At 39.9% G+C, this 144,179-nt stretch overlaps 9 protein-coding genes across 10 annotated transcripts; 5 read left to right on the plus strand and 4 right to left on the minus strand.

Moving 5' to 3' along the window:
• Positions 1-2,528: 2,528 nt before the first annotated feature.
• LOC308137419 (ubiquitin-ribosomal protein eL40 fusion protein) lies at positions 2,529-4,587 on the plus strand. The gene is made up of 5 exons (XM_080506094.1): positions 2,529-2,572; positions 2,998-3,109; positions 3,623-3,709; positions 3,984-4,086; positions 4,435-4,587. The coding sequence occupies exons 2-5, from the start codon at positions 3,007-3,009 to the stop codon at positions 4,526-4,528; spliced, it is 387 nt and encodes a 128-aa protein (XP_080362220.1). The 5' UTR covers positions 2,529-2,572; positions 2,998-3,006; the 3' UTR covers positions 4,529-4,587.
• A 2,319-nt stretch (positions 4,588-6,906) lies between these two features.
• On the minus strand, positions 6,907-55,208 carry LOC308137927 (homer protein homolog 3-like). Its single transcript, XM_080506830.1, has 9 exons — positions 54,884-55,208; positions 37,196-37,352; positions 35,295-35,426; positions 33,928-34,035; positions 21,962-22,098; positions 18,150-18,306; positions 12,624-12,734; positions 11,931-12,011; positions 6,907-9,993 (listed from the first exon to the last, which is right to left on the minus strand). The coding sequence occupies exons 1-9, from the start codon at positions 54,886-54,888 to the stop codon at positions 9,808-9,810; spliced, it is 1,074 nt and encodes a 357-aa protein (XP_080362956.1). The 5' UTR covers positions 54,889-55,208; the 3' UTR covers positions 6,907-9,807.
• A 2,932-nt stretch (positions 55,209-58,140) lies between these two features.
• On the plus strand, positions 58,141-66,155 carry ddx49 (DEAD (Asp-Glu-Ala-Asp) box polypeptide 49). The gene is made up of 13 exons (XM_080506471.1): positions 58,141-58,352; positions 59,347-59,470; positions 59,992-60,077; positions 60,387-60,508; positions 61,006-61,193; positions 62,483-62,623; positions 63,470-63,545; positions 63,928-64,004; positions 64,127-64,224; positions 65,139-65,213; positions 65,378-65,466; positions 65,603-65,674; positions 65,885-66,155. Exons 1-13 carry the CDS (start codon positions 58,238-58,240, stop codon positions 66,062-66,064), a joined length of 1,443 nt encoding a protein of 480 aa, XP_080362597.1. The 5' UTR covers positions 58,141-58,237; the 3' UTR covers positions 66,065-66,155.
• A 9-nt stretch (positions 66,156-66,164) lies between these two features.
• Positions 66,165-81,488, minus strand: LOC308137692 (regulator of nonsense transcripts 1-like). The gene is made up of 24 exons (XM_080506472.1): positions 81,125-81,488; positions 80,640-80,782; positions 78,548-78,637; positions 77,485-77,652; positions 76,504-76,684; positions 76,205-76,366; positions 75,973-76,060; positions 75,525-75,623; positions 75,247-75,355; positions 74,872-75,031; positions 74,519-74,637; positions 73,893-74,057; positions 73,213-73,327; positions 72,680-72,823; positions 72,347-72,560; positions 72,137-72,254; positions 71,559-71,715; positions 71,189-71,331; positions 70,734-70,908; positions 70,339-70,420; positions 70,079-70,240; positions 69,635-69,855; positions 69,087-69,209; positions 66,165-68,685 (listed from the first exon to the last, which is right to left on the minus strand). Exons 1-23 carry the CDS (start codon positions 81,293-81,295, stop codon positions 69,090-69,092), a joined length of 3,306 nt encoding a protein of 1,101 aa, XP_080362598.1. The 5' UTR covers positions 81,296-81,488; the 3' UTR covers positions 66,165-68,685; positions 69,087-69,089.
• Positions 81,489-83,325: 1,837 nt separating this feature from the next.
• On the minus strand, positions 83,326-91,313 carry LOC308137076 (pyroglutamyl-peptidase 1-like). Its single transcript, XM_080505647.1, has 5 exons — positions 91,175-91,313; positions 89,530-89,582; positions 88,573-88,689; positions 86,958-87,190; positions 83,326-86,204 (listed from the first exon to the last, which is right to left on the minus strand). Exons 1-5 carry the CDS (start codon positions 91,206-91,208, stop codon positions 86,012-86,014), a joined length of 630 nt encoding a protein of 209 aa, XP_080361773.1. The 5' UTR covers positions 91,209-91,313; the 3' UTR covers positions 83,326-86,011.
• Positions 91,314-91,636: 323 nt separating this feature from the next.
• On the plus strand, positions 91,637-95,963 carry lsm4 (LSM4 homolog, U6 small nuclear RNA and mRNA degradation associated). The gene is made up of 5 exons (XM_080506819.1): positions 91,637-91,740; positions 92,229-92,270; positions 92,761-92,859; positions 93,837-94,017; positions 95,282-95,963. Exons 1-5 carry the CDS (start codon positions 91,738-91,740, stop codon positions 95,389-95,391), a joined length of 435 nt encoding a protein of 144 aa, XP_080362945.1. The 5' UTR covers positions 91,637-91,737; the 3' UTR covers positions 95,392-95,963.
• Positions 95,964-103,246: 7,283 nt separating this feature from the next.
• On the plus strand, positions 103,247-104,486 carry LOC308137238 (transcription factor JunD-like). The gene has a single exon (XM_080505845.1). It carries the CDS (start codon positions 103,544-103,546, stop codon positions 104,387-104,389), a length of 846 nt encoding a protein of 281 aa, XP_080361971.1. The 5' UTR covers positions 103,247-103,543; the 3' UTR covers positions 104,390-104,486.
• A 6,863-nt stretch (positions 104,487-111,349) lies between these two features.
• Positions 111,350-118,580, minus strand: rab3ab (RAB3A, member RAS oncogene family, b; the record flags this gene model as incomplete). Its single annotated transcript, XM_080506643.1, has 4 exons — positions 111,350-111,540; positions 112,481-112,605; positions 113,814-113,932; positions 118,356-118,580. The coding sequence occupies 4 exons, from the start codon at positions 118,578-118,580 to the stop codon at positions 111,350-111,352; spliced, it is 660 nt and encodes a 219-aa protein (XP_080362769.1).
• A 15,299-nt stretch (positions 118,581-133,879) lies between these two features.
• mpv17l2 (MPV17 mitochondrial inner membrane protein like 2) lies at positions 133,880-141,594 on the plus strand. 2 transcript variants are annotated; one of them, XM_080506530.1, is made up of 6 exons: positions 133,880-133,950; positions 134,810-135,030; positions 137,877-138,038; positions 138,367-138,443; positions 139,612-139,740; positions 140,472-141,594. In XM_080506530.1, exons 2-6 carry the CDS (start codon positions 134,841-134,843, stop codon positions 140,568-140,570), a joined length of 657 nt encoding a protein of 218 aa, XP_080362656.1. In that variant the 5' UTR covers positions 133,880-133,950; positions 134,810-134,840; the 3' UTR covers positions 140,571-141,594. The 2 variants fall into 2 exon arrangements, with proteins under 2 accessions (XP_080362656.1, XP_080362655.1); XM_080506529.1 differs by having other exon boundaries at positions 133,937-134,060.
• The last annotated feature ends 2,585 nt before the right edge of the window (positions 141,595-144,179 follow it).

The following is a 144,179-nucleotide window of genomic DNA, read 5'->3' on the forward strand; positions in this document are numbered from 1 at the left end:
GCAGCACAGTTTCCACTGGCACCCCTTGTATTAGTGACTGTTGTTAATTCTGGTCTGGATCTCTCCAGTATGAGAGTCGTATTTTCATTCACAGCTTTAAATTGGGAAAAGTTATACACCGAATTCCTCTCTCAAATCAACCCTCCCCATCAGAGTGAAGTTGCATTCAGCACTAATGTCACACTATCGGTTATGGGATTCATGTATTTCTATATTTTTGCTCTGGGTGGTAGTATTGAGTCACAGTATCTCTGAGTTTGAGCAGTTTGTTGTTGCCATGAGCCTCAGCCCTTGTCAAAATTCATGAATTAAACGTTCAATGTTTAAGTGCTTCTTTTTACTATGAAATGCAAATTAATGGGAGTAGTTTCCCTCCACAGTATACAACTTTCACAGCTATTTTGTGCTTAACAGCAGCTCTTATTAAAATCTTAATGCTCATGACCTACAGAAACAACTGAAGGTGATTTACCTTCTTCACAGGTTGAGCTGCTTTGGTCCAAGCTCCCTGAAAAGTGTTGTTGTGATGGGAGAGGAACCTGTCATGACGTCTGTCCCCTTTCAATGTGGGAAAACCTTCTTCTGGAGATGAATAAGGAACTGTTCAGTTTTGGCACTGGCTCTATGTGAGTCCTCACACAGATCTTTTCCACTGTTTTTCAAAACATGCAAAGAACTTTGAACAGTAAACATTCAAATGTGAATCCAGAGATGATTTTTCAATTTTGTTATAAACCACACAAGTGAATTTGAATGAAAAGTCACTCACCTAGATGTTTAACCTTGCATTTTACTGGAGCGCAGGTCTGATGAGAGATAAATGTCACTTTAGTAGTGCTTTCTGGAATCTTTTCATCTTTGTGGATTACCTTCATGGCCACTGATGGCCGCATAGAGGCAAGGCAGGGCGGGAGGGGATGCAGTAGGAAATCCTTGGAGTAGGTAGTGAGGGAAGAAATTTCTCGAGGATCTGTTTGCATCTTGAAATTGGTTTGATACATAGACCTACTGGAGTTTGGAGTGATGAGTGGCAATGGATGTCTCTGGTAGGATATCATGGCCTCTGATCATCAGATACTCCTTGAGGTACCTGGAGTACCTTGTGGTACCACCTGTGCAAGTTTTACCTCCTCCTGATGAAAACGTGATTCATCCTCCTGGAAACAGGTTGAGTGTGCATCCTGATTGCTTTAATCCAGAAATGGGATTTGCCTGGAAAGCTGAAGTTCTTCTCCCAAATGATGGGCTGCAGTCGTACTGGACAACACCTGTGGCCTTTCCATGTTGCGTCTTCAGTTAAAAACTCCATCAACTTCTCGAGCTGCTGCTGAATGTTACAGTGTGTCACCATGGTGACCTCTGAGAGGCGGCACATGATGATGTTGACACAGTAACTGCATTCGGAATTTCCACGGTAGATCTAATGACAATGACAAGGCGTTTGCGTGAAATTATTAATTAATGCTCCCTGCTGGCATGGTGCAAAACCCCCACCCAGGGATGAAAGTAACAAATTACACATTACTGCAACTAGTAAAGTTAAGTACTACACAAATTACTCCATGTAATATATTTTTCTCCTTTAAAATCATGAATTGCATTGTGTATCGCCTGTGTATGAACATTGTATTTTTTTTTTACACTTTGTTATTCTGAAAAAGGTAAAGAGAAATCACTTATACAAGTAAGCTTTGTCAAATACCTGCTATTGACAAGGTCAGTCTGTAACCGAAATAAACCCTGTGTCTATGGCTGGAGGGAACTACATTGTTGCTGCTTCCCCCAGAAATACGAATACATGGTGTCCTGTTACCAGCTCAAATTAAGGGAGAGGAATGAAGACACAAAACCATTTCTTTGTCGCAAGGTGTCATGCACTGTATATGGATGATATTTCAAAGCAAGACAAATTTATTTATATGGTGTCATTCAGAAACAAGTCAATTCACTATATTTTATGAAGCAATACAAGCGATCAAATCAGAGATATAAAATATTTTCCTCATTGGACATGCTGAGAAATTAATCACGTTTTGAGGCATGATTGTAAACAATTGAGTGTGCGACACAATTGACAGGTACACTGTGTGCCATCCTGTCGTTTCTTTATCGGTTTACAGATGAAGCTGCACTACCCTCGCTTCAGCAGCAGGTGTCAGTCAACGATTATTATGAATCATCCGCGATCACGTGATCATTATAGGCGCTCCTCTAAACTGGAAATGCGACTCACTAAACTGTCAATCAATCTCTTAATTAGATGCTTAGCCATATTTCAATGAAAAGAGAGCAAAATTCCAATTCCAATCACTTTTATGGTCTATATTAGTTCACAGTTGGTGTTTTGGGGGATTTTTCGAGGTTTGATAAAGAGAGGGTTTTTTTGGTTGTTTTTTTTTTTTTTAATGCATCTGTATGGTAGTTATTTTTTTTCGTTCTTTTTTTATTTTTGGAGGTGGGGAGTTTGCCATTTAATGGACATAATATATCTACGGACAGGCGGACTGGAAGTGACGTCGGGCCGCGTCATCGTGTTCCGGTCTCTTTTCTGTGAGGCTCAGCGAGCAGCACGGTGGGTACACGTTCCGTCCTGACCACCAACTAATTTATTTATTTATCCTGAGCTGCTGAATGTGATCGAAACTATTGCGTTTTGGTTGTATATTCACACTTTGTTTCAGTCGTGTGCTGGTGCCCGAGTTAACTTGCAGTTAAAACTGTTTTAATATGGAGTGACGCCTCGTTAAAGACACGCAATGTGACCAGGCCCCGCGCCGAGCCCTCTATTTTAGCGTCATCCGCTCTGAAGTTATTCTGAAGATAAAGTGTGATTTACCACCAAAACGCTTTACATAATAATTAAGAAACTGCCCATACCACTGTTAAACTTGCATTTTATTTGTTTGGTCTGGCGTTTCCAGTTAGCGGTGAGCTCGTATGTTGTGTGGCCAACCGGCGAGCTAACTGCTTGAAGCTAACGCCAGTTTTTCTCCTCAGCCCGCAAAGATGCAGATTTTTGTGAAGACTTTGACGGGGAAGACCATCACCCTCGAGGTTGAACCCAGCGACACCATCGAAAATGTCAAGGCCAAGATCCAGGATAAGGAAGGTAAGCTGTTTAATGTGTTAGTTGGTGTGACAGACGAGAGTTCACCAAAAACCCAGCCACGAGTTCATATAGTTTAATTGTGAAAACCTTGATTGTGATTGTCATGTCAACATTTCGTAATACAGTAGTTTATTGAAAGAGGCAGCATTAAACGTGAACGAGAATATCTGGCCCCTTGGGCTATGATTTTAAAAGTTCATCCCCAGTACCTCGCCATTTAGTTGTTTTTACTTGTTCTACCTGTATGTGCTGTTTAATCCTGGATTAATTTCAGTCAACTGGTTTTTTTTTTGTGTTTTTTTTTGCAGAAACGTTTTCTTGTTTGGTATAAAACAATCCATTTGCAAATTCTGGATATCTGCCAAGTTGTCACCGCAGTTGCACAACTTGTTCTGTCTGGATCCTTAATGTAGTAGTTGCATGTTTTAGTTTTGGTGGAGCAGTGTATCAAAAGAGATGGGGGACATTTTGTAGAGTGTGATTTGTTTTGATTTACTGCCTTTTTGCTTGCAGGAATTCCTCCTGATCAGCAGCGTCTGATCTTTGCTGGCAAACAGCTGGAAGATGGACGCACCCTGTCCGACTACAACATCCAGAAAGGTAAATAGATGTCATGGAGTCAAATTTACTGTTTGTCATTTTATCAAAGGATTGGCATCTGCACATGTAGAAGTACTTCTCAAATCTTTCCTTTTGAAAGTTTTAAGCAAAGGAACAATTGTGCATTCAACAGTATTTTCTTGTTTTGCTATTCAAGTGTAGTAGTAGCTTCATTGTTTTAAGGTAGAAATAAAAAGTTGACCTACAGATTTATGGTGTATTAAGTGTGGATGTGCTGACTGTAGTGACAATGAGATATTCGGTCTTCCCACAGAGTCCACTCTTCATCTGGTGCTGCGCCTGCGTGGTGGCATCATTGAGCCTTCTCTCAGGCAGCTGGCCCAGAAGTACAACTGCGACAAGATGATCTGCCGCAAGTATGTCCATTCACATAGACAGTTGGTTTGATTTAGCTGTGATGGTGATGTGAAATTAAGACCACATATTGATGCCTCACTGGGGGTAGTGCCAAGAAAATAACTGCATGGGTATCAGACTTGAATGTTTGGTTAAGCAGGATTATGGTCAAGGTCACATTTCAAGCCTGGATGTGAATTTTATTAAATAGTTTTCATTACTCTTTTGTAAATTTATCTCCTTCAAACAAAAAAAAACTTAATTCAAGATTGAATTAATTGGCTCTTTAAATCAGTTTCTGAGCTTTGTTTTAATATCTGGTTTCTTGACACTTATTTAACTTTTCTAATGAAATGCTTGTTTTACAGGTGCTATGCCCGTCTGCACCCACGTGCAGTCAACTGCCGCAAGAAGAAGTGTGGACACACCAATAACCTCCGCCCCAAGAAGAAGCTGAAGTAAACATTTTAGCTGAGCGACACTTGGTGTCACGTTGTGTTAAAATAAATGTAAGAAAAACATGCTTGTCTTCTTTTTTTCTTTGTTTTTAACACATTTAGGATGAACTGGGTATTTATTTTTGTGGGGAATGTCTTAATCGGTGGCTCTTGTAGCTCCTAAAAGACATCTTTTTTGTTGCCATTTGAAACATGTTGCTAAATCGAGATGAAAAACTGGCATCAGGTAACAAAGGACTTCTGCCTCATAAGTTGTACAACATGACACGACAAACCTATCATTAATGAAAATAAGCTGAAATCCAAAATAGAATAAATTTTGGTGGTTTGATTTTCTTTCACTTCACAGCAAGTTGGTTAAACTGACAGGTGATGTTTATGTGTGTATATATAGTTTTTTTTAAAACATTTGAGGTATATTGAAATCCGGTCCCAATTTAATTTTTTATATTAATGGTTGATCAAAGAACATTTGGTACTTGGACTTTGGACCGCCTGCTTTACCGCTGCATTTTCCCCATCAGCTGTGAGCAGTTGACTATCGGTATTCAAATTAAAACATTTTTAATGGAATAACTAACAAATATATTCTATGGTGGAATGATGCAACATAGCCCATAGTATCTCACCTTCTTGTCAGACAAGAACCAAACAGTGTCTTTGAGTGAGTTTTATTGTTTCAAACAATTCTATACAAATATAAGTGACTCATCTCACATTGTCAAATCCCACACAAGCAGCTGCTCTCCCCTGATTGAAGAACTCTTCAGAAATACCATTCAACATTTACTCTGTATTTCTATTTCTACTTCACTGAAACCACCCAAAACAAACCCAAGTATTCTGAGGTATTTTGAATAGTACTGAAGGGTCAAATGTTTTGGATGCTGATGAATGAGGAGATATAATTGACAAAATGACATAAAAAAAAGTGACATCCTACACCAGTATTTATTCCAGTTATGTTTTCAGCCAGACAGAAAATTTTCAATGGTTAATAAAATGTCCTGAGGCCCTTCAGTCTCAGTACAAAACTACTCTCGCTTAATTCAGATGTGTTTCTTTAATATAGAAAAATTTAAGTTTATTCAGGATAGTCTGAATAGGAAAATAAAACATTTAATCAAAATGTATGACTTTCCACAAATATGCTCTAAAACAAATTAAGACAAAAAGTAATATATATAACTGAAACGTGTACAAGTATTACGAAATGAGAGGTGTGTTTCTTTTAATGTGGTTTTGCTGCACAACAATACTGAACTAAATTCACATTCTTCATACAGTCACAACACATTGTGTGCCTTCAGTTTGTAATGTGACACATTTGAGCACAACAAATCAATCTTGAAAAGGAAAAAAAAAAAGTGGCTTTGCTGGAGCCTCCCACACTCACAATGTCGTTGTGCAGTCATAACACCGGAATAAGACTGTGAAGCACAGTGTTCCTGATCTCATCCATGTGAAGCTGGTGCAGAGAAGCATCTCTGTTTTCTCCATGGTCAGTAAATGTTGATCTGTTGTAAACTCATGAAACCATGAGTAAAAATGTCAAAAGCAGCAGGCTTTGCAGAGATTTTGTTATCTACACACCACTTGCGCTATTAACAGGCATCAATGCGAGACAGTTTATTGCTCAACTCAGTGATACTCGTCTGCGGCCGTCACAGCCACCAGGCAGCATGATGACTGTAAAATCTTTATGCTGAGTTTTGGCAACTATCAATATTGTCATTACTATATAGTTACAGTTGCTTGGGTAATTATTTGGGTTGCCCACATTAAAATCTCAAAAGACGGTAGCCTGAACCTCAACTTAGCTAAGTAGAAACAGTGTGTAAGTTCATTGGAACAGTTTGTCTGGTCGTTTCATTTCCATTGGAAAACCAACCTATTTCCCTTTGAAAACCTAAAACATCTATGAGAAACATGCAATCGTGGGATGAGCAGTAGAACTGCAAGTGCAAGTAGTGCTGGGTGAACAACTGGACATTTTCCTCCAGCAGTGTGAGGAAGTGAGGTCAGGGGTGGGCAATTTACTCTGCAGAGGGGCTACTTAACAGACTCCAACTGACAGTCCTCCAGTTCACTTCAGTTTTGCTCAACATAATCTTATTAGAAAGTAGTTTCTTTTGATAAGTCCTTTCTGTAAATCTTGAATTTCTCTGTGTGCTTAGACTGCTAATGACTGATCACGTGTCAGTCCTTGGACTCAACAATTGCTCGAACAAATAATTTGCTCTGAATCCACGCAAGAAGTATGTAATTATCCACAAGTAGAAATTCCAACTTTCTACATGGATTTGTTTTTCTCGTCATGAGCCCCCTGGTGTGCATTGTAACAAGAGCTTCTGTTACCCAAGATGCCCAGGAGCTTAACTTTATTCAATGAGGAAAATGAATAAATAAGCAAAAGACTGATATTGCATGCATTAGTGCATTATTCATACAGAGTCCTTGTTTAATAATGATCTTATTTCTTATTGACCTCCTGAAGGTTGGTCATAGACAACCAAATGGTTACATGCTGCTGACAAGCCACACAATGCCCAAGCCTGTGATAAGCTCATGTGGCTGCATATGGTTCTTCCACACACTACCGAGGTTCTTGTTGGTTAAGTTAATACATTTACTCAAACTGTTTTTATTTATTCATTCCTCAGAGTGTATACAAGCCACTGTGACAACAACAACACACTATTCACTTACAGAATAAGCCGGGAATAATTAGAAAACATTCATTAAAAAAACATTTTAATGGATGTCCACATGCTCAGCTCTGCTCATCCCACAAATGCATATCCCTTACAAATGTCACACCATTTCAAAGTGAAATAAACATTTCCAACCATTTGAAAGTATTGCCAAGAAGCATTTTTGCAACAACAAAAAAAAAACAAATACAAGAAAATAACCAAACACAAACCTTACTTTTTGTGCTGTTTTATGATGTTTATAATGTAAACACAACTAGCTAAACATGTTATAACCCTACAAGGCAATAAATGGAGTGCCATTATATTATACTGCAGTTTATTACATGACAATATTTCACATTTTGACATGTCATCACAATTCTGGTAGCGACTGCATCATCACCTGCAAAGACCTGCACCTTACTTGTACCTATATTACTGTCATATGAACAAATCAATAACTCATCAGGGGCGTGAAGCAAAGCTGAATAGATATTGTGCATTAAAAATCTACATACAATGCAGACAAACAAGTCAATTATGTACCAATTTACTAAAACTACCTTATTTGTGCTTTTTAACTAGAAAAGTTCTCGCACGCAGAGACACACACACACACACACACACACACACACACACACACACACACACACACACACACACACACACACACACACACACACACACACACACACACACACACACACACACACACACACACACACACACACACACACACACACACACGTAGCTAGGGGCCTCTGCAGAGTTCATGCGGTGCTCTTATTGTGATCTATGAGCTGCAGCTCTGCTGAGCCTTTATTTTCTCAGTTCCACTATTTTAACCAAAAAAGGATCGCATAACATTGAGCTAGATTTGTGTGTGCGTGTGTGTGTGTGTGTGTCTGTGAACAATGACAAAATGTAAACAAAAGCAAACTTGGCACAAACATTATTAAGTGTAATCTCAGGTTCAGCTCAGCAGCAACGGGATGGGAAAGCAGTGGCTCCATTCACAAACCATGGACACATGTTAAGTCTTTTCCCTCCACTGCTGATTCTCCTGCATGTCAGACGTAATGGGGGGGGGGGGGGGGGACTCAACAACTGCAGCCTGGAATTTGCCACATTTGTGGCTGAAAAGCATTGCTGATTTCCCATCCTGCCTGTGAATAACATATCGATGAACATGAATAATAGAATAAGTGGTGAGAAATGCTGGTCCTCCGAAGGCCCAAACAGAGATGACAGGAGACTGGGAACTCTCTGACGACAGAATGGGAGCAGGTTGTTGCATCTCTGAGTTGGTTTTGTGTTCTGACAGGAGTGAAGCCAGTCCAGGTGACGGTGGTGAACTGGAGCTGACTTTACTCAGAGTCTTTGTCTGCATATGTCCTTAACCTGATCTTTCCCCCAATGGGTGCATCTCCATAGTGTTAAGAAAGAATCACACAGAGTAGGAGCTTGATGTTTTATGATCATGATGGAATAAGTCCTCCAAAAACTACAATTTGAAAGTTTTATTCCTTCAAGAATGCTTTCACATGGATTCTTCTGGCTTTTTATTTTAATAGACATGGCGCTGGAAAAAAAAGAAGAAGAAGCACTGATTTACTGTTGCTGCTGTATCAATTAAAGATATTATATTGAAACAAACTCTTGCTCTGATTGGTTGATGTAACGTTTCTGCAGCTCTTCTCAACACAGATCAATAAATGTGTCTTCCTTTGCTGCAGATTTAAAGTCTGTGGGCAGACAAGTTTGAGTGGTTGAGATCTCAAGCTTCACAGAAAAACTAAACTATATAGTAAACTAACTCGCCCTTTCAGAACCATTGGATAGATCTACATTAGCTAAACTGCAGCATTACTTTAAAGTGTTGAATTTTTTATTTGTTGGGAAATCTGCATGATTACTGAAACATTAAAGGCTGGTGGCTTCTACTTATTTTTTGTCTGGGCCTCTCACAATTGCTCTGGCTTCAAAGAGGGAAGACTCTAGAACAAATCAACCAAAATGGTGGAATTATATGGTGAAAAAAAAAGAAGAAAAGAAAAGAAATCTACGAGGTCTCATGGGGCCGTCGCTTATCTCCAGTTTCTGTCGTGCTTAGCGTGTGAGAGTTAAAAACTCCCCCTGGATGGGACACTGGTCCATCTCGGTACTCATTGATACAGCTGAGTTGACTGGAGCAAAGTCGGGTAAAAGTGCCTTGCTCAAAGAAACAAACATAGTGGAAAGACCGGGGATCAAACTCACAACCTTCAGCTTACAAGTCTGACATGCTTGTCTGACACTTGGCCACATCTAAAAAAAAAAAAAAATCACTCCAATGCCTTCTGAAGTTCCTTGCATTAAGCCTCTTTTGGGTATTCATCTGACTTTCGAGTAAGCATGCGGTTGGTATGATAATAAAGTCTCCCCTGATTCAGTGAAAATAAAGCTTCACATGAAAATAAACTCCGGAGTTTCCTCTTCCATGTTACTTTGACATCAGAATGGCTGTTACAGCAGGACAAACACAAACCAAAGCGACATGGAGAAAATGAGTTCGGGCCATGGAGATGCACGCCGACACTGGCCGTGGCTACTTATCCACCAGTTTGGCCAGGCTCACTCTCAGGTCGTTCAGGTCGGAGATTTTGTCGTCGAGAGCTTCAATGACATGCCGGACCTCACTCTCCGCCTGAGCCTGCTCCTCCCGGTTGGAGGCCAGCGTCTTTTCAGCACTCTGAATCCGATCCTCCAGCTCAGCGTTCCGTCTCTCCACATCCTGCAGATGAATGAGAATCAATTATTAAAACGCTCGTATCTGTCATTTTTACCATTTGGGTCTAATTCCATGGCCTCAGCTTTAATTTCCTGTTTCTATATGGGTTTTCTTCTTCGCATCAGAAAGACAGGACTGTTAGTTTAAAGTTTTCCTCTGTTTGTTTATGCAGTGATGGAGTGGCTCACTGTTCAGGATGTTGGATAAATCTGATAAAGATGGGTGAGTGTGTTTGCAAAATGCCTGGTGCGCAAGGCTATCCAAATTTAAAATGGTATATATTTGTCTGTGTTCGGAGTAATTACTTAAGCAACTGAAATTTTTTTTTTTTGTGAACTACAGTGCAGAGGAATCCTGCAAACGACCCACTGATCTATTGTCAAGAATACACTGGATGATATGTTCATAAATATTGAACATTGTAGGAGGCCAATCACCAGTCGCTTCTCTTCATCCATTCTTTTCTCAACTCAACTCAAAGCAAGCAAAATCAGGAAATTTACCACAAACGTTCATATTTGCAATGGAAGTTCAGAGAGTTAATTCAGGCTACTGTGTGCCTACGTGCTCTTTCTGCATAGCATTATTCTGTTTCTGATTTTGGGCAAACGGCAGGATAAAAGATATTCAGAAGGGAGACGTGTTTAAATTAACTTTGGAGGATCCAGTCTGCAGTGAGAGGGCTGCGTAATTTTTAGGGTGGCTGTTGACGGCATTAAAATTCTCAGAAACTCCTCTCAGGATTGTTTGCTTTTAAATGACTGTATGGGAAATTTAAATGAGCAGTTTATTAAGTGATTTTGTATACCAAACACAACCTATGAATACTTTATAGAATGAACACAAGGACACCAAAGGTCAAATGCGGATATACATAATTCCCAGCTGACACAACTGCTAGAACTGATAGACAACCTAATAAAAGGTATGAAATATGCATCAGGTAGAATTTCTTCCATTAATCAGGAGTTTGTTTTCTCCTTGAGGCTCACAACTCACCTTCACGGATTCACAGCTTCACACCTGAACTGCAAGGCCTTCATTATTGTTTTGATTATTCACCAGTCAGACAAACTAACCCTAACAGGGAAATAAACTTCTGCTGCTGTGCAGCAACAAACAATAAACTAAATAAACTAAACTAAAATATGTGTGGCTTGACGGTGTTTCAAACTGAAGGCGGCTCATCCTCATATTTTGATAACATCTACCCTGGACAATAATGGGACATCAATAATGATCGAGATTTGACCAATAAACCATAATTCAATGTTACAACAACTTTCCATTTTTACTTTTTTTTTTTTAACTTTAAATTTTCCATCAATCCATGTTTTAATCCTGAAAGAACATAAAAAAAATATCAGATGTTTAAACTAAAACACTTGAAAATTAAATGAAAAAATAATATCCTAATTAAAATGTGATGGCATGAACACTTCTCAAAACAGTTGGAACGTTGGCAACCACTGGCAAGAAAATCACAAACAAATCAAAAACAAACTGCAAAGAAAGACGACATTAAAAGAAAAGAGAGCTGCTAAATATGGCAAACATGGTCCGCCTCATCTTGTTTGAGACATGTCGAATTTAAAATGAGCTATTATTGTCAATGACATTGTACAATGTCAATATTTCAACATGTGATAGGTTGTTAGTGTTCTAATGTGAATATAATGCGGTTTTATGAGATAAACTGTTTAACAGTGTCCCAACATCTTTAGAATTGCGTCGTATTGTATATGAAAAGCTGTAAATGTCATATTTGAGAACATAAAACCCTCAAAGACTTCAATGACGTTTCCTGATGACACAAGTTCATGTTTAAAAGTGAAAATGACATTGCTCTTGCTGTTCACAACCATCTGACCACTCAGAGCAATCGATGAACAACTTAGAAGAAAAAACGACCACGTGGACAATAATGGTTACCATCTCACCTGCAGTCTCTGCATCGCCTCCTCTCGCTCTTTCTCTAACTCACTCACGTCGGTTTTTTTGCTCTGCAGACTGTGGATTTCCTAAAAAAAACACATAATTAGAAATAATTAGACATTCCTGCACATACACACGGAGACGTTAAAGCTGCAGTCCAGCAGCAGCAAGCTGTTTTTACAGAAGCACTTTTACACAGAAATGTTTTTTGCAGAGCATTTCTACAATGGTAACATACAGAACTCAAAAGCATTGGACATGTTTCTGTTGCTCCAGTTCTCAGCATTTCTTTGTTGAACTACTCAGTCGGAAAAACAAATAAATGTGCATCCAGATGACAACACAAATAGAAACCTATGAGTAGACCTTTTAAAAACAACTCAGAAAACAAATTATTCTGTTCTGATTGGGGTTGTTTTTTTTTTTTTTTTACATTTTGTAAAAACCAGAAAACAGATCGCAGATCCAGAAAAAGATAACTAAACCTAAAACATGCTTTTGAGAAAAACACCACAAGCTGATACGTGAATGTTTTTGACTCTTCTGGTCAAAACTTTCTCCAGTGTGATGCAATATATTATGAATGCAACTTTTCTTTGGGTTAACTTGGGATAACCGTACAGTGAGCTTCAACGGTGAAATAAATGAAAAATAAATGTAGTGTGTGCTCAGTGCAGTGTGGGCACTCAGTTTCTTGCCTGGTCTTTGGTGCTCAGCAGGGCTTCCAGCTCCTCCACCGATTGACTCAGATCCTCTTTACCAGGCTGACCAGCGGCAGGATGCCCCAGCTGGGCCTCCAGTTCAGCCACCTGTGGCCACAAAAACACACGGGCAGGTCAGAATCAGGAGGAGGACTGGGAGATCTGACGAGCTTGAGAAAGAGTGAGGATTTCAAAACAACAACAACAACAATAACAACAACAAAACTGGCATCGTTCAATATTAAATGCTGGCATCACAGATTCATTGCTCCATCATCCTCTATAGTGTTTTGCCCAGTTGTGGGTTGCGTGGCGTCTGTGCCCCTCAGCTGTCTCAGGCAACGGCTGACACACAAGGCACTGGCCGACTCTGGAGAAGTACTGAGGTTCGACAGGAATCCAACTATGATTTGGAGATGACACCAGAGCAGCATATGCCTCAGATATCAGAGAGTATTGGAGAGCTAGGTTAATATAGGATTTGTCGTTGAAAAGCTGAGTGAGTGAAAATATGTAATAATATAATGAAAATAGTTACATTATTATTATTTGAATAAAACCAATATAATAAAATATAAAAGAGACTAATATAAAAGCATTGTATTGAAAATCCTTCAAATCAAAGGCTTTTTGATTAAATTTAGCAGCAGACTAAAAATATGAAAACCCACTAAATTGCAACAATGCCCTTCGCCTTTCTATTAAACTGATATCCTGAGCTTTTGTGTGATGTATTTTCTGGTTAATGTGACTAGTATGATCAGTGTTGGTCTCATGGGGCCGTAGGACATTTTTTTTGTATCATCCTGCTGATGGCAAAACATGGAAAACTCGATATTCAAAAGGTATCAAAGAAAACAGGCGATTATGTTCGTGAAAAGAACGTGTCTCATTGTGGTGATTATCAAATGGACACTTTAAAGGTCTCATGAACCTAATGTGCGGTCTAATTTTCTAAATCCACAAAACAACGATGAACCTTTTATCCTAGGCGAGAAGGGGTAATAGAAAAGGAAAATAAACATTAAAAAAATGTTGTATGTACATAAAAATATAGTAACTCAGATATTGGACATAATGTGCACATGAAAACACACACATGAATGCAAACAACAGACAAAGAAAATACATAAAGTACATCAATGATTAACTGATCTTGATGCAAGTAGAGGAGAACCAACACAGTTTAATCACCGTCACACACATTACCATCTATTCACAAATGACAAAAGCCTGTTTAGACAAGATTTGCTGAGTCTTTAGCAGCATTGATTGCCATGAAGATCTAGAAAGGACTCAAGGACATTACCTTTTCACATCGACACACACACACATAAATGGCTTTGCATATAGACAGACTTAATGTGAACTCAGCCGGAATTACTAAATTAGTTGCCTGTTCCCAAACATCACCGCCATCCAACCTTAATCTTGATTGTGGTTATTCGATTTTATTCTGTCCTCATTAGGCTGGAAGTTCCCCATATTGTGAGAGTGTACACAGAATGTGCACTCACTATGCCTCTGTGGAAAAAAGGCTTTCGTGCCAGCAGGCGCGGTCCTGAACCCGCTCGCCTTGGAGATTTTACTTTTTGATTGATGGAGGGATATGACCTTGCAAAAGATTTTGATGAAAAACATTTTTCCCCCCAATCTGACCTACTTTCTCCCCACAGTTAACATATTAATAGAAAAGTCAAAGACTTGAGTGGGAGTGACAGTTTGATGAAAGAAGGACAAAACTGTTTCGCATGTGGAGTCTGAGCATGATGGGATTTAAAGTTTGGGGTTCACTTTGCTAAAGTTGTCACTGCATTTCTCTGGAGTTCAGTCAGAGCGAGGCATGAAAAGAGACGTGGTTAAAGTACAAGACAGTTACAATTTCACTTCTGTGTTTACCTGAACCGGATTAAATAAAATAAAAAAAATGCTATAAATGCCAAGTGACAAATGGTGGAAGACAAGTGGCTTTTTTTGTTGTTGTTAAGTAAACATATTTCTTTAGGTGGGCATCCCACCATTAAGCCTTGTACATAGTAATATGTATTATTTATTTATGTAATTGTTATTCAGACTTATTAGATATTTTAACATTTTATTGATCATATTCTATTTTCTTTGAAGCAACATTGTAAAGAACTTACCTCTGGAGTTTACAAAGTATTTTCTATTCTATTCTATTCTATTTTATAGTTGAGAATCCAGAAGAACCCAGCCTAAGGCACTATGATGCAACCAGTAAGGAGAAAGTTTCTTGTTCCAACTTGTGAGCTGAAGGCTTGTTTCAGCGAACTGTAGGTTTAAATGTGTTTGGGTTTCTTCTTTCCCTCTTTATTTGTTAACTCCTTTGGGGTGGGGGTGGGGGGTGGGGGGGTGTACAGAAAACCAAACTTCAGCTATATAGCACCTATTGTACAGGTGAGCAGTATTAAAAAAGAGTTTCAGTAGAACATTAATACAATGAGAACAAAGTGATACAAGAAAGGACAATCACACAGTTGACTAATTACTTCACTTACCAACAGATAATTAAATGACTTATCATGAACCGAACATTACCAAACAATACCAAGACGATCTCTGACTCTTGCTGCTCAAAAGTGATTTTTGTTAGTTTCACTCATTTTTTGAAGTAAATTGAATGTCTTCAGGTTTGAACTCTGTCAAACTCATGAGGGATTTCAGTAATCACATTGACACTGAGATGTTTTCATTTGGTAGTTTGGGAAATTTTGTTCAGTTTTGGACTAGAGGAACCTTCTATTTTGTGAGTGTTGCTGCTTGGTGCTTTTGAAAGAAATTCAAGATAGCCAGAGAAATTCACACACTAATTCGATGACCACCAGAATAGCTTATATATTTAATTATTGTTGCACGCGTCCCCATAACTTGTAATCACACTTTTTAATCCTTCTAAACTTGTAATTAAAGTTCTATTCATTAGTAAATGTTTAATAGTCATTTGGAAATGACTCTTCTGTATTACTGATCCACCTTCTGGTGTAGTACAACCCATTTACGTATCTGCATAATGATTATATAACAATTAATTGTTATCTTATCTAAAAATTGCTTCCATTCTTACTCCCAGTATTGTGGATTCAGTACATTTGGAAAATGAATGCAGGAGCTGACATTATGGAATGTAAAATGTCAGTGCAATGATTATAAAGGCATCATTTCAAGGACAGTATTTCCATTTTTTTCCCCCTTTACTAAGCGACATGCTTAATAAACATTTTCAAAGCGGTATTTTAGAGCGTCTATCCTGGTCTATGCTGCACTCAAGCTGATCTTAGGAAAAGCACCACAGATTGAGGGGAGAAGGTTTAAGTCCACAGTGTCCCAGAGGACTGAGCCTCTCTGTATCATCCACTCTGTCTGAGAGCCTCTTTCCCCAGAGGCAGCAGCCCCATTTCAACAAACTCCATATAAATATGTATGGCCGGCCGGAGGAAAACCAGGTGACAATGGCAGTGGCTTTCAAAACAAATGTTTCCAGGATGATTTTAATCTCCCAAAAGGAAAAGCTGGTTCTGATAATGTTTATATATGTGGTAAATGAAGCAGCATAAATACACAAAATCGCTTATCTATCATATAAAGAAAAACCTCTAAAGAAAACCAATAACATTTGTTTCTTCACTGCATTCATGAACATGTTTAGTTTAAGTTATTTGTGTGACGATGATCTGCCAATTAGTTACTAATAATAAAGCTTTAATGTTTTTACCAATAATGTAACTATTTGACTAAACGATGGTGCATTTTTTTTATTGTAATTTACTACAACCTGTGTAGGTGTAGTAGCTTCCACTAAACTGTGCTCACAAGCACTCATAGCCATTGATGGACATAATCAAAAAGAGACTACAGCTGCATTACATCCTTTTAAAAAGTATTTTTTCAACTATTACTCTTGATGACTCAGCAAACAAACGATCTTAGCTGGTTATGTTTTCCGATTATACATCCTTATGATGCATTCTGGTTTCCATCATTAGTTCGTTTGCAGTCCCGCATCATTTCTTAAAAACCCTTTTCACAGAAACAACCACAAGCTATCTCAGGTATGCTGCAGTTTAATTCAATTCATGGGCTGATGAGCTTGGCAGCTGTTATTAAACCTGAGCGGAGGTCACAGCCAAAGCAGAGACCCAGAAAATGAACCCCGAGCCTTTCTGCAGTGGATGAACACAAACATGGCTGCAGCTGACAGTGTGACAGGGGAGGAAACGCCAGCCAACTTCTCTCCTTCTGCTCCTACAGTGATTTATCTTCTTCCTCTAAGTGGGGCAGAGAGAGGAGGACGGAGAGAGGAGGTGGGCAGTGTAGGGTGTCCTGTGGCCCCCCTACATCCACACACACACACACACCCCACTGCCAAACACCCCCCCCCCCCCAAACCCTGGAGGCCTGTTCTACTTACAGCCACCTGGTTGACTTTGCTACGGCGCGTATGCAGCTCGACGTGTGCATTTGTAGTCGGGTGGGGTAACCTTCACCTGGGCTCACGCAGAGAGATGAAACAGAAGAAAGCCCAATTGGAGCTAAAAATAAATGGCTGGCTTTCTGTCACTCATGGTAATGGTTTTGGTGCAGACCAGGTTTAAATTTGTCGCACCGACGAGGCTTTGTTAAGCTTCATCAAGGGCACAATTTTTCTCTCTTTAAATTGAAATTGAAATGTCTGCATTGGGCCCTGTGACTATCGGAAGATCCCGACAACAGAAATATCCCAGGACAGGAGGGGCTGGATGAACAAAATGCATCTGCAGCTTGCAGTGGTCCTCTCAGGGATTTCAGCGTCACACTTTATGCATGAATGAATTTATGGGGGAAATAAATAGGAATCAAATAAAAATTGCTGTCCAGTGGTTTCCACGGGGAAATGTTTGTGTGTTGGTGAAGTCAGACATTGCTTCTGTACTTAGAGACAAGGACTTAAAATGTTATAACTGCAATTTTAAAGTGCTTGTGCACACGCACACACACGTTTGACAACATTTGCTCAAAGCCAAACCTTAGAAGGTCCACCCTGCGTGTCCCACCTCTCACAATGCACATGCTTAAAATTTTGCCTGGATTCATAGACAAGTTAAAAACATAATTATTCCTGTGGAAGTTGGATGATTTTAATTTGGAATTCCTTGTGAGATTTTATTTAGAGTCTTCAACAGTTGAAATGTTACGCTTGTGTGTTTTCGTGATTGTTAATTTTATGATTATAATTTGTCTTAATTAAACAAAAAAAAGAAAAATCAAATCAGATCCTCGGCTCTGATGAAGGACATGGCAATTAAACGCCAGGTAACCATAGCAACAACGTTGATCCCCATTTCATTGTTGACAATCCTGACTGAACACAAAACATTTGGAAGACAGACATGATAGTCGTGACCAACCAAACGAGTATATAATGGAATCGTCTCCTCCTCATTCATTATCTATCGACATTGTGAAAGCTTGTATAATGCAGCACTTTTTGACAACACACTATTAGTAGCGCCTCGTCCTGGTCACCTGGTCTCGTAGACGGTCGGTCTCATCCTGATATTCAGCCAGCTGTTTCTTCCACTGATCTACGCTGCTGTTTGCTTCCTGCAGTGCTGCCACCAGCTTGGCATTGCTGTCCTGCAGAGTGAAGAGCTCAGCCTCCAAGTTTATCTCACACATGGACCTGGAGAAAAGTTGGGGGGAAAAAACAAAACATTGTGTGATTTTGCTGAGCACTCCATAGAGGAAAACCTGTAATTCCTGCAAATACAATTTATGCCACATACAGTATAAACAGAGCTCCAACAAATCTGTGCTACTGATGAAGAGTAACATAAAAAGCTCATTAATATGGTCCTGCAGCTGCTGTTTGAATTACATTTATGAACTTTTAAAGTAGACATGTAGCCTTTATATATCTATACGTTTCAGAGAGGTTTGCACATTTCTGCCTTGATAGCTTTACTTAGTTGCTTCGTTCAAATACTGTGATTCATCCTCTTTCTCTTATTTATACCTCACAATGCTTTCCTGAATAAACGTTTCCTCTTACAGAAAAGGCACATACTGCTGTCTTGGTCCTTTCACTTTAAAATCCATTGCTGAGTGCAATAATTACCATGAGAGATAAAAAAGAAAAAAAAAAGAAAAAAGCATCAGATTACATAATCTCTCAAAATAAGAAACCTAATCAGTTATAGTAATTTGTGTGTTTTCTGTGGACTGTTTGTGAACAACTTAGCATATAACTTGCAAAAATACTGAAACATGATCCCATTGTTTACAATGTGATAAATGTATCAGCACAGTGAGACATTCGGCTTTATTCAATTTTGGGAAACATAAATCAGGTCCTGTGCGGCGGGAAAAGGTCAGGATGCAGCGAGGCTGCCTCATAAACCAGAAACCTTTCTGCTGTGAAGATGGAGCTTGGGAAGGAGGGTCTATACCAAGACGACTACGCTTGGCAGTCATAAAACTGCTCACCATAGCAACAAGAGAGAAAAGTCAGCATAAGGGTACAATGACCATAAAACAAAATCATTAGAATAATAGGCTGTAAAGCAGCCGAGGATGGTGTTTTCTGCTTCCTGGTCTCAAATGGTGGCTTGAGTGATCAATAATAGCAGCCATAATGTGAAGATAATTATGAACGACTAAATACAGTACCACTCAGGTCTGAAAGGTCCCGAGGCCTGGACACATGCCCACTAAAACATAAATACATACAGATGTAACAATAGCAGACAAGTCAAAATGACTATGACTCAGGCAAGAGCTACAAAATGTTTCTGAAAGGTCTGCTGCTTACTCCAAACAGAATTGTCCACCTGTGGTATGATTTTAAAGGCAGAACACACTCATTGCTTTGTACGAAAGGGCTTTTAGAGTGAGTCATCACTGCTTTTCTGGTTAATCATCTGTCATGCTTTTTTTTTTTAAGAACTGAAAATGAACTCTTCAAGCACCGCAAATGTGCCAGTTGGTGAATGCTCAGGACAAAAACATCAGAGGAAGCTTAAAAGAAAGTTCTCATGTCGTCTCGGATTTTTATTTGCCACCGCAAGTAAAATCAGCAGATGATCATCTCTGATTCATTCAATGTTTTGTTCAACATTTCTACTTGTACCTTCTTTATATTTGTGCACCATGGAGGCTTCGAACCTGCTCAAAGTAAACGTTTACTTGCGTGTTATTCATGCTAGGTACCTGAGATCTTAAAGTTTTATTTTTCCACAATTATTTGTGTTTCACACTAAAATTTATGTCACACCAGTGCAAAATTGCCCCGTTTTGGATATAGAGAGAAAGAAATAGAAAATACATGAGAGGTCTCGGTTCTCATTCTTGTCACGTATTGTTAGTGGGCTGCTGAATGTCAAATATGAGCGTTATTAGTCATTAAAATTCTTTTTATATTTTCCAGAATATGTCTAAATTAGTATTGATTAAGAAATCAAACATAGATTTCCTAGTTTACATTAGATTAGATTTGTCCCCCCTTGGTTGCAAAAAGACATTGCTGACTTTGTAATTTCTGAAAAGTAAAAAAATTTAAATATATATGATCATTTATAATCCATCCCTCTATCTCGTGTGACACTTTATCCAGCTCAGCATGGCGAGGAGCTGGAAGTGATACAGGTGATCTGGACTCAAAGGACACACGCTGCACAAGAGGCCAGTCCATCGCAGGGCAAACGCAGCGATCGAACAACCCCGAGATTGATTTCACATCTGAGATATTCAACTGCAGTGACAACAGATGACGAACTCCAAAAAATCATCAGGCTTTCATTTTTGTGATCTCTGGCGTCTACCCAGCACTCCATATGTCAGCTGCTTGCTCTAAATGAAATGTTCTCTTTCACTGCTAATGTTCTGTTACCCCAAACCTGAATGGTACTGCAGTTATTAAGTGTATGTTTCCCACGTACAGTATGACACGTCTGTCCATGCTGGGTCCTGGATCCCCAGACTGAGGGACAGAAGGTGTTGCACAGATTGTAAAAACCCTTTGAGGCAAACTTGTGATTTGAGGTGACATGAATTAAAGTGATTTGACTTGACCCAGTTAACTTGTGATTGGCTGAACACACCTGATCCAGCTGGCCTGGAGCTTGTAAAGGAAGAGAAGCAGAGAAAGATGCTGCGCAGGAGCGGCATTTGACCAGGACAGCATGGCGTCACTCTTTTCTAGGTCTGGATCAAACTGTTGTGATGCCCCAGAGTAAACTCAGGTAAGGTTGACCACTCCTCCAAATGTACGCAAAAATGTACATTTCTTGTGTATATCCAGGGCGCAATTAGTAAAGTGATTGAAAGGAGTTTCCTGTTATCCCTCTGTTAGTGTCTCTCTCCCCCTCCGAAATACCGGTGGGGCTACATTGATCCTTTCCAACCCCTTTTTGTTTGAAATTCATTGTAAATCTTAATTTAAATACAGCAGCCATCTCACCTGTAACAAGTGCAGCTTGCATTTCTCCCAGTGAATAATCTGAAGAAAAACTGCTTCCGAGGTTTAAAGCTTTGTTCATAATCAATTATTGCCATGCTTTTGGTGCCACTTTTTGTCTTTCTCTTCTTTTCTGGTGACAGTTTTCTCAAGCAGCTGTTCTCAAGTGAGAAAGAAACACTTTGGTTGCTGTTGTAGGCATCAGCTCAGGCTTTTGTAATTTCCTGATAATAAAAAACTGCTTATATGAAAAGTACAAAATGACTGCAGTCACATGTGAAAAATCTTAATCTTCAGTTATATTTGACGCACGCACGCACGCGCACACACACACACACACACACACACACACACACACACACACACACACACACACACACACACACACACACACACACACACACACACACACACACACACACACACACACACACACACACACACACACACACACACACACACCATCTCAGAAAGTATTAAAGGAAGCATCATTTATTAACAATTCACTGATTGTTCTCATCATGAAAACGTAATCTTCAAAAAGGAAGTTTCAGTTGTTGTTTATCAAGTCTCTGCTCACTATTTTCATAATTAGCCAATCTCAAAATGGCACAAATAAATGAAGAAAAACAACAACCAAAAAAACAGTTTACTCTGGACCAGAAGGAAATGTTCAAAGTGTTTGTTTACCTGACTGACGGTGACAAAACTCAAAGATATCTTAAAGGTCATTTTGCAAAAAATATTTGCTTAAGCCTCACACTGTGACTTTTTGATTACAAAAAGATGTAATTATCCAAATTGCATTAAAACCTCACACCTTTTAAGATGGAGCGCCAGTGCAGACAACCTTATCAAGCAGCGGAGCAGAACGAGTCATTACCCTTCAGACAGCATCTTCTTGACTCTCTCTTTCTCCACCGTCAGCTCCACTTCGGCACTCTTACTGCGAAACAGTTTTTCCTCTCCAGGACCGTTGACCGTGAGCAGTGGCGGAGAATGACGTTCCTCTGACAGCTCCTGGACACACGAGCGAATCAGTGTTAACAACACAGACATGATGTGAGCTTGAATGAAATCGGCAGCTAATCTGTGACCACCAGTTGTAAGTGGTGCTTCCCAGAAGCCATTCAAGAGGGAAAAATTAATGATACGCCAGCACATTTGTATCAGGTTTAAGTGACTGGCTCGTGTTTTCTCAGTGTTTGGGATTTCACTGTAAGCCTTTGAGAGCCGCGCTGTAGTCCTTGTACAGGATGACAACAGACCGTCGACAGAAATGGCCTGACTGGAGGAGATGGAGGGTGGAAGCAGTACGGAGTCTGCAGTGGCATGGCTTCACTCAGCGTTGATGTTCTAAGTTGCATTTATTTGCATGAATGCCCATGGTCAAAGCTAAGTGACCGGGAATTTTAAACAAGATCACACACAAATATTTAAATGTATCGTTGGTATTTTGTCCGAGAGGCCTGAGCTGGTGACTGTTTTATTAGAATCTCCACAAGAAAATGGATAAGACACAGAAGGTCCCGGCAGCCCAACCTGCCATTGCTCGATATGCCCCATCTGGGCTCCTGTAAACTGGCTCCATGTACCGCGAGCAGTCGAGAGTGCAGCACAGTTCCCTTGATTTTTTGCAACCTCTAAGATCTGAGTGGACTCTGATTCAACAGGAAATGACTGAAACACAGCTCCACGTTCCAAAGGTCCATCTGGTGTTTACGTGTGCATACAATTTATGCACATGCTCTCATCATCATGCAATCGGTCCATCTGTTGAGAAATTACATATATTGCACATCTGTCTCATGGGAGCAGGGGTTTTCAAAAGTATCAGAGGAAGGCTCCCGCTCACAGACACAGACACCACTCACCTCTCCTGCCACGCATGCTTTGTGTCACGCAAAGTAATCATTTTATAGTTGAATGAGTGGAATTCCCAATAATAAGTTCCACTTATAAAACACTTGGTTTTAAAAATGTGAGTACGGATAAAATAATGTATTTTTACTCTCCACTTTTCTCTCTCTTTTTCATAACCCAATTCCTTCTCAAAAGCAAAAAGGAAAAAACAATTACATTTGGTAAAAGCATTCCCCTGACCCACAAACTTTCCTCTGTTGCCGGGTAACACCAAAGCTCTCTGGTGCCCCCCAGAGGAGGCCTGCACAATAATCAGTACGATGAGAACCCTTACACCAAAGGCTCGGAAGTGTTCAATATAAAATCACAGTGAATTCAGTTATTTTTGAGGCACATCCTTGAGTGCTAAAGCTTTGACAAAATGAATTACTGTTAATTGCGTTTAATTATTGGCAGAAGTAAATCAAGGAAAGCTGCTTTTCTTCAACACTCAGACTCGATCTTCATCAACATACAGTATATAGTTTAATCAAATGTAATGGATCAGCAGATGTTCATGCTAACAATTTAATTTCTTTGGTTCTTTTCTTCATTATAGCAGTTTCAACGTGTAAAGGTAATGATTTAATAGTTTAATTACGTTAAGATTACCATATCAGGCTCAATTTCCAATAATCTTTTGGATTTCTTGTAAAGTAAGCAACAAATTAATAAATGCAAACAACTGAAATAATTACACATCATCTCTGGATCAGTCTGTAGAAGGAGATTAGATGATTATGATGATGATGATAATGATGATGACGGTGTCACTTCTTTAACCTCGAGGCTCGTATTTCCATCAACCATTAAATAGGTTTCAATTCAAGGGGAAAGTTAAAGTGTGCACTACCTGGACAAGTTTGTGCGTTACCATCTGCAGAGTACAACTATGGAACAAATTATGTGTGAAGATTAAACAATTATCAAACTTAATTCAGTTACAAAATATACATAAAGAGTCAATTCTGGTGAGGTGCAAGGTTTAGTCAAGACAATGAGGGTTTGTGTTGATGGTGTTGCATTGATAAATGGTTATACTGTAACTGGTGTAGAAAATTTAAACTGTTGATATTTGGATGCATGAATGTATTGATATTGATGTTGATGTTAAGATGGGAAAAAACTATTGTTTGACATCAAAATTAAGCCAATAACTAAGATGTAAAGGGGTAGGATTAAACAAGTTTACACTTTTTCCTGTTCACTTTCAAACATGTAAATCCAGATCGGCACATACTGAAGATGGATTGTGTTGTACATTTGTTTACTTATTTGGATTTTATTCTTTTGTCTTTTTTAATTGTCTTTTTGTTTTGTTTCTTTCGTTACATGTTTAAAACAAAGATATTAAATCAAATCAAAACATATTTACAATTGTTCGCTTTTCATATCTCTCACAAAATGTGATTAGAATTGTTTTTATTAAAGCTACTCAAAATATTTTATTAATAGTATTAATGCCTTTGAAGATGTCATTAAGATTTCATGTGTGTATTTTTTATATCAATAGTTTTTACGTCTTGTGTTTTTCCTCCCTTGATCAGCAGAATTATCTTTCCAAAAAAAAAAAAAAAAGCTCTGCGCACTGAAATGTGGATATAAACTGCTATCCTGTTTTAAATATGATTATTGTGTTTGGAAGCAGAACAGGTGGGGCCTTCATACCATGACTGTCACTAATTATAGTAAGCTGTGAGTACTTGCCTATTTAAAAAAAGAAAATTCTGCAAGGAAGGCTCTATTTAATTTAAATATCTATTTTCTTCTCAGGTGAAAGAAATACTTTGAACACAATATTAGTACACACAGATGGCTCGACTCCCGCCAGGTCTATCCAGTCTGTTGATATATTTTTCTTCTCTTCTGCCAGGAGATGGGCTCAAGTTTCTCGTCACACAGCTTTGTGAACCATTTTCCTCAGTCTGAAGCTCTGGGCTAAAAGATCACTCCGTTTCATTTTCAAAAGCGTGCCCATGAATTAGCCGAGCAGTATTTCAGCGCCGACCATTGCCTCTTTTCTTCTTCTTCTCCTTTCTACACGGAAACCTGAGCCTGAACTTGAATGACCAAGTCCCTCGCTGAAGTATTACAACCCTGCACTTACTGTTGAAAGAGCTTTTATTAATAATTTCAGCCAGCCTGACCGTATTCCCTCAAGGACAACGGTTCATCATCCCGAGCTCAACAGCTCTCAGCCTGTTCTCGTGAATGGATATGAAAATAAAACACTCTGCTGGCTCACGTGATTGAGGTCTGTGTCCAAAGGAAGGAACCAGAGAGCAGGAAAAAAATAAAAAATAAAAAAAAAATAAAAATCAAAAGCTAAGACAACTTCAGTTTGGCCCCAAAGCCAAGGGATCGGCTGAGTGTAACCCTGAATAATTCATAGAGTGGATCATGTTTAAGTCATAAATGGGATTACAAATATACAGCAGTTTTTTTTTTTTAATGCGTGTTGTTCACCAACGGGCTGAGTAGAAACAAGTCAGACACACTGGAGCAAGAAGCTACAAACGACCAAAGCTAATTAGCTTGAGTTCAAACAATATTTCTCTTTTAAATGGACTTGTGTGTTTTCTGTCCTCCAGAGATGTGCTACATCAATGCAGAACATCTCATCGTAGATCACACAAAGGATGATAGGTTTCGCTGTGCGGTCTGAAGTTGCTATACATCTTAAATAAAATATACAGATTCGATTTCATTTGGTGGTGTTGTTGCCTGTCCTGAACAAAGCTTTTTCTCTTTCGCAGCAAACAGCAGCTGAGTTCTGAAGCTAAATTTGCTGTGGAGTCAACTTTGATCAGACTCTGGATAAATTATTAAGAACAATATGCCGTGTAACACGAATCAAGGGCCCTCAGACTAGGCAAGATACTTATATTTGTTTTTTCTATCCATGGCGTGTGGAAGGTTTTCACTCACCTGTGAGAGCTGTGATGGATCACCATGTGGCATGATGCATCGGAGAAATGAAGAAAAAAGAAAAGAAGAGAAAGATAGTGACATTAAATTATGAAAACAACTTAAAGAGAACCATTTTTACTCAACATCCTGTGTGTTTTCCATTCACTAGAGAAAAAGGCTGTTTTATGTTTTCTGATTAAAAATGAAGGCTGAGCACAAAGAGAAAACAATGTATTAGTAACTGATACTTATATTAACTGATACTTATAGACAAAATGAAAAGCATAGCAACAAAAACAAGAGACAATTACAATTGTTTCCTCATCCTCAATTGTTATTAATAAACAAAACGTTCGTATAGAAGAACATTAATGTGTACGTCTGTGCGCAGGTTGTATATTAACAAGACTTAAACACTGTTCAGGTTCTATTTACAAGCCTCTCTTTACAATCGATGGATTTTCAGATAGTTAAAATATTAAACGGCTTTCCTGAGAGCTTTCCTCTTGATGACTGCACCGCTGTTTGTCTTAAGTACATCTATGCCGTTTACTTATTCATCACAGCATCAGTCCATTTCCCATTTCTACACTCAGTGTTTCATTGAAACCAAATTCTGGCTTCATTTATTCATGTGTCCATCCATACCTCTCAGGTGTATGCTGAGGCTTCCCTTGAAGTACCTGTCCCACCAACTGAACAACACACAGTCACATTGTTAACCCTTTAGCTGGTTTTAATGTCAACTCTGTGGTGTAAAATATTGATGATTGGCATTACAGAGTGCCGCTCTGTCTGCCTCTGCATAGATACCATGCATGGGAGGAGGAACAGAAGGGAAAATGCTCCAATCAGCAGGTGCAAACAAATGACAGCTGTTATTCTGTCAGAGGAGGAAACGGCTCCTGCAACCTGCTGTGCTTTCAGCTCATTTATTGACAGGGGGGTTATTTCTTAATGTTTGCTGATTTAGTTCACTGTGTGGCTCTATGGCTGCCAGCCCATTATTCTATGAAAACCACACTGCCCTTTTCAGATGAATTCAAGAGCTTTCTTTAAAGCCAGGCATCAGGACACGCACGCACGCACGCACGCACGCACGCACGCACACACGCACACACACACACACACACACACACACACACACACACACACACACACACACACACACACACACACACACACACACACTCTTTCAACCAACGCAAGTTTTATTCACTAAAAATGTCTTCATCCAAAGTGGCCCGCGTCTCAGAATACACAACCCCAACACTAATAGAGTTGGAATGATTTCCCTGGAGGTGCTTGGGTTTTGTTCAGCTAATCTAGTTTAGTCTAACAGTCAAACAAATACACACAAGACACTAATTGGTGACACTAATTTACCCACAGGTGTGAGACTGTGTCACTGCTCTGTGACGGACTCGTCAACCGCAAAACCGTGTCTTCGCATATTGTTTGCCGAGATTGTCTGAAAGGACATATCCAATATAATTGAACTCTTGGGGCTGATTCAATCAATCTCTCCATCATCGTTGGTAATGAAAAGTCTTCTGGGGCACAAAATGCAAAGAGCAGCTTTGCACCAATTTATGAAGCTATTCGAGTGATTTTGACCTCAGTAAACCCCAAAGTGAATTATGATATACACAATATAGAAACGGGGAATAAAAATATTATCTTTGGAACAGTTATTTTCATAGTGGAAAAATACCAGGGCAACAAGAACAACAACAATAATAATAATAATCCCTTTAAACCAAAATATGGGCAATCACTAATTGCGCCATCATGCTTTGATTTGGTGGTCCTACCAAGAAAAGGTAAAGGTTAAAATGTATTTCAGTTCATCCGCTCATTCCTCTCCTCTTATAACAGACAAACTAATTTGATTTAAAGTCCCATAGTTACAAAAAAGTAATTCGGATTACCATGTTTCACCTTGAATGAATATCCCACAGTAGAGATTTGACAGAAAAGTTAAGTGAACTTTACAAGGTTCTACCTAAATGTGCCGTACGATTTGAGTTATTACTCATATTATTAGTTTCACTTTTCAAAAAGTCTTCAGTGTTTGAATAGATGGGCTTCTGTATATGAATTTATGTAGTGAGCTTTCATTTTGACATATTAAGACACTATCAGAGGTCTCCTTTACAGTTGAGAATACTTACCGAAGTTACATTATGTTGCGCTGGGCAGCACATACAGACACTGCTTCAGGCTTCCCTGTGGTTGTGGCCTCCTTGATTTAAGCATCCGCTTAAATACATTTTCACAGCTTTCAACGTGTTGCACGACTCTGTTTATTTTCTCAGCACTTGATACCTCTATAGTGGGATCTGTTTATCATTCTTCAGCCTTATCTCACCGACTCCACAATCTCCTGCTTCATCTGATCGTTGAGCACTGCAAATAAGCCTGAAAGCTGCAGCTTTACTGCATGCAGATCCCCTGCTGCCATCCACATATCAGAGGCAGAATATGTGCTCTGTACAGCCCGAGGCTGCCAAGATACAACTCCGCAACACTGTAGACTGCTACTGACCAGTGAAGTGGAGGTGTTGCAAAACCTACTGAAAGGCTGGGGAGAAAGTGCAGGCTCTCTGTGCGAGTACATAAACCAACATCAGCAGAAAGTCTGTCAGAATATTTAGTCGTTTTCTCCACAATACCTTGTTGACAGAAGCACTGTGTTTGGACAATTATCTTTACAGTGTGTAAGTGATTCATTCTCGGGCAAAATATGAGCATGTGTTTGCAGAAAAGTTTAAATAGTTCTCAAAAAGCAGAAGCTGTTTATAAAAGCTTGACAGTTCTAATGAAGCTCTGACAACCATGCTCAGGATGCCATTGATTCTTGGCTGTATATCAAGCATGCATCTGGCTCATGTGCTTGACGCCAAACTGGAGCATTGATTGGATATTATTTCTCCATTACAAGGGTTCAGGCAGTGGCAGAGTGTGTTTAACAGCATGCAGCGAGCCAGGGTTGAGGAGATGTGATAATAACGACAACAACACCTCTGCCTTCATTGCTCGGCACAAAATCAATGGATGCTGTCTTATTGTGGAATCAGTACAGGTTGTTCACTCGCTTCTGACCTTGCAGCTCTGAGTGTGTTCGTGTGTGTCAGTGAGGTTTACAAATTGATTACCGGTAAGCTTTTTTTTTTATTACTTGTTTTATATCCAAGAATAAGTGCAGCATATTCCAGAATGGAACATTTTTTCCCCCCCGACATTACAAATGAAGTGTTTCTTTTGTTGCCATGGCAACTGCATGTAACATCTCTGCTTGTTGTTGTGTCACTGACCTCTGACCCCTGAATTGTGTTGGCTCTTAGATATCAAGCACATCGTTTATAAACAGTTTAGTCACAACACAAGTTAACCCCCCCCCCCCCAAGAAAACTGCCGGTTTATAGCCCTATAATCTACTATTTAGATGAGCACCCCCCTTGGGGTGTCCAATGGTTTTAGATCCCTTTACTTTCAAATAATTTTCATTATTCAGCTTCTATCAAACAGTTTATATATATTTTATTCTCAGCATGTCTCAGATGAGACGTGTTTTTGTGTTCTTGTCTCACCCAAAATACTCCTTGCGTGACTGTGTGCTTGGGGGGGCTTTTTCTGTCTTATTCTATGTTTTGCTCTTGTTTCTTTAGGTACTCCGATTCCACTCACGATCCAAAAACATGCATGGTGTCTAGAAATTGACTGTCAACACGAATGCGAGTGTGTGTGGTTGCCTGTCTCTCTGTGTGGCTGCTGCTTGTCTGGAGTGTATTCTACCTTCACTGGTATTCAGCTGGGATTGCCCCCATCCTGCCCAACATTAATTGGAATAAAACAATGTAGAAAACTGGATGTATTATTTTACATGTCAGGGACATTGTGGTGTTCCTATAGTGATGGTTTGTGCTCTGTGTGATGTAAAATCTGCAGGAACAGTAGCCAGGCAGCAGAGGGACATGCACAAACAAGAATTTCAATTCACGCAGGTGAACTTTCTCGGACTGTGATACTGACACAGAGAACATGTGCAAACACAATTTACTTTCTGTTTTCACAAAGTTTCTTGAATTACATCTCGGGTTTTTTTCGATGTACTTTCTGCTTTTGTTGTTCTTTCTGAATTGTTTCATTTCCCATCACGGCAAATAAAAATGATTCACAAAGGTTGCATAATGCAATGTGACCACAACACCACTGGGTTCACCTTCTCTCTTCTCTCAACCATTCACAGCGTAGTTTGCAGGTATTTGATTATTAGTGAGAGGAAAAACATAACCATGACCTAGTTTATTTCCCCTGTTTGATCATAATAGAGAAATAACATTTACTGTGTGTTTCCAGTTTATCGAGCCCACATCACTGCTACGGGAATTCACAAAAAGGGCCTTGGATATGAAACATTATTCCACATCTATTGAAAATTTATAACCAACAAATCTAATTGACGCTCTTAATTAAACAGTTTTAGTGAAACTATCTGCAGTCAAATTAGTTGTCATGTTAACATTGCAGTAAAAACTCACTCTTCTAATCATGTTGCCGTAGTTAAATGCTTGTATGCACAGTATTTCAGCTTGGGGGAAATTGATATTGGAAAGAGACTTTGTGAGACAAATCTGATTCCGCCTCATCACAAGCAGCCATTTGGCACAACAGTTGGTATTAGGTTGACAGACATTCACGCGTTCTTCCGATCGGCCACTGTTCAAAGTTGTTAAATTATTTCGCCCGAACATTGAGTGTTCTCATCCTTTGAGTCTGAATATCATGACAACATAAACACCCTGACAAATATGTCTGGGTCCAATGTATCAGTGCTTATAAACTACAAAGTGGCAGCTGTAGTTGTACCATCCTCTTGTGGAGCTGCAAAACTAATTCCAGACACCTCAACTGCATTCCCTGCAGGTTTGATAGGACAGATGATTGAGAGATGGGAAGAGATCAGGAGAGCGGAGCTACAGAACCGTTTTGACTTCAAGAACCAAAGATTTCGCCCCAAGAGAGCGGAAAAGCAGAAAAACCTCTCTCAGCTCTCACTGGCTGATTGTATGTTTCATCCTTCAAATGGACACAAGTATTAGGGGACCATGGAGGAGTGTGGCGTCTGCTGTGTTTGGGACGTTTTGCAGAGGTTTGTGGCAGCGCCTTCTCCTGAGCTATTGAGGTCGGAGCTCTCTGAGCAATCTGGACGTCTCTCCATGGCATGAATGCTCGGCTGTTCGCACGCTGAGGAGTATCTGCTGCATCAATGTTTGCTTGTGATTTCTTTGGAGTTGTTCATAGTATTTTCTTTCCATTCTATACTCTATTGTGTCTGTTTAGAGGCATGGAGAGAAATGTTTTGCTTCCACGGACTCCTGAAGAGTATCACAGAAGTGACAAAGACAGTTTGCTCGACAATTTGAGCAAATAGCTCCGACATGAAAACATTCTCTGATTAATTTTTTGGTTCAATCTGACTGTTTGTGTTTACTTGAACACAATGTGGATGTAAAGAGAGTTGGAAAATGACTCACTGTCCAAAATGAAAGACACTGCAGCCTGAGCAAGTTTGCTGTTTTTGAGTATTGTCTGTGCAACAAAGTAACACGCAGGAGCTACAAATCGGTGAACATGAGCAATTTATTTTTATTCAGTGTATTTGTTCATGTATATCTGAGAATGGGACACATTACAAAATCTATTCTGGGAATCAATTTTTTAATTTTAATAATCACATAAGCGCCTGTGGAACAACTTAATGCTGAGATGAAATCACAATCCAGCCGCACGTTGAGCCGAGACTCCGATAGCAGCAGTTTCATTCTGCTGCACAGTTGAAGAGACACGGTCATTAAAAAATTCCCCTCAAAGCATTTAAATAAATGTTTTACAGTGCGAGTTATTTATTGTTCAGATTCGTCTCTAACATCTTATGTAGATGACCTTCTCAGGGTTGATGTTCACTTCTGTTCCGTCCTGGAGTGTTTTCTCTCAGCTTCGCCAAAGTAAGCAGATAGGACACACCAGCAGCTCTTATCTGAGTTTCTCAGAGCCGAGGTCGCCGTGAGCAGCGTGACTTTGCAGTCTCCCAGACCGGTGCTGCTCTGTTTTGAAGTACCATAGCTAAATAATCTAATAATCCATAGGCTGGATTGATTTGGTGAAGACCCTATTTTTAATTTTAATCCAGATTTTTTTTTTTTTTTTTTGAAACTCGGCGTGCACAAGCCAATCCCAACTCACGAGGACGGGTGCCGGCTGTACAGAGAGACACAGTGCTAACCTCCCTAACACCCTCAACATCACATAAAATGAAAACTAGAATAAACCAGTTTGAAACTTGCCATGAGCTAACCGTTCATGTTGATCTCTACTGAGAAACATATTTAAAAAAATAATAATTTCCTGTCTTTTGTCTTCCAGTAAAACAGTTTAAAACGTGTGGTGATTCATTCGGCACTCGGGGGTGTTTACTAATTCTGCAGCCATTAGAAATGATCCAGTGCAGTTGTCTTCTGTGCAGCTGCAACAACTTTAAGACTTGGCTCCCTCTGGGTGAGGTGTGTGAAGCATATTCAAGTCTACTGGTTAATGATAATGATGTCAATCACATCTGAAAAATGCTCCCTGGAGTTCATAGTGTTATTAACAACATAAAAAAACACCCATAAGTTGTATCACACTCGGAGTGTCACAGTGCCTTTTAGCAGAAATTGAGGGGAAATATACTTTTTAACTATGTCCAAACTCTCACCTCTATACTTGATTCTTGGAAAGTTTGCTAAGAAACCAGCAAAGTTTGCAGAATACAAGTTGTCCATTGTGCTTTCAGCAGCAGCCAGATTTTCATCAATTATAAATGATTCAGCTTCTCCTCCTTTCCTTATTCTCCAATCTTATTCTCCTGATCCCTTTCTTCTTTCTCTTAGTCCGAGCTATTACCACCCCTCTAAACACCTTCAGCCGAGTCATTCTTTTCTGCCTCCAATCTCCATTTGTCATGCATGAAATCTTTTAATGGAGTGGACCAATGGGAGAATAATGGAGTGACGAGATGGGGATCCATCTGATCCCTGATGATTATTTGACTGTACATGTTTAAAATAGAAACAAAGGCCGCTAGTTTGTAGCCATATTACTGATGTCTTATCATATTCACCCTCGGTGTTACAGTAACCACTGTTTCCCAAAGTGTGCAAAGAGTTTATCAAGGCAAAATTAAATCTACAACTTCCTCACCAGATGCCATAACCACACTCAAAATGAATTTACTCTTGCTAAAACTGTACAAAAAAACTATCATTCTTAAATTGCTGCCAGCAGAAGGAATTTCCTTGGTCATTAATACATTATAGCTAATATTGTCCGTCTCCTCCAAAGAGTTATTCCCCCCCCCCCCCCCAAAAAAATGGAAAATTAATGATTCCCCTCCCTTCACTATGCTAATTTGTTAGCTATAATAAAGCTGCTCTCAGACACTGTTGTCTCTCTTCAAATCTGTTGCACTGGCACTTTACAGCAGAACAGGGTCACCTTTATTTGCAGATCAGAAGCGTCTATAACTTCTCACTCAAAAGCAAACTTTTCTAATGACTTTATAGTACGACCTTCCTAAACAATCCAGGACAGAAACCTTACATACCAAATATTTTACAATTTAAATGATGGTTCAACTACTTGATGTTACGGTTAATAAAAATACACACAAATAAGTTATTTCCTATTCATTTGTCAAAAATTTGATAAAATATTGATATGTATGTATCATTATAGTTTTTGTAGCATCATATCAAACATTTACTAGCCTCAATGCATTAAGGAGAAAATGTCCCTTCGTAAAACTATTAAAGAAATAGTCCAGATTAATACTTTATTCTGCTTTTTGGGGGGTAAAATGGTTGTATTAAAATCAGTCCTGGTCAAAATGATAAAAAAGAAACACATAAAAAAAACTGTTATCTTATGTATTTTGTGAGTACACAGAAAAACCTCTTTTCTCAAGGCATCAAAAACAGTCCAGCAGTGTCTCACCTGTGGAGCTGCAATGTTGAGTGCAGGGTTGGCCAGTTCAAATCTCTCCTGGGATTTCTCTCTGGCCAGACGGGCGGCCTCCTTCACCTCTTTAAACTGCTCTGCAAACTGCAGGAGAAAGGAGGAGAAGAGCGAGGAGTCGTGCTCAGTGCCGGTCAGGAAAACCTACCTAACTTAACGCAACAAGAAACATGTAATGTGATGCATCTTCTGTCTTTTCTAACATCTAGCGATCCTCCCTGTAATGCTGCTTCTCGAATCCAGACTGGCTTTAGGAGTAGCTTATCAATTTATTGCTCAGGTGATAGGTTGTCAGATTCATCCATCCGTCTGCCACAAATTGATATTTTTGGATTGTGGGAGGAAACCGTATCACCAGAAAACCTACGCACAGGGCGAACAAGCAAACTTCACACAGACAGCCTTTTGAGCCCAGCATAGACTTGAACCAGGCGTATTTTCACTACGAGGCTAGATTGCCATCCACTATATCACTATGTAGAAAGAACAACCTGAAAAACTCACATTGAAGTGACGTTCATTTTGAATTCACATGATTCATTTTAAAATTGTCCAAAAATGGAAATGAGCAGCATAGTGCACATACTATATTAATAAAAAATATTATGGATGAGGACTTAGTTTAATCGAAACAGCTTGTTACTGAACTAAATGTAGTTGCAGTAGTACTTTTACCAGCTAAAAACTATCAAACAAACATAGGATTTAAAAGAGAAATTAATTTCTGTCACACACATTGATGACAATTCACCTTAAAGAGGCTGTAATTGTGGTTTATTGTACCAAAACCTGTACTCATGGTCCTGGTCTGAATCTGTGAACCGTAGAGGACAAGTGGTTTCATGGGGAAACTAACCTTTGGATTTTAAATGACAAATAGGCCAATGTCACGGGGAACATGGACGTTTGGTTTGCTCATGCATATATACACACTTATGACAGCTTTCATACCTCAACACATTTCCCCCACAGTTGCACAAGACTTATTTTTAATCAAACCAAACCAACCAAGCATGTGTATCATACATTCAATAATCTAAGCTGACTGTGCTGCTGAGGCTTGTGTTGTATAAAGATCTTCTGCTACAGGTCGCTACGGTGTAATGAATGCATAGCAGTAAAGTCGAAATGCTACTTTGGGAAGCTCCGTGAGTGAAATCTGAATGAATGAATATGTTCTAAAGGCATCAGCTGTAGGTACTAAACCTGCTAACCTGCAAAGTGAGAAAAGCACTTTGATCCTGTATATGAATTTTCTCCATCAGGTCCATTCATTCTGTAATGAACTACAAGCTCTTTGAGGCCTTTTCTTTGGGTTTTGCCGCAGTGCGCGTCCGCCATGTTACCTGCTGCAGCTGCTGCTCCGTGGAAAAGCCCAGGCCGTAGACGGTGTTGGCCCGGCTGTCTGCCCACTGGCCAAACTTCTGGGAGGTTTTGGTGAAAGTCATGTTTGGGGTGATGGTGCTGTTGATGATGGCCTAAGAACACGGTGAATAACAGCAATAAACGATTTGGATGAAAATTATCTCTGTAGACAAACCTGAAAAGAAAGGATGTGCAAATATGTTATTGAAACACAACAGGGTGCAAATCCGTCCGCTCTTTGGCCCACTTCCTTTGGGATTCCTTCTCACCAGACATTATTATTAAACAGGACTACTTGTGCTGACTGTTGTTGATCTGTGGCAACTCTAGAAGGTTTCATTTTTAATACTGTTGCACTTTAACTGGGTTTTATCATTTCATTATCAAATGTGATCTTGAGTGTCACTTGGTGGTGGGCAGGGGGGGTCCTGTTGCCGTCCTTTAACACACAGTGTTGAAATAAAGGAGAATTTAGAGCTTGTTTTTCAGGTCAGAAATCCACCATAATGGGGAACCACTGGAGAAGAACGTGAGCAAAAAAAGGCAAAATAACTGAACACCCTGGACACAGCAGAAAAACTAAGTGGAGAAGCTTGTTGTGGTGTGCAATGATCTGTTCAGTAATATTCTCCAGTGAATAACCTGATAAAAACGGATTTGTTGCCAAAGGATTTCTTTAGTCCCCTCTCCAAAAGCCTCGAGTCTCGGTGCAGCAAATTGGCACTGCTGGCTTATAATAACAAAGTGCATTTTTTTTTTTTTTAGTTCCATTCAACAATATATTGCAAGCGTTAGGGGTTCCAGTTGCTTGAATATTAGGTATGTCATAATTATTCTACAGACAGCATGCACAGTTGACTAATGGATTTCCACTCATGGCCGCCAAATAGAAGACAGATCTATTTATTCATTCATATAATCCAACAATCCGAAAGTGGGCCAAAAAAGAAGCAAGCCAGGGGAATATAATACCCCGTAGTGAAGAGTCCCTTCCCTAATGTATAAAAGTAGCCCGCTGGTTGAGGACAGTGTTTTGAATTTTCAGCGAAGGGAACAGAAATCATAGCACGTCAGTGCTCTTTTCACCACCTTTTGTTTTTGAAGTAAGGATAAAGAAATCTGGACGTGTAGCAAATCTTAGTTTGAAGTATATATAACTGGTTCAACACTGACAAATCTATTGAATATGTAGAGCAAACCTGAGGTAAATCATCAAATGAAATAGAAAAGAGAAATTACCCCTCGGGTAAAACCTGACACTCATTTGATACAGACTCTTTTTTTAACCTCAATACACAAAAAGCGAGTATCTATTTATTGCCTGTCATTAGTCTATATATCATAAAGGTAACCTAAAATGAAATATTAACTTGGCTTTCTTTTATTCTTTTTTGTGTCTATAGTGAAATAAGTCCTTGCGGGTCAGTGTATATAATCAGGTTTATGTCCTGCCGTGATTAGATGATAATACTGTATATCACACGCTTTCACACATTGTTTCTATGCCTTATGGGGACAACGCATTGACCTATTTTACACTCATCCTAAGAAGGCTTATCTGATATTGCTTATTCATTTCCTGTAGGCTCATCCTGATCATTACTACCACTTGACTAATCCCAACATCAATTACAACTTCAAACTTATCCTAAAAATAATTCACGTCTGCACGTGCAAATTGAATGATTCCCCTAATGGAGAACTGAATAAACACACCAATATACGTTGTCACCCACTCATGCACACTTTAAGTACCGGTAGTTCTTTCAATATTTCCTATATTGGCCAATACCAAGTTTTGCTGCATATCTTTGAGTAAATCATGTCGCCACAACTTTATCCCTCTAATAAATGTGTGTGTAAACACGCGTGGAGTCCCCACCTTGGTCCCGCCCACGCTGATGATGCGGTAGACACTGCGGCTGGCATCGTAGAAGAAGGACACGGTGACTGCATGCTTGCTGGCCGGCAGCCAATTGCGTTTGGTCGCCGGGTCGATCTGGAAGACATGGGCTCTTGCGCTGAAGATGGGCTGCTCCCTTCGACGGACACGACAGAACAAAAAGAAACGACGACTTTAGGTGGGTTTGTGTCACATTCATTTACAAGAGGGTCTATATTTTGTGAATTTGGTTGCCTATTCACTACCATCTCCATGATAGTAATACTGATGCTTTCCATTATTGGGAGCTCATTATTTTCCCAGAAGCACCCACTCTCAGTGGCAAAGGCGTAATCTCTCACCTGATGGTTTCTCTATTTAAATAATAGAGTCTTTTACTGAACACAAACAGCTTCTCTGGGAACCGAGTTTCAACAATTGTAATATCACGAGAAGCAAAATTCAGGGAGCATTTTTAAACATGTGCATTTTTTTTGTTTTCTTTTTCATCTCCAGAAAAAAATTTGATAACACCACACGGACTTCCTTTAACTTTTCGGAAAACGGAAAATGTGCAGACTGAATGTGGAAAAGATGAAACACGTCAGAGGAAATAGATTGAGAGCAGAGAAGCACACATCCCCTGCTGCAGAGCATCTAATTTGTTTAAGTATTGCTCTATCAATCATTCAATAATAACACGTATCGCTCTCAGTCCAAACTCGTCACTGTCACACAAACAGAGGCGAGTTCCAGGTCACGTCAAGCATGAAACCGTCTGTATGCGATTCTCCCAGCTGAGCCAGTTTCTCTGGAGAGAAACTCACCCCGGGGGCGTCAAATGTTAAAAAAAAAAAAGAAAAGAAAAAAAGAACTGTCATACTGTCACTTCAAGTCTAAAGCAAACTACTTTTTAATAATAATGCTCAAGTGTTGAATGGCTAAATTTCCTGAAATTATCTCAAACATTTTTAAATTTCTAATTTGCAATTCACATGAGTCACAGACAAGAACAATAACTGCAAATATGGAAAACTTGTCAGGATCATCAAACACATCAAAGTAGTGTTTGTGGGCTGTAGGTCCTTCTACCATTACTTCCATGTGCAATTCTAATTCCATTAATACACCCACAACTCCAAAATAGATGTGACAAAGTGTGAAATGAGATGGTAATAAAACCAGGATTACCCAAGATGATGTCTCACTTTTTCTGTAAAACCAAAAACGGAAGTCCAATTTGATGCGTATCCCCGACAAACAATCCGACAAGAAACAACTAATTTTTGTACGTCTCGAGGCTGAATGTATACTGAGAGAAAAATATAAATGCAACGCTTTTGCTCCCATTTCGCATGAGCTGAACTCAAAGATCTACAACATTTTCTATAAACACAACAGACCTATATCTCTCGAATATTGTTCACAACTCTGACTAAATCTGTGTTTGTGAGCTCTTTGCTGAGATAATCCAGCCCACCTCACAGGTGCCGCATATCGAGATGCTGATGATCATTGCACAGGTTTTCACAATAAAAGGCCAGAGATGTTGGATGTCTCAGTACACATGTTCAGGGATTCGCTGATCTGGTTACATCCCTTTTTTTATTTGAGTATTTGAGTGAGGGTCACTTTTGTCACTAAACATCATACTTTTTTTCAATATAGTTTGTATAAGTTAGTAGTTTACAAATGTTAAACTAATCCCCATCTGATTACATTGCACAACTTCCTGCATATTTCATTAAATTTAATGGTGTTCATTAATTTAAATAGAGCAAACCTGAGTTAATAAGATTTAATGAGTACTGTACTAATGAAACACATCATTATACAAATGCATACATGGCTACTTTTTACAATAAACAAACAAAAAGATGAATGGAAAAGAGACATAAAGTCTTTGTTCAGCACACTGATTAAAGCCAAAAGAACCAACACATCTGTACACACCATTAACAGCAAAAGAAAACCATTAATGACTATTTCTGTCTGAAATAAAACAAATAAAACATTTCCAGACTCAGTCACATTTTCAACAGACCTTGAGGTCATTGATGCTCCATTCCCGGTGCAATTCGGCTTTTGGTGTAAATGAAGCAGAAGGTTTCCAAACCGCTAGCAGTCCAATTAGCTGTCCCGCTCTCTTTGAAGACAAACTGCAGTCGCTGCAGGGACCGACAGCAATAAGGAGCTCATAGAACATCGAGGGACCACATGAGCGCTTTGGTGAATTCATGCAACTTTACACAGTTAATAGAGTCCGCATGGTGTCAATGTATGCAACGATCTGCTACCCAATGAAGGACGATTATACACCGACATTAATGAGGATAATGTGTAATGAGAAGAGGCTTTGGTCTTTGTCTGAGCTTGAGAAACAACCACTTATATAGGTCAGTGTAGCCTATATGGACAATTGTTTCTGCTGGGATTGGTTGGAATTACTGTACATTTGCATACAAACAATAGTTGTTATTGTTCCAGCAGGGATTGCCAAAGCTGCACTTGACAATACACAATAGCAGTGGAGCCAAGAAAGCAGATTTAGGTGCCATTCAAGTCCAAGATGGCTGCAGCGCCACACAAATTTTACCCCCCCCCCCCCCCCCCCAAGAACATAGAGGACAATTATCTGTGTTTTTCAGAAAATCTCTTGTTTATAAATATCATAAAACCCTAAATAAAACAGGACTGGGTTTACTTTTTTGCTTTCATAAATAAGCTATTAATTCCTTCTCCGTTGTTCATCCACATTGGAGAACCACTTCGACATTGTTTCACTACTGAAATGAACAGGGATTTCTATGATAGTTCCCTCCAGGACACGGAAACAGAACACAGGACTATTGATTTTATGCAAAGCTGTTTTCAGAGCACACAAGAACTCCTTCGATACAATTTTTGTCCATATAGTTTATGCTTGTTTAGCCCAGTGGAAACGGTTGCCGACTGTCAACTTTCTCTTTCTTTCACAAAGATGCCTGTGAGGGCATGGATCGCTCCATTACACCAGCTTTGTGACTCTCTGGGTAAAGAGTTACAGGATAATGATTAATGAATAATCGGAGGGAACGCAATCTTTATTACAGTTATTGACATGAAATTCATCCTAAAGACAAGCTGCTACTGAGCATTGATCACCCTCGCCTTTACCTAAAAGACCCATTTATTTTTTATCACCTTGGAAATAAATCTTTTCCAATAGTAAAGGTTCATCCAAATCTGTTCGTACTCTGCCATGAATTGTTCCAGTGCAATATGGATGCCTTCGTTAAGTGAAGCCAAAAGGACGATGTCATCTGCAAAAATCAGACACGCCCTGTTCCAAGGTCCCCGATGCCCGTCCTTCCTCAGGGAATTTCGGGGGACGCCATTGTGAGCCAAGTCCACAAAATACATGCAGAGTAGACCAGATTTTCAAAGTCATATCCACTCAATAATCTGCAAGGGAGGTGCAATGGATGAACTCAAGACTACATAGTCTTGAGGCTTAAGTCCAGCAAAGAGATAAAGATTTACTTTTTTTTTTTTTTTTTCAAATAAGAAACACAGGACCACAAATGTCATTGTCTGAAGTCAGATTGTTTTTGTTTAGTTTTATGTTTGTAATGCTAACAAACTGTTGAAGAATGTAAACATATCATATGAATCATAATACAAAGTCGACTGTTCTCTCAATTGTTTAAAATGTCTCTTGTTTTGCTTTAATGACATTTTTATCCTATGGGTTTTTTAATACAGGCCATTTTACAGTAGGTGTGAATACAAATGGAAAAAAATACTGTATGTAAATGTTTTAATTCTGTTTGGTTGTTGTTTTTTCCCTTCCAGGTGAATCTAATAAAATGGTCCCTAAATAAATCTTTTTTAATCATTTTTTTTTCTTTCATATTTTAACTTTATTTTAATGAATTCGTTAATCTAAGCACATCTTCAAAATTATTCAGGAAAAAATGTTTCTCAATTGTGATTATATTTCCAAAATGTTTACAGTGACTGCAAATATGTTTCTGAAACTCTGTAACAAAATCGTTGGAAAAGCATCTTCCTCATTTCTTCAAGAGGAAGAAATATCTCCTGGAAAACAGCTCTGTCACCTCAAGCTGCAGAAAATCCAACAATGTGATTAAATTTAGGAAATCAACACTCGTGTGAAGCCGGTACCAGTAAATCCTTTGGACAAATGAAAAATGAAAACTTAGTTCATCTTTTCAAAGAAATCAAACCCGTTAACATTTATTGACATCTTTCAGTCAACTGCAGAACACTCAGCTGAAAATGTCCCACACTCAATATTTCAGTAGTTGATTCATCATTTCTCACATTTAATATGTGTCTCTGCCAAAAGACTTTCAGCAAAACCACCGGAGCAACAATTTATCAAGTAAAAACAGTCGGCAACTATAGACACAGTGACGTGCAGTCCGTTAATATAAATCAAACCTCGGGAGACAAATGTGTTTATCATCGTTGAACCAAGAAGCGTAACTTTATTTGTAGAGGACCTTTACAGGTCAACACAAGCGAAGTGTTTTGTGGAAGAAAAAAAAATGTTTCCTCATGAAAAACAGATCAAGTAAAATCTCCATATAAAAATGTTTTACATTTTCTTCTAGTTTTACTCTTGGGCGGTTGGCACCACCACGTCAGAGCAAGAGTTTGGTTTGTGGTGGATTGTTAATGTGGATATTTTTACACTGTACAGGCTGCAGAAGACCAGAAGGTCCATTTAGATCCTGACTTGAATAATGGATGATGCAGTTGTCACAATTTAGTACATTAAAAAAAAAAAGGTTCAGGTTGGATCTGAGGTGTGCAGCTGTAATTAACAATTCACTACTAGGAGATAAGATCATGTGCTCAGCATCAGTTATGAAACACACAAATAAGCAGCACCATGAAAGAATCTGATTAGACTCGAATAAAATTGTTGCTGCATATAGCAAACAGCCACAATTGTAAATAAAGGGGAGATAATTGTCCGAAAAACTAATCAAACATACAAAAAAAGACCACCACTGTCAGGCTTTTCCTTCTATCATATCTATTATCTTAACAGAGAGTGATAAGTGGCTGCGCGTCAGCTCCCAGCCATCACAGAAATTAATGTCCCATCATTCATTTGGCCGTCTCGACATTAGTCTTTGAAAAGCCCATCAAGCTAATCAGCTCAGACGGGACGCATCACGCCAACGTTGGATGATACAAGCAGATTAAGACTGGATTAAAATCCTCCCGAGGAGCCCAAGACGTGGCACAGCAGCCCGTCGTAGAAGCCTCATCTCTGAGTAGCGCAGTGGAAAGTAGCAGAGTCAGTGTGTTAGATTGTTCAGCACACATTCCTGATCCAATTAACATCAATCTGTGTGGCTTTTAATTAAATCAGGTGCTGCCAGAGTGAAACCTTTCGCGACTGGGCGGAGGCATGCTGCTTGCATCTGGCAGGCTGAAGAGTATTCCGAAAAATAAATGGATAAAAAGAGTGAAGCCCAAATAAATGAAACATTGAAGTTGCATAAACCACTATTATTCAAACATCTCTTTCCTGATAATATGAGAAGTTACCTCGTTCAAATCGAATAAAAGTCCTGAATTTACAGGGTCGACTCAAAAACACAATCAGCTTAATGCTTAGCCCAACTATAGGATGAAAACTTTTTGAAGAAATGGTTCTAAAACTTTATTGGGTCATTTTTGCAGCTCATCTGCTGCTTTTGATTGGTGTGATCGTTGACTAAACAGATGTAGTCAATACTTTTAGATATTTTTTTGGTATCAATAATAGGTTTTTTATTTATTTATCCTCGCTGAGACTCGTTGGCAGTTTTCCACAAAGCGGTTTGTTGCATGTCATGTTCCCCTTTCAATTCCCTTTATCTCTCTAAACAGTTCAATAATGAGGAAGAGCTCTGATCTTGAGAATGCAAATCATCTGGGCCAGATGACTTTTGTTTGTCGTGTTATCCTGCACTCTTTAAAAAAAAAAAATTATAAACAGGTTATTTCTTTTCTTTAGGTGCAAATCACAGTTGTGCTCATAAATGCCTGCCTGGAATATTACTGTACCAACGTTTCCACTTTGTACCAACGAAAAGCACTTCAGTGAAATGAATGGTGCCCACCACTGATTTGTGATTATGCAGCAAGACAATGATGATAGCTTGCTGCGAGACCTAAATACAAGTGTTATGTGGATCAATTACTGTGCATCTATTTCAGGTCATACATACATGCAACCTTCCCTCCCCCTCCCGCAGACCCTCAAACACAGCACGCTGCTCATCTAAGCATGAATGAAGGGCACTGTGCTCTGATTACACCTCAGTAATCAAAGCAGTTGAAAACATGTTGCAGACACCCCCCCTGTCTTTAAAGCAAAAATTAATGTATGTATGCTAATATCAGAAATATAACTCTGGTCATGATACCTATAGATGAAACATTTCTGAGAGACCCAACATAGCAAAAATATTTCATTATCAGAGCAACTGCAATTATTCACTGAAAGCAATGTCTTCATGTTTCAACAACACAGCAAACATCCATTGTGAATTCATCCATCTCAGGAAATGCATGAGGTATTTCACAATGAAGAGAACTTCCACACTGAAAAGTTTTCCACACACAATCAAGTATCTCAGCAAAGTGTGTCTCTTCACTGTGACTTCCTCCCAACCCGATCACTGTGAATCATATTACAGAGCCATTAGGGCCGCAAATAACACTTATTCTTTTCCTTTTGTGGCTAAATCACTTGAATAGACACTTTCAACCGAAGAAATACAAATTACAAGTCACTTCCCCCGTCTGTGTGGACTCAAAGATAAGTCACACTGACAAGCCCATCTAAAGAAAAGTTTACCTTATTCAGTCGAAGTAAAACAAGATATTAAGTATATTTTGAGCAGTCAGATCGTCTTTGCAGCTGTTGTACAGTTTATGCAACAAGTTATTCGTAAGCACAGTTGAAGGATTTCTGTCTCTGTATTTCTGTCAGTAACATAGGCACGTGAATTTCTCAAATGTGGGATCAATAAAGTAAAGTAAAGTAAAGTAAAGGCTTAACTATATGCAACAGGCCAACATTTTGAATTTGCACGATGTATACAGAGTGGAAAGAGGCTGGTCCAAGAGACTTAAACCCCATCAACCATATTTTGCACAACAGCTACATAGCCAAATGAACATTATCAGTGTTTGTCAGATGTAAAGTGGGGTTTAAAAAAAAAAAAAAGATCTCTGCAACATTTCCTCTGGAACCACTAAGGGAAATGCTTATTACTAATGACAAATTCACGATGACAAAATTATTGTAATTTGAATTACTCAACTGCTTGTCTTGGGGTAGATGTACGTATCAGTTTTGTTTGAAATAGTTTAGTGACCCTGGGAAAACTCTGAAAAAAAAAACGTTGTTTCTTATTAGAAAGCTCTGTCAGAGCTGCTAAAACCAAAATTTAATCTAAGCAGAACATATACAAGTATAGAGGATAAAGGGGTTTTGTCTGAATTCGTATTGGAGGTCAGAGTGGAAGAAACAGAAAAACGCAGATGAGCAAAACCTGAGCGACAGAAGTGAAGGCTCAGCTGGGATGCGAGCCAGCAGAGAAACAAGGCTGAATGCCCAATGTTCAAGTCTGAGCAGTATTGCTCAGGACTTTCTGAGAGTTTTATCTTCACTTCTGCACACCTTTGGAGTTGCACACTGTACAAGTCTGCTGCCGCAGCCTCTCAATTTCACCGTCACCACTCCAACAATAACCTCTATGAACAGTTCCAGTCTGGTTTGCATCGTCATCACAACACAGAAGCAGCCCTCATCAAAGTCAACAACAACGTCCTTGATTGCAACCGACTCCAGACTTTTATCCCAGAAAATCACTGGTCTGCAGGACATCAAACTCAACCGTTTCAAACTTAACAGTGATATAACAGAGGTTCTCCTTATTGGCTCCAAGTGCATCCTCACAAAACTTTGTAGTTTTTCTATCACCAGCAGCTCCTCTGTTTCTTACTCCACCGAGGTGAAGAGTCTGGGTGTTATTATCAACATCAGTCTTATCATTTCCGACCCACATCTGTCATGTCACTTGGGAGCGTACTCCCATTTTCGTTAACATCACTCACCTTCCCCACTCCCTCTCACTCAGCAGCACCGCCACACTGGCCCATGGCCCTGGTCACCCCCTATCTGGAGTCCAAGAACACCAGAACTCCTTCCATCCATCACATAACCCAAGTTCTCCATGAACTCCAACTGGCTCCAAATTGAACAACGCATTCGCTTCAAATTTTTTACTTCTGTCATTCAAGGCCATCCAAAACCTCACCGACCTCCCCCACATCTACCCTCAGACCTGCCTCCTCTCTCAGCCTCACAGTACCTCCAGCCTTCGTGACCTCCATGATGTCCAGAGCCGTCATGGAGCCGTCAGCCGCCCAATAATTATCAAGCAGTAAGTTGTGGGAGTCCATCTCCTCTGAATCAAATAATGATATAGATGCAGTGTCAGCCAGCAGCTAAAACCTTCCCTCAAAAAAGTAAAACCGAGATAAATTTCTCTTAAGGGAACCTTTAATTTGCACACTGCCAAGAGTCTGAGCTCTTCGGTGCACTTGAAAGTTTCCTTTAATCCACAAACTCTGCCCTACATCCCCTTCAGAAGCACAACAGTGACACCAGATAGAAGGGGAGGAGGAGGAGGAGCAGGAGGAGGAGGAGCAGGAGGAGGAGGAGGAGGAGGAGGAGGAGGATGGGACACGCAGGCCTCGGGCCATCAGCTCCACTCAGCCCTCATTTTTAATTAATTCACCATGAAGGATTCAGATGAATTTTGAGGATAGGGGTGCTCGTATACCATGAGAGATCAGACGAAATGTTGGCTTGGGCAAAAGAAACAACAGCCTGTCTCCTGGAAAATCTTCTGCTGATCATGGAAGCTCTTTCATAGCTTCACATCCACACGGATGAAATCGTTTCTCAGGGACGGAGCCATATTAAAGCAGTATTTGGCTGCTGCCTGCAGCAAAGGCCATAAACAGAGGGACTTGTATGATGGTTCCATTGAGACGAACTGAAATCAGAGGGCCGAGCGTCCTAAAGGGAGCGATGTGGGAACAAGCAGGTTTTAAATACACTTCCTCTGTCCTATGTGGCTATATTCATTCTGCAAGGGCTCATGCTCACTTTCAAATTATTGGCCAGACGTCCTCGATAATGGTTCATTACCTCCACTGGGATAAAAATCACATCTGACATATAGCAAGATACCTTTCCTGTGAGTATTGCTGCTGCGTGTGTGCAAGCTTAGTTTGCTGCAAATGAATTGCATTGCTTTGGATCAATAAAGTTTTCTGAATCTCCAGTCTGGAATTTATTTAGATTGAACCTGACAACCCAGAAAAGACCAGTTTAATTGAGGGCATACATTAATTTGACCAAGTGAACCTCCGAACGATAAAGACAATGTTGTGTAATTACATTCCCTTTCACATTAAACTTATTTGGCTGCCTGTAAGTAAAATTTAAAGCAGTATTTTCAGGCCAGGCTCACATTAAAGCAGGGGTGCAATCTCTGAGCGGTATGAAAATATTTTTTTAAAAAGCCTCTTAATCTCAACATTTTTGTTAATTTCACTACATTCATTATTTACACTCTTTGCATCTATACATTTATTACTTTAGGATGAGCTTATTAGGAACCAATTTATGGTAGCTGATATTTTTGTAAGGTTTTAATTTAATCCTAGATTTTTGCTGATAAAAATCAAACAACCCAAAAAAACGGCATTTTAAAGAAAATGCTAAGTCTCAGAATGGAAATGACTCCTTTAAAGGATACAGTCAACCCAGTGTTGATGTGCTAGGTATAGAACGTTAACACCTGCCAACCTGCATACCGGTCGTGGCGTGTGACTCAGCAGGTCGAACAAGCCACAACTGCAGCTGGAGAATTTCTCTCACCCGTGTTCTCCGTTTGTCGTCTTTAACACAGGAAGAACCCTGCACAATGCAAACAGTGTCCCACGACACTGTTCTGGTTTTCCTGGGCATGTCTGTGGATGGATGAGACGTTTAGATTTGTGAAAGGTGTGAAAGTTTGTGTTTTTCTTTTCAATCCAATATCAAGCTAAAGTGAAGTTGGTATTGCCGGTACTGATACTTTAACAAAAGCTTGAATGTGTTTGAAAATTCCACAGCACCTCAAAATCACGGACTGATTTCCTATTAGAGGAAAAAAGCAGCAACAACCAACAGGATGCACTTAACACCAAAAAAAAGTATCAGACCGTGATAAAAACTTGTGTGTAAATCTTTTTTAAAGGGGCAAAAGGAACTCATGACATCGCATTCGTACAAAAATTGCCAATTGCTGACCTCTCGCTCTAATTCATGAAGTTGTGGTTAGTGAAAATGTTAAGTGGCTGGATATTTTGGAGATCCACCAGCCACAGTGGCTGGAGAGCAAAGCAGTGTTTTGTTCACACATTAAATGAAATGACAGCAGTAATGTGAAACTTAACGATACAGAGGCTTTCATTCTTTTATCTTCAGACTAACATTTTGTCGTGAGTGAAGAAGGTTCTGGGTGGGATTCAGTGGTGAATCTAAAAAGGTTTTCTTACTGAAGCATGCGGTCGTCCCGACGCACACGCACATACACGCAAACAGTGTGAGGCTTTGCTGTATGCGCTTTGCCCAAAGTCATCTCTTTCTAATCCTCTCGCACTGCTCTCTTCATCTCACTTCTTAACCTCAGAACCCATTCACCACCCTGAACCTCTGATATGGAAAACACAAGCTGCAGCCTCCCGCCCGGCCATGCAGTCAAACCCAGCCAATTGCTCATTGAGAAATTACTCTCCAGACTGCCAATAAACTAGCTTTTAAGCTGTGTGGGCTGTAAGTCGCTCGGGGGGGGGGGGGAGGGCAAGAGAGCTCAATCTACTGCCAAAAATCATACTCATTGTACCTAAAAGAAATGAAAAGACAAAATGCAAAAAGCCTGTCGGAGGTCTGATTCTGAAAGAAATTACTAGGAGGGCATGTCGGGGTCAAAATCAGAGCAGGTATGAAGGTGGATACGAACGACCCGTTTGTACACAATCTTGCTATAAAGGCGGGAGATTTTGATCTCGTGTGACCCTGTGATTCCTTCCAGGGCTTTTTATTCCTGAGGGCAATGTTCAAAAACAGATTAATTTCCAAGGCAACTTTGGCAAAAATATGCGTGAAAAACTAATGACGGCAGTAACTGGTTGTTTCATGGTAGAGTTGAAGGAGCAACTGTCACTGCAACACATGGAGAGTTATGGGAAGGATAATGCTTTCATTTAAGAAAGAAATAATTGCACTTGGTATAGATTCATGAGAAAACGTCTCATTTGTGGGCTCTTTTGTTTACCCCATCATGACAAGATACATTTTATGAAAAGAAAAATATTTTCTGGGTTTTTTTTCTGGAAAAGCAACATTTAGCATGAAACAATAACTTGACAACTTGCTTATATTAATATCTGGTCTTAAATCATGAGGCGCTGCCGAAGGCCAGTCTGATCTCGCTCAGCCACAGTTGATACCGAACCGTATGCAGCTCCATCAGTCAGCCTGTCTGTCTTCATTCTTTACTGCTTCTACAAATTCAGGATGGCAGCAGCTGATCCCAGATGACTATGGGTGAAGGCAAAGCACACCGTGGTCAGATCCCCAGTCCTTCACATGGCAAACGCAGATAATTTACCGTCACCAGCTCGCTGTTTGGACTGTGGGTGCCGCCATAGAAAACATCCGCCTGCACTAGAGATCACATATATAAAACCGTATTTTTTTGCATATGTCTAGTCAAAAAAGGTTTGTGGCAGCTTTATATTGTAAAAAAAACATGAATAAAAACTCAAAATGTTCAGTTCTATTGCATACTTTATTGACTTTACCAGGTTGATTTGTATAATGGGGCTTTACTATGTGTATATGGTTGCTAGAATATGTATGCAAGTTTGTCTTGTCTGACATTTCTGTATTCAGCCGGGTGAACTGATGGACTGGTGACCTATTCAACATGCACCTTGTACTGTATTTCATTGGTTGGAAATCGGCGGCGACATGCTCCAGTTCCCATGATGCTTCCTTGGATGTAAAAAAAAACTGGATGGAAGTATGGAAGGATGGTTCCTCTGATCTACGTATGTAGTACATGATAATACCTGCACGTGAATCATCTGAATAAACTAGTCTGCAATCAGAGATGAAACAAACGCTTAAAGAAGGTTAATCCAGCTTTGAATGAGGTACACAGTGATATGTAGAAGAACCCTTTGCTTCTCAGTAACCTCATGAAAAACTTACAACTCCCAGTGTCATTTAATTATTCACGTATTGTCCAACCGAGAAGAGCTGCATTTATAGTGAGGACAGCGAGGAGCTGGTGTCGGTATGTGTGTGTTTGGGTCGTAACACCAATATCCTAAAGTAAAAAAGGGTTAAATACAAAATGTTGTAAATTCAATTAGACGTTTGTGCTGATCTCCACATGCTATGTGGAATAGGTCTAAAACTCAGCGTAATCCAAGTGTGGTTTTTCACTACTGGTGCATTTATACGACATACAGATGCAAGTCTGCAGTGGCTTTACACCCTCTGGGGACGTCTAATTTAAATGGTGTCTTCACTTTGCTTTTTTTGTCCCATTTGCCTTTGTTCCTCTGACGGCACTTCTCTTTTATGCGCCTACTTCCCCTGACCTCTGAGAGCTGGCAGTCTTGTGTCGTCCACCTTCTCCGGCGAGTGAAAGTGTCTGGCGGGCAGGCAACACGACACGCTACATCGACGCACTAAAATAGCATGAGGGGAAGCGCTAACTCATACAGCTGCTCAGCAAGTCCTCACATCCGAAACACAAACCACAACCTCACACAAACAGTGGATGAATTTCCTACTAAAAAGTCAGAAACACTTTCCAAGACTGTTGTGGGGAATATCTCATTTGATCCACGGTGGTTGATCAAGTCACCTGGCGAGCCGCTTAGGCCATCAAATCTCTTGAACAAAATGCCCACATTGTGAGCTGTAGTTGTGTTGAACCAGAGCAGCACACTTATCTGAAGGTCAAGTACTCCTGCAGGAGTGTGACCGATAACTCAATACTGACACAAACTGCGAAGGTGACACAAGGCCGGGGTGTTTTCTCTATTCAGGGCATGAAGGTCAGTGAGAGAGACGGAGAAAGAGCCGCTCGCTCATCCCAACATCCCACCAGCACTTAAAACACACGTCTCATGCCAATAAAATGAGAAGAAATGAAATGAATAGAAAGAGAGCGAGCCAAGGCGAGTGGTGATTAATGCAATTGTGCACGTCTCCCAAACAGCAATTAAAAGGCTCCTCTCCGCACAGAGCAGCTGCTTTCCCCTTGGTCGGGGGGGAGGACACTTTTTATCGGTGTTGTGCTGCAGAATAACTGCTGAAGTTCACCGAAATCAAAGTTCAGACGTCGTCTCGGCTGGAGAGAGACGCTGCACTGTGGTGATACCACAGACTTCAACAGTAATTTAAACAACAACAACATCTTCTTTATCTCATGTGCCCATTGCAGTTATGTAGAGTGATTATCATACTGTGACCTACTCTGCGGCATAATACACAATGTATATAACAAGAGCCAGAGCAGGAGGATGCATTGCAACAACCGCATGTGTTTTTGAAAGAAGAAAAATGTTTGATTTAAGTCCTCATGAAACTACAGTAGGAAACTAATTAGGAAACAGCCGGCTAAAGCCGCCATAACCCAACCACAAATACACATTAGGAAACATTTTCTTTTAAGCTTTTGTGTGCATTTTATACCGTTATGTGCTGTAGTGTTTGACTAGCAAAGGTTATAGCAGGTAAACATATTCAGATTTTCTATTTGAGGAGAAATTGAAAAAAACAAATGGAATAAAAATGGCAAATAAAGGAACTATGGTTGAATGTCTAAACAGACGAGTTGCCTTTTTTTTTTCCATCTCTAACTCAAGACACATTACGACCAAATGTAGCAAATCAATGAACCTTTGAGATTTTGAGAAAGCCTATTATTCAACAGAATTTTGTTTTCTTTTGCAGTCCATCAGTTCAATGTGTTGTTTTGTCTTCGTCTTCATCCCGTGAAAACCCTTCTTTTGTCCATCCAGTACATGTAATTTAACACCAGCCTCATCATTTTTCCCATCAAACGAGGGTCTGATGCAGTCCGAACCTGAGCTTTCACCTCAAAAAGTTCCCGAAACAAGCAGCTCATCTCAATATTTGACAGTCAAGCAATGTGTAACATGCAAGGCAACATCAAAACATTTCATTTAAGAAACACAAAAAAAAATCTAAATAAAAATAAATTGAATTTCATAATCCAACTCAATTATTACAGCCATCATACAGTGGATCTCTCCCCCCCCCCCCCCCCCCCCCCCCCCCTTTGGTGACGTTATACTTTGAATCCAAAACGTGATCAATCCAAATTGCACATATCTGGCCGTAGCATGCACCTGGCATCTGGAGTTGCTTTGGACACTTGGGTCCGACATGCAAGAGCATGCGGAGAGCCTGTAAAACACACAACACACTGGAAAAACAGCTGAAACAAGCCAAGTGTATATGGAGCATTTGAGCAGCAGGGGAACGAGTCACAGGAGAACAATATGATAAAAGACACTCAAGGCAGTGATGACAGGAGCGACAACATCTACACATCATGACAAGCATGAAACTTCCACAGTCACATCTCACAGTTTGATGCAGCCTCGACAGACACTGAGGGAAGAACTGGAATCATGGGGATGAGCTGATGGTGGATGTCTTGATCAAAGTCAAATAATGATGAATGAATCAAACATTGGCTGATTGATCCCCAGTATATCAACACCCGATGATGTATATTCAAGTATCAAAGTGCCGAATGCATTGAGAGAAAGACTCACAGTTTTACAATGCCAATTTTGCGTTTCCATTAATATTAAGTTATTCTTACATTAGCCTTGTGTTACAGCAAGCTGATTGCATCAAACTCACTGATAAATTATGGCTAAATATCTCCACTCATTAGCATTTGAGCACTTTTTGCTAAGCGACGCCACCGATGACAATGACGATCTGAAACTACTTGGTGAGAGATGAATGTCATGAGACGACCACCCATCCCTATCATGCAGAGCCACAACACAGAGACGACAACGTGTTTGTACCTCTCTCGGTGTAGCGGGTACATTTTACAGCTCGCAGACAACTCCTCTGCAGCAGAACAAGAAGAAAGAGTCACAAGGTGAGAGGAGTTACCTGTACAGGTTTTTAGGTTTTGTTCTTCAGGTGCCCCTCCTTCATTTGTAGTATAAAAAAAGACACATTTAATAACAAAAAAAAAAAAAATCACAATAAATTCACATTGAATAGATATTTTAACAAAATTCAATCAGAAAAAAAAGACTTCAAGAGTTATGTAAACTCATAATCAAATCATTATAAAGCAATGGTTTCACATTTGTTCCACCTCAATAACCCAGGAAAGACTTTCAGGGCAGAGGCGCCTCCAGATGTTAACACAAGTTGCATCTTTTAATACATCCATCATAACAACACCTAATATGGACCATTTTCTTGCACAAAAACCACCCATGACAAATACTGCAATGTGTGTAATTTACTATGAACTTGAATTCTTTTTGTTCTTCAATCACAGGTTTTCTTAAATCACACCGTTGTTCACGCTCCTCGTCTTCCTCAGCCAAACTGACACCAGAAGTATGAATGCATGGCGCTTATGTCCAGATTGGTCGAATGTTAGGGTTAGTATCTTGATATTTACAGTAAATCTAACCAAGTACTGTTTTCTCTTTATGAGAGAGAGAGAGAGAGAGAGATGATGAGGATAAGTACTTTAAGACAAGCTAAATGTAACAGGGGAGCATGTATGTGTGACAAATACTCATTTTGTTTATGGATGTGAAGTGGCTCTTAATCAAGACTTCCCTCCTCCTCGTTTCAAGTGGAGAGAAGAGCTGCAAGCTGTCTGTGTTTTTCAGGAGTTTGTGCAGGTTCCTGTGCGAGTGTTCGGACTGGCCCCGGTGATTCAATCCTGCCTTTCTGCTTCACTCTCCCTTGGAACAGGTGAGCGAACTCTGCTGCATCCGTTTCCCCACAGAGGGACGGAGCAGAGCAGGCGGTTGTTTCAAGCTTTGACCGTGTGAACGGATCAAACACTGGGCACGCGACCAGATGTAGGGTTGGTTGTTACTGTCAAAGGATCCACTTTTGGCTAAAAGGTGTTCGCCACTGAAATCAGCTGAATGAGGCATTGGCATTGTGGCACAACGCCACCTCAACTGGGATGCGTCACTGATTTGCAAACTTCTCCTGGGCTGTCAACACATTTCAGCGTGACTGCTATGGTCCATTAAATGTAAAATAGGACAGAAAACTAGAGGCTGCATAAGTAAGGGGTGGGGGGTGTAACTCTGTACAAGGTCTACTTTATTTAACTATACATTCATAGGAATCTGTTCTCACTTACTGTAAGTACTTATTTTTCTGTCTCTCTTTTTATCGTAACACTGATTTGACACTTCATATAAAATAAAGACAAGAAAATTATTTGTGTATCCATCTGTGCATTTCATGCAGAACACAGCAATACATTTTAGCGGATAAGTGAAAGGATAGAGGAAAGCTGTATCCTTGATATGAAGACAAAGATAACATTTATGAATATTCCATGAACTGTCTTTAGCTTTCATCCAACTAGTCAAAAACAAACACTTTTATACTTTGAGTACATTTCAAAGCTTGCGTAGGTTCATACTTGTATATTTCCAAAGAGGGGAAAAATTTAATGTTTTCATTTTGTTATTATGAACCATACAGACATTTTATTTACACTGCAATTCCAAGTGCAACAGTAATCACCACTGCCCAAGGTTGAGAATCGTTATGATTTTTTTTAATTGCCAAATATTAAAATGGCTAAAATACTTAAGTTGTAAATGGAAAGGGAATCAAATAATGAAGCAAAATGAGCGAAACATGCAAAATTCCTTTTGGTGCACACGACCTTCAAAGTGTACATATCACGTGGGAGGCTGCCAGCACATGCTTTAGTAATGTGAGAGTTCAGGTGTGTGTTTGAACCAAGGTTTAGGTGTGCATGTATAATTCATCACGCAACAAAGAACCCGGGAGCTTTAAGAAGCAGGACCCACGGAGGAGCTCCTGCAACAATCATCCTGGAAGTGCTCCAAGTTTGACCGGGCAAACAGCTTGTTTGGCAGCCAGACAGTTTTAACGTGATGCAGTCACGATATTCCAATAAATGGCTTCGACCTTCTCGCGGTCACAACTGTCACTGAGGTTTGAACGGACTCGAGACTTCTAATGGAACTAGGTCAACTCGCTGCACGGTGCACAGAGGAATCCCCTGTCGGTGATGTCCACCGGGATATAAACAAAGAAAGGGACACAGTGTCACATGTGAACTCATGATAATCTAACTGATCGCTCAAAAACGATTACATGTATGAGGCACGATCCTATTTAGTGGAATAAAAAAAAACGTACGGAGCAATAAAAGTTCACTTTAAACTCATTTTGTTTATCGCCATCCCTATCAAACAATTCCAGACAGCAGATATGGCATTTTCAGACACACACCTTCAACTTACCCCATGCTCCGAAGATCTAGATGCTGGCTTTGGGACTGGCTCTTCTAACTAACCCCTTTTGTCCGTTTACCTCCTGTTTCCGAAACGATTCCTTTCTTCCCTGAAATCCCGTACGTAAGTTACATTTCCCAAAAAAAACAAAAAACAAATCACTTCCGACTCCAGATTCCCCCAGTTTCCCCTTCAGCAGCACTCCTCTCTCCGCTCAAGTCAGTTGTTGTACTCCAGCCAGTCTGCCTGCCTTTGTCCGTGGGTTTCCACGGCGTGCAACACCCCGGATCGGTCGTCTCCGTGCGTAATTACGCACCGTGGACGTTTGGTTCGGTACTACCGGCCAGGCAGAAGAAGTAATGTCGATAAAAAGTCGAACAGCTGAGAGCATTTGGATCAAATCTCCGCCAGGACTTGAGTGCTGCTGTGCTCCTCTCCCGCCCTAGTGGCAGATCTCACTGGGATCCCATTCAACTCTCTCGAGTGGGACCACGGAGCTTCTTTAGCGCCATCTGATGGACACAGACAACGCACTAAGCGGATCCTCCTGGCTCCAACTCTCCGTTCAAATGTCAGAATGTGAAATATAATCCATGGAAATGGCCCACGGACTGCCTTAACCCTCAACCTCCCATAGTGCGTGTTTGTGAGGCGTTGCGTAATAAAAAGATCATTTTAGACACTGTTGAAAGAGCTCACGCTTAACAGTAAATTAGATAGATAGATAGATAGATAGATAGATAGATAGATAGATAGATAGATAGATAGATAGATAGATAGATAGATAGATAGATAGATAGATGGACAGACAGATAGACAGACAGATACATAGATAACACCTCCACATAGACAATTCCAATCTGATTGTTCCGCTAGTCTGGTTCTGAAAAAAAAAAGTAACATGAAGTAAGTAAAGTAGCATGTGCAGATGGATCAATGAGTAGATCAGAGACTCCAGGTCACTGCCATTTTTAATTTCTATTATTCTTGAAATCAAATTAAACATTTTATAAACCTCTTATTGTTTTAGAAGTGCTTCTTAAACCAGCTTGTGTTGTGAGTACCACCAACAAGCATTGGACTACAGATTGAATTGTGTTGAGGAATTCTAAATAGAATAACATTTCATAAAATAAACATGTGTTCACATAGCTTACATTTCTTCTTGTCAAATAAATCCAAGGCCAGTAAAGTGAAAGATATATTTTTGTTTCAGCTGATTCGAGCTTCACTGTCAAAATCACAAATGAAATCTGGTACAAAGTCTGGTCAGATGGAGTCACCATAACCCCATTCATTTATGTAGACTTTGGTTTAAATTCACCACGGATTTTAAATAGATGATTTATTTGCATGAATATGGGACGAGCATGAGAGAATAGAGACTCAAATGTAGTGGAAGAGCAATAGGAGCAGTAATCATGCTGCTCAGTGGCCTGTTAAAGCAATGCAGCTGATAGCTCTTCTCTACTGCAGGGAAGTAGCGGGAATCATGACATCTCTGCCTCACACGCAAGCTCCCCCTCATTTAGGAGGGCACTTCTCAGTTGGTCTGAGGTAGTTTGCAGCACAGCTGGACAGCCAAGGCAAGACAGAGCTAAACCGTCGAGTCTTTGCCTTTAACTCGCAGGGCGTTAATCACCTCTGGCAGCCTAGTGTGCCGACACAGATGGGTCCTCTTGTGGAAGAAATACCCTGCTTCAACAGTTTAGCAAAAGCTAAATCAGACACCACAGCCATATTCACAATTACTATCACTGGTGTGACTGATACGCAGAGAGACAGTCGAGGCACCATCTGCACGAGAGGTACTGTTCAGACAGGAGACACATCTTTAGATTTAAGTGAATTGTTTGCAACGAATATATTGTGGACTTCACATTGGGAAGGAATAAAAAAGTAACATGAATAAGTAATGCTAAAAAAACAACAGCTCAGTCAAGCATTGTGCAGATTTCCACAGTCCTCGTAACAACCTCTTAAATCACTCACCATTCTGATAAATGTTCACCCACACAAGTTATGAAACATCACATGAGGATAGCTCAATGCAGAGTGAAGTGTGACTTTCAGATATGATGAACCTTCTGTAAAAATCAATAAGTAGCAGGTTCAGCTTTGTGGTAAATTGTAATTTCTCCTTTGCACATTCTTGCTGTTCTCTGGATGTGCTTCACAAGGCCGTCCCCTGAAATGGTTTTCAAACTGTTTTAAAAGGAGTTTCAGAGATGCCGGACACTTCTTGGCCCTTTTGTCTTCTCCTCTATGGTTCATCTCATCCAAAACCATCAGGATTGGATGAGATGGTTTAGGTCAGGTGACTGTGGAGGCCAGGTCATGTGGCAGCACTTCCTCACTCTCCTTCTTGTACGGTAACCCTCACACAGCCTGGAGGTGTGTCTGGGTTCATAGTCTTGATGAAAAATAAAAATTATGGTCCAATTAAACCCAAATCGGAAGCGATGGCATATTGCAGCAGGATGCTGTAGTCGCCACGCAGGTTCAGTGTGCGTTCATTTTTGAATAAATCTCAGTGTCACCAGCAAAGGGCCCCCACACCATCACACCTCCTCCTCCATGCTTCAGGTGGGAACCTGCATGTAGAAACAATCTGTTCACGTTTTCTGCGTCACATGAAGACATGGCTGGTGGAACCAAAGATCTCCAATTTGGTCTCATCGGGTTCAGTTGATGTAGAGCTATGTCTGCTACGAGAACTCTGTCTGGTATTTATCTGGGTTGTAATCTGAGATGTTTTTTAACATGTGATTTCTGATTCTGGTGACTCAAATGAAGTGATTCTCAGGAGCAGTAGTGACTCTTGGTCATCCTTTCACTGGGGGCACATTCAAAGTTTTGGCAATCTTCTGCACTTGACTGCAGCTTTGAAGCAATTTTTTTTTTAATGTCAAAGTATTACATTTCAACATCTCTTCAAGCTATATCCTGCAGCGCTTAGTAAAGCTCTTCCTGAGGACTTCAGGGTTTTTCATATTCTTAGAGTAATTCAATGACGTATTTAGGCCAATGGCCATTTAAAGCTTAATAGACAAGAATCAATATCTTGTCGTCAAGTAAATAGTGTTTGTACATGTTTGTGAGAGCTTGTTGTACTTGAAACATTTGCCCATGAGATGTTTTTGCCCCTGCTGTGACCTCGTTTTGACCAGCAGGGGGCCGCTTGCCTTCTTTCCAGCACCGATGACGTCACGCCCATACGTAATCAACCAGCGACCGCTTAGGACACGAGGATGTGTGACTCCACATCTAAATCTTAAGAAAATTGAGTTTTAGCTTTTAATTTGTTATATTACTGACACAGATTCGATCATTGGAGATTTGTAGGAGAGCGAACATCTAAAAATGGGGGATTTCTCGTCGTTGGGTTTGTCGGACTGGCTGATAAATCAGTGTAAACAACTGGGAATCAACAAGCCCACTCCTGTCCAAGTAAACTGCATGCCAGCCATCCTCGAAGGTAAGACACCAAATATATGGCTTAAAATACATCCGTGGGCTGTTTAACTTTGTGAAATATCTAACAGATTGTCTCAGATCCACTCGAAAAAGCAGCCTCGACTAAAAGTGCGGTTATAGTCAAATGCTTGATTTTGTGTTTGTTCTTCAAGACTTCCTCAACCACTTTATTAAAACGGATGTAAGTGATCTGCCTGTCACCTATGTTATGCCTATATATCTTGGGGGGGAAAAACAACAATGGTAACTAGAATGGCTTCAGGAAATTGAAAAGAAACCACATCATTTCACACAGAGACAAATATTAGACCAACAATGACCTGAAATGACACAGAAAGATCGAAATAGGACCCTAAAAAGCCAGCGTGCCTAATAATCCTGTTGTACAATGAAATCACAGCACAAACAGGTAAAATAAAGAAAGTGATAGAGAAAATGTAAAACAACTGCAAAAATGCCGAACGACCAACTAGACCTACAAACCGACCAGAAAGATATGGAAACAATTTCAAAATGGTGCAAAATACATCAAAAGTCATCTAAAATTGGCAAACTAACACTAATAACAAAATGAAAACTAAAGAGATGCAGCATTATCCAACGTGATTACAACGACAATTTAGAAGTTTAAGATATTGGGCAGAAAACTGATATGAAATACTAGAAAATAAAATACCTCTGTAGAAGTCAAAAGATCACTAAGTGTATCTACAAGATGGAACAAAGCAAAACAACACATCTGGATTGTTTGTATCGCTCATCATTTTGGTCTCTTTAGTTCTTTTACATGTCATGACCCCTTGTTTTGTTTTTTTGCTTTTTAAAGTGTTTATGACTTATGCTAGGAAAGTCTGAATTTAGTTTTATTACTTCTGAAAAACTGACTGAAAGAGCTGAAGGGAAATCTTTCAGACAAGTAAAGTAAAAGTACAAGTCCTTTGCATTGGATTTGTGTTTCCTTTTCGTGTCAGTGAATGAGTCGTGTCTTCACACAGGTCGGGATTGTATGGGCTGCGCAAAGACTGGAAGTGGCAAGACGGCAGCGTTTGTGCTACCCGTGCTGCAAAAACTGTCAGAGGAGCCATACGGTATCTTCTGCCTGGTGCTCACCCCAACCAGGTCAGTGTTGTCATGGCAGCCAGCTGGAGGGGGTTTATATCAAGTGTGTTTTACATACACAATACAATACAATACAAACTCATCAAGGGAATTGATTTATATTTTTAAAGAAAAAACTGTATTTATTCGTTAGTCCTACTGAATATGGTCATTATATAATGTGGTGTTGTGGAACTGCATAAAAAGAATCATACAGTAATGCAGTTTGACAAACCATGTTTTATGTTCAATGTTATTTATATATGTTTTGGTGAGTTCATGAAACCTATGGCATTGCATACTATTCATTCATATTGTGTCCTCCTTCTAGTAGTTTTTACTGAAGATAGTTGTCATTTTCCTATTTCAAAGTAAAAAACAAATGAAAAAAAGATCTATATTCATTTTACAGATGTCCGATTATATTATATTACGTTATATAACATAACATAAACAGACACTGCAGCAACTGAAGCAGAGTTGTGTAGATGCTCATTTTTGAATCGCTTCCATACTCTCCATCCCAAAATGTTCTAATACAGGGAACTGGCCTATCAGATTGCGGAGCAGTTTCGAGTCCTGGGGAAGCCTCTGGGTCTGAGAGACTGCATTATCGTCGGTGGAATGGGTAACTATGCACTTCACTGCAGGCAGCTTTTATTTCTGTTTATTCAGCTGAAGCAACGCAGCTTGAAACGATGGCCCTGGGCAAGTTTCCTCTGGTATCCTGACCTCGGTCTTTGTTTTTTTTTTTTTTTTTTAAGGCACTTATCGTAGTAAAACTGCAGATAAGGTTAATACATTTTATTGTGCCCATCCAGTCATTCCTTGTGGACAAGCACAAATGCGAGAAGAGTCTAGCAGCAGACGTCTCTGTGTTTAAAGTCTACATCTTTGGCTCCAGTTGAGTTTCACTCTGCTGTGGGTTTGTGTGCAGACATGATGGCTCAGGCCTTGGAGCTGTCCAAACAACCACACGTGGTTGTCGCTACGCCGGGCCGACTTGCCGACCACATCCGCAGCTCCAACACCTTCAGCATGAGCAGGATCCAGTTCCTGGTGAGTTGTTGAGTCGCAAAAGGAAGAGGATGTCTGTTTTGGTACGAGACATGCATGTGCGCGTAATTACCAGCAGGGTAAAACCAACCATCTATCTTATTTTACACAAAGGTCTTGTAATAGATTTTTCATTCAGATTTTATTGCTTACTTTTCGTTTCCATATTTGTGGAGCCACAATTCATAAATGTAAAATAGCTGCAATGCAAGGGACCTATATTATTACGTTTTCCTGCCCGTGTCAAATCCACAAGTATTTTCAAGTTGTTATGAATCAGGGACTGTGTTTATTTCCACTCTATTGCATAGAACATGAATTCACTGTTGTGATGGTTTTAATGAACACTCTTGCAGTGACGACCCCATGACAGAAAAATTCTGATTTTTACAATATTCAATCGCCAAATTCAGCATGTGTTTTATGCTATTTGGTATTTGAAGTTGCAGTTTCTGTCGATTAATTGTTCTTTATGTTGGGTTTTTTTTGTCGTCCGTCAGATTTTAGACGAGGCTGACCGGCTGCTGGAGCAGGGCTGCACTGACTTCACCAAAGACCTGGAGGTGATTCTGGGGATCTTGCCGGCCAAAAGGCAGACGCTGCTGTTCAGCGCCACGCTGACGGACACCCTGCAGGATCTCAAGAGCATCGCCATGAATAAACCGTTTTTCTGGGAGAGCAAATCCGAGTAAGCTGCCTGCTGAGAGTCAACAGCAAGAAATCGGTCAACACATAGCCGGCAACTATCCTGCACTAGATGCATCAAGATTTTTGGTTCCCGTCTCAAATGCTCACTGCAGTAAACTTTGCGTGTTACAAATGGAGCACTTAATTCAAGGCCGTGTGGCTAGATTTCTGATATGAGCAGTAGTTTAGGTTCAGTTCTTGCACAAAAGAATTTGAATGTTGAGAGAAATCAAGTGTGTGTATATATATATGAGTTTAAAAATTGTTTGTAGCTAAATGACCTGGTAGGTTAACTGTGTGTGAAGCAGCTGGAATACAGATTTATGTGCTTATATCTGCACAGGCTGGCACAGATGTGATGAGATCAAATTGTGCCCTTGACTGAAAAAAAAAAATGTAATACCTGTAATGAGCAATAGTCATCCCATATCGCAAAAATCCTCTGATTCAAGCTTAATAAATGTTTTATGGGGAATTCAATTACTCACTTTTAGTTAAAGGTCAATACCTATTAATGATATGAGTAATGCAACAAAAATTCCATTTTAATTGAACATTTTATTTTGCCACCATGTGGACATAATTCTGAATAATGATGTGAAACATGCAATCTTTCATTTTGAAAAAGATTTATTCTATTATGCTTTTTTAAATGGAGCTTTTGTTCCTCCTTAATGCAGCTGCTGTCAAAAAATAGACCTATCGTCTATTGTCTGCCTTGTCGCACCTGGTGGAAGCAGCACTTTGTAATGTGGCTGCAGACGAGCCCGGTAACTTGTGAATTAATTGCACATTTGCTAAGTGATCAATTGCTAATATGCAATCCAAGCGTCATTTGCCACAAGCTCCGTGCATAATGTGTCACCATTGTACATCTTTTCTTTAATTCACATGTGCTTCTCTCAGAGCATGTTTATGATTCAGAGTAGAGCGCTGTAGTACTTATAAAATACATATTTATGTGCACATTATTCCAGTGCATGGATAATTTACATGATCATGTCAACATTTTAGACAACAAGAGAATTATTCAGTATGGTGCGGTTCTTGGCAGATCTTTGTCACAGTGTTTCAGGAAAGTCGCATTGAAATCAGTATTAAAGTGACTTTTCGTATATGAAAGGCGCTAGCAAATAACATTTTTATTATTATTATTATTATTAAGAAATCTTTTTTCATGTGATATTGAATCCCTTCAAGGATCAGTGTTTCCATCTGTCTGATTACTGCTTTATTCTAATAGTACATGAGGCTTCGTTGTGTGGTGGTTTATCATGTTCTTGTTGTCAGAACTCGGACTGTGGAGGAGCTGGACCAGAGATACATCCTGACCCCAGAGACAGTGAAGGACGCCTACCTGGTCCACCTGATCCAGAAGTTTACTGACGAGCATGACGACTGGTCCATTATCATCTTTACCAACACGTGCAAGTAAGAAGTGATTCAAAGACTCAATGTACTGCAGGTTTTTAATGTGAGTTTAGTGAGTGAGTGAGTGAGTGAGTGAGTGAGTGAGTGAGTGAGTGAGTGAGTGAGTGAGAGTGAGAGTGAGAGTGAGAGACTGTAATGTATGAAGCTTGTCATGTTTAATTACTGAAGTCTGGACTGAGGAATGTCCCTCCTTTGTTGACGTTTATTACTTTTTATGAAAAATTATTATGATTAATATATCTTCACAGGATAAAGAAATCACTTTGTACAATAATAAAAAAACAAATAAACCATAAAAATGAAAATTACATCAAAGGAAGAGCAAGTCTAAAAGAATTGCTGATGAATTCGTCTATTGATTCTGAGAAGACAACAATGAATTATTTATAAAGAAGTTTATGAATTCAGATATACTTGGGGGGGGGGGGTCTACATATCCACTGCTCTAGTGCTCACACTTTTTCTTGCACTAAATATTTGCTCTTTCATGCTTTTTATTATCATTCATATTTACAATTTATTACGAAGCGGTCAGGCTTGAGCCAAGCTTCAACTTCATGTGACAAAATATTGAAAACTCTAAAATGTTCAACAGGTACAAATGTTCTCGTAAGTAAAACACTATATAAAAACAAGAAAACATTTGTCATTGATCAGGCAATGAACATATGAGGACAATGACATTACGTAATGTTATAACTGATAAACGATGTCGCACGAAAAGAAGTCGTCTGATGTGAATGGCGAATTTTCGCGTGTGGTGGCAGTCCGTAACATGGTTCTTCTTTTTGTTAATTTAGTTGACTTGAGAAACGTGTAATTAGAAAATGTGTATTTGCGTTTTAGGAATTGCCAGGTCCTCACCATGATGCTGCGAGAATTTAACTTTCCAACCATCTGCCTTCACTCCATGATGAAACAGGTGAGCGGTGTCTCAAAGTCTTTGTTTCACGGCTCTCAACACCCCGGCATCAGCAGGTAGACGATAATTACAGTGGAAGCCTGCCGGAGGACGTTTAAGGACGGAGCTGCAGGAATGACAGCTGAAGGGCAAAACTCTATCCAAAGCTGCTTTACTGGTTAATGAAGTTTTCTTTTGCTCGGAACTTGACTTTGTTGTGAGAGGAAAGCGAGTTGTTCGTCACACCCCTGTGTCCTTATCAGCCTCGACTCTCTGATGTGGAAACGAGGGTTTGTCTCATTGATAAAGCCTGATGATTAAAGAGAGGGCCGAGGGATTAAAATGGATTAAAAGCAGACAAATGAACCAGCTGGATAAATGACTTGCCTTTTATATTCTCCAGAAACAACGGTTTGCGAACCTCGCCAAGTTCAAGGCCAGTGTCTACAAGATCCTGATAGCCACAGATGTGGCTTCGAGGTAAGGAGCCTCTTCAGTGTTTCCACAACCTCGCCCGTCTCTCCGAACTGAACGAAGATGGAAATTTGATGGTGTGGTTTTGATCTTTTTGTGTTTGTTTTCATCTGTTTTGTGATCCACAGGGGTTTGGATATTCCAACTGTTCAGGTTGTCATAAATCAAAACACTCCAGGCCTTCCCAAGATCTACATCCACAGAGTCGGGCGAACGGCAAGAGCAGGTACAAGTGATACAAGTGATCTTGTTCGACTTGAAGGAGTCCCTTTTTTAGTATCAGTGACACCAGATGACGACTTTTAACATCCGACATACATGGGATTGCTGAGTTTTGCGCCACACTTTTAAAGTGTTGTGAGATGACCATGTTGTTGGTGTCAACAATAAAGATAAATTGAATTTATTTAAATCTGTCACACAAATTGCAGCATTTATAACCACAGAGCAACGTGACCGAGCATGGTTAACAATCTGCATTTTGCACTCTGATGGCAAGGATGAACTTCTCATGGCCCTGACATTAATGCAACTGTCCATCTCTGACCTGAGGTGCAAAAAAAAAAGTTATACAGAAATGAATGATTTTTAATAGTCATGTCCTTCAAATCTTAAGCCTGTTCATCACAAAGCATGTAGCTCCGCTTTAGTATGATGATTGGGTTGCTGCATCTGGGTGATGAGGGGCAGATGATCCCTCTTTATCCTCATGTTTATTTTATTTATTTGAAACAAAGGATTGGTTGAAATTAGACAAATTGAAAAGAAAAACTAAATATCCAATAAAATAAAAATAAATAAAAGCCCATTTCAATGTAATACACTTTTGACTTGTTTGAAAAGGGGTAGGAATGTTTGAGCATCAAGACTGAACTGGAAATTCCTCTAATGGCGGTTGAGCAACTGCCATCTATGGGTGAAAACAGACGTCACTCTGGACAAGGCTGCCAGTCCAGCACAGGGCAAACCCACAGAGATTGACTGTCACACATTCATTGTCAACCTCCAACACCTTCTGTGCAAATGAGAAGTGCTCCACTATGCCACCATGTGGTTAATTTAGTCATGAAATCCCATAAAAAGAGAGTTGTGTGAGATTTGAATACATCTTATTTGTTGCACTATATTATTTGCCTGCAGGGAGAAATGGAGTATCCATCACTCTGGTGACGCAGTACGACATCCACCTGGTTCACGCTATTGAAGAACAGACTCGTAAGTTTTTTTCCCCCCCCCATCATATTTATTTAGTTAGTGGTGCAGATCAATTTGTCCTCTGGGTTAGGGTTAGTTAGTTAATGGTGACCCTGCAGCTGGATTTCATAGGGTTAGTACCAACAGGTTAACATGTACATTAAAGTATTTATTCATGTTCCCAGAGTCCAAGCTGAAGGAATATCCCACCAAGGAGAAAGAAGTCCTGAAGATCCTGACCCAGGTCAACGTGACCCGGCGGGAGTGTGAAATAGTACGAATGCTTTTTTTTTTTCCCCGCCTCTCAAATGCGCTCACCTGTTAACTTTTTCAATGCTTCAGAAGTTTCACAAAAACATATAATGAAATCAAATTAACTTTCAAACGTCACACCGTGGCCTGTGTTACAGAGACTCGAGTCCACAGACTTTGATGAGAAAAAGGAAATCAACAAGCGGAAACAACTGATCTTGGAGGGGAAGGCAAGTCCGCTTGTTTTTCTTGAACGGTTGAAGCATGTGTTGCTATTTTTATCATTACTCGAGTTCACTATGCGAGCTGTTGAGACGCGCCATTGGACAGGCTGAACAAAGCCTTATTCCTCAGCTCCCACGAGGTGCCTGCTGTAGTTTCCAACAGGAAGGACGTCTAAAGTGTGGAAAAAATAAAACGTGGACCAACTGCCGTTTCAGGACCCAGAGGTGGAGGCCAAGAGGAAGGCCGAGCTGGAAAAGATCAGGAACCAGAAGAAGAAATTCAAGCAGAGAATCCAGGAAGACATTGAGAGGCAGAAACGTGGACAAAAGAAAAGAAACTCCATAAAGCATCAGCAGATGAAGACGAAAAAGGCAGTGCAGAAACCAGCGAGCTAAAGACCTGGTGTGTGTGTATATAATGCAAGTGCATTTCTTCTGTACAGTGTAATTTTTGATCAGCAAATAAATGTCATACCATAAACAAAAAGGAGAAGTTGACAGCCTTTATTGAATCCTCATTTGGCGATGAAACATTACTAATAATCCACATTTGAAAGAGTCTCATCACACAGATCTGTAGTCGATTGATCTTTGACTCAATACAGAAACCGAGTCAGAAGCAAAGGTGTTTACAACTAATCTATGACTGGATCACTGCACATCTTGCAACTAGTGGCGGCTCAAAAAATGGAAAAACAATGACGCAGGCAGCAGGTTTATCTTAAAGCTTTAACATGTTATGACCAGTGGATCGGGCAAAGTTAAAATTCATCTGTGCACGAAGTCTACAGAACCGACTAATTCAATTAAACATGAAAACTACAGGCAAGATGATTGTCACATGTGAGCAGAAGTGAGAAACAACAGTGGAGTACATTCTTACTGTGTTCAGAAAGGGTTTCCTGGAAGAGTTACAAAACTACAATCCCTCAGACAGTTTATGGATAGGATACAAAAAAGTATTTGTGAAGTAAAACAAATAGGCTTCAGCTTCGTTCCTGTAGTCGCAAAGATATCACAAGAAGTAAACACCAAATGACAGAAAACCTAAAACCTAAATAATACCCAACAAAATGCACAAAGCAGCGACTCATTGGACAATAGCAAAGTCTGGATCTGCATCAGCGGCTCAAACATCCACAAAAGTCTCCGGAGAAACTCTCCATGCAGCAGGCAGCACAAGTTGAACATCTCCAGCAGGAAAAAATTATTCTACCAGCCTGTTTTTAGTCCAGAGAAGGAAGGTGGCTTTTTTTCTTCTTTTTTTTTTCAACCCTCCCCATCAGCCTGACGTTTCACTGGAGCAACACAGCTGCTTGACTCGCCGATGTACGTGGTAATCACCAGGCTTAGCTTTCTTTCAATAAAAAAATAAAACAAATCCTTTTCTATAGGTTTCTTGAGCCCTCGGGTGTAAGGAACGTGTTAAAATGCTGGTAGCTTCACTACATTCAGGTTTGTGCTGCAGCTGTCTATCTGAAGGTGATTGGATATAGGCACTGATTTTGGTTTCATTCACTTGACATTTCTTCTTCTCGCCATTGTACAGTTGAGGGCAATGGCTTTTCTGTGAGTGACTGCGTTTCAGAGCCACATACTGACACTCCTTAGATCGAGGGTAAAATTCTTGTGTTCAACAAACCCGTCACACTTCTCCACTTTCTCTGATGGAGGTGGATGGGCGACAGCGTTATTGTAACTATATACTATTCATGTTATTACGCACACAATCATCATTTTAGTCGTGATGCTCTCTGGGCTCTAAAGTCTGAGTTCTACGGTCTTTCATTAAAAAAAAAAAAAAAAAGAATTAAACGGATCTCATTTCTTTCTACTCCTCAGCCACCTTCCTTTTCTTTTTAGTTGTGGTTGATTGATTCCCACGACCATGTCCAAACAAAACCCATTGTCTCATTCTTCCCGCTCCACTCTGTGCAAACCATTCAAGCAGAATATTTAAAATAAAAAGAATTTAAAAAATCTGGTCATAAAGCACTGTGGGAGGGAACTCACCACCCCCGATTAAAAAAAAAGAAAAAAGAAAAATTCAAACAAGCCTTCTCTGAAACATCAAATGACAATGTTGACTATTCAATGCTGGTCATGTTTGATCGTTTCAGTGACTTTTTTTTTTTGCTGCAATTTTGTGCTCTGTGATAAGAAAGGTACTTCAGAGAAGAAAAACTGTCCCATGATCATCAGGAAATCAATGGGATTCACATCTCATACCTTAAAATAACAGTCTGGAATCCCCGTGCCACCCCACCACTGACGTGCCGTCAGAATCCGCCCAAGACCTCAGGAAAGAGCCGGTGGTTCTCAAGGCAAATATTCGACCTCAAGCACAGAAACCAGTGTTCGCTCTCCAAGAGGGTCTGTCGACTGCTGCTTCCGTCAAACACAGCTGAGGTGTTTGGACCCATGTGAAGATGATGAGCACCGTTCTCCTCCCCCAGTTAGCCTAATTTAAAATCATTCAGGGCATCAGCAGGTTGAAAACAACCCGACACAGTGTGGGGGTGTTTGTGCCACCGGTTTGGAAGCTTTCAGAAATCATGTCCTTCCAGGTTTGCAGGACAAATGGAAGCTGGAAAGCTTCAAATCTGCAGACTTCTTCAGAAGCTGTGGGTCAAAAGTTGACTGGGTGATTTTATGGGGAGCAGAGTCTTGCAGAGCAGACCAGTGCCATCTCTTCTTTGTTACTACCCTCAGCAGCTCGACCACAGGATGCCATCTCCTCGACTTCTCTCCAATTTGCGCAGGCCTCCATCCCGGCCTCCAGCTTGTTCACTCGGCCCCTCTTGCCATCGCGTCACCCTTCCGTTCGTGCCCTCTTCTTCTACCCTCTTTGTCTCGCTGCTCACTGGTTCGATTTAGCTATCCCGTCGCTTTCACTTGGTGGTGCTTCAAGTTGTAGCAGAGGAAAACAGGAATCCATTTTATGTTTTTATTATTTCCCAGATTAAAAAGCCGATGAACTAAGCTCAGCTCGAGCCTAGCCCCCTTCTTTAACCAGCCTGCAAGAAACAAAACAGTTATCAACTTTTTGTCCATGACAAGGAGGAAGGTGTCCATTACCAACCATCGCTGGTCAGAAGGTTTCTGTGTTGTTTTGCATTTTGTTTAGCGGAAGCTTTCTTTCCAATTGGAAAAGGTCAAACATACATTGCTACAAAACAACTTCAGAGTTCTCCCCCGGCCCTGTTCTGTTACACTCCACAGGAATATCATACATGAGGACATGTGATCATCAATGATGGTTGATTCAAACATCAAACAGGATTTCAAACACTTACTCATGTGTTTGAAGATACAATGTAACATGAAATTGTAGACATTCACATATGTCTGGTCCAAAGTTATGAGACAACTTAAGTCCGTGATCACAACCACACTCAATTGTATTAATGACACTCACACTTTAGTACTGTGACAGTCCAGTCACGCCGCCATGCTGGTATGCACGTTCGCCCTGGTAGGTGGAGTCCTGGGACAAAGCCACATCAATCTGGGACTTGAACTCGTCGCCCAGGTAGCTGTCCTGAACGGTAGTAGAGCAGACACAATGTAGGAATCAGAAGAATCTCTAGAGCCTTTTCAATTCTGTTAAACATAAACTTTCCAGAAGATTTAACTTGTCACTACATTCAAAATATAAACATTACCAAGGCTGCAAAATACATGCTTATTAGGAGATAAAACTAGCATTTAATATTCTGAATTGAATTTATGTGTTGATGGTTGGTTTAGCCCAAAGAGACTTATTTTAGGTAGGGATATTTCAACTGCTAATATTGGATAAGGAAAGGGAAATGAAGTCAGACTACCTAGACTAACATGAAGTGACTTGGTGATGTTTCATAAAATTGAGAGTGCGAAAGAACAAACCCATAACAACTGCAACACACACGATAAACAAAGACAAATTCAACCTGACCAATCGATCTGTGCAGTTAAATGTGTTACCTGCGACAGCTCTGGCTGGGAGAGGCCTGGCTGGCTCATCTGAGAGGGTTGACTCATGGAGATGTAGCCCTGCGTTAGAGGCCCCTGAGAGAAGGGCTGGGAGGCCCCATCCTGGCTGGCCTGGTTGTTTGGACCATTACCTTGACCGGGGCCCTGGCCAGCGAAGCCACGAACCCTCTGCCGCCCGCCTCGCCCAGGCTTACCCTTCATGGCACCACGAGCTTCACGTATAAAAAAAAAAAAAAAGCAAGTTTTGAATGAAATAAAAACCAGGTTTAGTGCAGATGGCTGGGAATCCAGATGGTGATTAAATAATAATGGAAGTTGTTTCAACAAAAGAAGCACAGCAAGTCATTCTGTTGGTCTTGTGTCCTAAAAATGTAGAATTAATAATAAACGCTCACATCATGAGGTTACTTTAAACTACAAAGGTTGTTAGTGTACCTGCAGTGGGGCCGTTGGCCTGTCCCAGGTAGCTGGGTGGAGGCATCGGTGGCATCACCAGATTTAAAGGAATGGGGATATTCATGGCCATGTGACTGGGGCCGGCCCCGATCATCCCGATCTGGTCGTGTGTTTGAAAGTACATATTCGTCGGGCGTCCAGCTGAAAGAAACAGGAGCAAACACACATTGTTCAATGTTGAATAGTGCTTTTGTTACATTACCTTGGAGTAAATAATAATCACATGTGTAAATGGTTACCAGCATTGTTGCGGTCGTAGGCGGAGCCAGGGATGAGGGCCTCACGGGCATCGTACATCGCAGTACTCATAAAACGCCCTCCCTAGGAAAATAAAATAAAAAACAAACAATTCTCTTCGAGGGGGAAAAAAAAAAGGAAAGACTATTTTGGCATGTTTGAATGACAAGTCTCCGGTCACATGAAGGAAATGTTACTTACTCCAAGGAGCTTCACACATCAGACATTTTCATAAATCTCTATTAATACATCCAAAGCTATTACATTATGTCTGCATTTATACATCAGCGCTTCATATCTCTGAATTTGCTAGTTCAAAGTGCAGATATGGTTTCTTAATTTTTATTACGTAGTCAACATAAGAGTCAACAATTCATTTGTTGGCGGCCCTACTCACGGGGTTGATGGTGTTCACCAGTTTGCGTGGTTTGCTGAACTGCATGAGGCTCTCCCTCAGGTTGTTCAGGGGTCCCTCCACCAGGACCTTCTGCTCCTTGTAGTTGTTCAGCAGGTTGTTCCACAGAGGCTGCTTTGATAAGGCCTTGGGATTCCCCACAATTATCACGCCATACCTTTTCAAATGAGACACACACACACACGGCATCTAATCAAAAACTAAGCTTTAACATTTAAACTGTGAAATTCTAGAAACATGAGCAAGCAGGTCTGATGTTTTAGCATTACAAAAAGCTGAATTGAACATTGATTGTATCCGATTGGTGGGATTTCTCGATAGATTCTACATGAAGATTCTACATCAAAATTCCCTAATAAACAAATTAACAAGCTGGCAACATGCTGTGGCAATTCTATCCAACGGGACTCCGTTAACTGTTGTCCTTTGGGTCTTACTTGGCTCTGGTCAGCGCCACATTGAGGCGACGCGGGTCATTGAGGAAGCCGATCCCTTGGTGCTCATTGGCACGAACACAGGACAGGATGATGAAGTCCTTCTCTCGGCCCTGGAAGGCATCCACGCTGGCAATCTCTACTTGCTGTGGTGGAACAGAACAATGGGGGAGCGGTTTCCGTGTCACAGAAGGAGTGATGACATGAAAACCTAATCTGAATCTTCATGGTCTTGTACACTGGTTGTTTAGTTCATGCATCTTTTAACTACAGGTCAGTAGCTAAGATCCTGCACTGCTCCAGGATGATGCAGTGGTGTGCTTGGAGAAAGTGAAATCTTATTTTGTGGCAAGATCAGGAGTGTGCATGATACCTGGTATAGTTTGGTGTGCAGGGAACCGCTGAACTGCATGTACTGGACCAAGTAGGAGCGCTGACCCTCATATGGCGTAATGATGCCAATCTGGTCAGGTTTGGCGCCCGCCTTCAACAACCTGGTGGTGATCTTCTCCACATTAGCAGCCTCGGTCCTTCAAACGTCGGCATCAGTTAGTTTGTTGGATTGAATTGTTGCAATGGTCAAAAATATGAAAATGGTGCCAGCAGGTCTCTTTCTGAGAATATCGACATGGCAAAAAAGTGTATGACATGTTTTTCACTCAATCCATTACACTGCTTAAACCACACCCTCTATAATGTACCAATTTGATAAGCAAAGATGTTTGTTGATAACTTTCGATTTCAGCAGACATGTAGAGTTCACATTCATAAAATAATGAAATACATTTTGATCATGATCTCTACCCATTCTTACATTTTGCTGAATTGAGCTGTGTGAGAGCTCCCTCTAGTGTATGAGCTCAGCTATTCCTATGTCCAACTACTGTATTCAGTCCACATCCATATTATAAATAATCATAGCCAAAATAAATTACAAATAGGGGACAATACCTATTGAGATACGAAGTTCCAGAGCTGGCAATTTCTTCCTGGCCCTGAGTCACATAGAAGAACATGGGCTTATCGGGTTGTGGCCACTGAAAGTCAAACGCTTTCTTGATCCGTTCAGCTGGAGAGAACAAAATCAAATTAGAACTTTTAACTTGCTGAAAAAACACAAGACTGCCAAACCAGATAGCGAACTGCAGACACTTCACAAACCTGCGGTGACACCGTTCTGTAGAGAACCCTCATAGAAAATGTTGGAGGGGAAGGCACTGAGAGCTGGGTGCATGCGGTATTGGACTTGGAGGCGTATTGGCCGGATCCCCAAAACCACAAGACGTTCAAACAGGGACTGAGACAGGCCTGCCTTTGCCGCCTTCTTACACATGACCACTGGACCTAACTGGCAGTGGTCACCCACCAGAATGAGCTATGATCAAGAAGATAAGTCAAGTTACCAAATCAGCTTCATTCATCAGTAAAAAGTAAGAAGTCATCATTTGAAATCGCTACTTTAAAGAGTTGGTTGGTTTGTGTCGGTTTCAGTACCTGTTTAGCTCCTAAAACCACAGGAACCATGCACTCGGGCTCAGTGGCCTGTGTGCTCTCATCTATCAGAATGGAACGGAACTGCATCTTGGCCAGACGAGGGTCTCCAGCTCCAACACAGGTGCAGCAGATCACATCAGCATTCTGGACATTTCAAAAGATAATCATTTCTAAACTTCATATATAAATAGAATATATTCCAATGCAACCGAACAGAATATGATCACTTCTGTACTGTGCTGGGATGCAATTTGTCCAACTTGACCCACATGGCTAACATGAAAAAAAAAACAACAACTAATTCAAAGTTAAATAAGCTATATATCATCTTATTAATAAAGCCCTCCATATAAAATAAAGAATGGTGTAGAATGAGTTGTTGCTTCTAATGTAATCTTTTAATAGTTTGAACAAACTCCAAATTTAAAGTTGGACCTAAAACCTGATCAAGACTCTTATGAATGCTCAATTTAAATAAGAAACTCAGATTCAAAGAGCTTACTGGTTAGCGTGTGACTGAACATTTTACTCACCATCAGAAGCTCCCTCTCAGCAGTGCGCTTCAAAGCCCTGTAGCGTTTCTCGTCTGCAGAGGAAAGCTCCCCGGTCTCGTCCTTCAGCTGCTGTAGTTTCTGAAGCTCCGGCATACTACAGAGACAAAGTTACATTGGATTAATTAACTTTATATTGATACTGAAGAATGCCAACCTATGATCTTGCGAATCTGCGGGTGATGTTGCTGACAGATGACGTCATGCAACAGTTGCAGTCAGAAAATCAAGAATAAACATTACTGCGTTATAATTGATTCAGTTTTGTTGCGGCATCGACCCAGAATTGACCACATTGGCATCACGATGCATTGGAGAAATGAATACATTCATAATAAATGACAGAAATACAAACTCCAGTTAAAGTGCAATGGAAATAAAAAATTTTTAACTGTCAGCACAGAGCTGTGTGCATCTGTGTTCTTTAAAAAAAAAAGAAAAAAAAAGAAAATGGGAGGGCAAAATATGACAGCGAGTAGTCATCCAGTCATATGTGAAGCACTGTAGAACCTGCCGCTAAATCTTTATAAACTTTAGGAAAGTATCTACTGAAAGTAACATTTGTTTTATTGCTTGAGCACCCATCCCATGGTTATGCAGTGAACTATACCTTTCGTGTCCTGTTACATTTACATTATAGGATACGAATGCAAGATACTGACCTTTCCATGTTGCTGATCTGGTTGTGCAGAGCCAGGAAGGACACCGGTGAGTCGATGGCCTCTCGGCTCTTGGCACACAACCGGACCACCTTCAGCCCAGTCTTGTCTATCTTCTCAGTCAACTGGTCCACTGCAATGTTACTGGGGGCGCATACTAAAACTGGCCTGTGGGACACAGAGAGCGAGAGAGAGAGAGAAAGAGCATCAAGAGTTAAAAAGAAGGTCAAAACCATAATTTGTGCATTGAAAGGTCAACTGGCCAAAGTATATTTCACATCAAAATGTAACTATTATGCATTTGGAACTGTTGTCATAAGGAACATGGGTGTCTTGTCATTACATAATCCAATAAGGTAAAATAAAAATGAGAGAGAAAAAAAAAAAGTTTCATGTTACAAACATTATAAAATATTTCCTATTGACTCACTCCAGCAAAAACTTAGTTTTCAACTTGTAAAAATCTCTTCGAGGTGACAGGTTCAGGGATAGTTTAATTTCCACAAGAAGACACCATTGCATTACTTTACAATGATTTTACTTTGGACACAAGGAAAACATGCACTACAAACATGCACTACAAACAATAATCCACTGACAGCCCCAGTAAAAAATAATTTTGTTCTCACCCATTGCCTTGTCGGGACAGGTGGTAGACAATTGTGGCAGAGGTGACGGTCTTTCCAGTGCCTGGAGGACCCTGGATCAAACTGAGAGGTCTCTGCAGCACAGTCTTCACAGCATACACCTAAATACACAAGAAATACTCATTAGTGTTAATTGCAGTAAGTAGCCAACACGATCGTTGGACATTGAAATACGATACCTATTTGCCAAGAACCAGTTAAGCAAATAAGTGATCCTTGATGACGAAAAACCAATGTTATAGATTCACAATTTGCCTTTTCCTTTAAAAAGGTTTTAAAAAAAACCCTAAAAGAAAACGACAGTAGTAATGAAGGCTCAGAGTGCATCTAATCACCTGTGAGTGGTTAAGGTCAGGCAGACCCTGGGCGGTGAAGCGCTTTGGTAACTGGCACTTAATGGTGACATCCTCAACCTCATGGCCCAGCAGTTTGTGGTAAATGTAACCAGACACAGAGGTTTCATCCACAGCAAATGTCTTCAGGGCACTCTGCATTCTGCATGAAATGCACATCAATTCAAGCAGAGTTCAATTTTGAAGGTGTATTGTGGACAAATTATATGCATGGCAGCATCAGAAAATACAATATACAGACACACCCAAAATGCACACACCAGCCCTGACTTATTGTGATTATAAATAATGTGTTCAGCAGCAAAATTGTATCTTTTCCATCATGTATTAAATTTAAGGGTATACATTTCCACATACCTGTCAAAAGAGGTGGACTTCCAAACAAAGTCCACTTGGAAGTTGTGGGGAACTTCCACTGGTGCACCGGCGCTACTCCGCAGCTCAATGGAAATCTCATCGCCGTAGTCTACAAAAGAACTGCTAAGGAAAGGCTATATTTCCCTTATATTAGTTACAGCAAATACAGAGAAAGCAGTCTGTGGTCCTGACGCTCTATGGAATATTCAGAGCAGCATTTTAGAACAATGTAATGCAACACATGACACTTGTGCGACAGGTTAAAATGTAAAGGATACTGTCAGGAACTTTAATGACGTGGCCAATGCCCTTCCACAGCGGGCCCATGTCTCCCTTGTGCCGCAGGCAGATCTCATCGCCTTGCATCAGTCTCATGTCTGGGATTAATTACAGAAGACAAGTTAGAAACCCACAGGTGCCTAAAGCAGGAGTGGGCATTCCTGGTCCTGGAGGACGGCGGTCCTCCAGGACCAGGAATGCCCACCCCCTGGCCTAAAGTGACCATCAGACTCGATCAATGATGAGCTGTGCTGACAAGTGATGGAGAACTGCATGTACTTAACCCAAATACAGAGCCAAATCCCTAGACTGTGAACAAGCACACATGCCACCAAAAAATGAAGGGGTGGGGGAGGCTGCGTGCAATTCGGAGAAGTGAAGGGAGACGGGGAGGGACAACGGCTGCACCACTGAATCACTTGGAGGAAGTCAAATTAAGAGAATTACCACCTGAATCCGTCTTGGGAAGTGTAAAAAAGGCAATCCGTTTTTTATTCAGTCCCAGGTCCCACCTGACTGTTATATTGTCTTGAGTCTGAAAAGGAAAAAAAAAATTCTAGTACAACATTTACAGTAACATCCAATATGCTATAGATAATACACCACACAATAACATTATTATGGACCTCTCGAGGAAAACTTCAAAGTCAGACAATTGCCAGCACAGGTTATGAGGTACCTGTGACTCTTTAAGCTTCTTGTCGTAGTCGGCTTCCAGTTTGACCAAGGGGCCAAATATGTTTTGGTACTGGTAAGCATCCTCGTATCGCAGAAGAACATGCTGAGGCTCCTCATCCACTCCAGGTTTCTCCAGGTCTTCCAGCGTGGCGGTGGGATTGTCCTGCAAAGAACGTCACAACAACTTTGTGGATGATCACTTCATACATGGTCATTGCATTCATTCAGCTGTCGAATAGAGTATTGATGCTAGAAATATGCTAAATTGCTCTGAACCGTTCAAAGGCTTTCTTTGTTTACCTTCCAGAGTTCCTCGAGCTTGTTGATCTGCTGGGCGGTGATCTGACGAGCTCGGAGTTGCTCCTGCTCCGATGGGATCTTTATGAGCCATGAAAGGAAACAGCGGTCTTGGATGAGTGGCGCCCACTGCGAGCTGTCCCAGTTGATGTCCTTCAAGCTGCTCTGGCTGGCACAGGGCTGCCTGCATACCGAGACACACAAAGTTTTAGAACAAGAATTTCAAGCAATCAGTACAAATTAGTCCAAAGATTCATTGACTTGCACGCAGGTACCAGTTTCATAACTATCCATCAAAATTAGACTGATGAAAATGTTTGAATCCAACTTAATTAAGCTGTGGGAAATGTACACAATATGTCATTACATCAACAATTTAAAATATCATGATTAATCTTGATCATATAAATAATATCCGGATCAAAAGTGAATAGTATCATATCAAACAGCCACATTGACACTGAATAACTTAATATCCCTCACAGCAAGTCTTATTTCATGGGCTCCAGCTGTAGAGCAAAGCATTGTTATTAAACATGCAAGTGGCATTAGAAGGGAGTTCTTCTGCAAAGTTTTGAATTAAACAATTGACAGTCATCTCACTCAGGTACAACAGTGGAATTGCATTTGCGAATCTCCAACAGACGCTTGAATTTACCATGATAAAACCTTTGAAATTCAAGACGGGTATATTTACAGTAAAGCTGAATCAATGCAGCTCGTCAACAAGAGGAAAACTTTCCAGTACTAAGTTCTCATTTTGGCCTTTTATAAACAGTTTTAGCTTAATCAAGTTCTAATAAGACTGGTCAATGACACACAACTAAACCCCTCATTATTAAGAATAGAATAAACACCCTGATTTATAACATTAATAGGCCTGTTTAGGTATTTCGGGGATTATCGGTGACTGTCTGGAAGACATTGAACAGGACATAGAGGATTTACCAGCATTGGTTAACTAATCAGCCTTCAGTCTCTTACCTGCAGAGGAGCACCACCACAGAGTCGGCCTTGGCTGGGATGAAGCCCAGCAGGAAGACATTGCGGCAGCCACAGTTGTAACACTCCAGCACAGTTTCACCGAGTGGTCCATCTTTATGCAGAGTCACCTCTTTGCACTTGGCCCTCACCAAGTGGTTCACAATATGGCTGCCAAGCAGATTAAGAAAATCCCCAAATAATTTAAATAATCACTTACCACATTTGCCAAAGAACAAAGTATAGAGAGCAGAAGATAATTTCTTAATCACAGGCAAACTCTCAAAAGTGAGTGATCTATCCATCTATAAAAAAAAAAAATCACATGCTTGGTGGGCGTATCACTTGCAGGCCATGAGGCGAAATTGGACAAACACGTCGTCTTGGAGGCCGTTTGCTCCTGGAGTTCAGACTTCACCAACATGACAGCTCGGTCACAAACATTCTCTTTTATTACTAAAACAGTTAAGCGAAAAGTATTCCTGAAATAACTTGAGGCGAGAAAATAGCTGTGTAGTTCTTGAGTCTGTCCTCGTTTTGGATCCACGACAGCGGCTGGTGACTGACTATACCAGCAAGTTCTGTCCCGAGGGAACAGGTTCTCCCCAAACCCAGGGGACATTGTGATTTCAGAGATCTCAGCTGAACAAGTAAACTCTAAGCCAGGAACACAAGCTTCAATGATGCCTTTAATAATCATTTTATAGAGGGTGGCCTTTTTAGTGATTTACTTTATAAAGACATATTCAGTTTCACTTTTTTGCAAGGAAATTACTGACAAATGCCATTTTTTGTTGTTATAAAACAACCTCATAATTAAGCAGGGCTACTTTGATTAAAGGAAAAGATTTTCTGGGAAAATAAATGTTTTTAAACTTTTCTTGAAGAATGGAAATAATCCTCTAAAAAAAAAAAAAAAAAAAAAACAGAATTCGAATTGTATCATGAATTCCAAACTGGTATTTAAATCAAATTGTGGGTTGAGTGCATCCTTACATCTCTACTTAACAGCTTTGTTTTGATTCTTTTAGGCAAGACATTTAGTTAAAGATAACCGAGTACCAACCTGCCAGATGTGTTGCCACGTCCATTACAGAACCACTTCTTACTGGTATTGCAGTAAACCACACATCCTGGATCATGGATACCACAGTAGCTGCAAAACAAGGAATATTGAAGTTTATGGGATGTCCAGATCGGAATGGCATTATTAGATAGGTTGAAAGTGTCCCTTTTTTGATAAATCAGCTGTGACACTTTTTTTTAGACCTCATTCTGTCAACCGAGCACCGTTTGCTACACGGCACAAGCAGCCATGTCACGAGCACACCATATCGGCATCAGCAGCACAGTAGAGTAGAAAAGGAAAATAGTTCAACAGCCATTGGAAATAACTGCAATACCAGAGTTTCAAGAGGCAGGAGCATCTGAGCTTCATTCAATAAGAGTGTGATACAACATAGAAAGATCTAACCTGCAGTGGACTATGGAGGGTTCACTAAGGGTGCTTTCACACAGACAGCATTTGGTGGGCCAAATGCTGAGTGTATGCCACAAGTTTGAGGTGAGAACACCCCCATAGTCCAATGAGCAATATATAAAATAAATATATAAATAGATGCACAGCTATCTGCAATGCACAAAAATAATTACGTGTATATTGTATAGTAAGCAAAACCCATGGAGAAGGGTTTTAATTGCGTCTGGAACCATATGACCATGACACCTTTAAAGCTTTTCAAGCCACAGTATCTTGCAGTGTCAACATTGCATTTCAGACACCATCTTACTGGAGCTTTACAAGAAATTATGTGATTACCTACAACTTTATTCAAAACTAATAAAGCCCACTACTGGCTTTACTCAAGCATTTGGCGCTCCAACATTTGCGCCCTGTCGCTGCAGAGCATCATTGTATATTGGATTTATACTGCCATTTTCAGTTAACTTGAGGAGTGTTGCATGCACAACCGATTCCTCAGGTCTCACACAGCAGAGCATGTGGGGAAAAAAGCAATCCAGGGGATGATGAACAATTTGGGAACGAAATACAACTTTATCCAACTTCTATATACCACAAAAGTTACTTTGCAGTTCAATACACCGAGAAAATGTAACAGGTGGATTGAGAAATTACTGAGATTGGCAAAAAGTTAATCCTATATAATCAAATCAGATGCCAAAAAATCAAATGTTGACATTTATAAAGAGTGTCAACTCTATTTATAGATGAGTCGACACTCATCCACACTTGATGAGTGTCATCTAGACTAGAGTATACCAAGCAGAACTTGCTATACTCTGCTACAAAGTTCTGCTGTGGTACCAGAGTATAAAATGACTGCAAACGATAGGCAATATCTTGGGATTACTCCTTTTATGCATATAAGACTTAGTAGCCACTATCTTTTTCCACCCATGTGTCCACTGAGTAGATTCTGTTGAAGTTTGGGGTCAATCAGACTACTTCCTGTCCGTTTTCCCGCCCCTTCGCAATCATATTCAGCTTATGTAGTATACTGTGCACAAACACTTTCACTCATACAGCAGAAACGCAGCCCAACTGTCACTGAACAGGTGCAACATATGAAAGTACACATTTTCAAAAGGAAGGAAACTTTTAAGGGTGACTGCCTTTCGTTCTCCCTTTGCTTATATTCCATTCACTGTCTTATTCTATAAAGAGGCAGCCTGCGAGTGTTAAAATAACACCAGTCACATTGGCCTACATCAAATTTCAACACAATTTACCTTGATGGAGAAACGCTGATGTGCTACTCATACATTGTGTATCCTTTGCAGTAATTAACAAAGTTTGATTTCTTAGTGTCTTAAAAACATGCAGTGTTTGATTATATCATTGCTTTCAACTGAATAAAGTCCAAAGATTTGGAGTGTTTTAAAACCTCTGGAGGGGAAACGTGTCCAGCTGGAACGAATAAACAGTAATCACCAGATATCTGATCAAATGTAAGCATTTTGTACTTGAATGCATTTAACCTGTTACTTGGCGATTAAGTTCCGCGTTTGTTATAGAACGTACACCATGTTTGCGACTTGCCTCGTGAAATAAATGACTATAATTAGCAAAGACGGACGAGCGTGGTGCTGCCCTCACGTCCAGCCAGCACGCCGTCACGTTTCCTGTCAAAGTGTACCTGCAGGCGTGCAGTGGCAGATCTTTGGTGTAGTACGTGTCCTCCTCATCCTCCTCGAAGTTGAGCTCGGCCAACAGCTGACTGGCTTTGACCACGGAGTCGTCCACTCCTCCGTTGTGGAGACCGTCATCAGGACCGGTCACCTGCAAAACACACACCGCCAAGCTTTACCGAATCAACTCCGTGCTAACGATTAGCGGCTAACTGCTGCGCGGAAATGCCTGTTAATTACAAGTTGAGAGGGAGAGAGAGTCGAGCGGTTAGTGTATTAAAGTTACACACACCAGCGTGTCGTAGCACCGCTGTGTTCAAAACAAACGTTTCCCGAGAAACACTTGAACTTCCAAGAGCTTAGTAAACGAGCTAATTGAGCCTAGCGTGGAGCTACGTGAGGCTACATCCAGTGATAGCTGGCTATCGGGGGTAGCCGTCTGTCGCTAACGCAGGCAAACCGCGCTTTAGCACAGAAGCACGCACACACACACCTGGCCATCCAGCTGGCTCTGGGTCTGGCCTTGAGTTTGCGTCTGGCTGGGTAGGGTGAAGTCGGTGAAGTCGAATTCGGAACCCTGCGTGTCGGCTCCGAGCAGCTCCGCTTCATCCGTGTCCAGGAAGGTGAGGGTCTGAGAGCTCGGCCCGTACGCCTCCACACTCATCTCGACTCTTTAACTTTCGATTCACTCAACGGTTTCCGGGGTCCGTGGTATCAAAAAAACTAAACCATGGGGGGGAAGGAAAAAAAACAGCCGACAGAAATCCACACGTTGGTTCGCGGTCGAGGGGAGTTTCTGTTGACGACGCCGTGAGTCCGTATTTCAACTCAAACAAAAATGGAAGCGATCCGAACCTCGAGCGCTCCACCAGCGGATCCGACAGCGGCGGTGACCAACCTCTTAGAGCCGCGCTGCGTGTGACGTTCAGCCGAAACTGCGCGCGATAGGCCGCGGCGCTGAGCGGAGACCACAGAGCGTCACAGTGACACGAGCGCTCACTCCGAGAGCGCCAACTGCAACAAGCGCTGTAAAAACACTGTCACACAAACAAGGCTCAACGGCTTTCTCCGAGAATAAAGCTCCAAATCATACGTTAAAATATATTTACCAGCGAAATGAATTAGAAGAAAAGTATTGTTTGTTTAGATAGATAGATAGATAGATGACACTTTTCAAAATACTAATGTGTCCTCGCACACCCAGGAATATTGGGAGATGGTGCATGATGATGTTGAGGTTTGGTGCATGTCAGAGTGCGATGGAAATGTAGGTTATTTCTTAAACCTGTGTCACAAATGTCATTCTGTGGCTCACACAGCACTGCACAGAGACACCCCCCCCCCCCCCCCCCCCCCCCCCCCCCCCCCCCCAGCAAAAGTCATTGTTACAATGCTAATGACCTAGTGTGAGTTTTCTCAGCAGCTAAGCCTGTGCTGCATACAGCACACTGTTGGACCTGTGTCTGTCAAAACATGATCTTTCGTTTTGCCAGGCGATGGCAATATGTCTGTGAATGGACATTGGCATCTGGATTTGAACAGGGGAAGTCTTTGATGAAGCATAGAAAGTTTTAGGCTCACTGCATGTAGAGCAGAGTTACACATCACTTCCTGTTTCACCATGAACCATCAGATGTTCGGCAGACTGCCATAACCAGGCCCCTTCACTTTTGATACGTTTTTCATCTGGAAGGACTGTAGTATATACATTATAGGTCTCTTGGATTTACCCTGTATGAGGATTTCAACATGGGATTGTCACAGTTAATGTCAAATGCAGACTTCCTTCTTATCACTACCAATCTCAAGGATGATATCACATGATATCACAAGTTTGGGGCCATGGTATGTGAAAATAGAAATCCTTAAACTTCTTCTTACTAATAGATGGCGCTATGACTGTGAATGGACATTAGCACGTGTTCAGGGCACCACTGTGATGACATCTGATGTTTCAGGCAGATTACTGCATTTGAAGCAGAGTCACACATCACTTCCTGTTTCATAGTGAACCATAAGTTATTCATTGGAGCACAGTGGCCATGCGATTTGAGGTTATATTTACATTTTGATATGTTTTCATTAGCAAGGCCTGTTGTATACACTGGCACAATTTTAGGCCTCGACAACTTACTCCAGAGGAGGGTTGTCTTAATGAATTTCACACACAATGCACAATGAGACTTCCCGTTGGGTTTATTAAAAGCAGTTCTGAACAGGTCGGCCTTGATGAGAGATTTGAAAGTGGTGTCTTGGATGTGTTGTTGTAGTTAAAGGGTTTAGATGCAGATATGGAGAAGGCCGTCGCCCCAGGTTCGGTATAGAAGGGGGAAGAGGTTTTCATTGTAGGACCGGAGGCTGTTAGATAGAAGGGAACCTGCAGAACCAGGCTCAGAGGTCGAGACTTTCTACTGTTCTGGATGGGGTTAGGGGATCGACAGTGAGGTGGATAGGGCAGATTGCTGAGCCATGTGAAAAACAACAGTGGAGCTTCTCAGTGAAATCTAAACTCTCCACTTGGCCTTGCCTTACTGTACTAAGGTCACATTTTCAGTGTATGAGTCAGTTACACACAATAAACAGGCACAGTGACTGTTGAGTAAAAGGACAAAGTTACAATAAAAAAGCACAAAGAAACAGTTGGTAGTATTTGAATCCTGTTTATTTCAAAGCCTTTCCTTTAACAAAGCTGAGTACGGTGACAGTGATTGGTTAATGAAACAAAAGAAGGTGCCATTTAGAGGATGTTCCTTATTCACAGGAAATCACAACAAACAGCATACATGTAATATCAGTATACAAGAAGACACACTTATAATAATAATAATAATAATGATAAAAAAAAAAAAAGTTATTTCTGAGGTAGCCATATACCTGACTGGACAGCATCATTAATATCAATATCTTTGAACTGGCGCATTGAGAATATTAGTAAGGCCTTTTCATGACACATAAACAACAACAAGGCACAGGAGAGAGTTGGGTTCAGCAGTCACCTCATGTGTAAATTTGAGGTTTTCACTTTAGTGAGCAGAACGTCTGTATGCAGCTCCTCCACAACCCTTACACTTCTCAGCACTCGTAAAGCCACACAGTAAAAATACCAGGACTTAAAAATGACAGATTTGACCAAACATAAGTTAAATGATAAGATTAAGATCTGAAAGTTAAGTTCAAAATCCAACTATGAGGTAAACAGAAAAAAAACTTCTACAGTGTAGCAATGAAATGGCAACAATAGATACAAGTTACATAAACTCAATAGCACCAACTTGCTCAAACACTGCACCAACACAATGTACAGTATTCAATTAGCAGGACCATATACAACTATTTAAAATAATGACTGTCTTTTCCAGTTGTGTTGGGCACACACACAGCCTGCTGCATCAGTATATAGATTAATTCTTAAACTTCCATCAAAGAGGACACTGAAGTTGTGTTGGGTGCTGTACGTTGTCCCAACATCGAAGTTGAGTGTAGTTAAGTTAAGTTTAATGAAAAACAAAGAAAAGAAACTCCCAAAACATAACATACAGATGCTTCACCTAGGAGTGTCAGTTTGTTAGCATCACGAACATAGTGAAAGTAACGCATTGCTATTTCTTAATATATATTCATTTTTAATATTTCAGAAAAGGGCCAGGCTCAGGGACCAAAATCCACACACAAAAATAAAACCAAAACAAAACCCATCGATCTATACATTATCGTATTGGGAAGAGAGAAAAAAAAAAGCTGTTAATAAGGAACTGTGTCTGGAAAGCTACATTTTACAACTTAAAGTGGCTGAAAAGAATGAGTAAATGTAAGCATTTACATTGCTTGACAAATGTTGCAAAAATTCCAGAATAAGTGAAACATAAAAGTGAAAGTGCAACAGAAGTAAAGTTCAAGGCCCAATTCTGACCGAAGGAAGAGTCCAACTTCATCGAATCAAATCTTCAGATAAAATAAGCAGCGATATCTGATTCAATAAAGGGAACAACAGAAAGCTTTAGTCCACAAGCAGTAATTAGGGCGACACAACCATTTCAGAAAATACATTTCAATCAGATCTTCAATTGCATACTTTTGTACTTTATGATAAAATAGAATTTGTTTTTGATGCCGATGCAAAATCTGTAAAATCTTTACAGGACACTCGAATGCATTTTACGGCCAGATAATCCAGGAACTCTTAAGATGGTTTCAAAATAAAATATTATTGTTATATTTATTAATATCAATAATATGAATTTGTTTGTTTGGTTTTTTCCCCCCGATATTTGAATGATCATTTCTTTGATGTCTCAGAGAAAACAAATTCTAGTTTGTTAAAGACATTTTCTGAAACAGGTATGCAGCTGCAACCAAATCATGAATTTCCTCCTAAAAAAACAAGAGAGATCTGTGAAAAAAATAACATTGCACAGCCAAGGGTCAGATCTCATTGGGGTGAATTTGACATTTTGTTTGGTCAGAACTGGGCCATCAAAACTGCTGGGGAAATATGAGCTGGAACCAACCCGTTCCCTGATTTAAATAACCTTAGTAAAAGAAGGTAAAATTCACAACTTCTTATAAAGAAAAAAAGGGCTTAAGAACCAATTTACCATCAAACATGAAACGGCACCAAAAAAAACAAAACAACCTTCAGAATAGTTGGAACACAGTAGAGAAAATGGAAAATGAAATTAGAAATCACAAGTACGAAACATGTCTACCTAAACCAGAATGTTTTAATGTATGTACATTACACATTTTTTTTTAGATGTTGAGGTGTGATCATCTGCTAAGTAAAACATATAATGACCCAATAAAAGTCATGGCTGAAAAGGAAAAGCTAAATAGAGGAGCAAGAATTGTGATTTGACAATTCCCCCAAATGTGTCTTCTACAGCCATTTCAATAACCCTAACGCTATAAGGTGCAAAAATAGGAGTCACATTTGGAGATTTATGTTGCAATTGCTGCTACAGTACAGCCTTTCAGCATCTGTGCTGTGACCACATATAAATAGGTAACAGCAGTACTGGGCTTCTGTGCTTTTCTTCATGGACCTTATGTTTTCTCCAATACTTTAAGCCCTGAAGAAAAAGTTGTATCTTCCTTGACCAGTGAGATAAAAAAAAAGAAAGAAAAGAATGTCACCAAAGTTTGTCCCAAGTCTCCTATTTTAGCTTCTCACCATTGGGAGACATTAAATACAACTGAATCTAGCTTAATAAGACAAGAAATAACAAATAGAAAGACAGACAAACACAGAAAACCGCCTATGCTCTGAAGTGCCAAGTAAAGACGACACTTGAGAAAATAAAGAGATTTGGCTACTTTGTGGTTGAGTGCAATTTTCCTTGAGAGGTGAGGCAGGAGAGGCTGGTCGATATCTGGAGGTCACTTAGTGGAGGTGCTGCTGGCAGTGGATCTTCTCAGCCTGGTCCAAAAGTTCCAGCATTTCCTGTACGATGGCCTGTAGGGCGCGGCCCAGGTCTTCCCCGCTGTAAGGCTTTCCGAGAGGAGGCACATGAACGAAGGCAGAGCGACCGTGGCTCAGGTATAGAGATGTGTAGTAGGTGAAATCGCAGAGATACCTGTTACAAAATAAAAAAAATGTAATCAGTAAAAGACTCCCTCTAAAAAACAAATACCAAAATATGTTGGGGGGGTTTTTTGTTCTTGTTTTTTTTAGCAAATCAATAATCATTCAAGGTCAATCTGAACTTTTAACCAATAGCTGAGTAGCCTTGAGTTGCAATAAACATAATGTAGATATAATAAAATTGAATCAAAATTAAATGACAATCAAAACATACAAGAAAGAAAATTCACTTAAAGAGAACAGTTGCACAAAGAAAACCCCACTCCAGTAACAAGGTGCTGAACACCTATGATGTCAGTCGTTTTGTTATTTTATTAACAAACCACCTTTTTCCAGAACTTTAGCCAGTTCAGGGTTGCGGGATGATGGAACCCCTCTAGGCTCACTGTGGTTGAAGGCAGGTTACACCTACAGCTGATATCATTGAAATCTTCATCCATCTAAACAGGATGGAGTCTGTCTCACATTACTGAAAGTGACAGAGGGAATGCATCAATCCTGAAGGTCTGTATAGTGTATCGTCTAACTTTACAGCAGAATTCTGACAAAAACTCTTTGCAAGTGTGCCTTGTTGTCCCTCAACTCATTAACTATGCATTTCTTTTATTTCATTAAAGACATTTTTTAAAGCATTGTTGCTTTGCTGCATTATTGTGTTTTCATATCGCAGAACCTCAACAGATAAAGCATTTGATCCAGCGGAGGGCGACCAAACAAAGAAAATCGTATTTCCACCTATATTTACCTTCCGGCATCTTTGGAAACAGACACCACTACTCCCAGTCCTGACGCAGTCACTCTCTTGCAGACAGATTCCATGTCAATAACTGAGTTGATACAGTCCGGGCCTCCCACAATGCAACACTGTGAATCCGGACAGAAGCTGCTGTTGTCCAGGCCCCTGTACCCATGATTTCTGCCACATTTCTCCAACGTGACGGTGGTGGCCATACCCGAGACGCCAACATGAACTACCAGCTGATGAAACAATGAAAAGGATAAAAACTATGAGTCAGAATCCCCAAAATATATCTCGCTGCTAATTCTGGGTTTTTTGTGTGTGTGTGTGCTGTCAAAGTTTTCATCTCAGGACACAACGAAGCATTCCAAAAAAAAATCCTGATTAAAATATTTTGAAAGCAAATATGTGAAGAAAAAAAAAACTTTAAATAGAGTGTTGGCAAAACCCACACACAAGTGTTTGGTGTTTGTCATAACTGAAATTGTGCACATTGTCAAACATTAAGGCACAATGTTCTGCACACATACACTGCCAGTATAAAGTTTGGACTCGCTTTCTCATTCAAGGGTTTTTCTTTATTTTCTAGACCATTTACATTGTAGATTGACACTGAAGACACCAAAACTATGAATTAGTGCATATGAAATTATGTGGTAAACCAAAAAAAATTAAAAACATATTGTAGATTCTTCAAAGTAGCCCATCTTTGCTTTGACAGCGCTGCAAACCCATGGCCTTCTCCCAATGAGCTCCATGAGGTCGTCACCTGAAATGGTTTTCACTTCACAGCTGTGCCTTGTCGGGGCTCATGTTGTGGACATTTTTTGCCTTCTTATTGGGGTTGGGACCGTCACTTCAGAGTCACCACAGCTGCTGGGGATCAGTTTATCCGAGTGACCAGCCTCAGAACCCACAAGTCAACAGCACCTCAGATTAGGACTCGGATAAATGCCACAGAATTCGAGCAGCAAACGCAGTTGATGGTGAGACGCATTTCCACATCAACTGTTAAAGAAGAGACTGAACCAATGAGGCCTTTATGGTCAAATAGCTGCTGGGAAACCAGCACTAAGGAAAAGCAACAAGCAGAAGAGATTTCTTTTGGGCCAAGAAGCACAAAGATTGGACATTAGACTAGTGGACCATCGAGTGCTTTGGTCTGATGGGTCTAAATTAAAGATCTTTGGTTCCACCACTCTCGATGGTTTTGGATGAGATGGACCGCAGAGTGAAGGCAAAAGGGCCAACGAGCGCTTAGCATCTCCGGAACTCCTTCAGGTGACGACCTCATGACGCCGACCAAGAAAATCCAAGAGTGCCCAAAGAAGGAATCAACACAAAGGAATTTGAGGAATCTAAAATACAAAACATGTTATTTCGCACTTTCTTGTTTGCTACATAAGCCCATATATGTTCATTCACAGTCGATCCCTTCAGTGAGAAACTACAATGTCCAGAAAATAAAGAAAAAACATTGAATGAGAATGTGTGTCCAAACATTGACTGGTCGTGTAGGTACCGGACTCTTCCCGCACACTGTCAGAGGAAATTATACTTTTAATTTACAATGAAACCTTTAGTCTTTGACTGGCTCTAATGAGTGTAGAAATCAACCTACCAGTGGATGATACTGCTTCCATAATGAAGGAACCAAACTCTGGACTGTCTGGTATTCTACAGGAACCTCGTATACATGCAAGTCCACTTCACTGCCCAGTCCCAGCTTCTTCAGTTCCTTTCAGAATAAACAAACAAAAACAAAACAAATCATCTCCACATATTGACACGACTTTGGCTTCTGCTCATACATGAACAATCTGAAAACATTTACAAACTGTACTCCTCTTCAGCAGAGGACATAAACTAGGAGTTTTTATTTATTTTATTTTTTTACATATTTGGTATCTTAACTAGTTAATTACTTATGTAATCCCTTATTATCTGATCTCACTGCTAATGGATTACTTAATGTCTATAAAATACGTTTGTATTTGGTTGGTCTCTGGTAAATATTAAGTGGCTGCACTAAATTTGTTGTCAATCTAAGAGCAAAGAGGTTCCTCATTTGCCCAAAGCACATCATTTCATAATTTACCCAGAAAACAAGACACCAGCAAATACCTAAATGAATGTTTATCCAAAACCAACCACAACGGAATATAGTGTCAAATAACAGGTACCATAAGTAAGACAAATGTGTTTCCACTTCAGCCAGTAAACCAGCACCTCCCCCAATCTCCCTGCAGGACAAATCGCCCTGGACATTGACCCCCACTTGTATTGAAAAGAGGTGAGTTTGACCATGTCTGTGACCCTGCCACAATGAGGCCTTTTGTGTGGCTTTTAATATCCTTATCAAGCCCGTCTAGACATGCTGACAACTGCAATCACCCCACCCCGACACAAGAAGCCCCTACAAACCTCTGCGATCGACATAAGCAGAGCCGTCACTGCACTATGACAAAATATGAAACAAAATATATAATACATATATCGGTATGATTATAATCCTGTGCAGAGAAAAGACCAATCCTTACAGTATTATTTTATATTATTAATAATTTGTCACACATACCTGCACTGCCACCCAGCTGGCATTGACAGTGTGCTCGCCAAATGGCCCAAAACCTGCAAAACATTCCTGTTATTTTACATATCCACCATCAAAGTGTGTTATGAGCTTTAAATTACATGACACCAAATACGAAGAGTATCATATTTTCATTGTGCTCTCTTGTGAAAAGTAGAAGTGACACAATCTATGAATAGAGTAAGTAAATCCTTTACCTCTAATAGTCAAAACAATCAAAAGTCATTACTTAGTATCTGCTGCCCCCCCCTCCCCTCGCAGCAATTTCTATAACCTGCGGAGGCCTGTGGATATTCACTAGCGATTGTTTATACAGGGATCTATAACTGATCCCCCTCCACCACCCTTCTTGGGGTCAGTGAGTCCCTGGGGGCTGGGTGGAGAGAGGATCAGTCTGTCTGACAGGCTGCTGAAAAGAAGCAGAGTGAGGGGCCGGCAGCTGCCAGCCGGCCCACTATTGTGGAGGTGCTGTTCCCAGGCCATCTACACATCTTGTATCAGCTGGGGCAGCAAGTCTCTGCAGGCCTTTGTGTCTGAAAACACAAAATCACTGCCACCGCTACCCCGACTAAAATGTAATGCACTGGACTGCAGTTTGCGGGGCTTATAGAGTTCTATTCCTATGAGGTATGAAGTGAAATTTAGCTCATCACAAGAAATGAAGGAATGTAGAAATTTCAGATTTTTATAAATAACAAATTTAGTTTTCATTTATATTCATCATTATCGCTGTAAAAAACTTTCAGTCTTGCTTCCATCTATTTAATCATAAAGCAAACTAGTTTTTTTTTATAATGCACTTGAAATAAAGATAAAAAAGACTGCTAAAAATAGCAGTTAAAATATTTTATATTACTCTGCAAAAATGTGATTGGGGAACGTATTGAATTGGATTCATTATTATTTACTATTAAAACCGTAAATCAAGATCTTTGAAACACTAAAACATCTTGTTAGTTCTAGTTTAGCCACTATGCACATACTTATGACACCAGATCTCCACACAACTACAGCATTTTGATCAGAGGATGAACCAAATTAAACACACACACAAACTGGAAAATAGAAAAAACCCTTAAAAGCTAAGCCAGTCTTTCAAATGGCGTGTATTTTCAAATACTTTTGATTATTTTAGTCTTGATGTTCCGTATTTATAGTTTGTTTCTTAAATACAGACGTTCACGTTGTTAGCAGTCCAACGAGCCCAGAGCACAAAACCAATGTAACACTGTAATAATTAAAATAACTCTTTGTCCGTCAAAACCAAAGTGTCCAGATGTGTGTCCAGATCCAAACTCTCAACGTTTAAACAAATAGCTTCAGCATTTTGTTTTGTTTTGTTGTTGTTTTTTTCCCCATGAAGCCTTTGAACAACAGACTAAACGAACGAAAGACGGCATGTTTCATTCGGTGGATGTGTTTTGAATGTTCACTGAATAACAGCAACGACCAATTCTTCCAAACTTAAAGAGTTAAGAAAGCTTTGTTTCTGTGCACAGCAGCGGGGCTCCGGAGCGGCTCACAGCCTGACGCCATTAACGACTCAGCAGCTGTCATCTCCTCAACTTTTTCTCTCCACTTTCACCCGCCGCGCGAACACCACGAGCACGACAGCTGCAGAAAGACAGACCTGTAACGACCACAGTCCGTTTGCTGTTGTCCATGTCCCGTATTGTTGCCGTTGGAGGGTTCCTTGTTCTCCACTACAGTCCTGGGCAGTGTAGCGACACGACAGCCCAACAGCTGAGGAGCTTCTGCCTCGAATCGCGGCGGAGAGACCGGCGGTCCATCGTCAACACGACGTGAACTCCGTCCGACGTGACGTCATCACGTAAGCGATAACAAACAAATACACGACGGCTGTCAACCATAAGGCCCGTGGGCCAAAAACGGTTCGTAAGAGGCTCCACAACAACATGAAGAAAAAAAAATCTTTAAGAGATATCTAAGATAGATAATATTGAACTTTATTAATGCTAGGTGACAAAATACAGTCATCACAGCAGCTCAACGTTGCAGAAATACTTATAAATGCGACAGTAGGGGGCAGTACTGGTTTTATACAGCCACGCGCAGCTCCGGATTTTTCTCAGAAGAAGAAGTCATTAGGCGGAGAGGTTGTGTTAGCGGCGCTGTGAGAGCGGCAAGAAACTGAATAAAGCGCTGTAAGAAACATCTAAATACAGAGTCAAAATGGTGAGTATGTTCTCCGTTAACTTATCTACAAAGTGTTTTGTTTTGTAGAGGTTAAAACTGTCCCGCCAACGCGAACAGCACGAGTATTGCAGGGCCACGGCTCGCGCACAAGCTAAAGTGAAGTGAGCTGTTTTACAAAAACAAAATATAATTCACAGACTCTCTTTTCAAACCACAGTCGAGTGAAGTCATGTGTCGAGGTTAAGCCTTTGAATTGAGCAGTTTGGGATGAATATTTGATGCCAACTCAAGTCTGAACGTAAGTTGAACGTAAGCAGTGTGGAGCGTCTTTTTGGCGTCGTAAGACAAACTCGTGGCTGAATTATGAGTTCAATAAGAAAACATGAAATAATCCAGTTTGCCATCTTTGCGCCAACGTGAGGTCTTAATCTAATTCTAAACTCAATAATATCGTGAATCGAAGACTTCTACACTTGAAACTGTTAAATGTTTATTACAATTTAATTTGCTTCTGTGTCATTTTGCAGCTTCCCTTGTCTCTACTGAAGACTGCCCAGAACCATCCTATGGTGAGATTCTCTCTCGCTGCAGCAACTCCACATATAGCATTGATTATCATGTGCAATGATTAACACTCCAAATCACTGTTAAAATGGTCATATGATTGTCCATCACAGTTGCATATAGGAATGTCCCACGTTTCTTACACAATTTAAGGCAATTACATGTACACAAATTATCTTTTTGTGATCCAGACAATCCTTATTTGTATTGCTTCTGGTATTGCAGTCGGATCACATTTGAAATGGTCATTTCCCACCATGTACAAGCAGCTGACATAGCCTTACTTTACTCTCAGATTTTATGATTAGTTCAATATCATTCTCGTAACCATCTCGAAACATAGATCACAGCTGAACAATTGCATCTAATTAGCTGATGGTCAACTCTCATCTTGATTTGTAGTCTCCCGGCAGGTATGTTATGCCATTAGAAAATGAAATGTCAACTTTTTGCAAGGGTCTGAAGAAGCTGTTTGTCGGTTCTGTCTTTTCTCAGTTGGTAGAGCTCAAAAATGGAGAGACGTACAATGGTCACCTGGTTAGCTGTGACAACTGGATGAACATCAACCTAAGAGAAGTCATTTGTACCTCGAGGGTAAAGCTGCCTTCCACTCTTTCTTTTCTTTTGACACCAAAACTGTCCATCCAGTGCTTCCAACAAAAACATCACAGCTGACATCTTGCATGTCGCTGCTGCATGGAAAGCATCCTGCTGTAACTGAACTGAGATTACAAGACACTGGAAGTCAACACATTCTCCAGGAATATTAGATCGTATATTAAGATAGTTTTTTCAGATTGTGTGCAGCTGACAGTTTCTTTAATGTATTATGTGAAATTGAGATATTAATCACTTAGGGCTGTGTCTATTTGACTAAAGTAAACAATATAAAGTCCAGTTCCTTTGTGCACTGGAAGTCCACGTTTGCTTTTTTACCAGCAAGAAGTCTGTAAAGTTTAGCACAGTAGTGATGGTGAAGGATGGAGTTCAGGACTTTGTACAGCTGCTGTTTCCCAAGAACAGTTTCTCTGAGACTGTTCGCCAACCTTGAATGTAAAACACAATGTCATTTGTTGTATTGTGTTCATACACACGGGCACATCCTTTTGCTGTTAGTTGAAGTCAAAGGAAATATTTCTGCAAAACTCTTGCTATAACAAACGACTTATTTTTAACACTTTGGCAAAATGTTATTGCATAACAAAAGTAGTCTACTTGAGTTATGAATATCACTTTTATGTATTCCCTTAAAATAATTAAGAAATTGCTTCAGATCTACCAAAAGTTAGAAATATAAAACTAATGTCCAGATTCAATTCCAACACCAACTTGGCAAAGCAAAAACACATTTCCTCTCAAAAGTTCGTAACTGAATAGAAAGACACTATGGCTTGGCAAAATAAAATCAAAATAAAGAGGACAATTTTAACTCGCTCGTTTTTACGAGGACCAATTCTACTATTGATTCAGCAGTGAAGTTGTCAGGGTTGCAGCCGGGGCTTAACTTTCACTAGATGTCACTTGTGAAGTAAAGTGTGGAGCAAATAAGATGTGTGATGTATGAACTACAGGATGGCGATAAATTTTGGAGGATGCCCGAGTGCTACATCAGAGGAAGTACCATCAAATACCTGCGAATTCCTGATGAGATCATTGACATGGTGAAGGAGGATGTGGTGTCGAAGGGCCGCGGCCGCGGAGGAGCGCAACAGAACAAACAGCAGGGTAAAGGAAGAGGAGGAGCTGGCCGAGGTGAGTGGAAGCGACTGCTGTTGACTTGCATTCACAAGTGTCGGAATAGTCAGGGAATGTTTTAAATACTTGTACCTTGATAGAATCTTACCGTTTTTAAATTTTTTCAATATAAACTATCATTCTACTCTTTAAATCCAGATTTGATATAGATTAATGATCAATATTTTTTCAGGTGTTGTTTTGATACAGTTGCAGCCTATTGTTTAATTTCCACATTTAATTGCCCGGAAGGAAGTAACGTTCTGATATGGCCTTGTTTACTTTTGAAGTGGGGTTACACGCCATTTTGTGGGTCTTTGTATCCGCCCCTCAGTCGAAATATCCCTCATACCATGAGCTGAAACGTGGCCTTTTTATGTTTTTTTAATCTGCACCCGCAAAGACCTACTTGTAATGATTAAGTTAAGATTAAAAACTATAAAGCACCATATTTTATTTTAACGTGACCAGATTAGCATCACAATATGTTATGAATAAAGCAGTGAAAAGATTGTCTCCTGTTTAAAAAAGAAATGTGCAGACTTTGTGTAGTTAATTTGTTTAAAACTACAACATATTTCATGAAATATTTTTGCATACTGTCATCTGCTACTTGACCACATTGTGTTTATTTTTATGAGCTCATAGCCATGAATTTATGCATTTATATTTTTCACTGTTTTGCCGATACTTGACCTGGTGCAGTACTCTGCCTGTTGTGCCTCTAGTTGTTTTTATTTTAATGAGGATTAAGTTTCTGGGTCAGTTTAGCAAATGAACACTGGATGTGTAGTAGCAACAATATGTTTTTTTTTAAGTCATATTGCAGGAGGGACACCAGCTTGAAACAAATAATATGTGAGAGGACACCCTTGGGTTAAAGTTAGTTTGAAGCGTTCTGTGTTGTACTGCTTGTGTGGGATGTGCTGTACCAATATAGTAGTTTGACTGGTTCAGCTTCATAAATTTCTTCAAATGGACAAAAATGTTTCACACTGTCTGCCTAAGTGATGCAGCTGCACCTTAATTTGAGTTTTATTCTTTTAAATATCCCGACGATCTCTGGAAATGTTGCTTAAAAGCACATCACTTACAGTTTTTTTTTCCATCATTCGTCTGAAACCTGTCTTGGTTTAGTTTTTCTGTTAAATGGAAAAAGTTTTCCCTTTTTTTTTTTTTTTTTTTTTTTAGAATGTCAAACAAAATACTGGCAATCACATGTTTTATTAGAAAACAATTGACGGCATTGCATCTCCTCCTTTGGTCTCTGCCCCGTCTCCAGGTCTGTTCGGTGGTCGTGGTCGAGGGATGACCGGCCGTGGTCAGCACCTGCAGCAGCAGCCGTCTGACAGGAAACCCAGCAAACCTCCGGGCCTGAAGACCCACCACTGACAGAATACACACCCCGAGTGATTCCTCCTTCAATAAATGAAGATAAAGTGAATTTTCTGACATGATGGCGCAGATTAGCAGAAAGCACACAGGGGGAGACATCGAGAGGAGCTTTGCTTTTGAAACCATTTTAATTTTTTTTTTTTTTTTTTTTTTAGCCTTTTGGTGTTTATTTTAGCACATTGTTCATTTATTGATACCTTAGTGTGATGGAAAGCTGGAAGACTTCTCCTTTTGTCTCGAGTCATATGAGAGTACAACAAGATCATTTTTTTACTTGCCGGTTTTGTTTTTAAGGGGTAGAAAGCCCCTGGCATGAAGGCTTTTTGGTATGCCCCCATTTCTATGTTGTTTTGTCTTGTGTACTAACAAGTGTCAGCAGAGAGATAGAAGGGTTCAGTGTTGGATTGTTGGTAAAATAACAGTAAATATAATTTGACTTTTCAAAGTATAGCTAGTTCCCAAGCTCCTGTGTCCAGAATGGAAAAGTTTGACCATTGATTCCATTTTTCTGTAACAAATGATGTATTTTATTTAAATCAGAATATGAAAATAAAACCGGTTTTGTTTAAGCTGTTGTTTCATTGAAAAACCATCTGCAACATTGTTGTGGTCAAATACTGTAATACCTCGTCAAACTTGTATCAGTCATTTGTTGGGCGACCAGAAATGTTGGTAAATGTGATAGACCTTTATGTGCAACCCCAATTCAAAAAGTCACATGCCTTGTTTGACCTGTACAATGCAGCTGTTGCTGATATTTACTATGATTAGAATGATGAGAAGTATTCTAGTAATTGTAGTATTTCAAAATTTGGTAAACCTATGCTTATCTTCATTTAGGTTTATCTCAAATTCTCTATTGGTTTATTACTGTCAGATCGCCAAATAACCTTATTAGTTGCAAAATACGTTAAAGTACCACTTTTTTCCCAGTATTTGTTGCCCCATGTTCCAATTACCAATCGTTTGGAGCCATTGCTGACATGATAAAATCTCTCAACCCATGTTTTATGCTTTGATAATATAGAATCATAAGAATTACAAAGCAATATATCGTATTAAACGTACAGTAATTTTCAGAATTGGCTGACTATTGTCTTATGAGAAGTGTTATATTTAGAAATCTTTATCAGGGATATGCGGACATACGCTATGAAGTCCACTAGGTGGCATTGTTGGCTTATCTAAATACTCCCATCAAGAACCCCATAGCACAAGATGTTATATTCTTCTCCCATTTGTATTATTTAATCAAAGCAACACTGCACGTCAATGAACATTACAAATGCTTAAAAAAAGCTGCTGTAAGGTTTTTCGTCGCAATGAGGTCAAGGTTTGACTTCACAGTGGGCATTTCTTATGTGAATTTTGCATGTTCTGCTAGTGACTGTTTCATAGTTCTCCTCACACATTACAATAAACAATCTCGTCAAGCATGTGCGTGACTTATTCTTTCTTTCCGTTTGCCCCGTAATTGACTGTGGACCCAATTTTCTGCTGCAATAGGCTCCAGCTCCAGCAACCAGGGTAAAAGCAAATGAAACAGATGGGTTGAGGAATACGCAACATGTCTATACAAAACGTTATACAATTAATTTCCAACATTATTTTGCAGAGGTCACCCACACAGCATATTTACAGGTTACTCTCCTTAACATATACTGGTTTAAAATAATATCCAGGTGAGTTGAAACAAAAAAAAAAAGAGAAACAAATGAAAAAATATATCAAGCTCTAAGGTTTTGCCAAAGCCAATAAACGTTAATGGTCTCTTAATGGCAATGAGCCCTTACATTGAGAATGGTCTAAGTGCATGGGAGTGGAGTGTGGGGAACATTTTCTTCCCAAATGGTTGCATGCATAATATCAAAGATGGCATCAGCGAGGGAGGAAAATACCACCACTTTCCTCTGCCTCTGAAGTCAGTGCTCAAGAAGCATGCTAAATCATATCATCTCATTGCCAGAATGAATTCTTGACCATGCAAACAGGCTTGGACTCTGTGTGTATGTGTGTGTGTTGGGGGTGTCGAGGCTCATCTCAGAGTTGGGCTGCTGAAACCCTCCCCCCTCTACCACCCACACATCTCCACACACGATTCACTGCCATAGCCAGCCAATCACTACCTTGCTTCCTTTCTATTCCTTTTACCTACGTCACTCTGCGAGTGTTGCCATGGCGATCACTGATGCTCCCCCCCCCCCCCCCCCCCCCCACACACTCTATTTCTTCCAGTATGAGGATGAGGCCGACTTGTGGCTGGTGATGCAGGCAGGCTGCAGACGTCACTGCTTCCCTTGGGAAGACGGCCTATTTTTACCAGTGGGCACAAAGTATACCAAGCTGCCCAGCATATTTATGGAGGCGCATCTAATCCCAGCCTGCAGCCTGTCAGGAGACATCTCTCTCTCTCTCTCTCTCTCTCTCTCTCTCTCTCTCTCTCTCTCTCTCTCCCTCCCCCAGCTCAGAAAGCATATTTCCTCTCCTCTGAGTTGTTATTGTCAAGGTTTTTCAGTAATCTTGTTTTCATATATGTGCTGTCTATGCATCTGTCCCACTAGTTCTGAGGTCAGTTGTCACAGTCGCCCAAAGGAGCACCAACCAACCATCAGACATGGACGGGGAATCCGCGTTTCTGCTGTGAGGCCTATTTAGATTAATGGTTGCCTGCTGTGCCAGGAAAGATAACTGTGAAGGAAATCAGCGTGACATCGCCTACAGGCTTCTGACGGGTAATTTTTGAGCCAGGAGACAGTGCATACTCTGTGCTGGAAACAACTCATACATTATGAAGGCAGAACTGTCACGGTGAAGGGACGAAAAAAAGAAAGCGACTTTTTGAAAATGCACAGCACACTGCTGCAAATCAAAACAATTACTGGAACCAAGACATGTAGTCCATGGAAAAGCCCATAAAAGATGTGCATACTTATTCATGGAAAATAGTTGTTTTGGTTTCTAAAGGGTGATGTGTGTGACAAAAAAACAAAAAAAGCTTGTCTGCATTTTGCGGCAAATGCAGTGATTGCCTACAACTGAATTTTCATAATATTTCTACCAACTGAAGTCTTTTTTGTGCTCCAATGCACTCATGTGGACAGGGAAAAAAAGTTACTTCTCGCTTATGTCATATGTTTATGAATAACATGCAGTATTGAGAGAATCTATTGAGCATACTTGTGGACTATGTAGAAGAAACTTGGGGACCAGTGGAAGCACATGTGAGACTGAAATACAGACAACAGCAGGCTCAATATGCAAAACCAACACTTTCATTCTGTGAGATAACAGTAATAACCATTGAAGCAATGAGCAGCAGCAGCATTTGAGTTTGATGTGACAGAGTACTATGTCATCTTCCCACATCAAATAGAGGCTGCAGTTATCTCTTAACACAAATACAATGTATATTCAGACATGTATAGCTTCTGTATCATAGAAGTGGCGCATGTTGCTTTCTATCAAATAATATACATGGGTGGCAATAGGGAGCTAAAAAAACCCCACACAGTCTGGTTAGAAGGAAATAACTATTTCCACATGTTGTCATTTACATTTTTCAGTTTCAATTTAGAAGTGGAAAATGACTGGAAACCTAAGTTTGAGGCCGGTGTTGGTCTCTGCTTAGTTTTATCATATTGCCATTCATTATTGGATCACAATTATTGGATTTAACTAAAAGGTGAATCATTTCAATAAATACAGATTCACTTAAATAAGTAGGATGTCAGTCTTGCTAAAATACTTTTGTGATGCGAAAACTTACAGGTCTGTGAGGAAATGCTATGGATGAATGGATCAAGGTATTGGAAATACACATTTAAAAAAAAATAATTGAATAGCATATGCCTTTATTTGTTTATGTTTGTGTGAGTACAGATTATTATGATTATATTATGATGATGGTAAATGGATTTCACTTTTATAGTGCATTATAGCTGGGTGAGCAGCCCCAAAACGCTTTACATAGCTCATCACATTCACCCATTCACACACCCATTCACACACCATTGGAGGCTGCAGCCATCCAAGGCGCTGTCACTCCAATGGGAGCAGTTTGGAGTTCAGTGTCTTGCCCAAGGACACTTCGGTATGTAAGCCGGCAGAGATGGCAGAACCTGCAACCTTCTGATTGGGAGACGACCGCTCTGCCAACCGAGCTATACAGCACCATGATGATGATGATGATGATGATGATGATGATGATTATCATCATTAACATATGCTTATATGTTTTTTTTAACAGTGAGTTTTTTTATGTTGTGCTTCGTAAGTAACAAACACATTTAGTACAAACAAAAAGAACGAAAACGTTTTCTTCTCTACCAAGTTCTACACCAGATATTGATGAAGAACAGTGGTTATTTATTTAATAATACTGTAGGCCTTTATATTATTTAAGCCCACTGTTTGAAACAATTTTACATTGTATATATATTGTGCAAGATAAACTTTCAATATCTCACACAAGTTTCTACTCATAAAAAGAGGACAAATGTTTGTTTCCATACAGTAATTTAGATTACCACCATGTGCCCATGCTTCAACTGCTCATCAGTCACATGTTACTCAATATCATGTAAAACAATAATAATGTCTTTTGGGCGTGGAAGAGGATGAACGGTTCCACCTGATGCCGAACATTCCTGACAGCCCATCATGCTGTGCCCCAACATGTAGACAACTCTCAGTCTGTGGTAAAGTCAATGCTGGAGACAACAGTGTGCACTTCAACTTTATCCTCACTCATGTTTAAAGAATTTTGAGCAATGAGCAGATATGTGACGCACAGTCATTCCTGATATCACTATAATCCCTGTTCATGGAGAAAGTAACCCATTTTCAATTTAAAAAATGTATCTATTTCCAGATGTGTGTGTGTGTGTGTGTGTGTGTGTGTGTGTGTGTGTGTGTGTGTGTGTGTGTGTGTGTGTGTGTGTGTGTGTGTGTGTGTTTTAAATGCTGTTTCTTTTTTAAATGGAACTCATGTAATGTTTGAAACAATTGTCTTGTATTCACCTTTGTTTTCAATAACCTGAAACTTCATTCTAATCCTTCGATGTTGCATTGAAATACTTAATGCGTAATGCAATGTGTTCGGAATGATTGGTGCAGCATAATTGAAACGGTATTGCTTCACATTGTAAACAGATCTGCTTTGGGTTATTATTTGGGATTATAGCATTGTTTAAATTTTAATATATATTTAGAATGACTTTAGAAAGTATTTTCTCCTCTTCCTGGCACCAACAAGTTCAGACTGCAACAGTTTTATATTGAGTTGAGTGCCAATTACATTATAGAATTCGTATTTAGGTAAAATATTAATATCGTCAATTGCAAATTTGAGAGTGAAATCGTATTTTGAATTTTTGGTTTTTGTTTCCATATTACTTAATATAACACCTTGTGAAAAAGTTCAGCTTTACTCATTTCTCACCAGATTCAATAACCACCAATTACACTGCCAAACAGTATCTCATTGTTCAAGTGATGACTTTTTACTTATTCCTTTTTATTTAGTTTTATCCTATTCTTAGATGAGACTAAATTCTCTCTGAAACTGTTTACTGTGGAGTTCAAAACACTTAGGATGTGGTTCCACACCGCAGCATCCAATTCTCTCATGTGAAAAGCTGGTGCACTCTCTTTAGAGGTGTTGAATCTTCCCTATACTGTAGGTAGACAAGTTCAAGTAGCTTGGGGCCATATTCACGAGTGATGGGAAGTGGGAAACTGGCACCAGATGTGGACAGGCAGCCACAGTCACACAGTCGCTATACCAAACTGTGGTGGTGAAAAGGGAGCTGAACCATAGTACAAACCTCTCCAAGACGTTTCCCTATATACCAACCCTCGACTGGTCTTGAACTGAAGGTCATGATAGGAACGAGATCACAAATACAAAAGACTGAAAATTGTTTTGTCTGCAGATTGAATGATCAAGCTCCTCACATTGTGGAGCGTGACCATGTAGAAGTGAATCGGAGTACAGCCGCCACATTGAGAGGAGCCAGTTGTGTTTGTTGTTTACATAAAACGCACATGAATTCCAAGCCTGGTCGTTATGAAGGACCTAAACGCTGAACGATCTTGTTAAGATTACAGTCTGTAAAATAACTGCATTGATTCCCATAGTAGCAAAATGTCTATGACAAGAAACAAAATAGTTGTATTGTTTATCTTGCTCATATCTTGTTTTGCTTGTAAAAGGGAAAAGAGAATGAGGGAAGAAGTGGGTGTGAGAGAGGCTGTTGTACATCCTGCCTGCAGGCTCAGCAAGCACCCCCACACTGATATACAGCTCCTAGACAAAAATATCTCTCCTCTGTTGGTTCACCCTCCCTCCCTCCCTCAGCTTCACCAGCACCCCTTCCCACCTTCACTTCCGCTTCAGCGTTAGGAGACTCAACGTCACAGGACATGTCACGTGATCCACCCGCACAAACTTTGCGGGAATGGATGGTGCCTACCTGTGACGCAAATGGCTCGTTTAACTCTTTACGAACCAACCATCGTAATGAACTTCAACTCCTTCGCGTCAAGTCCCAGACACTTTGTGGTATTGGTGATCTAAAATAAAAGATGGCGGATGAAATGATGTCTCTGTGTTTTCAACAGTATACAAATTAAAATCACATTAAGAAAAGGCTTGTCACAATAGGTGAACTATTAATATTTAGTCCATAAGTAAATGTTTTTCACCTTATTTGTTTTCAATATTTATGTTTTCGAATATAAAACACAGCATAAACACAGCTGTTTCATCAGGAGGCACAGTCTAAAAGAAAAACTCCCCATAATTAATTCAGCTAAAACAGCCTTTCCTCTTAATCTAAGCTCTGGACTTTAAATAAAGGACAATGAACAACATTGATTTAAATTCAAAAGTGATGGGAAACCTTAAAATTTGTCATGGAAAGTGAAAAATAAAAAACCAAAACATTTATTGGAAATCCTCTTAGTGGAAATTCTCTCAGAAAGTCATGTGACTCCTTACGCCATTCAGTCTGGATCAAATCTAAAAACTGGGAAACTGCTCACTGACCAGAGGAACTGTTGAAATCGCATCAGTTTCAGATTCTAGTTCTCCATTTGCTGATGCATAGAAATAATGTGTCTTTGCTGTATGCCTGAAACAGAAATTATCCATCTTTTCTGGGAAAAACTCGCACCCTGTTTTCACACATGATTGAAAACAAGTGTTCATTCTGTAAATTGTCTTTTGTTACATCCGACAGTGCAGGTACTGTCTGTTTTACATCAAATATAAAGACAGTACAGACACTTTTCATCTTAACAAATAATGTGTGTGCTTAGGTCAACTGTTTATTGACAGGAGCTTCATGAAGGAGGACTGAATGTGTTCTTTCATCTCACTATTTGTAGTTGAGGTAATAGACCTGCCACCAAAGATCCTCTATTGGAAAAAAGGAAGACTTCATGCAAACTTCAAGTTCATTCATGCCCTGACAGACACCTTCTTTCTGTGACACACGTTTTCTAGTTTTTATGATAAAAAGGTTATTTATAATTACGAATATTATCACAGTTCTTCTTAGTTCACAAGCAACTTCAAGACTGAAGGTTAAAAAACGTGTAACACAGTGGTGAAAGAGACGGAGATCCCAATATTATTCCAATAATACAACTGATACTAATGGATTCCTCATCTAGAGTTTAGATCAGCTTATATGAATGAAAACATATATTAAAAAAAAAATCCGTCTCGAAAAGTCAAATAACTTAGATGACACAATCAAAGAAAACAACAAAACCTCAAAATACAAGGGTCCAGTGAAGTCAAACTTGTGTTTATTAGTCCTCGCTGCTGTCTGCTCTTCTCTGTGAGGCTTATTCCTTTATTTAAATAAAAATAAAAAAAAAATGTGGAAAGCGTAATTTGTGCCCAATGCGCGCGCTCTGTTGTGACATAACGGAACGTGCCAGGGTAGAAAAACTCGCGGCGGTGCGCGCGGGCGTGCATCCAGAAGCAGCTCGGGCGCGAGAGCGGCGGGATCTTGTCCCCAGCCGGAATCACTGAGCAGCAGACATCATTCCACTCCTCGTCGGTGTGAAGGTATGGACAGGACGCCGCTGTGAGCCGCTCTCAGCCCCCCCGATCCAAGGAAAATCAAAAATAAAGATAATGATGAAGAAGGATATTCATTTGAGTCTGGCGGACGAGGCGGATCTCAAGCCGCACCTCCGCGACGCGGAGAGCATCCTCAGCTCCCCGGACCTGGGGCTCCTCAAGTTGGCCTCCCCGGAGCTCGAGCGGCTCATCATCCAGTCCAACGGGATGGTGACCACCACGCCGACCAGCTCCCACTTCCTCTACCCGAAGACGGTGACGGACGAGCAGGAGTTCGCGGAGGGCTTCGTGAAGGCGCTGGAGGACCTGCACAAGCAGAACCAGCTGAGCGGGGCCGGACAGACCGCCGGCAGCCTGGACCTCGGAGCCAACATCGGCCCGGTCACCGTGCAGCCGGAGCTCCCGGTCTACACCAACCTGAACAGCTACGGCAGCGGGCCTCTGGGGACCACTGTCAACTACTCCACGGACACGGTCCCCTTCCCGCCCCCTCCTCCTCCTCCTCCTCTTCCTGCTCCGGCACACCACCTGGGGACTGCCCCGCCGCAGCCCGAGCTTTCTCGAGTCCAGCCGCTGAAGGAGGAGCCCCAGACGGTCCCGGACGTGCAGAGCTTCGGCGAGAGTCCGCCGCTGTCCCCCATCGACATGGACTGCCAGGACCTCGTCAAAGCCGAGAGGAAGCGGCTCAGGAACCGGATCGCAGCCTCCAAGTGTCGGAGACGCAAACTGGAGCGGATCTCCCGGCTGGAGGACAAGGTGAAGACGCTGAAGACCCAGAACACCGACCTGGCCTCCACGGCCAGCCTGCTGAGGGACCAGGTGGCCCAGCTGAAGCAGAAGGTGCTCACCCACGTGACCAGCGGCTGCCAGCTGATGCCACACGAGGTCCAGGTGCACTAGTGGAGGGACGGAGCCGCAAGGGCGGGGGGGGCTACTGACCAGCAGATCAGCTCCACCAACTTTGTCCCTGTGTTTATCCCGGGCATGTCCAGGTTGTGCCAGACCACCGACAGGCATCAAGAACCTGCCCGAACAGGAGCCGTGAAACCCGGGAGAACCTGACGCTTAATGGGTCATCAACTGATACTGGACGATAATGTATCCCTGAAACGACCTCTTGACTCTGAAAAGAAGAGCGAATAAGCTGCATTTGGGAAGTTTTTACATAAATGATTACATTTATTCTGTCCGGGCCATTAAAAAAAAAGAAGGGTATTTCCCTTTAATATATTTGACATGCTCTGCCTCATACCGCTGAGCAAGGCAGCAATACACTGGCATTATCTCCATGGCACCTGGTCATGGACATTACTGGAGGGCGGCATTGTGCCAAACTTTGATGTCTGGCATACAAGACAAATAATCTCCTATAAAAATGTTTACAGACTGTAGCTTTACAGCAAACATGGACCAAACAGAACACAGTGTGTCAACAGTTTGTACATATATGAATTGGCCGTGACAAAAGACGCACATGCGCCCATATTTGATATGTAATATTTACCCTTTTTTATTACAGTGTATCTCTGAAATAAAACGTCTGCATGTTGACAAACTCGAATGTTGCCCATAGCCGGGTGTCACAGGGAGCAAATAAGCGCAGTGTTTATGATCTTCAACCTTCATACATCTTATTTAATTTTTTTTTTTTTTTTTTTTGTACTTGAATTGTGTTCCTATTTCAGTGTGTTATTGGTTCAGTTGTAACCTTTCTGTTGCACTGACTGTTGCTATCACTTTCGGCCTACACTTGTTTGGCTTCATGCCATTGTGTTCTGAAATAAAGCTGCTCGGCAATAGACACCGTTTCCTCTGTTTTGGTCAGTCTTGTATTTGCGTGCACGTAGCAGAAGCCTCTGTACACCACGTGTTGAACGTGGATGGGTGGCCCGGGCCTTCAGGCGTGTGCCATGTTGAATACCTCCTGTCACCAGGGAGGTTAAGATTGTCTTTATTGAGATATGACAGGAGCGATCATGATTATTAAAGCATCATATAAAAGATGGTAGAAACACAGATTGTTTTTTTTTTTTCCTGGATCAAGCATTTGATCAAAATGTACGACTATTGCATCTTTTAAGGAGCCTAAATAATTAAGTGAGTGACGTTGCGTAATGTTTTTTGAAGTACCATTTCGTGCTATGGAGTGTTTGCAGCGATCTGCACACTGCCATGGTGTGGTGTCTCTCCCCCTCTGCTGGTGGAAAAGGAAAATACAAACGCCACAAATGTTGAAACAGCATTTTGACAAACAAAAACATGTTGGGGCAGATTTTGACGCCCCGGAGGTCACAGGAGAAACATCAGACGAGGAGAAAAAGAAAACATTTGATCATGTACGGCTATGGAATGACAGATATATTGACATGTTAAGAATTATCCAACAGAAGATGATTAAATTGGGTTTTCTTAGAACAGGACCAAAATTAATGACCAGTGTTTATGCACATTTGAAGGGATTTTCAATAAAAATATTTTCGAAAATATGTCTTTTTGAACTAAAAAATAATTGAAAATATTTGAAAAAAGTCATCTTTTCTGATCACATGTACTATAAACATTAAAGTACAACAAAGACTATTTGCACCCCCCCCCCCCCCAAAAAAAAAAAAAATAGTCTACTGGATATATATGAAATCATATTTCCCATCTTTTTTTAAATGACTTTTTCTGTAAAACAAAACAGAGCATTGAGGCAAATTTCTAATCCTTTAGAAAAATGCCACAAAAAGTAAAACAAACAAAACAAGTGTTGAATTATTGTAGATTTTAAGATTTCCCTGTTAAAATGAATAATTATCTCCTCACTTAAGGAAGATTAAGCCACAGACCACAGCCCCATGTTCACATCGAAAACATAAGAACTAAAGGAACCAGTGGAAAAAAAGAACCCAGTCAAGTGATTGTTAGCAATTTTGTTTATTGTATTACCACAAAGTACAGACAAAATCATCCACAGCATATTCTCTCACCTTAATGGCCCAAACTCAGAGGGATTTTAAAAGGCAGTGATACGAGACCAAATAAAGTTACATGTTTCTGCGTGCTAGTAGATGATCTACAGTATGCAACCTCTACCAAGCTTGATGGCATTTGTTTTCGTGTACATACTGTAGTGTGTATTGCTTTGTAACTGAGTGACACATTCATTCACAAGCAAGCCTAGAAATGAATGCAGGTACAGCACAGCATGGCTCCTTTCGGGGGCAGGGATTCAGGTTTCACTGTCTTTTTATTTTGTTTTTCCTCTTTTTTCGATGCAAGCCTGAGTCGATACAACACAATCCACACATATGACTCAAAGATACAATATTTACAGATCTGGTTTAGATGGAGAGGAAGACATATTAGAAAGGACAACAGTTCAAAAGTTTAGATTTTTACTGGAAAAGAAACAGTCACAACCAGTAAGAAGTGAAATATACACAAGATCCAAATGCTCTTCCAGGTTTGTTGTAATTGTTTGCAATAATATTGTTATTGTGTTATATGACACTAACATCAATACTTCACAGGGATACTTTGACTTTTAACTTTTGGCTTAATGGTCAACAGTCAGAAACAGGTAGTATCAAAATCACTTCTTGTCCAATTATTGTTTGTTTTAATTGCATTTGACAGAAAATCTTCATCAATTCTTTAAACCCAACTGGTTCTAACATTGATTCACCTCTCTTGGAAAATAAGTGTCATCATCTTTATAATTATAATAATATATTTTCTACTGCCACCAGCAAGCCTGGAATAACAATGGCCAGAGTTCACTACATCGCACCAAGCAGAACCTGTATTATAAGAATTTCAAGCTGTTTACACTGTTCATTCTGGTATCCCACAGAAAAAAAAGAGCTGTCTCTGCAGCAGTCTTTGGTGAGGAGAAAGGAAGGAATACCTGGCAAAAACAAGATTCAGCTGTGGAGAAATGTCGTTAAAAAAAAAAAAGTGTGCACATAATTTTTGAGTGTAACACTTTGTTCATTTAAAAAAAAAAAATGCCAGAAACCTCAGAGCAGAAGGTTTCACTGATGCACTGGCTCAAGCGTCTGGATTTCTATGCAATCAGTTTGTCAATGCTTGTTTGAATTAAAACAGTGCCATCCATAAGTTACCTGAAGACTGAACAAATGTAACATATACTCTATCAAATAAACAACAGTCCACACAGGAGCCCACAACAACCCAGCAAAGCTGCTCTGTAATACTGAGAGTCACTAGGTCTTACATTGAGATCTATTTTTCTCTTGAAAGAAACAAGCAAATGTTTTTTTTTTTAAACAGAAAAGAGGGGATTGTGGTCTTGTCATAGCAGAAGGACGTTTATGGCGTCACCAGCAGACGCCATAAACTTGCTAGGCAGCTTCAACTCTCGTGTTGGCAACCACTGAGTGACCTGGAAGGAGGTGATTCGGAGAACCGGCCCGCCTGATCTGAACCAGGGTGGTGGTTCGTTATTGGAGTTCTGTGTTGATCCAAGATCATCCATAACAAACAGTATGTTCAACCACTCGGATGCTCAGAAGTGTTTTTGATACCAAAGCTTTTTGGGGATCAGGTCAATGATGGATTTAGTTTTCGTTTCACTTTACCTTAAATCACATGTTCAGGACCCTAAAGTAGAGAAGCGTGCAGAGCAGTGAACTGATCACCATCTGGTGGAGAGTTGGACTGGATGGCAGGGAAACGTGCTGGCCAGACGTGATAGAGTGTCAAAGGCATCAAGTAACTTGGGGTCTTGTTCACAAGATAAGAGAGGAGGCCTTGTGAGATTGGCTACAATTTCAGACAGGGGGCTGCAGAAATGCAGTTGCTGTACTATGTGTTGTGGTAAAGATTGAGTTGATACGTGAACCACAGCTCTCTGTTCACTGGTCAGTCTACTTCCACATCCTCACTTATTGTCATGCCATGACCGACAGAACTAGATCACAATTACCGGTACTGGCGGCTGAAATGGGGTTTTCCCCACAGGATGGTGGGCTTCACTCCTCCTGATATCAGCTCAGCCATTCAGGAGAGACTCAAATTCGAACAGAAGTCAGTTAAGCTGGCGGTGGCTTGACATTAGAGGTTTTCCTGGCACCTTCAACTGGGAGCAGACCAGGAAGCTGTCCTGGAACCCACAGAAGAGAATGCCTCTCATTTGCTCTTGGATTCTTTTGGAGTCCTTCATAAGAGCCCGAAGAACTTGAATGGAACCGAGATATCTGGGTATTTCTGCTCTACTGCCACCATGACTCCATGTGAACTATGCTGGAAAAATGAATTACATGAAGTTTCTTGGTCTTTAAAAAAAAAAAGAAAAATTCAATTAGACACGAGTGGCTGCACATGTGAATTGCAAACACCAAAGGCCCGAATCCATTCAGTGCAATCTAGATTCAAAATCTAAACACAGGTACAATCAGGCCCTATGGTGCTTATATTTGACATCTGGGGTTTCCCGTTTTCATTACTAAGACTGATGTGGACAGAGTCTGTAGGGTATCTCAAGTGTTTCCTACTGTCAGCTAAATGTCCCACGATTACTTTTCTCTTCAAATCTCAGCGCTGACACGTTCAAAAACAAACTAACAACCCTGACAAAACTAACAAACAAACAAACAAACTGCAAAATGCAGAAAAAGCCACTTAAACTTTTGAAGATTTTGAGACCCGTCCGTAAACCAGTCAAAGATTTACACAATACGACCACAATAAACTCAGTTCTGAAGCTTTTAGGATCTTCGTCGCAGTTGTTTCAGTCATGATGTTTTATTTCACTGTTTATGGACAAACTTTCAAAAAAAGGGCAAAATACTATAAAATCACCAAACAAAACATTGTTTCCACTCTCCTAAACCATGCCAATGTGTATCAGGTAACAAGAAACTGTGGTATAAGATACAGGGGCTGCTTTCAAATATACAGTCTGAATTTGCGAACTGTTAAAATAGAGTTATGTTAATTTCATATTATTGAAGTATGTAAAACATAAATATGGTAAACTGATATATGACGATCATGGAATTGTCACATCTTCTGTGACTGAACAATGAGCATGAACATCTCAAATATCCCTCCAAAATGTTTTAGAATTATATGACTTATTTCCAGGGACACGCCAGGTAGCAGCTGAATGACAGTGATTTTCTTACTGCAAACAAATTCTATGATGCAGCACAAAGTCAAGATGTTATATCCTGCTTAGTATACTCTTTGTGGATTGAGAGGATGATAAACATGTTACCAAATGTACTTATTCTTCAGTCTTGTACTGTTGATTTTTAGTTTTTAATAAAAAGTTTGAATTTTCAACTTTGTAGCATGACACAAAACCAACAAGGGGATATACTGGCTCACAGAAGAGGTGTTTCCACTCATCCAAACAAACCCTACAACATAGACCTCATATATTTGATACGATCCTCATAAAACGTCATACTTTTTGAAATGTATTTCCAGATATGCATACCTGTAGATATTTTATATATCTATATTTTTTATATATATTGCACAACATTTATATGTACATTTAAATAAATATAATCAAATAAAAATGTATCTTTTAGTTGATTTTTTTGCCATTTTCTTTTTTTACTCCGCTATAGTTTTTTCATATTTTCCCCACCCTGTGTTTTTAATGTATAAAAATAATAAACAGGGCACTAGAATATGAAATGAAAGCTTGATAACGTTATGCAAAATCATTAAAAAAAAAGCCTGAAAGAAAAAGTTTAGATGTATGGTAAAAAAACAAAACAAACAAAATACAACCCAAACAACAATCAATAAAACAAAAACAAAAACAAAAAAAAACAACTTTGCTAAATCTTAAGGTAGCCTGTATGTAATAAGATGCTGAATCCAACAAAAAACAAACAAACAAAAAACTAAAAAATGAAAAGAGTGATGCTGCGTTCCAGTTGTCTCGGAACTCGGAATTCCTAACTGTAAATGTATTGAAGTGATTAGACTCCCTCAGAACAGTGTTTCAGTCAATCACAACAGTTCATGTTTGAAAACAATGTAAATGCTTCGAGAACAGCTGTTTTTGCGATAACATGTCACGCTCCACTAAGATATGTTCAATTCTCAGGAGTCCTCAAAGTTTCAACTTCAAACTTAGAATCGTGACTTTAAGTTTGTAGTTTCTTTTCTCTGTTCTTTTTGTTAAACGTTTTTGTTTGTTTGTTTTTGTTTTTTGTTTTCTTTTTACAACTTCCACTGCTCAACTTGGGAATCTGGGTTCTGGGGACAACTGGATCGTACAAATCAACCCATGTGTCTTTGATCCTGCGTCCAGAATCAGTTACGAAATGTAACACTCTGATGTTGAGTAGATTTCAGCTGAATCGTCAATCCAACATGAAATAAATGCCGCATTGGCCTTCATGTTCACCAAATTGAAGGCTGGCATCTTTTTAAGACATTTGACTGACATAAAACACAGTACTGTAAACATTGGAAGGATTTAAATGGCACTCTGAGGATGCACGCCGTCAAATCCTTCATGTAAAACCACACTGACAAACGGGAAAACAACAGTAGATGGGTCGGGAACCTTTAAGAACCCACAGAGTTTGAAACACTCCGGCTTGATTGAACTTGCTTTAGCTTCAACCACACACTGAAGTAAACAACATCTATTGGTTCCCGTATGAGGAGAAACCAGAGGCAAATATACCTCAGTCGTCAATCCATGAGCATCTCAGAGTATTTCAGACACTTTTTAAACCTGGTTCTTGTGATCACTGACCAATGACGGTCATTGGAAAGGAGTAGGAAGGGGGACGAATGGGGGAGGAGATGAGGTACAGATGCCAGGACATGGGTTTCAACTGAAGGAGAGACAAAAGGGAAAGTTTGGGGAGTTTGTCAGCCTTAACATGCACAGTCCTGGTGAGGAGGTGCAGGCTGCTCTGTCAGCTGAGGCCCCTGTTTGGCCCCTGTAACAGCGGGATCGCCAGCATCCAGACTCTCAGACATCTTTTCACAGATGATGTCAACCAGACGCTCGAAGGTCTGCTTCACATTGATGTTGTCCTTGGCGCTGGCCTCAAAAAACTCAAAACCTGCAGACATAAAGGAGCGTGGAGTCAGAGATGTTTGTTTAGTTTGTAGCTGTGACAAAATGCACTTTAATGGGTGCTGGACTACTTCCCACAAACCTTGTTGCTTATTTATGATTCTCCATGAACAAATTGTACATTTCTGTGATGCTGTGGATACCAGGGACCTACGGGCTAATGTGTTGCTTTTCACTGTTGCCATACAGCAGTCAGGTCTTGGTTGAAATTTCTGCAGGGCCTTCCTATGTGTAATTAGCATTTTCTATTTGATTTTTCTATGGGTGCTTCCCCAGAGTACAAAGATATGCTTATTAGGCATTAGTGATCTGTCGGTGTGAATGTGAAGATCCAGATTTATCACTCCTCAACCGGGTAAAAATGCCAACATAAACTATGTTAGCAGGATAAAATTGTATTTTGAGTATTAGTCCACTTCATGGGATTGGCAGATACTGTCAGCATGCCACGGCTGACAGTGTGTGGGAAACAAGAAACACCTATGACACACCACCGATCAATCATAGAGGTATAACTGTGGCATGACCAGCCACTGCAGCCTTGAATGAACAGGCATGTTTTTTTTTTTTTTTAACCTTTGAAATAGACCTCGCACCTATGGAAAAGTCACAGGTGAAACATGCAACTCCAGACAGAAATTCCACAGGTAAAAACCCATCGTACTGCTCCTATTTGAAAACTCTCAGAGCTTATCGAATGTTAAAAGTGAGAGGGGACGTCTATTTCTGTGTTAGGATCTGCAAACTAATGTTAAAAACGTTCTGTTACTGTTCATTAGAGATATAAACATCATTGGAATATCAGAATGAGGTCAATACGGAGATCATTCTAGAAACACGAGTCATGCACACAAACAGCGAGTCGACGATTGACGTGCCTGTACAGTATCTGTGAGCGTGAGCGTGTGCGTGCAACGTGAACTCACCAAGGTGTTCAGAAAGCTGCCGGCCTCTGTCTCCACCCACCACCCGCTCGTCCTCCATGTCGCACTTGTTCCCTACCAGCAGCACCTGGGCGTTGTCCCACGAGTACGTCTTAATCTGAGTCGACCTGGAAACCGACACAGCCGACAGTCAGAGAGAATCACAGGCTGTGAAGCGCAAATCTTTCTTCTCTCAGGGAAAAGCGACACAGAGTTTAATGACATGTTGGGGTTTGCACTGACTGAGCCAGCCAAAAACATAAAGGATTTTCACTGTCACCAAAAACTAAATTTTAGTCATTATCCTGTCAATTGGCTTTGCCAGTTTGGAGATTGAACTTTGTAGATGAGACAAAACAGATTTTAATAATTATAGAACACAAAAAAAAAAACCCTTGATCTTTCAATCAAGAATGATTCATTCTTAACCACAGCAAAGGTGTTTGCCAATGAAAAATATTTTCTTATCTTAATCCCCTTCTGGTTTCACTTTTCCTTTATAAAGTAAACAAGATTTGAATTTTTGTCAACAAACTAGTGGAACTGTAGATGGCAAGCAAGACCTGTTCCCAGTATGATTTAAAAATTGTACATAAAAAAAAGAATATACATAAAACAAAGGTGTTAAATAATAGCACTGACTACACTTTTCAGTGACTCTTCTAAGAGGACTTTATAATAACTGACATTAGTTTGTCATAGATTCTTCAGTATGAAGGTCCGCTGAACTGTTTGGCCATAGTTGAGAAGGCACTGAAGCTGGTGTCAAATTATATGGGGCACAATGAAAAATTCAGCACTGTCAAAAGAGTTGTTTTCTGGTGTCAGCCAGTCACTAGATTAATGATTACCCTTAAGAATGACTTGAAATGTTACAACAGAGAAATCTCACAATATATTCCAAAATTCACTGAAAGAAACTCCTTAAGCCACAGTGCTGACAAGACAAATAGAGAATAGAATAGAATAGAATAGAATAAAGACTAAGCTAATGACTGTGGTGAAGGTGAAAAGAATAAAACGTTGTGATTGCAACAACAGAAGAATTGAACTTCTGTCGACAAAAGGAGGTAGAAACAATGATTGCTGTATCTCTATATCTATTTCAATACCATTTCGTCTATCGTGTTTGGTTACAGCTGTGTTTCTCAGTACTGGCTCTATGGCCCCTCATGTTTTCATATAACCCCTTGATTCTAGCACGACTGACTGAAATACACAGGTTGCCAGGAAGCTCTGCAGAGGTCTGACAACACCCACTACATTTAATACGGTGTGTTGGAGCAGGGACACATTCAAATCATGCAGCCTGAGCATGTGAGAGTCCATAACGTACCAGTCCTGGACAGCATTGAAAGACTCCTCATTGGTGATGTCATACATGAGGATGAAGCCCATCGCTCCTCGGTAGTAAGCAGTAGTGATTGTGCGGTATCGCTCCTGACCAGCTGTGTCCTGAAAAAACAAACACACATTTTTTTATTTTCTTTGTTTGAGTCAGATTATGCTCAGGCGAGAACCTTTAGGTCCGAGGAAGTAAATCCTGGCCCTGGAAGGCCAAACTCCTGGATAGAATGGCTTTCTGCAAACACTCACGATGACACCTGCTTTATTGATTTGAGCAGTGTTGGATGAGGAAGACAGTAAACATGCAGGACAGTCGACCTCCTGGATTAAATAACCATGGTTTAGGTGTTCATCAGTAGCTTTACAAGTCAAAAACCAGTCGCAAATCCCTTTCTTTTTACTACACCGAGCTTTAAAAGAATTACAATACATAGATACCACCTCCCACAGAGAGTCTGATTGAAATGATAACTAAGTGTGTATCAGAATGAATAAATGTTGGTAATAATATTTTTCAATAAATTTACTCATGAAAAATGTACTCACAAATGTGACAATGGTATTTCTTTATGTGTCCAACACGTCTTTGAAAGATGTCCATGTGCTTTTGTTACACTTTTAATCAGAAGCAGCACTTAAGAAGCAGCCCGGTTGAAAGCAGCCTGCCGCTTCTCGTCGATTCGGTATGACTGGAAAAATGATCTCTGATGTGCAAAAATACTTCCCTCACTGCTGAAGACCTGCTGACCACTGCAGAGCTGTATGAATTCATTCTCTGCACCACGCTTACAGCTTTAAAGCATCAGCAAATGTTTTGAAGGAAGAATAGTAAGAATGTCGCCAATGTGTGAAAAGAAATTGCTAATTTACTTTTGATGTGGGAGCGGAATGAACTTTTACTTGCAGAAGCGCTTCAATTAATTATATCAGCTCTTTTTTCAGATAAAACACCACTGGGTCTTTATTTTAGGTTAATGAATCTGGCTGGTAAAATGGGAAAATCATATCTGCAGAAATGTATTAACTTCTATTGCGTTATATTTTTGAAATATCTTTCTCTTATAATATACAAGCCAGTCACTACTCACAGTTGATTTAACTTTACGCCATTAAAGATCATCACATTTTGTTGATGCTCAGTTATAGACCTACATAATAATGCTTGTCTTTGCTCTAAATTGCAGATATGTGTGAATATGAACATGTGTGTGGTTGTTTGTCCCTCCTCTCATCAATAGTTAGCTGAGATTCCTGCACTCTGCAATCCTGAACTGGATAAACAGTCATACATTCATAATTCATGTTTTTTTATATAGAAAAACATTAACCATATTCATCCCTTTGATGTGTATTTTAAGAGCACATTAATTCTTAGGCGACCAAACGACATCTGTGCATAGAGAACAGGAGATGTGACCTTACCTGATCTGTACGTACAATTGGTTTGATATGCTCTGCAGTTTAAATATATCTGCGTGTCCGTGTTGTTGAGCAGCAGGCTGCTTAGGATTTGAGCACCGTCTTTATACGTAAACTGTAGGCGTAGGTAGTGCTGAGTACTGTTAGATAAGATACAGTTGACTACTGATCTTTGTCTTCAGTATGAGTCACTAAAGTCCTCTTTTGTGTTCCAATGTTGACAAGGCTCATCGTTACTTCTTGGAGTTATCTTGTTTGTGAATTTCATTTCTGTGGCATATTTAAAGTTCACCTCCTGTTCTGTCTTGTTTTCACTAAAACAATAACATGTTCTATCTGCATTTGAAAACCATCAATCTTGAAGAGATCAAATTATTGACTGCTGCATTCTGTAATAAATTGACTTTGTTTCTTCAAAGCAGATACAAATGTGAATAAACAATACACATAAATAACATTGATCATACCAACATTACTTCATCCCGGTGTCAGATTTTTATGGCTGGTGACAAGTTGACTCAATGGTTATCGTGTTTTGAGGTGAGGTGAGAATTTTCTTTCCAATTGATAACTAACCAATAATTATAATAATTCTTCCAAAGGTCTCAATGTATTTGCTAAAAACAGTCCTTCATTATTCTATTATGTAATGCACACACACACACACACACACACACACACACACACACACACACACACACACACACACACACACACACACACACACACACACACACACACACACACACACACACACACACACACACACACACACACACACACACACACACACATACACTCATTGTATGTGAATATATACATCTCAGTCAGAATGACTTGCCCATTGTGAATCAAATGCACAAATTGTGTGCTGATGTTTAAGTACATGACTCAAATCAGCCTGTATTTTGGCTTGACGAGCTTAAAGAATCACTGAGAGATGGGGAATGGGATTGTGTGTGCTAGAAGGGAGCTTCTACTCAGGGATATGAGTAGTAATGGGGGAGGGGATAGCAGCACCCAGTCGGTTTCTTGAAGCCTTATTGGCCAATCAAGTCTTTCCTCCCAGAGGCAAGGCCTGGCAAAGGCTGACAACAGAGGCAACCCTACACGCACACCAGCGCGCATGCGCGCACACAGTTCTAGCTGCTGATGCTGAAACACCAGTTTTCTGCAGCTTGGGGAGCCTGTTTTTCCAGTGTGCTTGTCTTTACTCTATTGTGTACCAATTTATCTCAATATTGTTGAAGAATCCTTGCGAGCAGACATGTCTGATGCAAACAAATCTGAATAAGAGAGTCCCACCCATTTAAATACAACACCTTTTGAGGATTCTCAATCTAACAACAGGGTTGTCTTTTAGATTTTAGTTGGAGAAGCCGTCATCATTATTCTCCTACTTTAAATTCGGCTTAAAAAGAAACACTTTTCAGATGTAGGGGTGGATTGATTATATCTTAAAGTATATAGTTTTGGCACTGGATACCAAAGGTTTCAAATGAGTTGCACTCATCAGGGTGAAAAGTCAGTTGTTACGGAATGGGACTACAATGGCTTAAATGCTTCACTCTTTTAGTTCCCGCTTTGCTGGAAGGGAAATAACTGAGACTTTAAAACACCTGGATGGTCATTTTAAATGTCAAAGCCTGTGTGAAAGCTTAACTGCAGGTGTTTGATAACATTACAGATTATTTCAGCCCACAATTCTAATCACTCAACCCTGGTTTAAGCGACGCAATAAAGCTGAATCTCAGACGGGCCATTCCATGCTTCCCCAGTCAATTTTGCACATTACACACAAAATGGGGCTTTTTTTTTAATAAGTAATTTAAGAACCCGATATAAATGTCGATGTGAAGGTGTGCCTGTGTGTAGGAGCCATAAATGCCCCTTTCTATGCACAAAACATGCACTGTGTGTAGGCGCTTGTGTTGTACTAAGGTCCTCATTTCATCAATAAATATACACATCGCACGGCCTGATGTAATGTTGACCCAGCTGCTGAAGTGACTGACAATCAATATTTCACCAATTAGCATTCAGAATGGACAACCACGCAGGTGAGGAGATGGCGATTAAGAACACTAGAAAATAAGCACACACATGTTTGTCTACATTAATCTGAGATTAATAACACAATAAGGGTATAGTTTCAGTTTGCAGTCTGTAAATTTTCCTGAAGTTCACATATTTCCAACTGCAGAAATGAGTTAGTTCGTCTCCGTTGAAAGCCATGACTGCATCTATTTGAGTCATAAACTCAAACATACAATAAAATGTGAGTGCAACCACTATTTCACGTCCTAATAACTTTTATAACTTCAACTGAATTTAATGAGTGAGTCATTAGACTGACCCACACCGTTCTGACAGTTCAGCTAATATGTTACATCGTCACTACAAAAAGTGTTATTGCAACATCACAAATGTTTTTGAGGTCAGATTGACTTTTTGGATGTTTTTTTTCTCTCCTGAGAAATGTCAAAAAAAAAAATCCCAGAGGCTAGTTGATTAAAACAGAGAGTGGACTGCATCTGGACCTCTATGGAGCAACAGCTTGAATGACGTGTCTTTGGTCCAACGAAGTTACCAAAATCCTAAACAGTATCTGAGTGTCATACCTGTTTTGTCTTGTCTCATGTTTTACACATGGGAGGAAGAGTACATCCATTTTTGAGTGAGAACATAAAGAGAGGAGTGTCTTCTTTGAAAGTCTTCCTCTTCTCAAACCTCAATCCCACAAAGCAACACGTCTTTCACTGACTCTGTGAATGATGTGTAACTGGTAGTTTCCATTCAGATCGGTTTAATCAATGTTAAGTTTATATGCTCATGTAACATGAATTATTATGTCCTTTGCTGTAAAGCACCATGTGATCTATATCTGGGAATTGTGCTCGATAAATAAAGTTTACCTACTTATTTACTTACTTACTTTGTTGTTATGTATTTAATGTATACACACACGTATCATTTAAAATAACAATAATAAAAGAGATCAGTGGTCATCTCTTGTCTGTGCTGATACTTAGGTTTTCAGGAAATATGAAACTCAAGAGTGTTGTAAAAAAAAAAAAATCCAAAAATATTGTGAACACTGTCATCTTCTTACCCAGATCTGTAGTTTGATCCTCTTGTCATTCCTGTAGATGGTCTTCACCTTGAAGTCGATGCCCACCGTGCTGACAAAGGCTGGCGTGAAGGAGTCGTCAGCGTAGCGGAACAAGAAGGAGGTTTTACCTACACTGCTGTTACCAATGATAAGGATTTTGAACATGTAGTCAAAGTTCTGGTCTGAAGACTCCTTCTGACCATAGGTCGCTGTTGCAGATGCCATCTGGAGAGGGAAGAACAAGAGAAGGTAAACAGAGATCTTCTTAGCTATAATTCCTCAGGTACAGCATATGTTGCAAGGTACAGGCAAACAAAACAGTACAGAGGCAGATCTGATCTTAAATCTTTTTTGTTTTTAAGGTATAGTCTATAAAATACACCATTTATCCCAGAAAATATGGAGTTTTGTGAATATATTTTGGATTTGTTGTTACATTTAAATCAAAAGGCACCAAGGAAGGCGTCTGTAGGCTCTCATGCCTATTAGTTCAGTCCATGACCATCTTCAGCATATTGTTTGGTTCTCAAGCGATTGTTTATCCACACACAATGTCAATCCACACATAATATGTACTACAAAAGACAACACCAACAAAAAACAAAAACTTCAAACATAAAACATGATATCTCGTTTATTGAAAGAATTGGGACAATAACAAGCATTTTATTATAGAAGCAATTTAAAATAAAACAAGAATCATCCGTGATGAGTGGCACAAAAAATGGTTTTATTTTATTTGAGTCTGTAAGAGACATTTTTGGAAACAGAATTGAAATGTTATGGTCTGTTTGAAATAGAAAGCCAAGGAATATGCTTGCAATATTCAACTTATTAAATATTCAATTATTTATGAGAAAAATGTCTCCAACAGGGCAAAATTAAGGTAAAAGTGTGTGATAGTTAATTCATAATTTAAATAATAATGGGAAGCATGTTGTAAAATATTAAATAGTTTGACCTGCAAAATGTGGAACAAAAATAAATGAATAAAGTCCATCCAGAGCACACAGATCTGTTAAACGCAGAGTATACAGCCTGCATGGTGTAGATCTCATGCTTACAGCTTAAGTTACATCCTATTAAAGATGTAGATGGACATCAACGCCAGCAAAATACACCACTGGGAAGTAAGTATAATACAGCAGTAACGTTAGATTTCGCAGCCCACACGCTCAGAAGCAACCAGGGCAGACAGCTACAACAGCCCTGAGCGCTTCCAGGAAACGACAGTCCGTCATTCAAGTTCAAATTTTAGTCACGTCTTGGAAAGCTGTAGTAGCAGCCCACTCATCGTCATGGTCAGACGAAATTTTTTTTTAAATGAGTCCAAATATTTGCTAAACACACAGCAAGATGCAGAGCAGTGTGAGATTCAGCGGGGACAAGCCCTTCAAAATAAAATATTCAGCAGTCTAAAAAAACCCAACAGTAAATGGTTCGCAATATTAAACTGCTTTAATAAGGGTGCAAAGTTGTAAAAATGATAAAGAAAGCTTGAAATGTTATTGTGTGAGTGAAGAACTTATCTGCTTCATCTTGAAATATGTTTCCTGATACTAATTGCTATTGTTTGGAACAACGCTATAAAGCGAGATGTTAGTGACATTAATTACAATGAATACAGTTTCTCTCCTGCTATCCAAGCTTTCCATTGCTATTTATAGTTCTGTCCTAAAGTTACTAATTCCCAAATGTTCATGGAAGAGGAATGCCTCATTAATAGGGAACTTGATCCTCCTTGATGCGAGACTGTAATTATCACTGACGTTAGGCTTTATCCCCCGTGGCTGTGATGTGTTCCCCTTATCCATAAAAAAGTTAAGTTCTTGCCTCATCAGGCCTGTTAGCATATTTGGGGTTTTGCTCGACTGTGTTTCAGCTTAGTTTATTCTGTCTTATTAGTTTGCTTAACTGTTTCAAGAAACACAAAAATTCAGATTATAGAGTGTCTTCCTTGACCTAATCGATATCACACACCAGCAAAAATCAATAGGTACAGTAATACAGCAAGTAGTTACTTTCTAAAATTACTGGATATTTTTATCTGCATCAAGTAGTGAAATAAAGCCACAACTCTTCAAAGAACTAACTTTTAACTGATGATTTCCAGTGACCTTTATCAGACAATTAACCAAGTTAGCAATTTTATAAAATATACTCAAGATATTTTGGATTCTGTGGTACAATATCTAATGAGCTTTTGATAATAGGAGTTATGTATATGGGGAGTGGGGGGGGGGGCGGGGTGTTTACCACACCCACAGAATATTGACAACTCCAGAAAAATGTATATACTGTTCTACTATTAAACAACATAAGAGAAAATAGGTAGTTGCGGATTTGGAAAGGATAAAATGATGTGTTTGCTATTCTAAAGACTGCACACCATATTGATTCAGCACTGAGATCATAATGCCTACACTTTGTAGGTCAAGCAATGATAAGAAATTAAAACAATCTCAAGCCCACCGCTGGTTTGCTGCTTGGCTTGATAAAAATGTATTTACATAATTTCCTTTTCAATAATAATAATAATAATAATAATAATAATAATAATAATAATAATAATAATAATAATAATAATAATAATAACTCAATAGTCAAAATATTATAAAATTGATGTAATAGTTATTCTGGGAAATAATTATATTACACGTGTATGATTTATATTTCAATATATATCACAGGAAGAACTGTAATATTTACATGTTAGGGCAGAGTTGAGACTATGTACACTGTAAACCCGAATAAGCTCACAGAACTCAAAACTTTATGTGTAACAGATTACACAAGAATATTTAAGTGATGTTGTTAAATGTTTTAAGTTAATATAAAATAAATGATTTGATTATTATATTATATTAACTTAAAACATTTAAGAACATCACCTAAATATCCCTGTGTAATCTGTTACACATAAAGTTTTCAGTTCAGTGCGCTTGTTTAGGTTTACAGTGTAACAGCTCAAGCTGACCCAAAACAACACCGGAAATCTCTCTCTCTCTCTCTCTTTTTTTTTAAAGGTTTCAGGACACCATGCAGGCTTTGGAGAGCACAATGACTCCAGTCCTTTAGCTGGCTCTATATTTAGACTGTTATCTCAGCCTGGCTGCAGTGCAACACTAGAAGTCTCTGGGAATAAAGCACAAACAAAACAACTGCTCCCTCCTCACAGCTCCAGCCTATCGGCTTACATGAAGGAACAGAGAGAGGCTTGTTAAATAATGAAGAAGCACCGACCCTTCCTCAGCTCATTGATGATTTGTCACTGACGAGGTGTACAGGAGAGACGTGATCTGCCACCACACATATTTCAGGAGTGAGGTTCCCAGAAATCACTCAAACTGTTGAGTTGTGCAATGATGAGTTTGTGTGGTGTTCATCAGATTGAGAAAATGTACACATTTTGCAGCTGCAATATTGTCAATTTCTTGGATTCTTTTGGACGACAGCTTCTGGTCAGGCTGTTATATTAATAATACCTCACAAATCTACAACCTGGAGCTCCCATGTTTACTTAAATGCCACAGTGAATAGAAATATGCGTCAATGAATATTACACATCACAGTAATTCTATATGAAAATGTTTAGTGATGAGGAAGGTTAGTGTGTCATTAGGTCTCAAATATAGCAAACAATGGATTTTAAATAATGATTAATAATGATGATTAATTTGAAAGCATACCTTGTTTAAAAACCACTCAGTTGTGTAATAGTACATCTGATTTAGGAAAAACAGGGCAAAACATTTACCAAAACCAATAATGAATTAAAAATGGTGTTGAAAAGTGCTGAAGGAGAGACTTCAGCTCTCTAAACATGTATGAAGATGTAAGCAGTTTGTCTCTATCACACTACAATCTACAACCACTCCGTCTTTAAAAACACAAACTCAGTTCACCTGACGTGAATAAAAACTCATTCAACAGAAGCCACCAAGTCAGAAAATGTGTCACCAAATGCCATCTGATGTGGCTGACATTGTAAGTTTCCTTTAAACGTTTAATATCAGAACTTGCATCATTTTCCTCATCTCATCTTAGGCTGATACTGCTGAGCCAAGATAAAAGTCAATACTGTCTTAATTACACATTTTTCTAGAAACTGGAGTCATAGAAGGAAGGCTGCAGCGTGACTCACTGGCTGTGAGATCGTAATCCACACCGACGGCAGGAAATGAGGACCAACACAGGACAAACGGTGCTTCGAATCAACTGATCCACACTGAGTAAAGCAGCTGAGACGTTGGTGCAAGGTTGCCTTTACTGTCCTCAAACCCCGATCAGTCAAGTGGCTATATTTTGGGCACGTTCACACTGCAGGGAAATGCAAACCAATTCCCATTTTGTTATTCAAAGGTGACCCAGGCCTCGATCATATGTCGTACTCATTCAGATATTTTTCTACTACTTTGTCATTGACTTGTGACCGACGTCACAGATAAGCGCTGAAAGAAGCAACACTTTTTTTACCGAGTCTCCTCCTTTCCCTCGTCATTTTGTCAAGATTTCTTTGGCTCATATTTAACAACCACTTGAAAATGGATCTACACACGCTGACAAGCGTTGCCAGATTTGGCGGGTATCCCCCAATTGGCGAGCCAAGCTCTCTTACCATTTAACTTTATTTATTTTGTGCATTTATGAGTTTATGGCATGTTCTGTATTACACATATAGTAGTGTTCCAGTTTTATCGTGATTTCTACACAGGCTGAGATTTGGGCTGGTTTATATTGAGGTGTGTGAGTTTTACGTTGTTTGGACTGGAAACAGTGAGTCACATCTGGCAACCCTGGTGCTGACCGGCGTGCCGTCCACATTTACTTCCGTAAACAGCGTACTCCGGTTGACTTCATCTTCTACGTATGCGCTCACACGGCAGTCTGATAGAAGTTGTAATAAATGTAATGTGGATTATCATGCAAAAAATATCGGATCCCAGATAAAAATCAGAATTGAGCGTCCTTCAGTGTGAATGTAACCCAAGTTAACCTGTGCAATCACACAATCACACTATTTTGCTAAATATTGAGAAAGAGGTTGTTGTGTAGAACTTTAGAAATGATTATAAGTGTAACAATGTATACCACATCTGCTTAACATGAATACCATCACTGTAAAAGCATGTCTTTTTCCCAGGAGGTCCACCATTGCATCTAATGGGTGCATTTGACTGGAAAACTTTCGTAAAAGCAAGAAGTGACACCAGATGTGATCATTTGTTCTTTCAGCGTAAAACTAGAACAAATGAGAAAATGCTTGTTGTATTGTATTCCATTTAGTGATCATCTGTAAACATGGTGCAACAACATCACCAGGTTAAATCACTGAGGTTTGACACAAACACAAACTGGAAGTGAGATCCCACTTGATCACAGCCAGAGTTCAGTGTTCGATTTCCTCCTCCGTTCAAAATGTACCTCCTCATGTTACAGTTGCACCAAAGTGTCTGCTCAGCTCTGCAGATATTTCTGCCCCTGGGCTCTTTATCGAGACGTTTCTCAGCGCGACGGACGGCGACATCCACAGTTAGAGCACATCAAGTCTAATTCTGAGAAACACACATTCAAGTCAAGCTCTTTCAATCAGTTGAAATTATACAGTTAAACGGTCTTAACCTCTTTAGCTGCATTTATATACCTTCCTCCTAATGGTTGTAACCCAAACAAGTCTTTGGGGTGGTTCTCTCATGTTAATACTCTCTATGCATTTTATAAGCGTGTGCTTTTCCACACACAGTATGCATGTTGCAGTTATTATTAGCGATGTGTGATTAGAGGTTACATTTGCTCAGCCACCGTAGGAAGTCTGGTTCTTGTCCAACACTATCATAGAGGCTTGCAGGCCTAAACAAGAGGTCTGTGACGCTGTGGTGACATTACAGGCGCCTTTCCACTGTGCCTCTGAGATTAGCAGCAGAGAAGAGAGGTGCTTTAACCTTCACTAATTTGATACAGAAGCTAACAGACTGAGGCCTCAGTGTTTAATCTCAAAGTAATTAACAAATTCTCATTATGTAAATGTATTTCAGCCTGCAGGACGCTGCTGCTTTCATTTGGCCTCATTTGTAAACACCGAGCACCGTGTGAGAGCTGCTTCGGCATGGATTTGATATGAACGATAAGATGGACCCGACATCATTTTTCAGATTTACAAATTCCAGGTTTAGTATTTTCTTCAACGAGGATCAAACATTTGAAAATATCATTTTTGTTGATACTGTACAGAATGAAGCAGGTCCTATCTCATAATTTACAGATCTGCATGGGCGGCACATCAAAAGGTGAACCATCACTGCCGTGCCACCTTATTGCTCTTATCAGCAATTAGTAGCGCACTACTGATTCTGCAAATTAAATAATCCAAAAATACAGTAAAATATAGTGATGAACAACATTTCTATCAGAATCTAGCTATGGAAAACAAATTAATGTTGAATTTAATATTTTTTGTTACATATCGACGTGTTTACACTGCCTCAAAGCTTCATGAAGACGTCTCCAATGCAAAGCACAGAATTGCATTGACACTTAACATAGATTGACTTCATGAAAGTGTCATCAAACTTGCCACGAGATGAAAATCTTCTGCTCTGTTTTGATGAGTGAAATGAGGCTGGACGAACACAGCAAACTAGACACTGACAGGAGCGACTGAGGATAACTCAGATGTCACACACAGTGAAGCGGCCCGGGGAGAGGAAGGAGCTTCATCAGCCCCTTATATTAGGCAGAAGAACCCATAACAGCAAGACGGAACAATATCAAATCTCTATTTGTCACATAAGCTACTTTTCAATTCAAAATGTCAATTGTCAAATGTCAAACAATTGTCTTTGCATAACAATCAGCTGTTAATACATGTACTCCCCCTTTGTATTTGTACATCCCACAAGGATTGTGGTCTGAGTGCGAGACAATGACATCACCAAGGTCTCCACTAAACCTGTCACCTCAAGGAGATTGACGTCTTGCAGGAGCGGGATTGATGTAGAGCTAAGTGCTCCAGATCAATCCTGCTCATTTAATCAGCATCGGCAAGCTCCAGGCGAACATACAGCTGATCCGCATATGATCTGGATCAGACAAACACCTCCCTGCTTGTCTTCTTCATCAAGTGGCAGCACAGAGCAAAACATCATCCCAACGTATAACTTTTCAACACAGTACAATATATGCTTACCGATGAAGGATTCTGGTCTTAAGGGTGGAATTGATGTCATTACATAGGAACTACATAACGTTGGAGGTTTTCTTGGGAATAACAGGAACTGAAATATTTTACCTTTACAGCCTTTATAAAAGATAAATATGAAGTCTAAATGCTGCTCGTTGGTATCAGTGCTACGTTTGTGTTCTAGTCTCATCTAATTGGGACAAACCAAATATTAAGAAATACTTGAGCTATACTTTTAGAGAACTTTTAGAAATGTGACTTGAACATAGTGGTAACTTCAGTATTTACACTCTGGATCTGCGATATACTGCATTGCTGTACTGCGAGGGTCAGAGCAACTCTTCTGTTCTGCTGGCGGTGACCCTCTTGAAGTACAAATTATTTCTGAAATAGTTTGTAATTGTCAGCTCAATCCTACCAATGTCTCCCACACTGGGAGAGAAGATGGGATGTACATTACGTGCTAAAGCCAATACATGTCATTACTTCCTTCATCAGAACAGACAACAGTATCATTTGGCTTGTTTAATTAAAGGATTGCACAAATTTACAGAACTGGGAAAGCTGATGATCATTCAAGCATTTCCTTTTTAATGAACTTCATAGTTTGATTCTTTTGACGGTGCACAATTGAATTGAACAGCAAAGGTTGATTAAATCAGCTATATTTTGTCCAAATGATCAATTTAAAGATAAAGACAATGTGAAATGTACATTTTCAGTTTTGCTTTCAATCAAATAACATACACCCATTTGTTCTATGTTTTAGTGCTGTATTGCATATGTCCTCATTAATGAACTGAAAGTAATAGTTTAGTAATGTATTGATTGGTCAACAGGACCAACTCATCAGGAAGAGTTCTCTATCGCCATCATTTGAGTATGTATCGTCAATATTAGAATGAAAACATTTTACTTTTACTGGAGGTCGTTTAAAGCGTGTTGTTGGTGCTCTGACTTTGGTCAAAATGTAAAAATCCCACAAACTTGCTTTGCAATTTGAGAGGAAGTAAAGGCTTTGGCTCAGTCATAAAATATTGTCTATCCAAATGTATGCATTATGTTTTTGGCAGGATTTTGCTTGGTGTCCAAGTACAACAGAAATGGTATCCAACAAGTTTTAAAACTTATCAGCAGGACAAAAGTCAAAGCTGCTCCTCTTTGAGGATTCAAAATACAAGAAACACAACGGACTGAATGCAACGACAGTCAATCAAAATGATTTGAAAGATGTGGGCATGTTGCAGTTACAGTCTTTCAAGCTTGAACTATTTGGATTCCGTCCAGTCTACAAGGTTCTACTAAAACACAAATCAATTGTATTTTAGGGGGTAAGAGCTGTTGGCTGAGCCATTTGACCTCCAGCCCCTCGAGTTTGCTCTGCAAATCCCTGTTGGCTTTTTATGCCAAAACATTGAAACGAGAAAAGTAAAAAAAACTCAGAAGCACTGACCGACTGATAAAAATGCATCTTGTGGATTTTTTTGAAATTTAATTGTGTGTCAGTTTTGTTTTCTCTTCATCGTGTCGTGCAGCTGTCCCCCTGACACATCACTCATCAGGATGTCACTAACCAGACTTGTGAGTGAAACAACCACCACTGATGTATCCAAACAGGCAGCAGTGGTGTTATCCAGCTGCTGTCCTACCAGGTTGCCTGAGATGGCATTTTTTCCTCTTTTCACCCAATCATGTGCTTCCTTTTTCTAGGAAGCGTGTGAATGCAGATGAGAGGAGGGGTGGCTAAAAATAGCAGCCTTCTCTCTTTTTTTTCCTTTTTCTATACAGAAAACAAAGAGGAGGAAAGCAACGATGTTGGAAACGTTTATTTAATGCTACATTCTGCAGGTGAACAAAAGGCCATGAAAAATATATTCCGACAAGTGTTTTGAGCAGGTTGGAGAAATAATAACATTTAATCAACACGCTTCTTTCTTCCATTGGCAACACACGTGTCCAATTCCTGTTTTGCGTACCATGTGAATGTGTCTGGCCTTTATTTGTTCTTGTAAGGGCAGCTTTCTGCTGAATAGTTTAGGTGTAAGTATAAATTCCTTTGAAGCAGCTTTATATGGTCACGTCACATTAAAAAATCTATACCGCTTTAATTTAGAAGAAGAGATTCTGGATTTACAGAAGTTTCCCTTCAGCTGTGACCAGTACAAACTGACTGACATCCCTCATGGCTGTTTGTGTACAGTTTGTTATAGGCAGCACAAGTATGTGCTTTGCCATGTAAAACAACACATGTCTCTTTTGCCCTGAGGTCCAACTGTCCATACTGTCAAACACAAACCAAAAACACACCCACAGGTACTGTATGAGTTTCCATACTGTATATTTAGGGATGAGGATGCGTTGATGTGAAAATTGGCTAATTCTGATAACCAATATATGTACATATTGCTGGTATGGCCAAAAATCAATATAGATATATCTTAATATAAAAAAGCCTCTCCCATAAACATCATAGTTTTGTAGGAACTGAAAAATAGACATAAGCAGTGAATTTGAACAATCTTTGTATTCATTCCAGTGCAAAACATGTTCATTTAAACAATTAACATCTATGAAATATGCAAATCAAGCTTTTTCCTAATATTCACATCCAATTTGACGAACTAGAAAGTAACAGTCATTGACACCAATATAAAAAAAAAATTCTGAGATAAGTGAAAATCATAAAACAACAGCCATCTACCAACATTTCTAGTTGCTTAAGTAAAAAAGCCAAATCCAACATATCAGAAACATGTTCTGTCTCATGGCTGTTTATTACAGACACTGTGGCCTTTGCATACCCAGCTTGAAATCAAAGTTCAATTCCGGCCTATTTTATTGACAGGTGAACTTTTTTTTGACTATTGATTTTACTGTGACTGGTAAATAAGCAAAATAAATTGTGTTAAAATTAATTCTGTTCTAATATCTTAAATATTCTGCATTGAGACCTCTCTTTTTATCAATGCTTTGAAAACTTCAGTTCTGTATGTCTGAGGTTCTTTTTATTTAATATTTGTTTTATATCACAGTTGTACACATTCCAGGTATTGGTTGTTTTATCTGAGTTGGGCACTTTGCATAATTGTTAAAGGAGGTGCTCAATAGATAAATGAACAAATAAATGTTTTTGAAAAGAGGAGACATGATCTGGAACAGTGGCCTCAAGCATATGATGCACATGATGCAGAGTACACAAGCCACACGTTAAAGGAAGAGAAGGGAACACTTTTAGTCAAACAACCTGAAACAAACATCAGGATGAGTCATCAGAACACAAGAGTGAGGCCCAGAGCTCAGCAGTGCAGGCAGCAATGTATGTAGTAATGTCCACTTTACTACTTTGCAGTAAAACACGGATGGAAATGTGGCATTAATTATACTCAAAGTCTATCTTGTGCAATCTTTTTGTTACCCAAGTGAGGTTCAAACAGCGCTGTATTTGGCCCCTAACCTAAAATGACATCACAGCAACCCTGATAGCGAATAGGAATAAAATGGGGTGTTGGAGAGCCACATGGAGGTCCAACTGTGCACGTCGTTGATTATATATATATATATAAGAAACCCACACATGCAATGTGCAGTACTCCATTATACCCCTAGGGGTACTAGTACTGTAACCCTGCTCTATGGAGCTCTGTTTTCTGATCTCTGGAGCTCTCTTTCTCAAAATCAGTCACAAACCTGTTTTACACCTGAGTCTGACACCGAGAGAAGCACGGCAACCGTTTGCACTTGAAAACCGCAAAACTGGAATAAGCAGCTCAAACGCCCCCAATCGAAGCCCCATCACGTCCTAATAATAATATGAGACTCATAATTGGTCCTCATACAGATGAAGACATATCCACGCACACACGCACGCGCTCAAACGGACGCGTCCATCCCCAGACTGAGGATATCTGTAAAAGCAGCAGCGGTGTGGTAAATGAACGTCCAATAAACCGGTCCTGCGGTGGAAATGAGTATTTTGTCGTTTGCTTATGAATGAATGCAGAGAGGAGGAGGCACACGAAGCCACTACCCGAGATGATCTGCTGGAATATCTCACCTCTTCACGGGAACACAACCGTCTTCGACGTGGCCCGACGTGGAGCGTGTTTCATAAATTAAACACCAACAATAAGCATACAAGCCTACTGGTTTTTTTCAACAAATACGGAGTAAAGGAACCAAAGGAGCTGACATCAATGGATTCAGGCAATATGTGTTGTTATTATAAATTAACTGATTGTGGTTTAAAAGAAGAAGACGACGGCGAAATGAGAATCTAATTATATAATGATCCTCGTCGTCTTTGCTCTGTGAGAGTTTATATGACATTATTTTGTTGTCTCATTTAGAGAGGTTTTAATCACTAAAATCATCGGATGGATGTTGACGCCTTTTCCTGCAGGACAGGCCCTGAGTTAAAACCAGAGATCCAAGCAGCATCCATCCATCCATCCATCCATACATCTATCCGTCCGTCCATCCATCCATCCATTCATTCATCCACACACAGAGAAAACAAGTAACCCAGCAGACATTTCAAAGCTCTGCATCTGGGATGTTTTCTGCGTTTCGCGATGGAAACAGCTGTTAGGGGGAAAGCGTCATATGCCTCAGGCTCTCTCACCTGAAATCCCCGCTTGAAAATGCGATTGTGTGAGCAGTAAATATAACATGCTTTACGTTTGGATTCAAACCCATAGTTATTTTTTTTTTGTTATTGTTGTTGCGATTTTGCAAATAGATGATCAAAGGCAGAAAACCCACCTTTGTAGATTTGTACCCGGCTGATATCCACTGCGTCCAGCACCGGCAGAAGCACCACTGTCAAGTCAGAGTAGACGTACAAATACCACATCCTACTGCTGAGCACAAAATAAAAACCCCTGTATCCTGTTCTCGCGCAACGGGCGAAGGGTTGTTTTTTTTTTTTTTTAAAGAACAACATTTGGTAACACGTTTGTCTATTTTTTAAATTTAACTTTCTAAAACAAATGTAATTTTTTTTTTTTTTATCAAACAATCCATCGTTTTTAAGGATACAATTAATTTCACAAAATAAATTTTTAAATACATATTTTGCTCTGGATGTATTTGTGATTTTCTATACATACACTGCTCAAAACACTGATATTTGGCTTTTGGGTTAATTTTATAAAAAATTTAAAAAGTTTGTCCTACAATGATGTTTTATCCTGAAAGCAGGACGTTTAAAGTAGAAGCATGCAATGGAGATTTTCTTATCTCAAACTATTTATTGAAACAAAACCCTACAACAGTGGTGGGCATCAATTTCAGCTTGACAATGACGTCTCCTGCTGTTCATCAAGGCTCCATGAGCTCGAGCATTGATGTAAGATGTATAATTACGCCTGTGTTGCTCATGGAGGCCACTACGGAGGGATTAATGATTCAATTCAGGTGGTAGGGACTTGTTGCTGTACCATCAATTAAATATAGGGCAGTTCTGCATTGACTGACACTCCTACTCACACTAACACCACCACCACCACCAAAGGCTGGTCTGGTGACAACAGTGGTTGATGCTTAGCACTTTCCCTGGCATCTCCAATATTGTTGGTGGCCATCATTTCCTTCTTAATGTGGATGGACTTTCATCCCTCTGGTCCCTCGTCCAGTGTATGTGCTCCCTGCCTCATCCAGGTTGATGACTCTTATGCCTGGTCGTTTGATCAAGTGCTGTTGCAGTTGGTCGAGCCTGCAGGCCACATTGATGTAAACGGTTTCTAACGGTCTGAAGTGACACTTAGTGCCTCTCACTTACCTTAAAAGTGCCTGGAGTTGAGTGGCGTTCATCATCTGGTTCCTCAGGGCTCTGTTCACAATGAAGTTGGTCATCAGTGTGGGATGTAGCCTAAGAACATTCAGCCTTTTTTTTGTGACTCTTCCAGTCTCTCTTTATCTCTGCTGCAACCTACTCGAGACTCTCTGTCACACTCAGCTTACATAGCTATTCTACTCCTGAAACACTATATATTTATTAATGGTGACAAAAATGGTCCTTTTAACAGAGAAGGTTATCTTGTGCAGTATGAATATTGATATTGATCAATAAGTATAAAGAACTTAAAAACCAACACAATAAATATAATTTTAAAACAATTACAAAATGAATAGCAAACAAGTCCCTCAAAATCTATTTTTGTGTGAATAAAATGACAACAACAAAAATTATGTAATGAAGTGCCTTAATTAACAAGTAAAAATACATGTAAAGACTATCAAATAGTTTGTAGCTCAAACCGTGTTTAGAGTGTGGAACCTCCCCTTAATGGGTAACTGTGAATTTAGGTTCACTTTATTTAGAAAGAATAGACGTTTCCGGTCTTTCTGCAACAGCGCCCCTTTAGTAGGAGTCGGTAAATGAATGATACGTGGGCGGGACTTCAGTGTTTTGATTGACAGCCCTTCTGACAAACCCGAGGACGGGTTTTAATACACGTCCAGAAACGTCTCACCTCAAACGCCTAACCTGCCCTTTATTATTGATGAGCCCAGCCGGGAGGCTGAATAATTGATCTGGAGGTCAGCAGTACCCACTGCTGCTATTTTCACCAAATAACAGACACCCCGTGTCATCAAGGAAACCACAACACAGCACCGGCTTCAAAATCAATCACAGTCACTCTCGGCAGGGCAAGGCAAATGTATTTATAGAGAACTATTCAGACACAAGCCATTTCACAGTGATTAGCAAGGAGTTAAACTATAAACCAACACAATATCGCTCTAGCAATTAGTTTCAATGAATTATCAGTATGAAGACAAGTGTGGAAATCTTGAACATGAGACTATTTATATTGATTGTTGAAAACTCTTTGTCCACTGATTTCAGAGACTTTAACCCAGAAGCAGATTTAAAACTGTATAGGATAACTATAGGATTGTTTGATAATGAGAGATAGTTATTTCTCATTATTTTTGTGGGGGAGGGATCATTTTTCACTCATTATGCACTTACAAAACACACAAGTTTAAACTGCATGGTTCTAAATTTACGTATAAGAGAAGACAACTCTGTGAGCCCAGTATTCCCCCCTGCTATGATGCTGAGGGAGTGACTGTGTACATTTGCTGCGATTTCACTGCAGTTCAATGTCAAATCGGACCGACTAAATATCTTATTGACATACATGAAGCTATGTAATAACGTCCAAGCACATACATATACATATCCAGTGGATGTGAGCATTGTTGATGGATAATCAGATTCCAAAAACATGTCATTCATAGAGCATGCTGGCACATAAATATTATTTATTTATTTAATTAATATTTGTGTTCCACTCTTCATGGCGATAGGGGAGGATCAACCTCCCTTAAGTGGACACCCCTGCAGTGTATTGAAACAGGATGTTTGCTTCTTCTGTGTTCTTGTTGCTGCAAATGGATATTTGTCAGCACACTTGAACTCGAATAGAAACAGCCTGCAATAGATTGGCTTCACAGAGATCTATTCACAATATATCCAAAGCTATTGAACCGAGCAGCCTTGATATTGTTTCATATATAAATAAAACATGAATTCTTTTTGTATTTGTTCTTTGGTATATTTATCTTCTACCTTCTCTTGTTTTGCTTGACAATATCTTTGCTAATGGAATATTTATTCATCTTGTTCAGTGACTATAGCAGTCAGGTCACAATATGTTACCAGGCATGATCCCATTGTCTTTCTCTTAGGACTTTGAAATAAATGGTGTCTTTTGCTTAAAACAGATATACATCCTTTTTTAAAGCTCTATCAAACACTGTGATTACAATTGTTCCGACTGCATGATGGAGCTTCACCACTTTATTGAAACAATCTAAAAGAATACCAAAAGGCAGTGTCTTAGATAGTGTAAGAAAACCTCTATTTTGTACAAGAAAAAGCCAATGCTTAGTGCTAAAGTACCTACTTTGTCAGTCTTTGAGGCATATATACTGGTGAATTATATAAGTTGCTTTTGCAGCCTTGCAGTAATTTCTGAACATGATTGTGATACACACATGTTTTTCTCATGCTTCTTCAGTCACATTGGCATTGCAGAGTAGTGCCAATAATGACAGTTTTCTCTATATTGAAGCTTTGCATCATCCAAGCACACATTATTTCTCAAGTTTGATAATCTCGGCCAGCTGTGCTGATCAAGATCAAAGTTCAGTAAACAGGTAGCTATTTTTTCTAACATTTTGATAATATAGACAATAATATGATTCCTGTTCGAATAGGAAAAAAAACCGTAATGTGTCGTATTTGGTGTAGCTGTAATGTTTCTCCTGGCCGACAGGTGGCGATCAAATATTTGTCACATTGTATCACAGGATCTGACGTCACACAGCAGTCGACATGAAGAAATGTGTTTACTCTGTAATCTTTCTCCGGCTCCCTCTGGTCAGGTCGGCTGTGTGTAGCAGGTAAAAGTGGATTTATTGGCAGTATTTCAGCGAGGATAGAATAAATTGGAACACGCGTCTTTGGGGAGACAAGCTGGCTCGGGACGCCGGCTCAGTTTCGCTTCTGACGGGTTAGTTTAATGTTCTCGGTGTGAGTTGTGTACGCAGGCGTCAATGTCAGCGTTTTCATTGAAAACAAACATTAAATGTCTCCATACAATGAAAACGTAGCTCTTCAGTCCAGTTTTAAACCAATCAGCCTAATAACAACGGTTTATATCAAAACGTTGTGTCTGCAGTTCAGAGGGAAAGTTAAAGGAAACCTAACTCACAGTGCCTTCTTCCTCTTTTTGCTGTAAAAGTTATGAATCATTAATGCACAAGGTCCATAAATAATTGTCAATGAATTATTACGCTCAACGTGCTGAGGTCTGGACTATCACAATTTAGGCTAAACATGAGTTTAAATCCACCTTCAGTCAACCATATTTTAGTTTTGATCAATCACAATGTCAACACATAAAGGCAGTCAGTTTCATATGTAGGTGCAAGCACCACTCAGATGGACGCAGAATTTAACACAAGACTTCTCATTATCAGCTTTTCCAATGAAATCTCTGTTAATGAATGGGCAAATTAATCTATTTTGTGATTTCTTGTCTGCTAAAAATTCTAAATTTGAGTAAGTCTTTTATGATGAATAAATATGTTGCACCAGGCCTGGGTGGAGTGAATTATTTAATAGGCTTAGCCTCTTTCAATTTCCCCAGCCCGTGTGTAATTATTTACTCCACCAAGTACAGCATGCGAGTCATGTCGTAAGGAACTGTGTGTTTCTGAATAAAGGCAACATAGAAATCGAGACCATTTTCTTCTGCAGATGATAGCACGCTCTCTAGGGTCCAATCATCATGCTTCCCCGGGCGGGTAAAGACTTTCTGGTGCGCATACGGTTCTCCTGGAGGCCTCTCTTCCAGGGCCGCTACCTGCTGCTCACCAACACCCTGAGCGGAGGAATCATGCTGGGGCTCGGCGATATCCTGCAGCAGAGCCGTGAGAACCGCAGACACCCAGGAAGAATCAGAGACTGGAAGAGGACAGGTGAGAGAGAAAGAGAACAAAAAAAAGTTTTGTTTACTTCATTTCTTTTGGTTCATTTTATATTGGCTGATATGTTTTAGAATTTCCCCAAATTGACTAATTTCAATAGCGACTGCTCTCTTGTGTGTCCCCAATGAAATGTTAGTACTGTGAATTACTAATATTTCATGGGGTAAATAAAAAGATCAATCTCAAGAGCATAATTCTGACATAATTGGTCCTTTTCGGGTTGACTCAACTCAAAGCCTAACTTCTTTAGTGGCTGGAGGGATGCAAGTAATCCGTCTCCGTCCTCATGGCAACCAGTATGGTACTTGTGAGAAAATCTGACTACAGAACTATGAACATCAGCGTAGTGTGTGGAGGTATAGGTGGTGAAAAAGGTTTGAAAACTGTGAAAGGTGGAATTTGTAGTTGTGTACAGTGAGTTGTGTACTTGAGTCTTGCACGCTGACAGAATATGTGCCATTGTTCCTTTACAGCATGCCTGTATGCTGTAAGCCAGCATTCCTGCACAGCATGCACAGCCACAAGGCATTACATGTAATTCAGAATTTGTGAAAGTGTTTATGTTGTATTAGTAGAGAGAGGAAAAAAAATCAACAAGTACACAAGTCACTGTATACAACTTAAAATAAAATCTACATGTACACAAGTCACTGGAGATACTTGGAACAGTGCATGCAACAAAGTAGCTCACAATTCACTGTGTGCACAATTATTAGGTACGTGAGTATTTTCACAACATAATTTTTTATGCATATTTGCATGTTATCCAACGCCAAGCTGTATTAATATGAGTGTTTATTGGACTTGACCACAATCAGTGACGTGTAATTGTGTCCTCAGATCGACACTTTATATCAAGGTGTGCTTAGTTATTAGACAGATTCCTTTCCGCTGGCAAAATGGGTTGAACTGTCTCTGAATAGTTAAAAATAATAATATAAAAACAAACAAAACATCTATGCATTTATTACATACAGTTGTTAAATATACATGTCACTTCTTTTTGTGTCATATAATCAAGCATCGGTGGAAGATTTGACATTTTCTTTGATGATCACCGTTCGTGGTGAAACCTGTGTGGCACGAGAAACGCTGGGCATGTTTTGACGTCTGCAAAGCTCTTTGCTTTAAGCTGACAGTTCTCCACGTGGGAGATCCCGCTTCTCATGTGAGTTCCGTGTCTCAGCTGCACGAGCCGCATGCCTGCTGAGCAACACGCAGTGAGTTGTGTGCTCACAGTCCACCAGACTGGAGGCAACCAGCTCCTCAGCAGGGCTTCGCTCATTTCTTCCATTCCTATGCGAATAATGTCAAAGCCATTTTGCGGTACTTTTTGCCACCTTTACCATGCTGCTGTCCGTCTGTATTTAGACTTTGATGGACTGGCAACCTGTCCAGGGTGTATCCTGCCTTTAAAGTCTGAATTAACATGCTTCTTGCACTTATTAGACATGTTTCAGTTTTCTTTTAATTCAGATAAACCTGTCAATGTTTCAGCTATAACAATATAGACAAAATTGTAATGTCGGTTGTGCAAAACACCAGTGTGTGTTTTGTCACATCTGCGTGTTTTACAATAATGTCTCAGAAACATGAAAATCTTGACTCTCTTGTTACTTTAAGCATAATTATGTTTTCAACCCATTTAGATGTTTGTATTACTTATACAGCCAGGTGCACCATTTCTCTTTTTTCTGTTCGACCTGATGGCAATAGGATTTCTTTTCCTGAGTTCTTTTCTGTCAAACAAGATTCATGAGCTGCTGCACCTGAAATCTAAGTCATCAAAAGCACTCCCATCCTTTCAACTCGAAAAGGAAAACACATTAACATGCAGCTCTTAATGTATTAACTTCCTTGTATTTGTGTAATGTTCTATATTTTTTGTCTGCTGGTGCTTTGTTTCAATGTTTGTAATGGATCATATTCTGCTAAATGCCCTCTTTTCAGTCTGAAAACACTCACAACTGAATTGGGAACCCTGGTTGTGATCGTTAAGCCTCAGCAATAACAAAGGATAACTAGCTGCCTCTTGTCCAGGGTGTAGTCTGAGCTGACATAAAGCACCCATATCACATCCCTAATTTATTCAGAAAACAGATTTGTCATTTTTTTTTTTAATTTGGGAATATCTACAACTACAACAAGCCACATCAAAGAAAACAGCTTATATCGCCCTTTCTGAATAAGAAACATTTTGCTTGACAATAAACATTTAACACGTCAAGAGAGTGAAAAGAATTAAGATGTATCACAAAAGAATAAAATGTCTTTTATTTGTTATATACAAACCCAATATAACAAATCAAATTAAATTGTTTCAAGCTTTTTTTTCTAATTCTATTTTTATGATTATGGCCTCGGCTTGAAAAAAAAACACCTGATTTCATGGACAGTAATTTCTAAGATCCTTTTTTTTTCATTTGCAATTAAAAGAATATGACAAAAACACTTGATTATTTATCATAGTTTACTTGTAGTGGTTATAGAATTTTTATTTATTGAGAAATTGAAGTTTTCTAAGCATTTGTGGGTTTTTTTAGAGTCTAATGTGTGTTATGAATAGCATTTACAAAATATCTCGTACTAAGGCTTATATGTATATAACTGGTGCTTATGAGGTCCACTTTCAAAATTATATTTTTGGAAGTGACATAAAAGCAACATAAACACAACAGAGAACTCTCCAGTCCGGTCTCGTTAAAATGGTCAGAAACATGAATGAAATTTAAACTTGAAACGAGTATTTTGTAAATAAATAAGTACGCGACATATTGTAGCATCTGTTTTTTTTGGTGTTTTTTTTAGGAACTCTGCTTTTCTTTTTCACCCTGAAGGTCGCATGTTTGCGGTGGGCTGTTCTATGGGTCCACTGCTGCACTACTGGTACAGCTGGCTGGACAGAGTGTACGTGGGAACAGCTGCCAACACCTTGTGCAAGAAGGTCCTGGTGGACCAGATGGTCGCCTCGCCAACACTGGGGATGTGGTACTTCTTAGGTGAGAAATCCTTGATCAGCTCCAATCAGGAGTCTCCGTGTTCCTGCAATCCATACAGTAGTTTTAGTTCTTATTGTTCTGGATATGAATACAAAATGAGCTTCCTGGATGAAATATGTATAAGGTGTTGATAATGGAATCATAGGCTGCTTATGAAGACTTGAGTTGCGTAAGACTATCTTGCACATATTTCTTCATCAAAGGTGGATCGGAGTTCAAAGGTAATCTGTGATTTTGTTGCTGCTCTCGTTTCCCCGTCTTATCTGAGTTTGTGTTTTAATGAGGCGTCGCACTGACGCACATCTGACAAATGACTGGTTTATGGCAGGAATGGACCTCATGGAGGGACGCTCTTTATCGGAAGGGTTTGCAGAGTTCAAAGAAAAGTTCTGGGAGTTTTATAAGGTGAGTCCATCAGCAGTGGGGCAGCAGATCAGTGCACACGTAGACACGTTACCAGCCCTTTAAGCACTTGGCATGCGATGTAGAATCTGTGGTAAATGGTTTACACTATTTTGACAGTACAACTAATGACAGTTTGATGTTGAGCCCTAGTTTGCCGGCATTACCCTCGTTACCACGTCTTCAGACAGTTGAGGATGCCACTGTGGCACGTTGTGTTTGTCACGTGAGGAGGCAGCAACACAAACAACAACCATATCTGTCTGTCATTGCTGGAGAGAAATCAAGTTTATAGAATAAATACACATTTCAACAAACATGTCAGTTGTTTAGGTTATATCATAATTTCATATGTTTCGATAGCCATCGTTAATATAGTGCCATTTATTGCCCCATTGTACTTCAGCATTTAATACTTCACATTAACAATATCAATGAATGTGTGTCTCCTAAATCGGTTGTGTGAGGAGGATTCCATTGAGCTGCCAGCGAAAAGGTTTTTTTTTCCTGCAGTTTGTAGATTCAAAGAGGAGGTAGTTAAAAGTAACACAAATGGAGAGTGTGCTACTCTTCCCACACATCAGATAAAACAACAGAAAATTCACCACAAGGCAGCTTTATCAGCTTCAGCTCTCATGTCTTGACGAATCTGTGAAAACATCAAAAAGTCCATCCGTGTTCTAAAAAAGCCAAGGGATGTACATACAGTGTATTACAAAAGAAGTGTCTGAATAAAGTACATGTTGACTTTGTTTTATTGATTTGTTTTGGAGTTTTTACAAGTTTGAATGGAAAAAAACAACAACCAAGTACTTGAAGTTTTTATGTTATTTAATGCTTTATGTTCTACAACAGACAAATTCCAAATAAATGATCTAAACAAGCTTCACATCAAGCATAACCTGCCTCAGAGCTTGTTTCACATGCACTGTCTGGAGCTGTGTTTTGCTTGGTTCTTATGTGTTCCATTTCTAAAAAACCAAAGTTATGGTTGCTCTTGAGCCAAGAAGTAACCAATGCAGATACGGCGTCTTGTTGCTCCTCTGCTTTGGCCATTCATTATGTTAATTCTGTTAATGTCTCATCCCGCTGAGCCAACAAAGTGGACCGAGCTCCTCTTGTCACCTCTTGTTTACGCTGCAATCTGACTGTGTGCTGTTCTGGCTGACAGGCTGACTGGTGCGTCTGGCCCGCGGCACAGACCATCAACTTCTACTTCCTCTCGCCCAAATTTCGAGTCGTGTACATCAACTTTATCACCTTAGGATGGGATACGTACCTCTCCTACCTCAAACACAGAGTAAGTGTTTCTCTCTATATCGCATGCTTCTCAATATTGCTGAGGTCGTTTGATTAGCTTTGTGTTTAATGTACCGACTTACATGAACTGAGCGATATTTAAAAGAGAATTACATCAGCAGATATTTGGACACATTTTCTACACTGTTTTTATTGTTGCCGCTGACGTGAAGCATTCAGTACTTTTATTTTGAAAAGATTGTTTCAATATAGAGAAGGGCTTCCGAGGTTCTCCGCCTTTCCTTAATCCTCAAATAGTTTTGCAAAGCTCCCTGGAGTGTTTGAGCTTGATGTCCTCCGTAGTACAAAAACGCCTTTCTGCCATGGTAGTGAAACATCCCCGAGCTTAAAAGCTCATCCACGGTATCTCCTCTGTCACCGCCACAGATATCTGTGACTTTTCTGTCTGGAAACTGAACTCTTTCACGCTAAACATTCAACCAATAGATCGAAGTGGTTTTAGTAATGGATCCCTTTGAAAAGTCCATGTTATATCATTGTGCCAGTCTTAAAAAAAAAAAGGAATGAGTTTGATCAGTGTCATGAATGTGCTTCGTTTTAATAGGTGCTTCTTGATTATATTGCAAAGAAGCGATCTAAAATAATATAAACTTTTATAATATCAGGCTTTCAAACCAGACTTTATTGTGTGTCACGTTTCACCACTCATTCATCAGGTGGAAAAGCAAAGTGAAGGGGTTATAATGGAGTCGCCTTGTGTTGTGTTGACAGGAGGACGGCCAGCACACTGAGCAGGCGTCGGACAGCAGCGATCAGGAAGCACCGGCGAAATCGCTCCAGTCGCCTGAACCCCTTCAGGAGAAAGGTTAGAGGCAGAGTTCATCATCGCCTACCAAGGTCTTCATTGGCAAACGGTGTTTTGATGTTTTTGGACTTCTTTGTTCCTCTCCTAGGGGAAAAAAAAAAAAAAAGTATCTCTGTTTGTATCTCTTTCTTCCCTCCCTCAAGCTTAAACGGACCGTTTATATGTGTCAGAGGAGGTAATGATGTTCAGGCTGGATTGCTGGAACACGTTTCCCTTCGTGTCTGGAGCATTTTATTGTGTCTTAATGCTTTCTGTTTTTTTCTCTGAATCTCGTGCACTCCTGGATGTCTGTTCAGAGAAAAAAAAAAAGCTGTTTCACTGCCCTCAGCTGTACTTTGGCAACTGAAAATACATTTTCCAGTTTGGAAGCATCATTTCAGTTGGAAACTGAATATGCCAACAAACAGCTCCTTCCAGGAACTTGTAATCAAGTCTCATCTATCTTCTAGTGTCGCATCCAGACACTCAGACTGACTGGTGTGTGTGTGAAACGGTTTCTGTGACTGAATTTAGCAACAGACCAAGTTATCCTCTGTAAACTTTGCCTTATAACATCGCCCAGTACTTTCATTTGTTCGCTTGCCAAATGACTTTTTCCTATTTAATTATTCCATTTGTGGTGTATGTTTTAAATGAATGTGTTTCTGTTAAATTAAAGAGCTATTTTATCATAAGATGCAGAACTGTATGTGTGAACTTGATGCCTGTGAGAATAAAAGAGACTGTAAAATTGACCTAATACACTGTGTATTATAACAGTTCATTTAAACATTGACTTTTTATTTATTTGGTGATTTATCAGTTCATTCAGTAATAGAAATTAAACAATATATACTGTGGGTATCTATACAACATAGGTACTGCGACTGTGTTCGTCCTCGATCACCATAAATAATTTGACTTATGATTGTCATTCCTGAAGTGTTTGAGTTTTAAAATAAAAAGTTAAACTGAACTTCACTGAAGTTAAAGCTAAAAGCATTTGATTTGACTTTGCTGCTGTTGCTAAATGTTGAAATATGTCATTTGAAAGAGATGGATTAAATAAATAAATGAAATTATGACTTTCTTGCTGTATTTCATACTGACCACCAGTTCTGCTCCTGCTGACGTTTGTCTTCTTCCAAATCTTCATAAACGCAAACAAGCAAAGAAAAAACACGCACCAGTAAACTGCTTGTGTGCACTGTTTGGTTTGCTTTGTACTTCAAAATGTCTTTGTGCTTTTTAAAATGGAAAAGGAAGACCTTCGGGATTCAGTTTTATTTTTTTTACCCAGTCGATGTGTATTTATTATGTTTTATTTACCCTCAGTTGTTAGAAGATTGAGTTTTTTTTTCCCCCAAAGCAATTGTTCATGTGTTATAATCCATAGAAATATAAAGGGAATGCTAAGGGACGATGATCTAATCCGAATGACCAATTATTCGGCGTCACCTCTTCATAGAGCAACACTCAGCATCAACATTGCATTGACATTTTAACAGCTTTGTTCTGACACCCAGGATTAGATTCAGTTATTTTGTATGTTGAATTTAGTTTGTATGTTTATTTCTTTTCGATAGGCTGTGCAGGAGCAGTCTTTGGCACTTTTTTCTTTTCAGTCACTTTATATTTCACCCCAGAAATACAGGTAGTTCTAGTTTCTCGACAATAATGATTGCTTTTATATTTTCAACACAGATTCATTACCATTAAAACCTGTATTTGCTTTGACATATATATTTCCAGCTCCTGAAACTATGAATATGTTCGAGATGTCATACAGTGATTATGTGCACAGTGGCCTCGTGTTTATTCTCAGACTTTGCCACCACAACACTAAAGCAAGACGTATCAGTGTAGAAGAGCGGTGGATGACTGGATAAAATTGCATTGCAGTGACCAACATGAACAGTGAAAAAGATGCCCAGTATCAATGCTGCACATAAAACGTCCTTCAGCAGGAAGACCTTGTGCAGCAGGAAACCGTTTCCCCGAGTGTCCGTGAGTAAAGGTCGTTTCTGGTGTAAAAATGTTGATCAGCAGCTGTCAGTAGGAGCGATGGCGCTTAAGGCAAATACACCTTGATTAAATATTGACTGACTTGCCAGAAGCAAGTCGTGCCATTAATATGTTGCAGCTCGCATTCAGAGTGCCCCACCTCAGACATTCAATACATCCTGCAGTCAAGGATGTCACCTGTGCACGTTTGAGGTTCACTGATATGACTGTCAGCCATTTCCTCTCCCACCATGACTGCAGCGATGTGCCTGATTCGTGTCCCGGTGCTCCTGTCAGCAGTGATTCTCTGCACTGGTAAGTTTCCACATGTCATTTCAACCCGTTGGAGCCGTGTGTACTGTATATTTAGGGTTTCTAATGTTATGTCAAAAATCTCCTGTATATGTTTAAATGTATGCATCCAGGAAATGATCCACTGTGAGAGGGTTTGAGCATTTGGTGCAGGTCACTGCTTATACATGTTCAAATGGTCAAAAGACTTATATGAAGTTATATTTTGAGGTCGGGAATATGTCAAAAGTTGAACGTCATGCATCAAGCTTTTGACCCATTAAGTGTCCAATTATAAATCACCATCGATGTATTCTTTTTATTAAATTTTTTGCTTTATCAAATTTAAAAACACTTCAACCTTTGTTAAATTGTAAATGTATAAGCTAAGGTCAGGGCAGGATTAGTGGTAATATTTAGGGTAAATATGTAATCACAGTGCTGATCCTGAGTTGAACCTGCTGTGGCTGCTACTTCTACTAACACTTCCATGAATGCAAATGTAAACAAAGCCAACCTGCAGCGCCAGTGAAGAGAAATCATTACCTGACAGACTGATAATTCTACTTCGTTAAAAACTCACTACAAAGCCAACATTGCCTAATCGGATCTGAAGGAAGTACACATCATTGTCACCACAGAACGCATTCCATTAACAGACAAATCAATCCAGATCTACTTTAACTTCACCCCCCCCCCCCCCAAACAAAATCAGCTTTTCATCAAATCACACAGTCTTTTAAAATGAATTTTAGAACTATAAAAAAAATAGATGAAATATTGTTGATATGCTTGTGTGTTGTGCATGAAATATACATTATTGTATCAATAATAAAGTTTTCAATCATTGTATCCTGTCTATATTTAGATCAGAGACATTGTCCAAACCTACTGTTTTATTTACTGTCACAATCATGCGTCAATCATCTCTAATACATTTGAAACTATTTTTTGAATCCATCAACTGTTCAGTGAATATAGAACACTTTTTCCACCATATAGCCATTTTGTTCCTCTTTTCACTTTCCACCATGTTTAGTTGTGACACTTAGTGGAAATTAAATGAAAACTCAGGTTTCTTTGGATATTAGAGCTTTAAGTTGTATTGTTATTTTCGCAATGAGTCAAGTCAGCTTGCTTTTTTGTTTCCCAAAATACAGACTGTAACCTGTCTCTGCCATTTCTGCTGTTGTGGTATGTTCACTGTCGCTGTATGCTCGTTTGATTGGTGATAAAGTAAAACAAACTGACAACTCCTCAAGATATCCCTGTAATCCTATGATTGAAAAGATAGAATATGATAGTAAAAGACAACGTCTCATTTCACTTGAATCTGAATC

This window comes from Blennius ocellaris (genome assembly GCF_963422515.1).
Source record: "Blennius ocellaris genome assembly, chromosome: 12".
Taxonomy (NCBI): Eukaryota; Metazoa; Chordata; class Actinopteri; order Blenniiformes; family Blenniidae; genus Blennius; species Blennius ocellaris.

What these genes read in the sequence shown, in the direction of transcription:
- LOC308137419 (XM_080506094.1), top strand. Translation starts at nt 3,007, where the DNA reads ATGCAGATTTTTGTGAAGACTTTGACGGGGAAGACCATCACCCTCGAG. An exon ending in CAAGATCCAGGATAAGGAAG is followed by an intron (nt 3,110 to 3,622) that starts GTAAGCTGTTTA and finishes TTTTGCTTGCAG; the next exon opens with GAATTCCTCCTGATCAGCAG. An exon ending in CGACTACAACATCCAGAAAG is followed by an intron (nt 3,710 to 3,983) that starts GTAAATAGATGT and finishes GTCTTCCCACAG; the next exon opens with AGTCCACTCTTCATCTGGTG.
- LOC308137927 (XM_080506830.1), bottom strand. An exon ending in TCAGCGTGGGCGGGACCAAG is followed by an intron (nt 35,427 to 37,195) that starts GTGGGGACTCCA and finishes CCGTGTTCTTAG; the next exon opens with GCCATCATCAACAGCACCAT. An exon ending in CCGACCGTCTACGAGACCAG is followed by an intron (nt 12,735 to 18,149) that starts GTGACCAGGACG and finishes TTGTGGCCACAG; the next exon opens with GTGGCTGAACTGGAGGCCCA.
- ddx49 (XM_080506471.1), top strand. Translation starts at nt 58,238, where the DNA reads ATGGGGGATTTCTCGTCGTTGGGTTTGTCGGACTGGCTGATAAATCAG. An exon ending in CGCTATTGAAGAACAGACTC is followed by an intron (nt 65,214 to 65,377) that starts GTAAGTTTTTTT and finishes TCATGTTCCCAG; the next exon opens with AGTCCAAGCTGAAGGAATAT. An exon ending in CCCGGCGGGAGTGTGAAATA is followed by an intron (nt 65,467 to 65,602) that starts GTACGAATGCTT and finishes CCTGTGTTACAG; the next exon opens with AGACTCGAGTCCACAGACTT.
- LOC308137692 (XM_080506472.1), bottom strand. Translation starts at nt 81,295, where the DNA reads ATGAGTGTGGAGGCGTACGGGCCGAGCTCTCAGACCCTCACCTTCCTG. An exon ending in CTGACCTTAACCACTCACAG is followed by an intron (nt 74,638 to 74,871) that starts GTGATTAGATGC and finishes TTGTGTATTTAG; the next exon opens with GTGTATGCTGTGAAGACTGT. An exon ending in CAGATCAGCAACATGGAAAG is followed by an intron (nt 73,328 to 73,892) that starts GTCAGTATCTTG and finishes TTGTCTCTGTAG; the next exon opens with TATGCCGGAGCTTCAGAAAC.
- LOC308137076 (XM_080505647.1), bottom strand. Translation starts at nt 91,208, where the DNA reads ATGGACAACAGCAAACGGACTGTGGTCGTTACAG. An exon ending in CCAGCTGGGTGGCAGTGCAG is followed by an intron (nt 88,690 to 89,529) that starts GTATGTGTGACA and finishes TTATTCTGAAAG; the next exon opens with GAACTGAAGAAGCTGGGACT. An exon ending in GGAAGCAGTATCATCCACTG is followed by an intron (nt 87,191 to 88,572) that starts GTAGGTTGATTT and finishes TTGTTTCATCAG; the next exon opens with CTGGTAGTTCATGTTGGCGT.
- lsm4 (XM_080506819.1), top strand. An exon ending in CTGCCCAGAACCATCCTATG is followed by an intron (nt 92,271 to 92,760) that starts GTGAGATTCTCT and finishes GTCTTTTCTCAG; the next exon opens with TTGGTAGAGCTCAAAAATGG. An exon ending in AAGAGGAGGAGCTGGCCGAG is followed by an intron (nt 94,018 to 95,281) that starts GTGAGTGGAAGC and finishes CCCCGTCTCCAG; the next exon opens with GTCTGTTCGGTGGTCGTGGT.
- LOC308137238 (XM_080505845.1), top strand. Translation starts at nt 103,544, where the DNA reads ATGATGAAGAAGGATATTCATTTGAGTCTGGCGGACGAGGCGGATCTC.
- mpv17l2 (XM_080506530.1), top strand. Translation starts at nt 134,841, where the DNA reads ATGCTTCCCCGGGCGGGTAAAGACTTTCTGGTGCGCATACGGTTCTCC. An exon ending in CAGAGACTGGAAGAGGACAG is followed by an intron (nt 135,031 to 137,876) that starts GTGAGAGAGAAA and finishes TTCACCCTGAAG; the next exon opens with GTCGCATGTTTGCGGTGGGC. An exon ending in GGGGATGTGGTACTTCTTAG is followed by an intron (nt 138,039 to 138,366) that starts GTGAGAAATCCT and finishes GGTTTATGGCAG; the next exon opens with GAATGGACCTCATGGAGGGA.